Consider the following 144,179-nt stretch of genomic DNA (forward strand, 5'->3'; position numbering starts at 1 on the left):
AGATGGTGTCCTTATTGATGGGAATGATAAAGGACTGTCAAGATCAGTGTACAGGTAAGCAGTCAAAAGAAATAGGTGATTGTCACTCAACTGACTTAAAACAGTGATACTAATAGTCTCAGTTCTCTGTTGTCTTACCCTAAATTGAGGTATTTTATATCATCCACCTATGTGTATCTCATAATGGAAACAACTCAAGGGTAAGAGCTCATGTATATGATCATTAGGTACTTGTATCTTTCTCTGTTACACCACTGGGATGTGTTTTGATTTACAGAGACTCTTTCCTGTAAATGAAATAGTTTTAATAAAAGCAGGATGTAGCATAACCTTTTTGAAATGCTTCTGAGCTGCTGTTCAAATGCAGTTAGTGGATGAAAAAAAACCACCTCCATATGGATTTCCTAATACCAAAAGGCATAGTCTGGTAACTCCATCTGTGCTCTTCAGATGAGCAGCACTTAAGAAGGGAGCGGTAACCGTGTTACTACTACTAGTAGTACTCATCATCATCGTCATCGTCGCCGTCATCGTAGTTGTTGATTTGTTATTAATATCTCAAGTTGGATGGGACCCATAAGGATCATGAAGTGCAACTCCCTGCTCCTTGTGGGACTGCCTAAAAATAAAGCCTGTGACTAAGAGCATCATCTAGACTCTCCTTGAACTCTGACAGACTTGATGCTGGGACCACTTCCCTGGTAGCCTGTTCCAGTGGCCAGCTGTCCTCTCAGTGAAGAACCTTTTCCTACTGTCCAGTGTGAACTGCCCCGATGCAGCTAGCCTGGACTGTTTTAGCTTACCTTAAATTATAACTTGTAGGAATTTGTGTTTAAATATGACATGAAAAGAAAATGAAATTATTAACGAGCAGAATTATCTAAAATAATAAAATTAGTATCTAGTAATATCAGATTTTAATTCTGGGAGTGAATTTGAAGGTGATATTGTAATGAGCTTTCGCATCTTTAGGGGTGCACGGGATGTGTTGATACTTCTGTAATGTCAACATTTGATGATTTCTGGAATTGTTCATGATGGTTTCTGTGGGTTTTTCTGCTAAAGTCTGAAAGACACCATGCACCAGTGGAAGCTTTGAATGTACTTTTTAAAGTACCATCGAGGTGTTAAGTTTGCACACATCGCCACTCCATCCCAGTGTTGTCCTGTCTCCCAACTGGGTTGGACAGCTGTAACTTTACCAAGCAACTGTGGCTGTTTCTACAGACAGAAATACAGATAACCTGTTAAGCGAAGGAGCGATGATTATCACTAACGCTGTCTGTCTTTTCAGGTCTTGCAGCAGGAGAGATCAACTTGGACCATTTCAGATGAGCGATGAGAGCTGGCTCACAGCTGCCCTGCAGAACCCACTGGCAATAGGACAGTATGTCAACAACTGCTCACATGGTAGGTCACCAGGTAAATTTTCCAGGTTTGAGTTTGTTTTTACAAATGTAAATTATTTTGGAGGTCACACAGAAATCGGATACTGATCCTGAAGCACAATAATGCTTTTTAAAAAGAGATTAGCACTTAGGGGAATGAAGAGTTTCTGAGGCCTTTTGTGACAGCTGAGTGCTGGAGTCCTTCAGCGCAGCAGCGTTTCAAATACTCATGTGCTTTTCTCACTGGCTCCTACGGATCCCCGAGTCTCTTCTGGTTATGCAGAATGAAAGGCACACATCCTAAAATGTGAGATGGTGGGAAAGGATACCTAGCAAGTACCTCTCGCTGGGATGAGGCAGTCCACAGTGTTGCAGATCAGGTTCTCCAGTGAGGTTCCAGCACTCTTCATGAGAAAACCATACACACAGTGACACCTGCAGTAAGATTCTATCACTGCTCGTTTTGGACTATAGCACTTTTTTTAGACTTCCTCACATTTAGACTTCCTTAATTTATGCACGAAATCTACGAAGCTGTTATGGTATAGCTGTTGGACATGAAAAGAGGAACTATTTATTTATTCTGTCTTACACAGTATGTGTATGTTAAGGTTGGGGGAACAATTAACTCATGGGAATGGTTGTGAGGTACATGAAGTTCAATTACTACCATACCTAGCCTCTCAGTGACTTTCAGAGCCTATGTTACTCTAAAGATACCCTTCCTCCAGGTAGAATCCAGAAAGGTTGCTGGAGAGGCAAACCAGGATTTGACTGGCATGGAGACCAAGGTCTGTCCCATGAAAGTGTTTCTTCCAGATCCAATGTCCATGTAAACAAAATTCCCTTCTTCCTGCTGGACGGGTGGTGATTTTCTCCCTGGCTGTATTTATGTGATAATTATTGCCACTAGGAAGATTTTTTTTTCCCGATTTTATTTTTTAACAAATGTATATGAAAAGCATTCAGCAATGCTGTCAGCTACCCCTGGCACTACATAAATTGTGCCTCTTCATAAACGTGGATAATCAGGTCATCCTGTTTAATGCAATAAGGATGAATTAAAACACCTATAGTGGGTTACGTAAATTCAAAGCAGAACTTTAGAGGAGTGTAGCAGCTCCCAACAGAGGCGTGGTTTTCAGGCTTGATGAAGCATCTGGTACTTTTGCAGCTGTACATTTGATATCTTTACACATCTGTAAGCCCTATCTTCTCCTCAGTGTCATAGAGAATTTTTTTCCTTTCTCTCCTCTAGAAAAAGCAGCCAACGTGTGTTATCAGGAGTTTGATGTGCCAGAATGTTTTCCAGTAGAACTGAAACAGTATCTGCCAAACATCATCTACAGCCATGACATAGAGAGGTTAGCAGTGAATGAAAGAGCTAATAGTCTTGTATGATACAAAGCATGTTGTATGTGTGAAAAACAAAGGTGGCTGAAGGACGATACTATTCCATGTGAAGATGAGTTACACAGCAATGTGCACCTGTGTGAATGAGCACTTTGAACAGGCTAATTTTAAGTCACTTACAAGGCTTATTTCTTGTTCCTTTTTCCACATCTTCCTAAATGAAATCAGCATAGCTCTGAAGACATGGTTTTATGAGCAATGGTTACACTAGTGTGATTCTTCTAAGTCCCGTAAAGCACTAGCTATATTTTGCTTATATTAAAGTGATGAGGTTTGTCAGTACATATTTCAACTGTAGTTAGGAACCCTTAACCAATCAAAGCCCTTCTAAGGTGGCTGAAATTTAGACTTCTTACTCTCCTGTTCTCCATGTTTTCTGCTTATGTATGGAATCAGCAGATGAACTTGCAAGGAGAAATCTAAAATTAATTTCTACTGAGACAAATTAAATGCTAAAGGCATGTGATTTTTAGTTATCCAGCATAGTTACAACATCCTCATTATGACCTGAAAGTTCACTTCTTTTAAAAATTAAAACATTTAGAAACCATTCTCAGATTTTTGTTTGGAAATGTGGGAGAAGTGGCAATTAGATGAATATAACATGGAACAATATGAACAGCAGTCAGTGTGTCTGGAAATGAGTATCCTGTACTGAGACGTCATCAAGAATACCTTTCAAACTGTGAGAAAGTTGTAATGTTTGTCCTGACTTTAACAGACCAAAGATATTTGGCTTCTGGTCCAAGTGGCTACGTTCAGGAACCAAATAGTCCTCTTCATTTTAAGGATATATAAGGATTCTAGAGCAGATCATCTAGACTTTCAATGTAATTCTGAAGCTATTTTAAAACTCTGAAATTTAACTAGATAGAGGGATGGTGCATACTGAAAAACCTGCTTTTCTGATTAAATTCGGACTCTTGTTGAGGCAAGGTTAAAGTTGCACTTGTAATCTGCAAGTAAATAAGTAAATGGATGCTGTACTTGAAGTGTGAGAGCAAAGTGAGCAAAGCTAAGCTATGGGACCATTTCAAAAAGGGGGAATTTTACTCCCTTCCTTGGAATCTGTTCAAGAAAATACGGTCTTTCAGTCATCAGTTCTCCCAGGGTACAGCTGCTCGACAAGATTCCACCTGCTTTTAGCTGCTTGTTTTGATATTGATATTTACAGTGCTAACAACATAGGTAAGGTGGTTGCTAAAACTTTTTCTATAAAGTAGAAGAGATCTTAGTGCTTGTTTGTGTTCTTGTTTGGTTTGTTTCAAATTGGCCTCACAGTAAATTTCTCAGTTGATGGGGCTGTTTGGGTTGGTGCACTTTCACCTTCATCAGCATCAGAACGATGTGCTCGTCTTCCTAGAATGGACGCTTCAGCTGTAGGGCATGGTCATCTACTTAAAAGGAATTTCAGGGGTGGGTTCTTAAACCCGTCTGTAAGAACACTGGCTGCCAGCCATTGAGTTCACCTTGGGGTTTATGGGGAATTCAGCTATCGTACATTCCACGGAGTCTCTGATGCAGTTCAGAGATGTCTTTCGGGGTCTTGTTTGGCCAAGTGTGTTTAGCCAAGTATCACCTGTGGATAGGCCTGTCTAGAGGAATGATTTCCGTTCCATCCACTTCTCTCCAACTTCTCATCTTGTCTGTATGAGTGTCCTTCCCTGTCTCAACTAATTATTTTCATTTCTGAAGAACTGTGTGAATGTAAACATTATTTGCATGCCCATATAGGCTGTGCTTTTTATGGTAGTTATATTGGTTTTGGTTGCATTTCTGTCTGAATTTCTGTTGATTTTTTTCCAGGCTTCCTGGTTATGCATATTAGTCTCAAAAGTAATCTAGACAGAGACATTGTTTTAGCTCCTTGCCATGAAAAATTTAAAAAAATAAAAGGAAAATATAGTTGTTCACTTCCACATGTTTTGCTTTTCCTTTTTTTACAGCTACCTGAGGTGCGTAGTGCTTGTCGCTCTCAGAGACATCAAGCAAGGAGAAGAACTTTTTTCTAATTACTACACGGTTGTGAACTGAATTAATATATTCAAGACTGGAGAGATACGTGTCATTAAAATACTTTGTGTGTGTATACATCAAGCTTCCTGAGCATTTTTTGTGAGACCTCATCTGAAGTACTGTGTCCAGTTCTGGAATCCTCAACATAAGGATATGGAGCTGTTGGAACGGGTCCAGAGGAGGGCTGCAAAGATAATCGGAGGGATGGAGCACCTTCCCTACGAGGACAGGCTGAGAGCTGGGTTGTTCAGCCTGGAGAGGAGAAGGCTCAGAGGAGATCTTATAGTGACCTTCCAGTACCTGAAGGGGCTACAGGAAAGCTGGAGAGGGGCTATTCGTAAAGGCTTGTGAGGATAGGGCCAGGGGAGAATGGGAATAAACTGGAGAGGGGCAGATTTAGCCTAGACATAAAAAAGAATTTCTTCACCATGAGAGTGGTGAGACAGTGACACAGGCTGCCCAGGGAAGCTGTGGCTGCCCCATCCCTGGAGGTGTTCAAGGCCAGGTTGGATGGGGCCTTGGGCAGCCTAATCCAGTGGGATGTCCCTGCCCACGGCAGGGGGGTTGGAACTAAATGATCTTTAAGGTCCCTTCCAACCCTAACTATTCTGTGATTCTATGATTTTTATATAAAGGAGGGCTGTAGCTTTACCACTTGGAACACAAGCTGCAGGTTCCTATTTCCCTGAAAACAGTCCATCTTTGATGCAGAGGTAGAGGTTTAACTGTTACATCATTAGGTTCTCAACTGTCTGCTGTGGTTGATATTATTGCTTGTTGGTGTTCAGCTGTCCACACAACAGCTCATAAAGTAAAAATCTCAGTTCTGGACATGTCATTTAGTCTTCAAATTGGCACAGTTGTAAGTAACTGTGTCTCAGTTTTTTTATTTTTTCATTTCACTTCTCATGCTTAGAATGGACACGATTTGTGTAAATAACTTCTGTCTTGTGAACTGTTCCTTGTATAATCCTCATAGTTCACAGTGATTACTTGTTTTCATTCTGGTTTTCTTGGAGATGGTGCCTTTGGTATCTGCTTCCTTTTCGAGAGAATTTCACTGTTGCCAGCTGTCCATATCTTTTATGAAGCCTTTTGGTGCTGTTCCCCACTTCAGATCTGCCTGCATGGTCCACTGTCATTGAGAGGCCAACTTCAGCCCTTGCTTTAGCTGTGCCTGTCTTGGGGTAGGAGGAATGGTGATATGTGTCTTGGAGTCCTGTTCAATCCTAGTTTCAGTGGTTCAGGGTAAATTTCCTGGTATGTGTCAACTTTCATAGCTTTTATTCCCAAAGAGAGAGAACTGCATTTTGCAGTGTAGTTGGGGGAAATGGTGCCAACCGAGTGTGCTGTGTGGTTTTTTTTAATGAGTTACTGGCATAAACAGAGCCAGCCAGTCCCACATTAATTCTCGCTGCTGTCTGCAAACTGCCTTCAGAAGGTAAACAAGAGACAGCTTGTCAGTCTTTGGGTCTGTCTAAGCAGCTTGGGAAAGAAAAATCATCACAGTGTTTACTGCAAAAAGTCCAAGCAAGCATCCCAATGAATTTGTAGTTGGCGTAAGCTCATGAGAACGGAGGAGCTGGGAAACGGTGTGCTGTAATAAATTTGGCAGTGTCTGGGGCAGCCAGGCTGCTCTGCTTAGCTGCAGAAGCATCTGGTCTCCTTCTCAGAATGCAGGACTTCTCAGTGTCTGTGTTACTTGGCCTCCTTCCAGGCCTGAACCTTGTCGTTCACTTTCATCTGGAAGTCCTCCTCAGCTACAGACAGCTGCTTTTTCGGGAAGGTGTAAGTAGCAGAGCTGTGAGATAGTGGGATGTGGCTCAGTGTGGGCTGCACAAGTCTTACGAAGGTGCTAGGGACACCTTCTGGTGGCAGTCTTTGTGTCTTCGACGATCAGAGCAGCTGGTGATCTCCAGTCTGCTGAAGATGATGCTCACCCTACATCACTCCGAGGATCTCTTCTCTCCTGAGCTGGGTCTTCTCCCCATCTCTCTCTGGGAGGAGGTTTTTGGTCATCTCTTGATCCCCGAGAGGAAGTTCGTTGTCAGGGCTTAGCTCAGCAAATCAGAGTTTGTGGTCGGTGGGAAATACTGGTCTTGGCATGCCCAGAGAAGGCAGGTGCTGCTCATGTTTTCCAGACTGAGATGGTGTCATGTGAGGGCATAGAATAACTCAGCTGCATTGTTTATACATTTCTGAATACTTTTTAAGTAGCTGCATTTGAAAGTATACGTCTGCAACTTCAGTTTGCAGCTCATTTTATTGAGAATGGTTTGCTTTCCTACACTTGCTGCCTCCTGGATGTGGATGTTGCAATGGAGGACTGCAGCCTGTCCCTCGCGGGCTGTGTGGGGCTGGCTTCTCCTTGCTGGAATACTGGAAGCTCCTAGCGTGCTCCAGAGACTGCTTGTATGCAAGGGAAGCGCAGCCTGGCCTAGAGCTGGCAGCAGCGATTGATTTCTGTCTGCCGGTGGCTCTAGAAAGCCAAAAAATAGCAGGAAGAGAAGGAGGTGCAGTCAGGTGGTGCTTCTAAGCAAGAAGCAGCACAGCATGCGGACTGAGCAGGAGAAAGGAAAAGGGAAGAGCAGAAATATTGGTCCAGTGAAGTGCTACAGCCTATGAAAGGGCTTCAGGTACATCAGACTCTTCCTTCTCATCTTCAGATTCATTAAAGGTGAAAGTAATTCTAGTTCCCTGTGTGCCCGTTCATTACCATCAAACCAACACCTCCAGGGCCAGAGAAGAGAACTGTTCAGATGTTATTTCAGATGTAATGTCCAATCTGGTAGTAAACCAGTAAAATTCTCAATGAAATCTGTTTATTGTTAAGTAATTAATTATTCATTACAGTAAGTACAGTTTCTCTCTTGAAACAATTATTTTCCTGGGTAATTTTAATTGGAATTTTATCGGAACAGGGACTTACTTGGCTAGCACTGCCTCTCTATGCCTGAACACTTAGTGGTAAAAGAAGGAAAGGAAAATCAAACTAAATTTTAAGCACTGATTCCAGCTACTGGTAGGCCAAATCTGTGGAGTCTTCCCTGATGCAGACTGTGCTTCCTGGGAAGCACCTGGGCATCGCCAGCTGATGGGAGATAGAGGATAAATATTTTGTTTTCCTTTGCTTCCACATGCAGCCTTTGCTTTTCCTTTATTAAACTGCCTTTACATCAACCCACAAGATATTTTCTGTCTTATTTTTTTCCTGAGTCCTGCTGAGGAGGGGAGTGATAAAGCGGCTTGGGGGACAGCCGGCAGCCGGACACGGCCAACCCACCACACCTACATAAGAACAAAACCTGGAGTGTAGGGAAAATCGGAAGCTTCGTCACTGAAAGAGAGTTTCAGGCTTGTTTTCACTGAAGCTGCCTGAATTCCTTATCCCTGGTAAATGTCCTGGTATTCCTGGCACTGTCAGTACGGGGAGTCTCCCAACTGCAAGCAGAAGAGTGCAGCCAACTTGTAGGGTGTTAAAAGGCTGAGAAGTTTAGCGAGTTGGGCTGAATCCATGTGCCTCCTCAGCAAGAACAGGAAGATGGAGTCCTTGACTCTACACACAATATGGATCTGGAAATGCTGAGGGGCAGCTGCTGCTGTTTGGATGATGCCTTCAGACATGGAATAAATGAGATAGAGAGATTGCATCAAGAGCCACCATGTTGAACCACCAGGCTCTTCTAAAGAAAACTGGTCTCGAGGCTCTGGTTTTTGGAGTCTTAGCTCAACGGGTGAAGCTGGTGGTAACAGTCAACTGTTATTCTCCTGGAGGTCAGGCTGTTAAGTGAAATCCCTGTGGATTTCGAGTGGCAGGAAAACAAAGGTGCCTGAAAGAGCATCAGACAAGCTCACAAACTCTGCTCGGGTGCAGCAGAGTCACAGAAAAAAAAGAAAAAGAGATGGCTCACAGCAGCAGAAGGAGCTACGAGGGATCAGCACTAGAATCAGAAACTCACTTTAGAAAAAGAATTCTTGATCAAGCTACTGAACTACTGTGTAGTTCAGATTCTGAAGTACTAACAGTATGATTCAGAGTAGAGAGACATGAAATACCCTCTGTTAGCTTTCTTGGTGTGAGGATTTGGTGGGAGGTTTCAATTACTTTTCCTTACAGAGGGAAGAGAAATCCAACAACTATTAAAAAAACTGCTTTAGTGACCTGATTGCTGGAATTTACGCTTCCAGTCCTTGCTGTCTTGGATTTTGCACACAAAACAAGAATTTAGGCATCAAACAGCCAAGCACAGTAAAGAATTCGGGGGCTGCTTGTCTTTTTAGCTGCAGAAATGGATGTGTCCCAATATGTGTTAAGTAAAGTACCTACTGAGTTGTGGGGAGATCTTTACAGTATTTATACACATACCAATTAAATCCATTTTTAAGACTCCAGCATTGAAAGGCTAACAATGAGTCACATCAAAACGAGAAAGTATGGGATGAGGTCAGTCATGACAATTCGTTTTAGCAACGCTGATCTTTATGCTGAATAACTAGAAAAACAGAGGTGCAGCTTCTCACCACTTTCAGGTATTTTGTTCTGCTTGTTGTACCCACTGTCACTACAGAGATTTTAACCTTGCATTATCTTTATCGGGGAAGAAAAAGCTCATTACGCTACTTGCCAAATCACAACTTATGTCACTCAGAGTTGTATCGGCTTGCACTCCTAGGTAACGAATAATTTCTTTACCCCAAGTTTTGTTGTGCCAGCTATTGCAAAAGTAAGCATGCTGGGCGTAGGGAAGCACAGTACTAACCCTGGACTTTTGGCAGAACTGGAGTGTTAAATCTCAGAAAAGACATGGTGCTTCTCAGCGTCCAAAATTAGAAATTTCCTTTCTTGAAGGAAGGGAAAATCCAAGATAAAAAGCACTTCAAATAGTTTCAAGTTAAGCACTACAGCCTAAGCCAAGTAAAACTTTTGTGTTCATACCTGTAATCTATCTTGACACAGATTTAAAATTTCGGGCAAGTTTTCTCACACCAGAGAACAGGAATGTGCTCCCCAGAGCCTGCCAGTTTACAGGCTGGGTAGTACTGCCGAGATGTGTTCCTCTGGAGCGGTCTACTATTTTGCTATGCTTAAGCCACAATGTTTTAATGTTTACCTGCACTGCTGCATTTTACACTCTTCTCTTTTTAACATTAGGCAGTGTGGGAGCTCACGCTTCAGTGGTACCTAGAGATGTTAAAATGTGTTCAGTTACTGCTAAATGATTGCGAAAATGAAATGGCAAACGCAGTTCAGATGCATAAAAAGCCTTACAAGTAAAGAAAGGTTTCCAGACATTTATTTCTGGAACTGTACACCAGGTATTAAAGTACAACAAATACAAAATAATGCTCAAAAAAATCAGTGTTTATGTACAAATATTAAAACCAATGCAACAACAGCGACTTCCTCTCGAACATCTGATACTAAAAGCATGTTCCGATTGTCACTACTTTTGTTGTTATGCACAGGGTACTTATTCTGAACTGAGAATAACGGGAATCTCTGTTTTATTAGGACTATAACCATTCCTACTGTATTTTACAATAGATAGTATCTTCATCTTTCAATGAAAAATAGGAATAAAAAAAATAGTAACCTTGTCATTATTTTATAAATTACTGTATTTAGTCTCCCTGTCTGCAGATAATGTGCTTGTAATGCTGGGCAAATAGTGTCCCTGTTGGTCAGTTTATCCATTAGTTTACATTCAAAGCTGAAATATTCACTAGAGGCTTTGGTTAAATTAAGTAGTATCACTATGTTCTACTTGATCTGAAGTTTTCCTATATTTTTGTCACTCAGTTTTAAAAATTAAAAAAAAGGAAACAATTGCACAATTCATTGACCTAATTGTACACAATTTAGTATTCTTCAAACAGTATTGTACATCGTTCAAGTAAATTCAGCAGTTTGACCATGACAAGAGGAAAACCAAACATTTAGAAACCTAGCATGAGAAAATGACGTTTGACTAACCAAAGTAAAAGTATTGCTATAATCACAGCACCAGTTACACTTCTAAATGAATCAGCTACTCTCTTCAGAGTCCCTGTACATAGAAAGGATACGTCTACCAACACTGCAATTGCCCATTGTGGATTTTTTGGTTTGTTTGTATGAAGAGAAAACGTGGCAAAGGACAAAGAATTCATCACAGTTTGTTATAAGAATTGTGCTTCACCGTCTGAGAACCAAGGCAAATGTAATTTCTTCATGTGGTTGTGATTCGGTATCTTCACGATGACTTTCAAAACGCAATTCTTTTAATAAACGGTAACAAGTTCTCCATTTAAATGTTTAAACTGAGAGAAAAATAAGTAAGTCCAGCTTTTAAATGAAAAGTTCAATAAATAGCTATTTTACATGGATAAAGTCATAGTGGTACAAATTTATGGATGTCACATCAAGCATGCACAAAAATGTTACTATACACGGAAGTAGTCAGAAAATATTGAAATAGATATCTAAAAAGATATGAAGAATTTACATATTTACAAAATCTTGCAAATTATTGCCTCATTTTAACAAGGAATTAAAAGTAAACGACACCAGCTAGCTAGCCAACAGGCTAAATAAGATCATCATTTACGAATCTATTAGACTAGCCAGAATTCATTTTTCTCTCATATCATTTTCTGAATTTTGGTCAAAAGTCTTTATTAAATAACTAAAGTGTCCATTCAACTTGCTGACAACCCAAACATTAGACAAGTCTCTGTCTACATTAAGAGCCCAGCAATGCATAGATAAACTGAATATATTACTGCATCAGCTAATGAGAATGGGCATGTTCATTTAAGTGCAACTGGTATAAGCATTCAGTCATCTTTGTATAACGAGTTTTATACAGACCAGCCACTTACTGTAAACCCACAGATAAGCTCAAACGTATAACAATGGAGGATAATGGCCAATATTTTACAAAATTACATAAAATGTGTTGATTCATAAACAAAAAGAAACAAGGTACAAGTTCAGCACAAAACACAGCAACAAGAAGCTGACAACTTGGCTAAAAATGTCAGAGTACAACCCAGGGCCAAGGCTACCTGTTGTTTACCGTGTACTGACTAAAATGACATATTTCAGATGTTAAGAACTGATTACAAAATTATTTCTACTTTTGTCCACTGTGCTAAACTAATTTGTATATAATATGGTATATGTGCTACTGCGTAAACACTTCAAAGCAATCTTCATTATAATGCTGTAAAGAAAACTCTGTATGCTGCATCAGCAAGCCAGGATGTCAATGCAGTTCACAGTATGCATAATAAATACCCTCTTCCCTTTCAAATATTAAAGTCACTACTTTCTAATTACTCAGCATAACCTTGAAGCAACTATTACAAATATCAACAATGCAAACTTAATCACTGGAATAATGAAAACAAATTAGTGGCAATTAAACTTGAAATACAAACAGTGCAAAGAAAAAGTATGGAGGAAAAGGGGTAATGAAGTAAGGTTCAGATTCTCACAAAAAAACCCTGCAAGATGTGTGCTGCAACATGATGTCATAAGCCAATGTTTGGTATGTTTGGTTTGACACTCCAGCAAGAATTAGAACAAACATTTGCAAGACAAAATTCCTGGATGGCTAAATTGCACTCAACGTTCAATAGAGAAAATTTACTCAAGTCCAACAGTTGCTTTTCTGTGAAACATTCCTATTTATCCGTTCCTATTTGACCAAGGTAATGAAGTGGTATTTTTGAGCTGATGACTTTCAAAACCAAAAAAATGCAATCCAGAACAACTTCCAAATATATACTTCAAGGTTCTACTATTCCTACATAGACTAGATAATCCCTCAAAACTATAATGCTTTGAACTGCAGTGCTCAAATTTAAGTTGTCTTCCCAACATAGACTCTTTATTCAGTGGTAAATCCTAAGCTGTGCAGACTGTAGCTTTACATAACACCAGCTCCCTTAGGAAGTTAAGGTACACAATTACGTTACTCTTCAAAGTTGTGGACAAAACCCGCTTGAATACAATACAGCCTAAACCGCAATCTGTTTAAGCCTGTAAGTTTAAAGTACACAGACACCTATGGCAGCATAATTACTTCTGTGTAAGGTAGCATGGCCTAGAATTTTGCAACAGCGTCGAAGTGTAGGTCTTCATACTTGACTCATTTTCAAGTCCCTTGTGCTGGCTTCCACCAAGATGAACTTGCTGTTTTGTAAACTGAAGTGCTCTAGTTTAGTATCACATGAGAGAAGGTTCCATTTAAAAAACATCCTTGTATGTTTGTGCAGTTTAAATTAAAGAAACCCATCCCTGCCTTTGTAAGAAAACAAAAAAATAATGCTACATTGAGCAGGGATCAGGATTGGTACCTGTAAACATTGTTATACCACTGCATCCATTACAGCAAAAGTAACTTAGACTAAAAAGCCACTCCAATTCATTCAGAACTTCTGTGCTGGTTTTGAAACGGTGGCCTCCGTCTACAGGCTTTAAAAAAAAAAAACTGAAGCAGAGCTTAAAGCTGCACCACAGAGTTCTCTTAGTCCCAAACTCTGCCAAGCATCCTATGACATTTCCACATTTATGGACTGAAAAAAGAAATTACTCTTGATAAATCAAGATATAGTTCTATACATACAAAGACATCACTGATGTCATAAAGTTCAAACTTCCAGTGAAAGACTTAGCAAACCTGACAGCTCCCATCAAGTTTACTATTACTGCATAAAGTACCCACTGTTTGTTCAGCTTTCCGCAGTCATTCTGAGTGAAGGGCAGCGTGTTGGTGAAGAGCGTGGGTATTGATAAAACCATTTGTCTCATTTGCAGATAGACTGCTGAAGTCAGCCACTGAAACAGCCATTTTGGCACTGGTAATATGGTGTGTGTGGTTCTCAAAGTCCACACCAAGGTTATTTACAGAGACGTCATTCATGAAAGACTCAGGGACAGCAATTCCCATTTTCAACCTCTTTGCAGGTCTTTCTGTTTCCTCACTGCACATGTTCATTGGGTTTAGCTCTGAATGATAAAAACCAGTTTCAAATAAATTAAAACAATCACTTTCACCATTGCTAGGCAAGTTAAGCAATTCTTCTGTTCCAACAGGCACATGATTAACTGGTGCTCGGGGTAAGCTGTCCATAGGAGGAAAGGCATCATCCAGGCAGTTCACATCTGAAGTGTGGCAGACTGTAGCTACACTGTTTGTCAGTGCTGGAAAAACAAGGAACAGAAATGCAAATTTAATAGTTGTTTGCATACTTACAACATAAAGATTTCTTTTTTCCCTTCATTTACCTGTCAACTCATTGGCAGTGATAGAGTTCAGAATGCTCAGCTGTTGGTCAGGAATGGTTTCTGTTCGACTATTAGATGTTAAGGCTGAAGAATGCACTGCTCCACCAAGGGCTTCTGCTTCATCAACCAAACGATCCATGTAGTCCCTAAAATAATAGTGCATCCACAATGCATTATTTAACCAGGAAACAAGGCCTGAAAGTGATGATAGATTTAATTCCAGTTGCCATAGACACAGCAGTATTACACCGCAGTGACAAAAGGAAAAAAAAAAAATATCTATCTTTACAATTTGCCACAGAAAACATTTTACAATAGTGTTTTACTTACGTAACTCCTGGGTGGTGGTTATATCTCTTCTTCCCAAATCTTGTTTGCTGAGCAAAGTAATCGTAACGTTCTGACTTTTTCCACATGTAATAGAAAGCCACACACTCGGCAACTGTTCTGGTTCTTACCTAAAAGGCGGAAAGAATTGACAAAACTAATGCAAAGACTTCTATTTTGTCATCTCCCCACGGCAGTTCCCATATTCCTGCAATAGTGTTCATTCATTTTATTGTTCTAGTATCTGAAAAAAAACAATTGGAGAAAACCGTCCTGGCTGAGAGAGAAAAATATATAAACTTTGGAAGAAGGGGCAGGCATCTCGGGAGAACTACAGAGATGAAGACACACCATGTATAGATAAAATCAGAAGACCTAAAGACCAATTAGAACTTAGACTGGTCCATTCTGTGAAAGACAATAAAAAGTCCTCTACAAATATATTGACAACAAAAGAAGGGCCAAGGAAAATCTCCATCCTTTACTGGATGCAGGGGGAACAACAGTGACAAAGGATGAGGATAAAGCTGAGGTACTCAATGCTGGCTACCGCTGGCCAGGACAGGTGCACCCTCTGCTGGGTTAAAAACTGGCTGGATGGCTGGGCCCAAAGAATAGCGGTAAATGGAGTTAAATCCAACTGGAGACCGGTCACAAGTGGTGTTTTCCAGGGCTCACTCCTGGGTCCAGTCCTGTTCAATATCTTTATCAATGACCTGGATGAGGGGATTGAATGCAACCTCAGCAAGTTTACGAACGACACCAAACTGGAAGGAAGTGTTGATCTGCTGGAGGGTAGGGAGACTCTTCAAAGGGATCTGAACAGGCTGGACTGATGGGCTGAGGCCAATGGCATGAGGTTTAACAAGGCCAAATGCAGAGTCCTGCACTTGGGACACAAAATCCCCATGCAGAGCTACAGGCGTGGGAAAGAGTGGCTGGAAAGCTGCCAGACTGAGAAGGACCTGGGGGTGTTGGCCAACAATGGCTGAATATGTGCCAGCAGTGAGCCCAGGTGCCCAAGAAAGCCAATGGCATACTGGCTTGTATCAGAAATGGTGTGACCGGCAGGACCTGAGAAGTGATTCTGCCCCTGTACTCAGTACTGGTGAGGCCCCACCTTGTATACTGTGTTCAGTTCTGGGCCCCTCACTTCAAGGAAGACACTGAGGTCCTGCAGTACATCCAGAGAAGGGCAACAAAGCTGTTGAAGGGGTGGAGAACAAGTCTTATGAGTAGCAGCTGAGGGAACTCCGCTTATTGATCCTGGAGGAGGCTGAGGGGAGACCTTATCACTCTCTACCTAAAAGGAGGTTGCAGAGAGGTGGATGTTGCTCTCTTCTCTCAAGTGATAGGTGTACAAGACAAGAGGGAATGGCCTTAAGCTGCACCCGGGGAAGTTTAGGTTGGACATTAGGAAAAACTTCTTCACAGAAAGGGTTATCAAGCACTGGAACAGGCTGCCCTGGGAGGCAGGGCAAATGTTTATCTCAGGACAGGTCATCCTGGGTACTAAGCATGACTAGCTGCAGCATCCACAGTCCTATAAAGCAAACATCAGTCTCCTAAAAAAACCTCACAGTGGGATCAAAGCATAAAGGAGACACAGAAAACTTGGTAGCATCTGTACTGTCAATCATACCCAATGATACGTATTTTTTATTAAAAAACAAATACCAATCCCTGTTCTTCAGGCACAGAGGAGTCAATCAGAAGCAATCCAGATCAAGATTAGAAGTCCTTCACTGGCGAGAAATCAGAGTACTGATGGATGACTACGCTTTCAGAAAACACAAAGAGCTAAGCCTGTTTCTGTAAAATTACACCTTCTTGGTGACAAAAGTAAGTTAAGGAAAGATGCGTTTCCCTCTCCCACGGCTACAGTATGGAAATAACTCTATTTCTATGAGAGACCCACATTTAAACTAAATTATGGTATAGATGCAAATAATGTCAGTGTAAGTTGACTTCAGATATAATATATTGACTCATCTTGCAATGCCTAGCTTTCCAATGATATCTGAGGAAAAAACAAAAGCACAAAATTGCCAAGCTGGTTTTCATGTGTTGGTTCTTATTTCACTCTTCCACATGGCTTCTGGTAAGTGTACCGCTTTTACTGATTTTCAGCATTGTATCATCTACCAATTCTTCCATTTAACTATAAATACTAACCTTGTTTTTCTGTATGAGATGAAAGTCTTTTCCATAAACTAGAAGTGCATGTTCAAAGCCTCTGCATTCTTCCTCTGTCCACGCTGTCATCTCTTCTAGACAATTACAAAAGTAGAACGATAAAATTTAGTTTCATTTACTAACCTTGTACAGAGAAAAAAATCGTTTCTGCTGCTAAAGTATGAACATCTAAATGCATTCTAAAAAAATGCCAACAGTTCAGTTATTTATATCCATGTTCCTTCCTCTACTATACAGACATCCTACCCAAAATCTGACATTTTTCGTTATAAAGATTCTTATGAGTTTGATTTCTGAAATCTTCTATCCTCAAGAGCAAAGGACATTCAAAAGATTTATTACTTCTTAATAAACCCAGGTTTGACCATGTCACCAAGATACCAATGAGATCATTTTTCTGATTATTTCTTCTTGCATAGGATACAAAGAAGATTGGTTGTTGGAAAAATAGCGAAGGAACAATCTGTTGTGATGGACAACCCACTTCAACTGAATGAACAAGACTGATTCAGGTATTGCTGACAAGTAGGCCTGACAGAAATCAGCCCTGCTGTGCAAACTATGAGGTCTGTGCGAGACTATACCTTCTCAGGACCCAAGGAGTCTAGGCCCTGTCTTATCAGGAGCTACTAGTACCAGCCTGGGCTGGGACTAGACAGTTACAGCTGCACAACTGCGCTCACTCCAAGGAGTTGGGGGGGTGGATGGCGAGTGTATATGCTTTTTTACATATATATATATATATATATACACACACACATACACACACAGAGTATAAATATTTGTAGCCTTCTACAGCCCACTGAGCATTCCTGTACAGCAGTGGGCTGCACAGCAGTGTCCTGCTGAGCAGGGAAGAGATACTGCTCAAGGTTACCTTTCAGGGTCAAGACACCCCTTACCTGGCACCTGTGTCCATAAACAAAGTGAGTTACATTTTACACTAAGCCTAGGAGTATATTGTACGCTAGGTACATGTGTGCGTGTGTGTGTGTGTATATCAAGCTACAGTTTAATTACTAGCAGTGTAGTAGCGTTTACCCACTGCCTAATTATTGATTCATTATCGTTAAATTATTGTTAAATGCCTGTTTAATTACAATGCAATTATTAATTACCATTTATCATTCAATCACTGACTGTCATTTAATCATTAATAAAACCTTTTAGTTAAGCCCATAACAATGACTTTTGTTAACAGTTCACCTGGGACAAAAATTGGTGTAGTCAGCAGGATGGGGGATTCAATAGCTCAGTTCCTACAGAAGCACAGAGTTAACCATTCGCTGAAATTTTTGGATAACTGGACGCAAAAAAAAGTGGGATAATTGGACTATGATAAAAGAATAGTTGAATTTTTTAAGAAGGAAACCAAAAAATGGTGAGAAGGTAATAATATACAAGATGCTTGTATATAAGACCAGCCTCTAACACTGAACAACAATATATTACACCCGAGCAGCACACTGGGCAGGGAGCACAGGCCCTTGGGACAGTGGGGAGCCTACTGCTATACCAGTAAGAGCAGTAAGGGAACTTTCTACTGCTGTTACAGAAGCAGTCTGCCTTCAGGCCACAAATCACAGTGGTGCACATGGCATATTACTCCATCTCCGCCCCTGTAGACCTCAAAGCCATGAGACCACTGAAAATAAGGGGAGCCTGGCTGTTTTGAAATTGTACCTCATTGCAAAAAGGGATGAAGTCAGAGGATCAGGATGGCGAATCCCACCTCCAAACCATCCCGACCTGGGCAGACTTCATGCATGGCACTGTAAACTACAGTGAAGAACTGAGGTGGTATGAACTGACACCAATCAGTGTGGTGATGCCAAGCTGACACAGACAGCAAAAGGCTCCAGCAAGACTCATCAGGAGCCCCCGACACTTTTCTCAACCTTGTAAGCCCCCTCGTGAAGCAGTGGACCCTCAGAAAAGGCACAATGAACTGCAGAGAAAAGCCTTAGTGCTAGGTGTACCCTGGGTAGCCACACAGCGCCTACCAATTGGACTGTACTTGGTCTGATGCAAGCTTTTGTAAAACAAAGGATATTGGGGCATCTGGGACAAACCAAAAAACCACCTACTTCTAAAGATCTCATGAATAATGCTTTCAGACTTCTTATGGAGGAACTGCAAATCTCTTTTCTAAGATAAAACTTGCAATTTCTAAAACTGAATTTTATTTTACAAACAACAACAAAATCACTAAAAAAAAGTAAGACTTCTAAAACAGAGTAGCTCAACCTGATTTAATACATCAGTTTTGTCTCAAGTATTGCTACTTTCTTATCTTAATTATGGGTTTGGGACTACATACAATCAAGAAGGAATTTTTCAGCTATCTTATATTCCTAATGGTGATCCATAATCTTTCTGTTCAGCTGACATTTAAAGCCAAAGGGAAGAAAAGACCTCACGTTTTAAAACATTTCTGGAAGGCGACACTGGAAATCCATTATGCTCCAAGGTGATTTTCTGTCTTTCTCACCCCATTAATTTTGCAGTCCTCACTATAGAGTTCTCAAGCTTTAAAGAAAAGATCCCCATATAAAGTCTCATTGTTAAAACATCTTAGGTGACATGGATTTTTAACTCTCATATGGAGAATGGCAGCCAACTTCAGTAGATAGAACAGATCATAGCATAATGGTTACTCTGAGACAGGCACTGACAGCATTATCATCTTCTAACATTTTTAAAGAGGGTGTACTCAGTCTCATCTGACTTGGGAGGGGGAAGGAGTGCGAGTACCATACTCAAGACAGGATTTTTGGCCCTGAACCTCAAATGGGCAGAAGTATTTTTCAAACCCAAAACACGAATCTAAATGCTAGAGATGTATGGGAATTAGTTGCAATCCTGCAACTGATACTTCCTTATTGTTTAGGTCTACATAATTTCTTCTTGTCTATCAGCTTTCAGAAGCACTGCTCTGATATTCCTTATTGATTCCTTCAGCTTTACCTTAGATACTTTGCTTTCACAGAACCTAATTTGTAAACACTCAAGTTTCCCCCGTTCTGATATGGAATATCCGACAGAGTATCAACTTACTATTACACCAGGCCTCATACTTCACTTCTCCTTTAGGCAACACATTTTAAAATACAGGAATAAGAACAGTACTTGCTAAAGATAAACTCTGATTTTCATTTGAGGGAGTGACAAAGATAGGCACAAACAAGATGGAAGCTCATTTCCACTGTCAGCTTGAGCAAAGCTCTCCATGCTCTTCCAAAGATCTACAGAACTAAGAAGTGGAACCAGTTTACTGTTGTCATAGCACAACGTTAATTCTGTGGGGAAAACAGTGGCACTAATTTATAAGTTACATTTGCCTGATTCTGGTATAAAAGTTATCAGAATATAATTCATCATGATCTCAAAATGATACTGTAATGTGTGTAAGAGCTGCTATAAGGGAGCAAAATCACTACTGCTCTCACCCCTCTCATCAGTCTGTGCCATTCTTACAATAGCAATGGTGGAAAGAAGAGAAAGTGAAAAGCTGATTATGCAACCTTTAACAAAGTTGCAAATTCTTCTAGCAAGAATTTCCAGCTGGCCAACAGTCAGATTGTTCCTAATCTGTGCTAAAACCACCATGGAGAGGGATGTGCTTGTCAACCTGAATCTTACTCAAGGTTTTTCTATGTGATTTTTTTCTTTTTTTTTTTTTTTCCCCAAACACACATTTCTGAAAAATTAGTTATTCTCTCTTACCCTGAGATGCCTTTCCATTTGAGCAGTATCTCTCAATTGCTTCTTTAACATTATGGCTGCTTTTAAGAAGTTCATACAGTGCCTATAGAATAGAAGAAGTCATTAGAAATAGTCAAGAGTTAGCAAATATCCAATCTAGATCTCCCTGCAGAAACTACGCTTTCAGTGAACTTATCTAACGTAAAAAATAGGATTTCTCTTTACAGATGTTGAACATTTTAAAATAACAACCAAAAGTAAAATCATCAGAAGTGAGCCAAGGCTTAATTAAGAATATGTAAAACATATATGCAATTATTAAAAAAGCTAGATTTGTCAATATCACAGCAATCAGAAATAAATCACAACACTGCCAACATTCAAATATTTGTAATTTTAAGCACATGTTTAAAATTGCAAATAACATCCTGACCCCAACGACATCTAACTTAAAAAAATAGAGAAATTGATTATTCCTGCCTTTATATTACAAGACTGAGAAAGAGAACACAGATTAATTACAAAGCAACATGTCATAAATAGAACAACATATAAAACATACTTGTTCATTGTCCCGTGTATGCAGTCCTTCAGGAATTCTGCCAATAATTTTTTCATTTCCTGTTCTTAAGGAGGTTTCAAAAAGGTATTCTTTAACTTTACTTTCTGAGATCACATCAGGTTTCCAAAGTAAATGGTCTTCATTTTCATAGGCTGTTAAAAGAGAAAACCATTTACACCCGGTGCGACACTTTTAAGGCTATAATGCCATTTTGGAAAGATGAAGAACAGGAACACAGAAGTTATCAAATCAAACACCACCATGCCACTTCCAAATTGCAGCTCACTTTAACCCCAAAAGCCTCAGTTAAGGTACAGCCTGCTGTGTGGTTTGGCAAAGAGATTTAGGTTCCATGAAGATGAGAGAAGGGACTGCATGCTTGAGACAAATAGTCTTCACAAAGCAGCAGCTTGCTGACAGCTAGACGATCCAAGTTAAATTATACATATATATTAATCTTCATATAAACAAATCAGCAAAACCATTCACAGTTTTATTCAGCTGTTTTCAACAAATAAACTATAGTTTAAACTATACAGTAGAAGACTGCAGGATATTACTTTAATACTTCAAATATTACATGTAAAAAAAAAAAAGAGGTGACTTAAGTATCACCTTAAGACACTCTTAAGAGCGAAGAGGTCATTTTCAACTACAATTTACCAAAAATTACTTAACAGAATGGAAACAACATGGTAATTTTCTCCCATTCACTAACAAATGAATGTTGTTAAGAACTTGTCTGTGCATGTTTCAACTCTAGATTAAACTATCAGTCCTTTACTCTGATCAATAGATGTGATTAACATTGTACACAACATGTCATGTACACTCTTGGCAACAAAAAATTTGAGAGTTATTCAATTCAAATGCACAAGCATAATGGCTGTTACAGGAGAAGAGATGAAGATCCTCAAATCTCTCATATAAGTGCAGGGAACAAAAATAAAGCTAAGTTGAGGAATAAAATTACATCTCCTCTGGAAGTCCTGTTATGTCTTAAGAACATGGAAAGCTTTCCAACAGACATGTTGCAAGTCCAAAGTTTGTAGAAGAGCAGAACTGCCTTCTAGAACAATTCTGGCAGCCGGGACTACATAGAAGAAATATAAGCTCCGGTTTGCCATCACAAGCTCCTCAGAGAGGACAGAAGAGGCTTTCAGAGAACCCTCCACCCCTACCAGCCAGGTCCAATCTCTCTGAGCACTACTGATGCTCAGTTTTGACCTTCTATCAACCAAGACAAGGCAGCAGTTTTTGCTGTAGTCCATGACTGATAATCTCAAGAGAGGCTCCGCAGGGCTCAGATCTGGGAGGTACCTCTTTGCTCTCAGCCATGCCAGCAGACAAGACCCTGACTGGTTCTCTCTAGCACCAGTTCATTCCAGAGGACATTGTCAGATTAACCGTTTCATCATCATCCCCTGGTTATTGGCCCTTCTCTAGCTCTTGGCTGAGAAGTCAAGATGTATACTAGTAAAACGATGATCCAGATAAATCCAGTTCTCACTCCTCCACTTCCTACAACTCCCAAGTATCATGCTTGAATCTTAGAAAATGGGAGACTTCCTAGGTCTCTTAAGCCACACAACACATGCTCACTTGCTAATGCTTCCAGCTCCATCCATATGAAACATCCTTCTTCTCTACTGCATAGGATCATTCTTCAAAAAAGCAGTTGGCAATGGTGAAACTACTTGATATACTTCACTAGAATAATATTCCCATGAAATGTTGCAGTTCAAACACATGTAATTTACAGAATACTGAAACTCTACAGAAAAAAACAGAATGCCCTTCACTTATTAACACATCCCTCAAACTGTTCCTTTACTTCAGAACTGTTCCACCCATGCGCAGTTTCTTCAATTATATGCTTTGAATTCCACAGCTATAGGTGCTATACTTTTCTCATAGTGAAAGCTTCTAAAGATACCGAATAAAATTCTTTCTTCTAGTCTACCAAAACTACAGTTTTTAATCTAAATTTACACCGGAATAACATCATACTTAAGACACTGTTTTTTTTAAAGACAGCGTTATCAGGACTTACATCTTTGACTTACACTGTAGAAATCTAAATAGTTTATTGCCTTGTTCTCAACATACATTTTGGAACACATACTGTTGTGCTTGCCAAAAAACAAGCAAAGAAAAGTACTGTTTTTAAGATCTCCAATGTAAACTAAGGTACATGCTCAATAGCCCAGTTACAACACTGATGAAAATACCTCTTGACCCACAGTTTGCTGCTTCCTAATATTACCAGACACTTCAGAACTAGCCCTGTAATCTACCTTCCAATGTCTTCTTGAGAATGTCCTCTCAAAAATGAAGAATCACATTTCTGAGATAATTATGTATTTGCGTTACTTCAGTTTTCTAGTGTCTGCGTTTTTAAAGGTCTATGAGACTTCAACTATACCACTGAATTTACCTTATACATTTACATAACATTTTTCCACCAAATACTGTGTAGAAACGTAAAATTAGTAAAACAGTCAGAAGAACTTACCCTTTTCATCATCAGTGTATCTGCCAAGGTAAGGTGGAATTTCAGCCTGGTACTGTGAACCAACCATTATTTCCTGAAGATGTAACACAAAAAAAAAAAAAAAAATAAAATAGAGAAAGGTGTTAACTTAATATTTTGTGTATGGAAGCATTAAAAATGCCATTAACCTAGCGTTTGGCAGGGAAACCCAGAATTAAGGTACTATTTTAGATACATACTATAAAAATTAATGCATTTGTCTTAACAATAAAGTTTAAAAAAAAATTTTTAAGACATATTTATTACCTTTCTCAAATCTTCAGCTGAATTACCGTTGTCTGTCTCCACATCTTCACCATCTGATTCCTTATCTCCATCACACGTAGTGTTTGCTTCAGAGAGAAAGAAGCTCGGTTTTAGCTAGGAAGAATGTTCAGTTCAAACACAGATCTACAAGATATCCTAAGCTTTTCAAAGCAGCGCTTGGTTTTACTCTGGAAGACATACCATGAGTCTATTGATCTACATTTTAAACCAGCATAAAGTCAGAAGGCACTCGTACTTGTATACTGCAGAACCAAAACATCTATCTTCACTCCAATTGAGACAAACTACTGTATTTCTAATAGTCAAAAGGAAACAAGATAATTTTTCTTCATCAATTTTCTCTAATGAAGGCTTATACCTTACAAAAAATGTGTGAGAAAACCAGAAAACTTACAGGGCTATGACTGAGCCTCAGGTTAATTAAAAAGAAAGTAAAGTTAAAGGCATGTCTTCATAACCTACTAAAACCTTTCATCTGAAGTTCTGGGCATTCACAACAATTCTTTAAACAAGGCTGCCTCAGCATGGAGTGAAGATGCAGGAGAGATATGCAAAATGGAATAAGCAAAAGACTGCTTATTCCTCTTTAAGCTATTTTTTTTCCCCTCGGGAAGAAGTACAGTAGAGCACTCCAAGCAATTCAAATACAGTACTCCGCATAAGAACTAGTATTTTAGAATCTGGAATGCTGTGGTACTGGGTTCTGAAGTAATTCTATTTTTATACCTGTATAATATATAATCATACAATCCCTGGCAGAACAGAATCCACAGTTCTGATATGATTAAAGCTATTCTGTATTCTCAAACTTAAGAAACAGTGGTGCAATTTTAGTTTCAGAACAGCTAAACAGAACTGTCAACATCAGAGACAACGTGTGAGTCTGTACGGACTGAGGCTCCTCCTCTGTAGCCATTACCACGCTCCTCAGTCTCTCTCTTCTGTTGTTAGAAGTGGCAAGCAAGAAGCTAAGTGAATGCATGAAATAACAATATGCCTGCATCATCACAGGCAATTACTTTTTCCAATTAATGCAAATTTAATAACAGACTATATTATGTATTAGACATGTTTATCTTAAAACTTTGTTATCTTAGCCTCTGAGAGACGAGCAGAGACAGAAAAAAAAGATGAAGATGCCAACAGCACAGAGAACTGATATTTCCCTGAAATGGTGGATATTCAGTTTTAAAATGTCCAGCTGAAAGTTCTAGTAGAGAAAACATTGTGACAGAAAACCATGACAGGTGAAAACAAAGATGACTGTTTCTTAATTGTCAGTAAGATGAGGAGCTAATTTCTTCTATGAAGCTGCCGTGCTTTCAATGTCTTATCAGAAGTTCACAAGCAACATTTAAGTACTACCAGGTTTGGGGTTTGTGTAACTGAAAAAAAGGCATTGTAATTTTTAAAGTTTTTGTATCTCTTTCAATATAAACGTCTTATATGTATTACACAATCACCAGCCTACAGGTTGCTGATGACTGAGGCAGCACATCCCCTTTATCATCCCCCAGAAATAGCTCAAACTACTTGCCAAACTAAAACTGTGATAAATAATCTCCACATTGCTGTAGTTCTAGGACACCAGAGAACAAATGAGCTGCATCAGGCAATGAGAAGTATCTCATCCAGGTTGGATAACTGAACAACTGGTTCTCAGATGCTACCCGTAATAGCTCCATGCATAGCGAAATTCTTGTAGTCATGGGTTTTTATAGGCTCCATCCCATATAAAACCACCTTAGCACTTTAGAAAAGTGCTGAATGGGTGAAGGGATATAATCACAAAGAAACCCTGTCCAGGTTCACATTCACAAAAATTTTAGTGAACACTAATTTAGAATAATGGATTACACGGTGATGTAAATCACTAACACACTGAAAAATAAGGGTGTTCCTCAATACTACATTAACTAGTAATTACAAAGTTATTGTATTTGTAAAGAAATTATTTTACTTGTGCTTTGAGCACAGTGCCAAATGCAAGTCTTTCGAGCAATCAGTAATGTCAACCAAAGACTACATTCACATACAACATCCTGCAAAACGTGTTTCTCAGTTCCTGGCAAAGTCAGCATTACTCTGCGATTTTGACATTTTAACCTAGTAAGCAGTATATATTGCTAAGACTTCTTAAGGACTACTATAAAATCGGGTTTCCTACATCTTAGTGGCCGAGGAAAGAAGTCAGTAGCCTCATGTGAAGTAACTGATGGTGTCAAGTCATCAGCAGAGGACTGTGTTTCTTCATCATCACCCGACAAGAGGTCTTTAGCAATTTCCTCCTGTATGATTAAAATAAAAAATAAAACCTCAGACTGACTAGTAAGTATAGAATCATGAGCATTTAGATTCAGCAAACTGTAAGTCTCATTAATTAAAATGAATTATTTTATCACAAGTAAACTTAGTAGACCACACTCCCTTAATTAAAAAAGTAGTTCACTCCTCCTGAATCTAAGAACAAATGTAACCATTCATTTCAGAGTTGAACACAGGGGTTCATTTCCCCTTTGTCTTCTATTAAAATAAATGCACAAGAATTAACTTTTGCAAGCATCAATCTCAGACATTCCTCCAACTGCTTCCCATGAAAAATGCCTGTGGAAACCACCTCAAATCTTCAGAATCCTGTCATTCTCTGCACTACAGATACACCAAAGCTTTAAAAGGCCATTACCCCTTAAACTCTGGGGAATGAAAAATACAACAGCCATGCACTTTTGTAGACTTTTGCTGAGAGGACAGTTAGAAATAGCAAACAACCTATTATCTTCCCAAAGCACAAAAAAAGACTGACATTTCTGTATGCTTAAAAAAAGAGTAAGAAAGAAAATGCACACTTTCTCCAATAGCAGACAGGTTTGAATCCCGTATAGGGGTTAGGAAGGGAGAGAACTGTATTAGACAACAAGCTGACTACATTTTTGTAGCCTCGACATAATCGTGAATCCTAACGAGAATCAGATGTGCAGAGCCATCATTTAACTCTACTTTCTGTGTAGTTTACCATTACATCATACTTACTACCTACACAATTTATAATCTAAACTATCAGCTGCATATGCTTTATAGGAAAAAATCGGATTAAAATCTCAGAATTCAAATGCAAATAACAAAACCAGAAGTTTCATGTTTTAATGCCAGTCATGTGACACAGATAGCCACTGCACATAAAACAATCTCTTACTGCCCGAAGCTGAGACTTTCCAAATGATATGCATTTGAAAGGAACACTCCAAAGCATCCAGGAATGCCTTTTCAAGTTATCCACAAATCTTATTATACTTGACATGTGCTGGAAACCAGAATATTTTTTTCTAGACATTGCACATATCATCAAAAAGATCCACCTTCTATCAAAAAAACCAAAACACCCACTAATCTGAAGTTTTTTCAATGTATTTTAGAACTGTTAACTTATTGATTAGTCACTTGTACTACTACAGTGCTACAAAAGTTCCTATGCAAGTACGATAATTATAATCGGAATTGGATCCTAAATATCTTGAAAGTTAATAAATTCAGAGTAATGTTGTACATCCAAATTAACAAAGACACATTTTTAAAATCAAGAGATGCTGAAATATAATTTAAAGTCACCTGGATTTCTGCTTTTAAACCATACTGCTGGGGAAAACAGATGTGACTTACTTTATCTAGAGTCATATCTGGAAGTTCATCTGCAAGTTCACTCGGTGAGCTATCCGCACTGGAACCTGCCATAACTGGAATCGTGGGTTCATAGCCATAGAATGCCAGTAAATCTTCCAATGGCATGTTTCCTTCCTAATACAACAGGAAACATTTCAAAATATTGCCAAACACTTGTAAACAGTTCGGGCCCAAAAGAAGAAAACATATTTTGAAAAACAAAAGTAAAAAAAACAAAGAAAAACTTAATCCAAAGCAGGAATCTTGATTAAAGATATAAAATATTTTCAAGGCACCAGATTGAAATAATTCATAACTATGTCTCTTGGCATATAGTGAAGTCCCATCAAGCTACTGAAGAGAGTTATCTACTGGATGAAACTAAAACTATTAAAAATTTGTTCCTTATCTGATTCATACTGTAGAGCACAATTTGCCCATATTCCTTTAAAATGGAAGATATCCTAACATCTAACAACTCTCCTACGAGTGATAAATGTGGAAAAACCTTAAGACTTCAGTCCAACATACTTACATATGCAAGTGTGCAAAACTCCATAAAAATAAACCAATATCTCAACTTTTAAGCCTTCCTTTCCATCTCCCACACAATACATTTTGTTATGACCATTGAGAACATAATAGGAGTAAGTCAATCATACAGAAGGCAAAAAAATCAACACAAAGGTTTAATTTATAACTTGTTTCTTTCCAACAGCTTTGGATCAAGTGATTTTAGTAAATATCATCATACTTGCATCCTAAGAAAACTAACAAAACAGTGAGTTTTTTTATTTACCTGACTCAAGCCATCAAAATATTAAAAATATTTTCCAATATTATACCTTTAAAAGTTGTATTACCTTTAAAAATTTCTTGTTGAACTCATACACTGAATAAATTACTTGTTTTCTTTAGTCAGCTAAGCTCTTAGTCCTGCAAAGACTTTTCACAATAGGTAAACTGTAAACTCATGTCCAAATCTTTCAGGATCAGGACCTAAAGTAACAAAGCGTTTAAGATGAGCGGCTCTCAGTTCTTTTTCCTTCTATTATAGAAGCAATAAGATAATTTCGTGGAGTAACATCTCCATTTTAACAACCAGACTTGGCAAGCTGCTTTGCTTACCTACTATTGCAAGTTTGTAATCAGCAAATCTGTAATTGTAAAGGTAGCAGGACAAAGAATACCCAATCAGGAATATAAACACTGCCAACTCCACACTTAGAAATTTGCTTTTACATGGACAACAAAAACATAGCCTCCTATTTGGTGCTAAAAATTACTGTTGACCAAAACACACAGTTATGCTGAGTGGTGTAAGTGGGTCACCAGTCATGCAAGCAGCATCAATTTGAGGGTGTTCAGCATTCAGCAGGCATTTAAAATGAGTGATGCACTGCCACAGATGAACAAGAGGTGTAAATAGGGAAAACATTTAACTACAGAGTGTAAAATGGAATAGGAAAAGCCAAGGAGCGCGCTAGTCATTTTGTACACCCACCAAATGCCAAACTGATGAAAGTAAGACACGGAATACCACTTATGTAGCAAACTGACACAATCCATCATGCATAAAACAGGACTGTTTGCTCACATATTGGAAAAGCCAAACCTGACCAACAGAACGAAATATAGCCACTTAGCAGTATGAGAAATGTACAGTTTCAACTTACATCCAACTTATAAAACTTAGAAGAAATAAGTGACATTACATTATAAGGACTCTAAAAACTGCTTCAGGGATTTCTCTACCAAAGTGAAAGCACTACTAAATGAAAATGAAGAATATGAACTTGGCATAAGACTCATGTCTTTGAGAAGCTAAGTTCTGCCTTTTTGTAAGGATGCACAGCTATATCCTAACCAAACTTGCATTTATTTTCTTTTTTTCTCAAACCAGCTGCCAAGTAATATTGCAGGAAACTGCACTATACAATGCAAACTGAAAAACAGGTTGAGTATTTATTTTCACTAGAAAAGTTAAACCACGTTTGGACATTTAGAACAGAGCAAGCCATTCTTACCTTTTCTAAATCTTCAATTTCGGAGTTGAAATTTTTGCTTTCTTCCATCATTTCCTCTTCTTCGAGAGTTCGCTCATCATCATAATCATGTACCAACATTTCAGCAGATGGGTCAAAGTCATGATCCTCAGACGATAAAGAGCCAACTATCAAAAAAAACCTAATTTGAGCATTCTTTTTCTATACCAGCATATGAAATTACATCAGAGATAAAAATACAGCTGCATTAATTCTTTTACATACAGGGTCAGAGCTCTCAATGGAATAACTGGAATAAAATCCTAACTATCTGACAAAGTCAGCTGTTTTAGCTGGCCTTCCCTTCTGTAATTGTAAGTGCAGTTCTCTCTGTTGCAGTAGAGAGCACCTGGGAGAAAAGTACCTAAACAACTGAAACAAACTTTCAGAAACTACCATTCCAAATTAATATATCACTGAACAAAAGATTGTTCAAAACATCCCTCAAATAACCATCACGGTACTTCTTCTAAGGTTCTTATAAGAACACACCTCAGATACTGCAAAACTATGATTTATAGACTGATTCTACATATGTGATTTATATGGCAGCTAGCATAGTTTTTCGGTGGCAAACAGCTAACTTCGCTTACGAATCAGCTTCCTACTAACAGCGAAATGAACAGTGAGACTCACTTCAGATTAGTTTTGCCTCACAGGACAGATCTTATATTAACACTAATTTAACATTTACTACTTTCTCTAAAAAGAAAGAATAAACACATGAGAGTTTCAAGATATAGCAAGGAAACTATAGTACAAAAACCAAAACGATTCTAACTGATCACATTAATTAACAAGCCATTGTCATAGCTCTGTGGTCCAAAAGACATTTTTTCATTACTCAAGGATACTCATAAGTCATCAAAAATATACTGTAATTAAGTGCATTTTGTCAACCGTTAGAAAAGTTATTGTTAGATACATCAAGCTTTAAAGACGCAAATATTCTGCACTGTCAGTGTTCTTTCTACAATGAAAATCACTGAACTACATGATGGTTTTGCTTTTACATACTCATTTTCTTTCACCTTCCAGGACCAAGAAAAGAAACACGTTATGATATTTCTCTTTCACTTCTGGTTTCCTTTTCTAGTTCTTACACACTAGTGCTCTGCTGCAATCCTCGGCTTACAAGCAACAAAGAAAGTGTTTATTAAGAATTATTTCCACATAAGAACTTCTTCAAAAGTTTTGAAGGGAACAGCTACGAATTTTCAATCCTCTTCAACAAATTAAAGCAGTATCCCTCTGCACTGCTTCCAGCCTTGAGAGACAGCTGTATATGCTAACACTTTTAAGCCTTAAAAGATCCAAATACTTTTCAAGAATTATGCTGTCCATTCCTTACATGCAAGTAACTAAACTTCGTTTAGGTTGCTTAAGACAGTACTGTAGAAGTTCGTGACGTCATACTGCAAAGAAACATTGAGGCCAAAAAAGCTTTTTATTCACACACTTAATATGACGGTCTCCCAGAACTTCCAGTACAGTGATAGCACCGCTCCAATTAGAAAAACAACATCAGGTGTTGAATTTTCCTGACGTTGGCCATCACACTGTGATCTGGTATTTAAATAGCGTCAACTGCGTTAATAGAATATATATTTATATACACGTGTGCTTGAGATTATAGCATTCAATTGCTCCTGCAATTAATTTTGTCCTTCAGTAAATCAAGTGGAAGTTACATTCCACTGACAGGCTTTCAATAACAAAAGTTCCACTACTTTTGGGGCTCTGAATACTCAATACTCCATTTAAAATATTTAAAGCCATATTCAAAACTACAAGCTCAATGAATTCCCTACCAGCAGTTTAAAAAGACAACAGCCAGTGCAGAAAGCGGCTAAGCGGAAGCAAACACATTCCCCAAACACTTCTGTGAGTAGCCCTGCTGATGCTAATTATTCTCGCTTGCATAAAGTATTCCAAAGAACCTAAACACCACATAAAGTCAGAAAAAAGCTGCTTATCACTACGATTTTAAACGTTTTTCTGTTATTACCAAGGAGTAAAAATTAACACAAGCCTGTAGTTATCAGCAACAAGAGAAGCAGTCTATCTTCACGCTACACGGCTTTATTGAGATGCTGATTTAGAAGGACTACAAAACTTCGCCTTCATTTTGGGTTCCAAGCAGCCCATTCCTAACTGCCACCGGAGTTAAGGCAAGGACTCCACAGCGCACCCCTCCTTCTCTTAAAAATCTGGCAGACGGTTAACTGTGCGCGCACAAAGCTTTACGAAAGCAACGAGGGGGTAAATTTGGGAAGGAGAGCGCAGCGCGCGGGCGGCAGGCCGGCTGCTGGAGCAGGAGATGGGCGAGGACGAAGACGAACCTGGGCTCGAACTCCCAAACGAAGCCTGCGGGGAGAGGAGAGAGGAGGGTGAAAGCGGGCTCCCTCGGGCTCCGGGGCTGCACTTCGCACTCCCCCCGCGCCGCCCCTTCCCCCGCGGCCCCTCCGTCCCGCTCCCCTCTCGCCGAGGCGCCCCGGAGCCGCGCCCGGGCGGGACATGACAGGCTCGAGCAGGGCAGCGGCCCGGCCTCTCCGCTCAGCCCCCCGCCCGCGACTCAGCTCCCCCTCCACTCGCTCCGGGCCCCCCGCCGCGCCCTCTCCGCCCCGCGCGGCCTAGTCCCGCCGCCGGGCGCCTCACGGAGCGGGCGGTGCGGGCCCCGAGCCGCCGCGGCCCGGCCCGCTCTCCCCGCTCACCTCCGCCATATTGGGACGAGGGGCGCGCCGAGTGCCCGGATGGGGCCGCTGAGCCAATGGCAGCCGCCCAGCCGCGGCCGGCGCCGGCCGGGGAGCGCGCGGAGGGGCCGCGGCACCGGGCGGCGCGGAGGGGGCGGTGCCGGGACCCGCCCCCGGACCGGGCTGCGGGGGTGCGGGGGGCGCCGGCACGGGGAGGCGCTTCCGGGCTGCGGCTTCGACGGCGAGAGCGGCGTTTGCTTTGCAGCGCGTTTTCACACCTGAAAGTTGAGGTGTTCTGCGTGCAGGAATACCTATTCCACTTTCTTTTTATTGATTGTTTTTTTTTTGTCCCGGTACATATCAAGTGGGAATCGGGCTGTTTTCAGCTTGATTTCTTCATGCCAAGCTCAACAGCCTCATGTTTTCATTGTGGAGCTGCACAACCCAAAGAGTTGTGGTCAATGGAGTTAACTCCAGCTGGAGGCCGGTCCCAAGTGGTGTCCCCAGGGCTCGGTACTGGGTCCAGCCCTGTTCAGTGTCTTTATCAATGACCTGGATGAAGGCATTGAGTGCACCCTCAGCAAGTTTGCAGATGACACTAAGCTGGGAGGAAGTGAGAATCTGCTGGAGGGTAGGGAGGCTCTGCAAAGGGATCTGAACAGGCTGGACTGCTGGGCCGAGACCAATGGGATGAGGTTCAACAAGCCAAATGCTGGGTCCTGCACTTGGGGCACAACAACCCTATGCAGTGCTACAGACCGGGGGAAGAGTGGCTGGAGAGCTGCATGGAAGAGAAGGACCTGGGGGTGTTGGTTGAGAGCGACTGAGCCAGCAGTGTGCCCAGGTGGCCAAGAAGGCCAATGGAATCTTGGCTTGGATCAGAAACGGAGTGACCAGCAGGTCCAGGGAGGTTATTCTGCCCCTGTACTCGGCACTGGTGAGGCCACACCTTGAATACTGTGCTCAGTTTTGGGCTTCTCACTCCAAGAAGAATGTTGAGGCTCTGGAGTGTGTCCAGAGAAGAGCAACGAAGCTGGTGAAGGGGCTGGAGAACAAGTCTTAGGAGGAGCGGCTGAGAGAGCTGGGGTTGTTTAGCCTGGAGAGGAGGAGGCCGAGGGGAAACCTTATTGCTCTCTACAACTAACTGAAAGGAATCCCAAGACTTTGCAGTAATGCAATTTTTAGGGAAGTTGTCACACTCACAAGCAGCTCCAGGAGTACCTCTGGTACGTGATCAGTCTTAGCCTTTTTCTGACGTTATATATACAAATTAAGGAGTTATTTGGCAAAAATGTTATTCGGCAGTCAGATAGGTGTGTCAGAGCACACTGCATGTACTCAAAAATGAGAAAGGAGGATTTCATCCGTTATACCTTTGATGACCAGTCTGGAATGCCATTATAACCCATTAAAACACCTTGGCCTTTTCCAGTCTCATACCCTCCAGATACAGCAAAGCCCTGTTGCTACCCCTGTTCACTTGAAGCCTCAGCTCAGATAAGGCGAAACAGCTTCTCATGAACACTGAACGTGTAACAGACACACAGACCTTTTAATCTTATCAACAAAATTACACAGAAAGTGCCGCAGGAAGAATCCTGGGTTTAGGGAAGTATGTATTTGCTACAATATACATTTTCTTGAGAGGAATTCCCCCTGAATTGGATGCAATTAGCCATTCCCCAACTTCAGAAGACATTTACTTCACAGTCTTTCAACTGCTTAGCATTATTAAGTTTTTCAATTATGTGCAATTTTACAGAAAACCTTATTGTTAATTTGTCACTTTTTTCAGGTCTAAATCTGAGTTTTTTTTAATTCTAATTCAGACCACTTTGATAAAGTAGAGTGAATTCTGCCCCCATGGGTTATGAGCTGTTGTTATCTGTTGTCTAAGCTGCAGCATGGATTCTGCAAAATCTAGTTGTTAATTGTAGCAGACAGGGGGCTGCAAGACGGAGAAAAACAAAACAAAGTAAAACTTACCTGATTCTAAAGTGTAACAATGAAATAAACAAGCATTTTCTTTTCCTGCCTTTTCCTGAGATTCAGTTTTGCACTTGTAAATTGCATCTATACACTAAAGCTTACAATTATTTGTAGGTAACAACACTTGCAAAAAAAATGATAGTGAAAATTTGAAAATTTGAATTGTGAAGATTTGAAAAGGGCTGTGATGATCCTGTATCTGAGTGGGGGATAGGTTTTAATAGCAATATCTATAGTGCAGTTATGTTCTGTGCTATTACAATATATTTTACCTCCCAGTGGGTTTCACTGAGTTCAGACCAAGATAAAGTGTGAGGATGGTGAAGTTACTGGAGTAAATCAATTGAAGAGGCTGGAAAGAAACAAGATTTTGATTGTATCATCTCTTTTTCAATAAGCATTTTTCTCCAGAAACAAGGATGAGAGCGTGGTGTGCTCTTAAAGCGTAGCTTGGAAACCAAATTACTTCTGTAGTGTCTGATGTGGCGTTGATATGGAGCTTCCATTGGAGCCCAGTGCTTTCATGAGTGTGCTTCTGCTCTCTGCCTCACCTCCCTGAGCAGAAAGGCAATGTGGCATTGCTCTCTCTCTTTTACAGGGACACAGAATTAGAGATAGCTGAACAAACTATGTGTCTGCATATACACAGTGAATCAGAGTTACATCAATGCAGATGCAGTTTTCCATAGCTGCTGGGCATATAAAACCACGTGCAGTTCTGTATTTCAAGGTGTCTTTTCTCTTGAATTAGAATCAAGAAGGTAGGACAAAAACCTGCCTGAACTGTTCTTTCTAAATAATGGAGGAAGATATATTTTGTGTCCAAATTTTGACCACATAATGCAAGTTTATTCCAGATCAAAAACATGAGAAAAAAATTTAGATTTTTATTTTACTTTTTTTTTTGTTTCAATTGATTGAAGCAGTCAAAAATTTGGAAAGAACTAAAATGAATTAGAAGAGATTAATTCAGTCTTTATTTAAAAAATTCCAAATCAATAATGCTGATCAGGTATAGATGAGGAGCTGTAAGATAAAGATTGCAGGAGCTCTAGAAGAAAATCTCTCCATTTGTAGCAATTATTTCTCCTTTACCATTGAAGAATGATAAAAGCAAGGATGAAGTCTTTTACATTCTGCACGCTTAGGTGTATGTTATCATAGATACATCCAACAAATCAGAGAATACTATAACCATGTTTGAAGTCTTGGTCTGTATCTGAGCAGCATGAAGGTTATGATACTTTTTCACTGCAGCGTATGCTTTTCCAGTAGAGCTGTTGTCCAAAGCCTCAAGAGTTCTTGCTGTAGGCATAATGACAAAAAGTAATGCCTGTTTGTTCGGAAAATGGAGCTGGTCTTAGACCCTTCAGCTCTGTCTCTCCTAGTAACTTAAATAAGTTCAGATATGTTTCCTAGATGTTAAAACAACCAAAATCACAGAAGTATCCACATCTCTGCTAGCAAAAACTCTGCTTCCCTCAGAGATAACCTGTTGCAGATGGACCATTGAACTCAATAGTTCCTGAAGGGTCTAAGGGAGGCTTGTTATAAGAGATGCACCTCAGGCTACACCCTACAGCCTTCCTGGTTTTACCACTGATGGGATAGGATAATCCTTGAGTGAAGAAGATGAGCACCATGCTCTGTCGAGAGCCCAGCTTTTCCAGGAAGGGATTCTTGCTTAGAGAAGGTGGCATTCTGATTGTTTTCATACTGATATGGAACTTCATTTGCAATTAATTGAAAACAGCTGTTGGTCAGCCATATGAAGAAAAACAGATGACCCAGTACGTCCTCTGTATGCCTTACTGTTGGGCAAGGAGGAGTGTGGGAGTTTTTAATGAAAGGTTAGGTGTGCAAGTAAATTGTAAACAATTAAGAGCATGATGAGAAACAATTTCTTCTGAGTATAGTATTGCAGACTTAACTTTAATTTTATAGTATTGGCAGATGTGCCACAGTGTATGAAAGGAAAAAATCCTGTTTTTTGGTGTTTCTCTGAATATTTTAAGAGCATACACAATGGCCATCATAATTTGAAAAAAATATTTGCAGGAAACTTGCTTTTAATTAGAAAAGTAATGCTGCTAGCCATTCTGGCAAACTTAGCATAGTGTAATAGGATACCATTGTTGTAGAAGGACTGAGAAGGAATATTTCCTAAACAGGAAGCCATGTACCTATGTTTTGAGGGTGTTTTGCCTGTTTCTCTTGAGCCAATTTATAATAATTAGCAAGTTTACAAAAATTATCTTTAACTTTCAAAAAGTTCACAAAGATACATGAGCATTTATATTCTTCAGATGGGGAAACTAAGGCACAGACACATTAAAAAAAACTCAGCCAAAGCTTGATGTGGGATCTCTGGCAGAAGTGAAAATCAAAACAAGACAGTGCTGATTGGAAGGTATTTCATCATCTTCGTAGATTAAAGTTCATATTTTGGGGATTTCAAATTTAGAGTTATTTTCCACTTATTTACAGACAAAAGGAGTTTATAACCGCAACATTCAAAACCGCCACTATGTAAGAATATGAGTATCACTTACGTTGGTGGGTGTCCGGTAGGGAGGAACCATATCTCTGAATTCCCAGTTCTGAATGAAGTGAGCCTCTGATATTTGTCCAGAGGGATCTAAAAAAGAGCACACCATGACGATAAGTCTAAGAAAATATTTTCTTTGCTTTTGACTCAATTTATGTAGAATCATAGAATCATAGGATAGTTAGAGTTGTAAGGGACCTTAAAGATCATCCAGTTCCAACCCCCTGCCATGGACAGGGACATCCCACTGGCTCAGGCTGCTTTCCTGTAGGCGCCCTTCAGGTACTGGAAGATTGCTATAGGATCTTCTCTGAGCCTTCTCCTCTCCAGGCTGAACAACCCCAATTCTCTCAGCCTGTCCTCATAGGGAAGGTGCTCCAGCCCTCCGATCATCTTTGTAGCCCTCCTCTGCACCTGTTCCAACAGCTCCATCTCCTTCTTTGAAGATTCCAGAACTGGACACAGTATTCCAGGTCTCACAAGAGAGGAATAGAGGGGCAGGATCTCCTCCCTTGCCCTGCTGGCCATGCTTCTTTTAATGTAGCCCAGGATACCGTTGGCTTTCTGGGCTGTAAGCACACATTGCTGGGTCATGTCGAGCTTCTCATTGACCAGCACCCCCAAGTCCTTCTCTGCAGGGCTGCTCTCAATCTCATCACCTCCCATTGTGTACAGAAAATGGGGATTGCCCCGACCCAGGTGTAGGACCTTACACTTGGCCTTGTTGAACTTCATGAGTTTCCCACAGGCCCACTTCTCCAGTCTGTCCAGGTCCAGGTCCCTCTGGATGACATCCTGTCCTTTGAGTGTGGCAACTACACCACTCAGCTTGGTGTCATCCACAAGCTGGCTGAGGGTGCACTCCGTCTCGCTGTCAGTATCATTGATAAAGATATTAAAGAGCCCCAGTCCCAGTACAGACCCCTGAGGGACACCACTCATCATGGATCTCCATCTGGACTTTGAGCCATTGACCACTACTTTTTGAATATGACCATCCAAATAGTTTCTTATCCACCTCACCGTCCACTCATCAAATCCGTATCTCTCCAATTTAGGCAGAAGGATGTTGTGGGGGACCGTGTCAAAGGCTTTACAGAAGTCTAGATAGATGACATCCATCAGTTTACCTGTGTCCGCTGCTGCGGTTACCCCATCATATCCTCTCATATAATTAATATCCTTGAGTTGTTTAGTTTTGTTGAGGTTTTTTGGCAAAGTATCAGATGACAGAACCATTCAACACATTGTAGAAACCTCTGCTCCCTGTTTTGTGGTTTTCTTTTTTTTTTTCCATTAAGGGCAAAATAGAGAAAGTGGAGCTGCTGAGAAAGACATGGGTTTCTCTCTTTAACATGTACATTTAGCTTTCTTAGAATACTGAAGTTTGCTGGGGCATTTCAGCCTAGATAATTTTAGCTCAGTCTTTTCTACACACAAGACAGACCTTCACACACAAGATAGACCTTCATCAGGTCTATCTGTGCAGAGAAACAACACATCCTTTGGGTCAGCTTCTTCAGGTGAGCCTCTGTGGTACCTTTTAAAAAACATATGGATATGTAAATTGACAGTGGGCAAAACTTGTCAAAAATCCTTACAAAAATGGGTTTCTTCATTTTACATAGATGTGAAAAATTTCTAAATTAACCTAGTTATTTAAAAATAGGGGAAATAAAATGTTGAGTTGGTGTCAATACAGGTTTTTTTAAAGAAAAAGGGATAAAGCGAGTAGATTTGGTTATGAAATGAACCTGCATTAAAATAAGATCTGCTCCTATTTAAGTACGTACAAGATCCTAGGATCATGCTGGGCATCTGGTCTCCTTATTTCAAAATTAACATGCCCTGAGTTTGCAAGTTAGCTAGGTGTTAGCTAGGTTCATTTCAGGGAAAATACAGGAATTTCATTTTGTAGATAAAAGGGTAAAGACAAGCATCCTATGAAAAATTAGTCACAATATTTTATGTTCAGTTCATAATTCTGTCAACTCGTTCCTTTCTGTACAAACTGTTTCTTGTGTCTAACTGTTAATTATTTTGATTTTGTTGTGAAATTTAGAACAGTGGGTATTCTGCTGTTATTTCACTTTCCTGGATGGAACCAGGCAGAAGCTGAATGTAGGATTTATTTGCTTATTATTTCAGAGAAGTTCTGTAGCGTGACTTTATCTTTCAACAGAGTAAGTGTCATGTAGACAGCATTCATCTGGGACATATTTGAAGAGTATGTCCTTTTAACCTCAATTCATTAGCTGAAATCCATTACATGAATGGAATAATACTTAAAGAAGAGTATTAAAATATTTTCAAATAATCCTTGGTTTAATATTGCCCAGTGTTTCTGAAATACATTCTAGCAGATGGATGCTCTCACTGTTAAAGGGGGAAAGGCTGCTAGCCAGGCTATTTGCAGTTACAATATAGGGGAAAAACTTGAAATACAGAAGCTGCTCTTTTAAAAACTTGTTTCTTAATAATCATTTTACCTCCAATTAGTATGAAAAAAAAGAGCAGTCTCCAAGTTCTTATCCTGGCTTTTCACTAGTGTCACCAAGATATTGGTTCTTTCAGGTAGAAATAGTTGTTATCTTGAGAGAGACAAAATGATCAGTTAATTTCAATAATATAGGTCAAATTTGCACTTATGTGTTATTAAAAATTAATACATGGGTGTTGCTTCAAAATATGAACTGTTATCTACAGCTTTATTGAAGTCTTTCCCTAGAATGCTGCTCCCATCAAAGTAAGTACTGATTTTAATATTAAACTAGCACTTATGTTTTAATTTTCAGACCTGTTTCATGCTTGCCAAATGTACTGAAGAGATGCTCGGAACTCTGAAAAAAATTGAATAACTAAAGGCTATGATAGAATAGAATTATAGAATCAAAAGATCATCCAGTTCCAACCCTCCTGCCATGGGCAGGGCCATCTTCCATTGGGTCAGGTTGCTCACAGCCTCATTGAACCTGGCCTTGAACACCTCCAGGTAGGTGTGCCTTTGACATAGTTTCTCACAGCTTTCTGCTTCAGAAACTGTCAGCCTCTGGCCTGGACAGGCGCACAGTCTCCTGGGTTGAAAACTGGTTGGATGGCCGGACCCAGAGAGTGGTGGTCAATGGAGTTAACTCCAGCTGGAGGCCAGTCACAAGTGGAGTTCCTCAGGGCTCGGTACTGGGCCCAGCCCTGTTCAATGTCTTTATTAATGACCTGGATGAAGGCATTGAGTGCACCCTCAGCAAGTTTGCAGATGACACTAAGCTGAGTAGAAGTGTGGATCTGCTGGAGGGTAAGGAGGCTCTGCAAAGAGATCTGAACAGGCTGGACCACTGGGCCGAGACCAATGGCATGAGGTTTAACAAGGCCAAATGCCGGGTCCTGCATTTGGGGCATAACAACCCTATGCAGCACTATAGACTAGGAGAAGTCTAGCTAGAAAGCTGCCTGGAGGAGAAGGACCTGGGAGCGTTGGTTGACAGCTGACTGAATATGAGCCAACAGTGTGCCCAGGTGGCCAAGAAGGCCAATGGCACAAGGGGGTCAATGGAATCTTGGCTTGGATCAGAAACGGTGTGACCAGCAGATCCAGGGAGGTTATTCTGCCCCTGTACTCGGCACTGGTGAGACCTCACCTTGAATACTGTGTTCAGTTCTGGGCTTCTCGCTCCAAGAAGAATGTTGAGGCTCTGGAGCGTGTCCAGAGAAGAGCAACGAAGCTGGTGAGGGGGCTGGAGAACGAGTCTTAAGAGGAGCGGCTGAGAGAGCTGGGGTTGTTTAGCCTGGAGAAGAGGAGGCTGAGGGGAGACCTTATTGCTCTCTACAACTACCTGAAAGGAGGTTGTGGAAAGGAGGGAGCTGGCCTTTTCTCTCAAGTGAGAGGTGAGAGGACAAGAGGGAATGGCCTCAAGCTCCACCAGGGGAGGTTCAGGCTTGACATCAGGAAAAAATTTTTCACAGAAAGAGTCGTTGGGCACTGGCAGAGGCTGCCCAGGGAGGTGGTTGAGTCACCTTCCCTGGAGGTGTTTAAGGGACAGATGGACGAGATGCTGAGGGGCATGGTTTAGGGAGTGTTAGGAATGGTTGGACTCGATGACCCAGTGGGTCCCTCTCAACCTAGTCATTCTATGATTCTATTATCCCTGACTTCCCTGGGCAACCTGTTCCAGTGTCTCACCACCCTCACAGTAAAACATTTCTTCCTAAAATCTCATCTAAATCCCTCCTCTTTCAGCTTAACACCATTCCCCCTCATCCTGTCCCTGCACTCCATGATAAAATATACACCCTATGATGCAAATAATAATGGTCAATTCTTTAACACAGTTAAATTCCACCATCTTATCTGTGCACGTAAACGCACTGAAATCCTGAAGCATTTGGAAAAGTCATCGTACCTTCCTTTCCTGGAAGGGATAATATGTATATAAACAAGTGTAGATACTTTATACTAGTCTTCATCACGTTACAACAAACGACAATGACTTGATGTTGCTTTGTACATTTGTATAATGCTTCCATTATTTTTATTCTGTTACTTGAAGTGTTTCATATTGTGAACATGCAGCTGAAACATATTTAAAACTTTGCAACAAGGACTGTTTATTAGAACTGCTTGTACTGAGGAATTATAACAGTGTTTGCGATCAGATTGTACAAATACTTCTCTGTTGAGAGGAACATATGTTAGAATTGGGTTTTTCTCATGTTATTAATATTAGAATCATAGAATCATAGAATAGTTTGGGTTGGAAGGGACCTTAAAGGGACCTTAAAGATCCCCTAGTTCCAACCCCTCTGCCATGGGCAGAGAAATGTCCCACTAGATCAGGCTGCCCAAGGCCTCACTAGGTGGCCATTTTCTTTCTATTTTTTAAATATTGGGCTCCCTGCATCAGAAGTTTTCTGGATCAAATCTGTATTAGCTAGATTTTAATCCTGTTGTATGAAAAAATTGATTTTGGCCTTCTGCCTGATTCTTTGTTTCAGATTCATTGTATTTTGGGCACACTGGGATTTTAGGACAAAGTCAAATGTTTTGTGCATCTTCATGGTGTGACACAAAAATGTGTAAGAGTAAGAAATGATGTATGTTTTCACATTTTTCTTTAATAATTACTTAATTAACAATCTGAGTAATTTACTTGTGTAAGTGTCTTATATACTCCTCCTACAACAAGTGAAAGTCAACACATTTCAATTGCCTGCCAAAATAAATTTTAACTTTTGGCCCTGTACTTCATCCCATCATCCAAGTTTGTGCAGTTAATTTATGAATTCATTATACATTTTTCATATTAAAATGAGTTCTGAGATGTTTTTAAGTATGGATGGTTAGTATTTGGTGGGAGTTAGACTGTTTCTGGTTTCATTTCTCATACCTCAGCATTTCCTACACATTTTGGTTTCTTTCATTGTATTTGTTCAGTGCTTTCATATGCTGATGTAGGCAGTCCCTGAATATGGAATAAGCTGCATCTCTTCAGGCATCTCACTGTCTGTCTGATTTACACCAAACAGAACCTTAAATTACATATCGTATTGAGAATAGTAAATTAGGATGAAAGTGTGAAATATGTATAGTATACCACAGAAAGAACTGGTCTATCTCAACATTACTGGGATGTGATCATCACTGGGAACATCACCTAACCTGAAGACCTCATTACCCAGACAACTGCATGTGGACTGCTGTGCTGACAGGACAGGTTTGCAGGGTCCACCCTGATAATGGATACTGCTGTCAGACAAAACAACTGCTAGGAGCTGGACACTAGACAGACGAAACAATGGCCAGGAGATAAACATGCCCGAACAGGTGCACCTTTTTGGCAGGAAGACAGGGAGGTGGAATTAGTAAAACGAGCCTATTACAAGGCATGACCCTGAGCATAAAAAGGGACAAAGCAAGGGTGAGGTTTTGAGACCGTTCTCCCACTAAACTGAGTGTCAGACTACGGTGGGGATAGCTATCTTTATCTCTCTCTTTCTTTCTTTCCTTCCTCTCTTCTCTTTCCTCTTTCTATGCATGCCTCATAACCAAAATAACAGTGGCACGTGACCTCATTTGAGTCTTAATTCTGTGTCTGAATATCCAAGCTAAACATACCTGTGTCTTTATGGCATGTGTCACTTAATTGGCATCACGAACAGGATACTGGGAAAACAGAAAGTGCTTGCTGCTGCGTTGTTGAGAGTACTTCTTTGAGGCTCTGGAGTGTGTGTGTGTGTGACTGAGACTTACCTTGGTACAAAGTGAGTGCAGCATCTGGATCCGTGGTTCCATCTACCTGCATGGGTACCAGCTGGAGAAGGATGAAGCGAGTGAATTTTTGAATGTGTTTGAATCTGATAAAGAATTGGAAACGTGTGACTTCCTGAGGGTGAATTTACAGGAACTGTGGTGTTATAAGGTGAGACCGCTCTCAGGATGACAGTAATCCCTTACATATTGATTAAGACAGCCACTCAGAAGTCTTTAGATACTCCTGATCAGGGACCCTTGCCGGTGAAGGGGTGGAACAGCTGTTTGATTTATTAAAAGAACAGCAATGTTGCCCAAGTTCCTGGGGGGTAAGAGTGGGCAAAAGCTCATTGGTTCCAACCTCAGAGTGTAGTTGATCAAATTAAGGTACTATACAAAGAGGGGGGGGGTTTCAAATGGGGAAAGGTAAAAGTCCCATTTGCACAGTGCTAGGAGCTTGTCTAGCTATTGCTATAGAAGACGGGAAACAAAGAGTGAGGCACATAGATGCAGTTATTGACTCATTGCAGATGGTGATTAAATCATTACAAGACCTACTAGGATACCTTGAATATCAATTAAAAGAGAAATCAGAGTAAGATTTTGCAGGAGAAGTTGAGAAACTACTTATGTCAGGAAATGACTGCCTCTGAAAAGGCAGAACCAAAAACATTTGGAGGGGCGATAAGGCAAATTTATCCTCAGAAGGAACTGCAAAAGGCAAAGGAAGCTTTAGAATTAGAAAATGTTCCTCATGTATTCCCTGTGGTTAAACTGAATATGTGTACTACCACAGGGAAGATCAGAACCCTTCGGTAATTATGAAGGAAGCTCTGTTTATGGTCACAGAACTGTCCAAGCTCAGGAAGAATTTTGGTAGGAACCCCTGAGAATCTGAAACAGTATGTTTGGAGTGGCTTCTTGATGGGGGATATAGCATTTTGTTACCAGAAAAGGAGGCTACTGGGGCGCTGGTAATCACCGGGCACCATGGTCTTTGACACAGTGTGCCACGTATTGGGCAGGAGATCATAATCCCCTCAAGTGAGGTGATCCCCTTGCTATTACCAGAGGCATGGATCAATTGGTGGAGAATGTACGGAAGGCTGCCTGCCTCCAGATGATGTATGATTGGGAGCTTAAGCCTAATCAGAGCTCCCTGATAATAATGCCCATCGACCTGTAGCGCATGACTCCTCTAATAAGAGGTCCTCTGGACTCTTTGAAACTAATTGGCATTCAACTCCAAGGAAAAATACAAAACATCCTCAAGATAGAGTGGCAGCAGTGTTTGAGGGGACTATGAATCCAGATCAGCACCAGTTGTCTGGTAGGAAGGTTTGGACATGGCGGGAGGTAGCACAGGAATTAATTATGGAAGGAATTATCGTCCTAGCAGCATTTCTTCTGTTAGATCAGAACCAAAGAACATTCAAGCTACTGGGGTAACCTCCCCCAATCCTAGGACTCCCTCATCCTCCTATGCCTGTGCATGATAAATGCTCCGATTCTTGGCAGTTCACTCGCACCAGTGAGCCCAGCCGTGAGAGAGCACTGACCCAACATGGTTGGTGGCAGTTAAGCCTTCAGATAAGCATTCTGCATGACCTAATCAGTAGACTACCTAGTAAAAAGCTTGAATTTTTAGTCCAAAGGTAGGCAAGTCATCTGCCCAAAATGGGTCTACCCAAAATGGAACGAGCTCCTAGCGCCTCTCTCTTAATAGGCTCAGGCACTGATCAGGGAAAAAGAACTGTACAGCTTAGGAGAAACTAGGATCTCTGCCTCTTCAAGGTGAGGGAGATGGTAGAGTTTGGATCTTTTTGAGACAGCTCACCCTAAATGTTAAAGGACATCTGCTGATTACTATCAGCATTGGACCAAAGCGAAAAAATCTGATGTTCTTAGTGGACACTGGTGCCCCAGATGTCTGCTTTTACTCAGACTGATATGGAACTTCGTGGTATTTCCCCACCAAAGAATAAGATCCTTGTTTTGAACGCCCTTGGGCGATGCAACCCCTAGTGATGTCCTCTGTCACGCTGTAGTTACCTGGTGATGATACCCTAGCTTGTACCACAACCGTGATAGGACCCTTTCCAATGAATCTGTTAGGGATTGATGTTTTCTGGGGAAGACAATGGTGTGACTCTCAGGGCAACTGCTGGTCTTTTGAAGCCCCTCTTGATAAATCCATAGTGGTGGGCTACACTGCTGACATACAGCTGGCTCCACTGCTTCCTCCCTCTAAGGTGACCAATACCAAACAGTACCCTTCTTAAACCTCACTCTATTCAGTTGGATAATGGTAGTCACTCACTTCACTGCAGCTAAGGTTCAGGAGCAGGCCAAAGAAGAGGGGAGTAGGTGAACATTTCACACCCTTTATTACCCTCAAGCTAATGGTATTGTTGAACATGCCAATGGAATGTTTTTTGAAGCCGCAAGATCCAGACTGGGAGTGTCTCTGGGACATAATCACTTGTGTTAACAATCAGTGGGGAATAAATGGCTGCCCGGTTATATCCTTTGTCATTATAAAAGGTAAATTTAATGTGTTGTGATGGGCATGGGTGAATGAAACAGGTGGAGTAAAAACCTTCTGAGGCTTCTGGTTTTGAACAGACCAGTCTCTATACCAAAATGTTCCTCTTAGTCTTGAATTAAACCAAGCGTACAAGTGGAGCAATACCTCTGGGGCCTGATGGTCAGACCAAATTCAAACTTTCATTGCACAAACGTTAGTTTTCCCAGCCCTCTGGGAAGTACCAATTCCATCTGTTTCCAGCCACGCATAACCTCTACCAGTCTGTATGAAAATGGATTGGTTGCATTGAGAGGGCACTATTGGATCTGCAGTCATCAGGCATACAAGAAATTCCCTGTGAATTGGACAGGTGTGTGTTATATTGGTGCTATCCAACTTTTGTTTTTGTTGAATATGGTGGGTTATTAGGCATTAAAGTTTATGATGATTTGGTATGAACCAAATGGACAATAGATATATCTATAATGGGATAGTAGTCAGAAGTGGGGAAGGGATGAGTGGACACTAGAGAGAATCATCCAACTTTATGGCCCTGCTACATGGAACCCACACAAATTAATCACTGGTGCTTGGGAAACAATTTATAACCTTAATCATACCATTTGGTTGCAAGCAGTCTTAGATATCATAACAAATAAGATGGCAGAAGCATTTGATTTGTTGAATGACCAAGTTATGCAAATGAGTAAAGTTATTCAATGCTCTCTATCAGCATTGAATGGTCTTGGACTATTTATTGGCAGAAGGGGGTGGGGTATGTGGAAAGTTAAATGTATTGAGCTGTTGTTTGAACATTAATGATAATGGAAAGGTTGTGAAGAAAACACTGGAAATACACAGATTGGCCTATGTTCCTACATAGTCATGGTCGGGTTGGAATTTTGATTTGTTTTCATGGCTTCCAGGTGGACCATGAGTTAAGCAACTGTTGTTTTATGTTATATGTGGTTTAGCATTTTTTGTGTTTATACCATGCCTCATACAATATTTTATTCAATTGATTCAACACACTGCATCAGGCGTGCATCTTGTAACTACTATCTCAGCAGATGGTGTGAAGCAGGTTCAGGCTGTCAGAACATCACCAACAGTGGTTGTAAGAATTGTTTATACCTCAAATAGCAATCTGGCTATGTTCTGGAGGAAAGGTCCCACTCTTTCTTTTGTTTTTCTTTCCTTCTCTTCCCACGTGTACCATGGGTGGAGAATATACAAAAGGCCACCTGTCTCCAGATGATGTATGATCGGGATCTTAAACCTAATGTCCAAAATTTTTCCTCTGACATTTGGCAATGTCCCAATGTTCTCCCACCAGACTGAGCTTCAGACTGATGGGACACCGCAGCACTGAGAGAGTAGCTGTCTTTATCTCCTTCTCTCTTCTTCCTTCCTTCACTTTCCCCTTTTGAGGCATGCCGCATAACGAAATAAACAGTGGCGTGGGAGTCATTTGAGTCTTAATTCTGTATCTGAGTATCCAAGCTAAAGGTACTTGTACCTTTCTGGCACATATCAATGCGTCTTCTCTCTTTATCAAAATACCCAGAGGGACCTCAGTCATCCAAACCCTGTAATTCTTAGCTTGTTATTAAATAACAACTGTTGTCTAAATTCCATGAGTTACACTTTGCTTATGTCATGGGTCATTTAAAACATGTGTGCCCATCTTGGCCTAGTTTTGCAAGTTTGCTAAACAAAAGACAGCTTGTTCATATGGATATATTTTCCATCCCCATTAATTTCCATTGTAAATGTCATCGTAACTTCTACAGCAGTTTTCCAGAAGGAACATGTTCTGGTCAGCCCACCTTAAAAGCTGTTTCTCTTAAATATCAGTCACTTTAATGCTCTGTCTTCTGTGCTCCATATATTCCTGAAGATCCATTTACATTTTGGGTTCAGAAGTTCAGTTACCATGTTTTACAACAACAACATCAAAATCTATGAATACTGCTTAAGAAATTTGCCTTTCTGGCCATCTTCTCTTTTTCCTCTTAGTCATTGTTTGGCATGAAGAACATGTTTATGCTCTGATGTCTTCATCAGTAATGGAATATATGTGGTTTTATCAGTGTCGTTTAGCTATTCCACATACACCCATCAAACAACCTGTATTAGTAGAAGCATTGTTTCTAGTATAAACTCTGTGTATAACGGAAGAACCAGCTGGTGTTGTTAGGCTGGGCGTGGCAGGACCCTCTTCACAAATCAAATTCACATGCCAGCAGGGTTGCAAATTAATTCCTTTGAACTAATCCCCAGACACTAATAATGGTCCTGTTGACTTTGCTTAAACGCTTGTAACACATAAAACACGTTAAAAGAGGAGAGCTCTTGGTTTGAATTCAGTGTGAGGTTTGCCACTGGTCTGAGTAAGGTGAGGACATCACCTCAGCTGTTTGCTGGGTCAAAGCCTTGCTTTTCATGAAGTGGTAATGGCATTATACCTTCTTTTATGAAACAATTAGGGAGATAAATCAAACTAATTTCCCATTACTACTTTAAAGTAATTTCCCCAAGGACTATCACAGCTTTTCCTGTGGTTACTAAAATCAATGTGGTTATTGTTACTGAAAGGAAACAGAAGGATCATATACAAAGCAACACAAACAGAAATCCATTAGGAGGTCTGAGATGGATAAATTTATTATCTCCTGCTACTTACTTTCTCGTTCAAACCCACAGTATATAAAGTAATGCAAGAAGTGCTCTGAATAGCTGTGGAGGCTTTAGCCATAACTCACTCAAATTGAAAGATCATTTCAGATCATTAATATAGCCTTATGTGACTGTTATCAAGGTGGCCTGGGAATGCATTGTGGACTCTATATGCTTTGTTTTCATGTTGCTTTTGGTTCACCTCTTATCTTGTTTTCCTAGATACTGTTACCCATCATATTTTAGGATTGAACAAACCTCTTAGCTTCTAACTACTACTACAGCATATGTCTGATATAAGTTAAATTGATCAAAATGCAGGTTATAGGTTAATATTTTGGGAGAGATTTTAATAATGAAACTTGAAAGCACGGGCAGTTTTGGTAGTGTGTGGGCAGTTTTGGTGCTATAGTCCTAGTGACCGCACGTAGAGGCATTGGACTTGGTGCCTGAGCTGGTGCTGTGGTTCACAGTTGGGCCAGATGGCTGAGCACTGCCCTGTCTTTTCCATTTGGGGTTTCAGGCTTAGCAGCGGAGTGTGAAAATAACCAAGGGGCAAGGGGGTATGCTCCATCACCCTGCCTCGGAAGCCTCACTTCTGCAGCACAGGTCAATGTAAATAAAAAGACAATTTCAAGGATGAGGTAGAAAGAGGAGATTGTGATGCAGTCAAGGGTGGAATCTAGAAAAAAAATGCTGCTGCTAGAAATTGGAGCTGGAGTTAACAGCTCAGAATTGAGCTGAAGGTGAATGTGACCATAGCAGTTTCAGAGGTTCTGCCTGTTTTTAAAGGTGATACTCTCCCCTATTTTTCTACTTTTTTTTTTTTTTTGGGGGGGGGGGGGTTGGTGTTTAGTGATTTTTCTATTAATTGTTGTTTTTTAGTAATTGCTAGTAATTTTATCAAACCATGTGACAGCATATATATGCTTGCAAAATACATTAAAAAATCTTACCATTTGTCCGGATTATGAGACTTTTTTTTGTAAAAAATCGGTGCACTGTTTTAATTCCTACAATAATTTAAATCCTATAAAGGAAACTGCCATTGAAAGAAAATCCAGTTCTCATCCAGAAAACACAGCTCTAAAAACACTCTCCAGGTCCCTTTTTATAGGGTCGTAATTTTGTATATTTGATTTTTCACCTAATTAATTGCATAATAATTTGCCTTACGCTGGAAATGAGGTTTCATATTTACAGATTCCAGTCACTCAGCCTCCAAGCCACAGAAATCATAGAATCACCAGGATGGGAAACACCTCTGAGATCATCAAGTCCAACCATACCTATCTGCCACTAAACCATATTTTTAAGTACCTTACCTACCCGTCTTTCAAATACCTATCGGGGTGGTAACCCCACCACCTCTCTGGGCAGCTGCTCTGGTGCCTGATGACCCTTTTGGTGAAAAATTTTTTCCTAATGTCCAATCTGAACCTCCCCTGGTACAGCTTGAGGCCGCTCCCCCTTATCCTATCACCTGTTACTTCGGAGAAGAGCCAACACCCACCTCTACAACTTCCTTTCAGATAGTTGTAGACAGTGTTAAGGTCTCCCCTCAGCCTCCTCTCCTCTAGGCTAAACAACCGCAGTTCCCTCAGATGCTTCTCATAAGACTTGTTCTCCACCCCTTCACCAGGTTCATTGCCCTTCTCTGGATGTACTCTAGGACTTTAATGTCTTAATTTTGCAGTGAGGAGCCCAAAAACTTAATTTGAGGTGCAGCTGCACCAGTAGTGAGTACAGGGGCAGAATCACCTCTACGGACCTGCTGGCCACACTGTTTCTGATACAAGCCAAGATGCCATTGGCTTCCCTGGCCACCTGGGCACACTGCTGGTGCACATTCAGTCGGCTGTTGACCAACACCCCCTGGTTATAGAATTATAGAATCATAGAATAGTTTGGGTTGGACGGGACCTTAAAGATCATCTAGTTCCGACACCCCTGCATGGGCAGGGACACCTCCCACTAGACCAGGCTGCCCAAGGCCCATCCAACCTGGCCTTGAACACCTCCAGGGGTGAGGCAGCCACAAACTCCCTGAGCAACTAGTTCCAGTGCCTCACCACTCTCAGACTGAAGAAATTCTTCCTTATGTCTAGTGTAAATCTGCCCCTCCCCAGGTTAAAGACATTCCCCCTAGTCCTATCACTACAAGCCTTTGTAAACAGTCACTCACCAGCTTTCCTGTAGGCCCCCTTCAGGTATTGGAAGGTTCCTATAAGATCTCCTCTGAGCCTTCTCTTCTTCAGGCTGAACAAGCCCAACTCTCTCACAGCAGAGGTGCTCCAGCCCTCTGAGCATCTTTGTGGCCCTCCTCTGGACCCGCTCCAACAGTTCTATATCCTTATGTTGTGGATTCCAGAACTGGACACAATACTCCAGATGAAGTCTCACAAGAGAAGAATAGAGGGGCAGAATCACTTCCCTCGCCCTGCTGGCCACACTTCTTTTGATGCAGACCAGAATACCGTTGGCCTTCTGGGCTGCAAGCACACATTGCCAGCTCATGTTGAGCTTCTCATCGACCAGCACCTCCAAGTCCTTCTCTGCAGGGCTGCTCTCAATCACATCATCTCCCATCAAGTACTGAAATTGGGGATTGCCCTGACCCAGGTGTAGGACCTTACACTTGGCCTTGTTGAACCTCATGAGGTTCTCACAGGCCCACTTCTCCAGCTTGTCCAGGTCCCTCTGGACAACATCCTGTCCCTCCAGTGTGTTAACTGCACCACTCAGCTTGGTGTCATCTGCAGACTTGCTGAAGGTGCACTCAATCTCGCTGTCTTTGTCATTGATGAAGATATTAGTCCGTACTGGGACCGTACTGGACTCCTGAGGGACACCACTTGTCACGGATTTCCATCTGGACTTTGAGCCATTGCCCACTACACTTTCAATATGACCATCCAACCAACTTCTTATCCACCAAACTGTCCACCCATCAAATCCATCTCTCTCCAATTTAGAGAGAGGGATGTTGTGGCGAACCGCATCAAAGGCTTTACAGAAATTCAGATAGATCGCATCCATCAGTTTTTCTGTGTCCACTGCTGCAGTTACCCCATCATAGAAAGCCATCAAGTTGGTCAGACAGCACTTGCCCCTGGTGAAGCCGTGCTGGCTGCCATTAATCACCTCCCCATCCTCCACGTGCTTTAGCATAGCTTCTAGGAGGATCTGTCCCATGATCTTCCCAGGCACAGAGGTGAGGCTGACAGGTAGGCAAGGATGGGATTGGTTTTCTGCCCATTCGGTGGACTTGCTTCCACTCACTACCTCCTTTTGAACTCCTGCCTACAACCTGGTCGGGTGGGGAGGGGGAAGATGCCGGGTCCCTTTGACCCTTGGCATCTTCCTAGATGCTCAGGGTATGGTTCCACTAGTCTATCTCTACCACACACTCCTTGATGCTCCTCAGCCTCTCTACACCCTCTTCCAGCTCTGCCACCAGTCTAAGGAGGTCATCCACCTGCTCAGCTGTTGCCCTTTGTCCTTCTCTGTCTGGCATCTTTCCAGCCACTCTTCCCCAACCCTGTAGCGCTGCACGTCGTTTTTGTGTCCCAGGTGCAGGACCCGGCATTTGGCCTTGTTAAACCTCATCCCATTGGCCTCAGCCCAGCGGTCCAGCCTGTTCAGATCCCTTTGAAGAGCCTTCCTACCCTCCAGCAGATCAACACAAATCGGAATGGTTGGACTCGATGATCCAAGAGGTCTTTTCCAACCTGGTAGTTCTATGACACTTCCTCCCAGCTTAGTGTCGTCTGCGAACTTGCTGAGGCTGCACTCAGTGCCTTCATCCAGGTCATTGAAAAAGACACTGAACAGGACTGGGCCCAGCACTGAGCCCTGAGGGACAACACTTGGGACCTTCCAAACAGGCAGGCGCTCGCGTGTCCCGATTCCCAGATCCCCGCCTGCAAGCTGGAGCTGTGCACGCCCCGCAGACACCATGGCGACCCGCACCCCCTCCCTCCCTCCCTCCCTCCCTCCCTCCCACGCCCCGCCCCTCCCCGCCCACCGGCCGAGCCGGGGCGCGCGCCGGGACTCCCGCGGGCGGGGCGCGCGCCGGGGATTCCCTCACCGCCCCGCGCGCGGAACGTTCCGGATTGTTCCGTGACGTCACGGCCGGGTTGGAAGGGGGGGAGTGGTGCTTCCCCACGGGGGCGGAGGTGGAACCCTTCGTCGGCCGGGAAAGCCCCGCCCAGGAGTCGCGCGGCGGCGGCGGCGGCTCTCGCGAGGCTCTCGCGCGCGGTGCTAGCGCGGGTCGGAGCGGCGCCATTTTGGGATCGAGGAGAGCGTGGGGTGTGTGTGTGTTATGTGTGCGTGTGCGCGCGCGCGGCGCGGGGAGGGGGGGGAACACCCGGGGCACCCCCGGCGGGGGAGCAGGCCTGGAGCCACAGCGGCCTGAGGGGCTCCGGGCCACCCCCCGTGTGGGCAGGGCCGGCGGAGCCCATCCCGGTGCCCCGTGAGCAGGCCCCCCCCTCCCCGCCCCTCTCTTCTTTCCCAATAAAATGAGCTATGGTCCTTCCCCGCCTCCGTATTTTCCCCGGAAAAGGGGAGGGAGGGAGGCAGGCGTTCGCGGGGGCCTCTGCCGCCCGCCGGGGTTTCCGAGGGAAAACTGATGGTTTTGGTTCTTTCCGCCGCAGGCAGCGTGGATTACAGCGAGCCTTGGATGTTTGCAGCCTCTCGCTTGAGCTGGTAGGGTGGAAAGGAAAGGTGGAAACCGGCCCGCAGCGTTTGCTTCTCGTGAGAGGGGAGGAACAACCAGACCCTGTTGGCATCGTTTGTTGCTTCGTTCTGGAGAAGCTCCTTGCAGCGCTCTGCGGGCATCCGAGGAGGGAAGTGCACGCCTTAAGTCCTGAGCTTTTTCATTCTGTCACCTTTGAACGCTTTTGTCCATGGATACCTGTCTAAATCTATCGAGTTCCGAATTCTTCGCCTGTCAAAAGCTCCAAAAATAAAGCGCTTTCTTGCTTTTAGACACTTCTAGGCAGCATTCTGTCTCGGTCACAGGTGGAACTGGCGCTGTTCCCTGGCTCCAGGCTTAACGCAGCCTGAGTCACTGCGCAGACACTGCTGACAAGTTTCATGGCAGATATTCTTCGCCTGATCTTACTTTTTAGTTTTTGTGACAGAACCTTCTGTCATTTTGCAGTGAGGCCAACTTACTAAATGAAGACTCTAATTGACGTTTGTTTGTCATTTTTTCTCTTCCGTTTTATTTAATATTTTTGTTCAAAAAATGTTGTTGCCAATAAGCAATATGGAGGTATCCAGATAGCTGTTGTTTACAAATGCCTCTGCTAACCGAAGCTGGGAAATGTTCTACAGTTCGGATGTGAAATTTGGATTTTCAGCTTCAGAGTTTGCGGTGTAAGACTTGTATTTATGTCACCTGGAGCTGATGCTTCTTAGAGTTGTATATACGTGGAATAAATGAGAGAGGAAGCTGTCGGAGAAAAAAAACCCGCCTCTTAAGACAGACAGTTGGCAAGTTTTGGAAATAGCCTTGCGGGAGAAATCGGTAAGCAAGAAGGATGGGTAGCTGATTTCTGTGAGGTCAGATCTACGTCAGACAGCTACAAATGTAGTATCAACCAGAACTCGGAGTATTATCTCAAGGAAAACAAACTGGAAAAATACAAATTACTCTGTAGTAGCACGTCGTGCGGTCCTCTTGGATTAGGTGAGTGTTGTAGTTCATAAATCTATTAATACTTGAAGGTACATTTTATGAGTCGTTGCTTTCTGATAATGTTGAAATAAGCTTGGAGAGTGTAATTTTTACTGGCTGGTTTTAATAATTAAAAATTCGAAGAATACATGTCCAAGGAGAAGTGTTTGAGTAGGAATGTGTTTTTTTCGGAGAGACTAAAAAATAGCTACATCTCCGCTGAATTTGTACGTAAGATAGCCTTCGTAGTAATATTCTAATCTCAACAATGAGCTATCATAGTTATTGAACAAGTCTGCAGCATGGTGTTTTTGCACCACGAAGGTACTAATTCAGTTCCGGTTTGTTTGTTTTTCTTTCCTTCCACTGTTCTTCACCACTTAGGCAAGCCAGGTATTTTTTTACCAAAAATTCATTTACTGCTTAATGCAAACTTGCCTTTTATTGTGTTGATGTTTTAAGGTTGAGTTCATAGTAATTTCATATTCTGTAATGAGAGTGAATGAGTCTGACTGGTCTGCAAGGATGAGATTACAGAAGCCTTTTTTGGAACAATTCTAAACAAATCTAGTGGTGAACTAAGTAATTTTATATGTTTTCAGGTGTGTTGCTGTCCCTTTCCTCCCATAATGGTTAAATGTTTCTGAAGATGGAAGTAGTTGAAAAGTTGAAATTAATGTGCGTATAATAATTTTTTGTAGGTTTGAATTCATCTGAACTGCTACTGCCTCAAAGAAAATTAAGATGGACAGAACAACTTAATTCAAAAGTCAGTGGTAATTTTACTTTCCCCACTACCCATCTTGCTTAGTCATAAATCTTTAAATAACTGAAGCGTTATTGAGTAGACTGTAAACTGAGTGTCTGGTAAAGGTGATCCGTTCATCTTCATTGCCGTCTTTTAAATATTATTTTTGAACTTTTGCAGTACTGATGTGTTTTAAGTAGTGAGCTAATGGAAAAAAAGTGGTTTGCTTTAAAAATGCAAGATGTTGGGGAAGATGGCTTATATTAAAGCCATGTAGAAAAAGTGAGTTTAAGCGTATGAAGCTGTATCTAAAGATATAGTTAAACTTCTTAAGTTGCCCATGAATGAAAGACTTGTATCTAAATAAGTGTTTTAAATTCTTAGGCTGACTGAAGTAGTTCTGCTCTGTGTGTTGTTTTGTCGCTATCTAAAACCTGATCTACCTTCAGTATTTTGCTTTCTTTGGATGGCCTTGCTGTTTTGTTATTTTGACTTCTATTTGAGTTTTGTTGTTTTGAAAGCATGGTAAGGGTGGAACGTGAAAAGAAGTCTGTTTCTGTGATCTCTTGCAGCTGTGGCTCTTCTACATAGAGTCTCAGTGTGGCTGGGAATTGGCTGAATGAACTGAGCCTCACCTGAGGGAACCAAAACAACAGAGTGACCTTCCTCATTCCTGTAGTTGGGTTAATCTGTGTTTTGCTTGAAAGCTGGAGGTGTGAGTGACCATTTCGTTTGACATCTATCTATTATAGGGTCATAAACAATTGCAGTATAAGTATTTGCTTGTTAACTCATAGAAAAAGTGATGTCTCTTTGTTTCAAGCTTTTACCTTTTAGTACTATGAGATACTTGACAAGAGGCTCTCAGTGTAAGTCAAGGAGTTACATCCTCCCCTTACTGTTTTGTGTGACATCTTTATCTGAACCCTTTTCTCTTCTGGATATTTTGAAAGGTTTCTTTTTAGCTTTCCTAAATTAACTCTGTTTTTACATGTCTCTGTCTGATGGTAGGATAATTATTTTTTCTTTTTCGCAGTGTTTGAAGTGGGGAAGTGCATTTGCTCTTACTGTATGTATGTTCATATGTGTTTGATAAGAATTCAGCTGTGTTTTACAGCTGTGCCCTTGTACCCTAACCAAAATTCATACCTAGGTGAGGCCCACCGAGGAGGAAATGCCTAGCATGCTGGTCTGCTTTGATTCCTTCTTTAGCTTTTTATTTGTATAGTGCTGACAGTCTAAGTGGTTTGCAGATAACTATGAGGATATAAGGACCTTGTTCCTGAGAGCTTAAACTTGAAGCCTCGATGTAAATATAGCTTTTGTACTGGAATAACTGTCGGTAGCTTGGCACTCTGATTGATGCATTTATTCTGGTACAATCCTAAAATGAGGACATTTTTTATTGAGAAATTGTCTTGAATGGTGTAGGCTGCTCTGATGTGTGAAACAAATCAATCTGTTGGTGGAAGCTTTTAAGAGTAAGTTAAATTTGCAGCAAAGTTTAAGTGAAAATTCTTCTTTAAAGTTATGTAGGGATATTGTGTAGATGCTGAGCTTTGTTAGTGCTTTATGAGTTAATATACTTGACACTTCTTTTTTCTATCCATTCTAATGAGATTCTTCCATTTAAACTGTGTGATTAAAACTGTGTGACAGTGGTAGTTCATCAGTAACTTCTGGAGGAGTTGCTTTTATTTCTTTATTTTTTTTTAGAACTAGGAGTAAATTTTGTCCTGCAAGGAGAATTACTTACAGACCTTACTCTAAACAAACCTGAATGAGACTTGGAATGGGTTTTGGTGTGGATTTATTTTTTTTTTGTTTTTTTTTGTTTTTTTGTTGCTTTGTATGTTTGAGCAGTAGTAGTACACAGTAACTACTGTGTGTACAAGTACACCGCCCTGTGTGGTGCTATGAACTCTTCCACCGTCACCTTCTTTCATATTTTGGGTAAACATAGTCTAGGAGACAGCAGAAATATGTAGAATTCATTTTCTGCTTAGTATGCTGAGGTTATGTCGAAACTACTACCTTTCTCAACTGCTTTTTCTACAGATCCTTAGGAAGACTCGAAAGTGCGAAAGAATTCTTGGTGATGTTGTTACATAACATATGCTAAATTGCGTGGTGATTTTACGGTACTAACATTTCAGCTTTTGGACTTCGCACCTTAAAAAGGCCAAGAGATTAGCATTTATCTGGCTTTCTGCTAAGTGATACACTGCAAGAGTGTAGGGTTTCAAGCAGAAGGAACCTGGTTGTAGTTTACCTTCAAATTCAAATTCTGTGTTACAACATAGGTTTTGGTTTTTTTTTAAATTTACATTTTGGTACCCTGGAAGAAGGAACTTTTTTTGGATAAAAGTGATGATTAAGTTATCCTTAGTGCTCTCATTACCTTTGGTAGCTTCTAAAGCATTTGTTAAAAGGTGTTCTCATTGTTGTGACAGTAGCATTTAAGACATGGAAGTGATGCAAACCCTGTTGCTTTTCATCTGTATCTGTGTATAGAAAGGGGACCATGTGATGAAGAGCAGTGGTTGGGAGTAGCGTCCCCCAAGGAGTGCTGACATTTTAGAACCTATGTTAAACAAGTGTACTAGTTGATTCATCCTCACATAAGGAAATTGAGCCCTGAGTAGAAGTGGAGGTGGGTTTTCCTTTGGTTTTGTTAAGTCACTGCAGAGCTAGGGTTTAGGGCTGTGGCTGTAGCAGTGAATGTGTTTGCTTTAAATGGTTAGAAATTTGACTGATACAGTTTGGGTCCCTAGGCTTTTCATACCTAGGCACGTGTTAAGACTTTGGAAGTGTTCAGTTTTGACAAGGATCTCTCTCCATGCTTAGTGTTGCACAGGAAGCCTTAGTTCTCATACTTCTTTCTGAAATATGAGGCAAGAAGGTAAATTAAAAAAAAAGAATGGGTGAATGTTTTGTGACAAAGCTTTTTAGTTTTTCTATGGCTGATGCTAAATAGGTGAAATAAACATTGGAAGCTGGTCAAAGATAGGACAACTGAAGCATCAGTTTATTTTGCAGCTCAGTTGTTGCAGAGTTGCTCTGTTTTAATGAGAATTTTGCTGATGATGCCTCTTCAGGAAAAAACCCCAACCGCTGACCTTGGCAAATAGCCAAGTTGTTTGTTATTGTAGCTAGGCTACAATATGAAATAGACTAGCTTTTTGTTGTTGAGAAATGCAGTACAACTGGTGTTTGGTTATCTTTGATGGTAAACATTCAGTTCTAATTCCTTCTAGAAAAGTTGTGTGCCTTTCCCTTTTTGTTAGATGGTCTCTCTTTTCTAAGATGTCATGCAGATGTCTTTGTTGGACCCCTCTGAAATCCTTATATATGCTTTGTTCGTCTTCCTGATTTCTTATGGATGTGTTGTGCTTGCTGTAATTCATGACCAAGGAAACAAAACAGCAGCAGCAGTAGCAATGAACTCGAGACACTAAATAATATATAACCTTTTATTTTTTCTGCTGTCACAACACTATAGTGTATTTTAATTCTGATAACTTACAACCTTCTTTCATCCTCTTTATAAATATCATACCTAAAATTGTGAGTAGTTGAGGGTGGGTTGTCAGGGTATGGCTGAGAGGTGGTGGAGTTCCCACGTGTAGTGTGTGTTGTGCTGTACTAATGGCAGTAACAATCAGCGAGGCATTAGGTCATAGGTATATGCCACTTAGATGTGCATATGTGTTAATTTTAGACTTTCCTGAAGAATTCTGTTCCTGGGTTTCTCTATGCAAGTCAGTAGACTTAAGTTCTACTTCAAGTTCCGGTCTTCAGGGAACATCAAGAAATTGGAATTTCTATCTCCCTTCTAACTTTGTGGATCCATGGCTTGACGCTGCCTTCTTTTTTTTACCTGATAATAACTTTGCTACTCCACTCGCAAGCTTCAACTCTTCCTAGCTCTTCGATTTTATGTTATCCTTATTTTAATAACTTTCTGAGAATCTCTGAAACACTCAGTGTTACAGAAACTGCTTCCTGTACAAAAATATAGACTATTCATAGAGCATGAGAAGTATAGAAGCTTTAACATGCAGAACTGTTTTTCCTTGTCTTTAGTGTCTGATGAGATGGGTTTAGCTGTCAGGGTCTTTTTTCCCTTAATTTTTAGTGTTATTTTAAAGCTGTTTTTCCTGTAAATTTTTCATCATCTCCATTTAATTTAGTTATACTTATTAATATGCTATATCCATAAGATGTTCAAAAGCATACAATCTTTTTATTAAATTAAGTTTTTAGACTGTAGGTGTTTTGTCGATTTTAGGCTGACCAGACACAAAAAAACCAGACACAAGTAGTGACATCACCATCAGCCTAAAATGGTGATGGCACTACTTGTGTCTGTTTTTTCATGCTAGGATATTATGAAAAAAGCAAAGCTGTTTTTATTTATTCTGGTAGTTCAGATAAACAAGATTACCAAATGTAGCTTGCCAACAGTAATGAAATCTGTCTTAAATGTTGGAGACAGCTTTCTGGACTAGGGAAATAGCTTTTATTTTGTCCACTTGAAGAGACCTCCCGGGGCTGGATCTTCTTAATACCAGTGAGACTGTCTTTCCTCTGCTAGCGAAATACCGGTTAGACAAGTTAAGCAACATGCCCTTGAAATTGGGTGAGGACGGTCTCTGATCTCATGTCCTTGTCATCTTAAAGTTCTGCTGTCCTTTTTTCTCCACCAAGGGTGGAGAAAGAATCAGGTTAGGGAACACTTAAATGAGGTGTATGTAAATCGTAAATCCACAGGGCATGATGGGATACTTGTGTTGAGTGCACAGGGAGCTGGCTGATGTCATTGCAAGGCCATTCATTCTTATTGTCTTTGAGAGGTCTCACAGTGGCTGGGGAAGGCTATTGAGTACCGTAGGCACGCAAACTTCAGTCCTGTCATCAGGACGAGTGAGAAGGAGGATCCAGGGAACTACAGGCCATTCAGCCTTACTTCAGACCATGGGAAGGTGGTAGAGCAACTCAAACGTGTTCTGGAAACAGTCTCCAATCATATGATGGACAGGAAGGTGAGTGGGAGCAGTCAGAATGGCTTTATGAGGGGGAAATCATGCCTAACCAAGCTCATAGCCCTCTACAGTGAGGTGACTAGCTAAGAAATCAGGAAGACTAACAAAACATATATATGGATTTCAGAGAAGTCCAATAAAGAAATCTGTATGACATCTTAGAAAAGAGCGACCACTTAACAAAAAGGGAAAGGTGCGCAACTTTTCTAGAAGGAATTAAATCTGACTAGCAGAAGGGAGAGCAATGGATGGTGTTTATCTTTACTTAAATGAGGGTTTTTACATTGTCTTCCATGACATCATCATAGAGTAGTGGATAGTAAAGTGAATGATAAGGTCTATCAAAAACTGGCTGAATAGTCAGGCCCAGCTTGTAAGGGTTGTGGTCAGTGGCATCAAGGCCCTTTGGAGGAAGTTGTTTTGGTTGTACTCCAAGGTTCCATACTGGAGCCCGCACTGTTTAACATCTTCATCAAAGCTCTGGACAGTGGGGCAGTTTACCCTCAGCAAGTTTGTGGATGATACAAAATGGAGAGGAGTGGCAGATACACTAAACGTTTGTGCTGCCACTCAGGGAAGCCTGGATAGGTTGGAGAACTGGACCGAGGATCCTGGTGACATTCAGCTAAGGTAAAATGTGAAATCATGCATATGGGAAGTAGTAGCTGTATATGCCAGTACATGTGAGCGTAGACTAGCTGGTAGGTAGCTCTGCAGAGAAGGACCTGGGAGTCCTCTTGGACAGCAAGCTGACTATGGGCCAGCAGTGCATCCCCCTAACAAACAAGACCAGCATCCCTGGGCTGCATTAGGAGGAGCGTTGATGACAGGTCAGGAGGAGTTAATCGTTCTCCTCTACTCAGCCCTGGTGAGGCTACATGTGGGGTGCTGTGTCTTGTTACTGGCTACCTGGTACAAGGAAGATACAGATTTGGTGGACTGAGTTCAGCAAAGGACCTCAAAGGTGATAAAGTGACTGAAGCGTTTCCTGTGGGGTGAAGCTGATACTATTTTTGATCTAAGGAAGTACAAGTTGGTCTTTGGTCTTTCGGAATAATTTCTGGGTGTTATATTTTAATGCCATGGAAGATGTAAAATTAGCAACCTGTCAAAATCACATTTTTCCTCACCTGTGTGTAGGTGAAAATGATGAGGGAAGCTTTGCTAATAATGTTGAGGGGACTGCAGACTGCTGAGAGTAGAGTAGTCACTGTGCCTTCAGAATGTTACAAGATTGCAGTGCTTTATTGCAAGGTAATGATTAATGTGCATAACCTCTGTGGTAAATTGGACAGTTGTGTTGTTCGAGACTATAATCTGTAATGGGCGTGAACCTAGGAAAATAAAAGGTAGGATTACATGTTTTTAGACTTGATTCTTCTGAGTCACAGAATTGCTGCAGTGTTTGTAGTTAAGAATATGATACTAAATGCGTTTCCTCTTGTTAGAGCTCCTTAAACCAAATAGTGAAAATAGTCTCTAAAAATCACAGCATTTAAATGTGAGTGCATATTATCCTATATACCACAGTACTTTCAGGATTCTGTACTTTAAAAATCAGGCTATTTTTTGTCTTTTTTTGACCTGTTTATGGAAAACAAAACCTGGAACTAAAATTCAAAATCTTCTGATTACATTTGAGTGCTGTGGTGTCTGCCCTTGCAATATCTCAGAAGATGATTTCTTTCCCACTTCCCACACCGTGGACTTTCATGTCCAGTGCAGTGATTGCGTTGAGATGAACTCTCATGGGAGTCACTTCTTCAACTCCTGAAAACTATTATGCGCTTCCAGAGGTGCTGTGTGGCTATTTTTAGTGTTTTGTAAGTAGACAGAGGACTCCTGGTGCTAGGAGGAATTATGAATGGAAGTGATGCTAGAAGAAATTCTGGATAAAGAGTCATCTTTATAAGGGAGCAGGAGTGGTCACTTAATTTATTTTTTATGCAGCCAGTTCATTGCAGATGTCAGTAACCTTTATTTTCTTGATGCTATATTTAAGGCCAGGTTCAAGACATTTGAAGGAAATTACTGTTCCACTGTGTTAGGAGGACCAACACAGCGGACAGGAATTTCTAGTATACGAAGGAAGTCAAGTTAGAGTCTAAGTATTCCAGTGTTTGAGTTGGAGATTTGTGTGTTGTGGTGATATTTTTTTTTTTTTAATTTTAAAATTTTAAAGTCGGGTCTAGTTATTTCCAGCATTTTGTAGATGCCTGACATGGAAAAAAACCCCAACAGTGCAGGTCTGACTTCTTGACTTCTTTTGCTCCATAACTTTGTCAGCTTAACTGTTTCCTGGTTTAGCACTGCAGCTAAATGAGTTGATAAATGCACTCAACTCTCTCTGTAGCAACTCTGCACTGTATTCCTGGTTTTGATATACTAGGCAGAGATACCAGCTGGTAGGGTTCTGTGCTGTACTTAGCTTGTAATACTCTCATGCTTCGCTAGCGGTTAGGAACTGCTGCAACATCTTGCCTGACTGCCTATTTGGTGAAAGCTTTCGGGAGTGAAGAAGGGTGAAATCCGTAACGGATGCAGTTGTGGCAGTAGAGGTCCCTAATTTAGGACAAATGGGATAAGAATGAGACGCATCCCTTTTTTTTTTTTCCCCTCCTGGTAAATATGAGGGGGAAAAAAAATGCTGGATTTTTTTAAAAACTTTTTCTTGCAAAGATTTACACAGATTTTATTAAAATGTGAGAAATTGTGTTTTTTAAACTCAAAATATATTGCATGACACTGTTTTGAATAGTTTGTTCAACTGAATTTTCTTGATCTATGTTTCATACCTGTTTATCTGCTAATAGCATGGAAGTGTTTAACTTACAAACAAGCTTTGCAAACAAAATAAGCGTTAGTCATTTTGGCTGTTCTGTATTTTGTCCCACTAACAGTGAATTGCAGATTGTAGGTAAGGTGAAAATTGTGATATAAGATGAAACTTGAAGAAGCACTTTGCTAAAGTAATCTGAAAGTAAACTGATCCAGAAGTTCACGAATATGGAGTATTTGCTGGTGTTGTACTGTTGATACAGAAAATGCTGGCAAATAAAACTATCTAAGACTTGTTTTGGAGTTCTAGAAAGCAAGCATCCTTTATCAGGCCTGCGCAACATGCAGGAGTGATCTCCATCAATCGTATGCAACTAGACAAAAGCTGGTTACAGAATATATTTCCCACTTACATGCATATACATAAATTTTCCCAGAAATCTTATGCATATCCTATTACTTTCCAAGATGTAATTTTAATGTTATGAAACTTTGCAGCAGTCAAAACTCTTGCTAATCTGGAGGTGGCTCCAGCTTTCTGCTTGACCTTGCCTTTAAGACAGACTATTCAACAAACAGAGGTGATTACAGAGGAAGAGACATCTATTCATCACAGATCATATTTCACAAAAGGCATTATCATCTTCAAGGAACAAGCATTGTCTGGAAAATGCCGTTTTAAAGAAAACACACTATCAGAGGGATGTTCTGTCTAACTCTCAAAAAGCCACAACTGCTTAGACAAAACTTAAATGTACTTTAGCTTAAGTCAAAATATTCCGTTTTGAGAAGTTTTGAAATATTCCACATATTGTATCACCGTGTTGAATTCTATCTGCATTAATGCGGGGGGTGGGGAAAAAAGATTTATACTTTGATTGTAGTGGGTGGTCTTCATGCATAGAGAGTTTGTTTACTAAATGCTATATTGATTTCATGTAGCACGGGATAGAGGAGAAAAACTTGCTTGAGGGGACAGTATTCTCATGTGAGTGATTTTACTTGTGTCTTTGTGATTTAAAAAAGGAAAATGTGGTGCAGGGAAAAAAAGACTATGCTGTTTAACACTTGATTTATTAAATTACTTTGGTAAGCACAAAGTAATAGTTGGTTTTCACAGAATCACAAGGTTGGAAAGGACCCATTGGATCATCGAGTCCAACCATTCCCAACACTCCCTAAACCATGTTCCTAAGCACTTCATCCACCCGTTCCTTAAACACCTCCAGGGAAGGCGACTCGACCACCTCCCTGGGCAGCCTGTTCCAGTACCCAGTGACTCTTACTGTGAAGAATTTTTTTCTTGATATCCAACCTGAACCTCCCCTGACGGAGCTTCAGGCCATTCCCTCTAGTCCTGTCCCCTGTCACTTGGGAGAAGAGGCCAGCTCCCTCCTCTCCACAACCTCCTTTCAGGTAGTTGTAGAGAGTAATAAGGTCTCCCCTCAGCCTCCTCTTCTCCAGGCTAAACAACCCCAGCTCTCTCAGCCGCTCCTCATAAGACTTGTTCTCCAGCCCCCTCACCAGCTTTGTTGCTCTTCTCTGGACACGCTCCAGAGCCTCAACATCCTTCTTGTGGTGAGGGGTCCAGAACTGAACGCAGTATTCAAGGTGCGGTCTCACCAGTGCTGAGTACAGAGGGAGAATAACCTCCCTGGACCTGCTGGTGACCCCATTTCTGATACAAGCCAAGATGCCGTTGGCCTTCTTGGCCACCTGGGCACACTGCTGGCTCATGTTCAGTCGGCTGTCAACCAGCACCCCCAGGTCCTTCTCTTCCGTGCAGCTCTCCAGCCATTCTTCCCCCAGTCTGTAGCGCTGCATAGGGTTGTTGTGCCCCAAGTGCAGGACCCGGCATTTGGCCTTGTTAAACCTCATCCCATTGGTCTCGGCCCAGCAGTCCAGCCTATTCAGATCCCTTTGCAGAGCCTCCCTGCCCTCCAGCAGATCGACACTTCCTCCCAGCTTAGTGTCATCTGCAAACTTGCTAAGGGTGCACTCGATGCCTTCATCCAGGTCATTGATAAAGACATTGAACAGAGCTGGACCCAGTACTGAGCCCTGAGGAACTCCACTTGTGACTGGCCTCCAGCTGGAGTTAACTCCATTGACCACCACTCTCTGGGCCCGGCCATCCAACCAGTTTTCAACCCAGGAGGGTGTGTGCCTGTCCAGGCCAGAGGCTGACAGTTTCTGAAGTAGAATGCTGTGAGAAACTATGTCAAAGGCTTTACTGAAGTCCAAGAAGACTACATCCACAGCCTTTCCCCCATCCAGTAGTCGAGTGATTTTGTCATAGAAGGTGATCAGGTTAGTTTGGCAAGATCTGCCTTTTGTAAACCCATGTTGACTGGGCCTGATCACCCGGTTCTCTTGCATGTGCTTCATGATAGCACTCAAGATTACCTGTTCCATCACTTTCCCTGGCACTGAGGTGAGACTGACAGGCCTGTAGTTCCCCGGATCCTCTCTGCAACCCTTCTTGTATATGGGCACAACATCAGCCAGCCTCCAGTCTAGTGGAACTTCCGCAGTCAGCCAGGACCTCTGGAAGATGATGGATAGGGGTTTGGAAAGGACATCCGCCAGCTCCTTCAATACTCTTGGGTGGATCCCATCCGGCCCCATAGACTTGTGGGCGTCTAGCTGGGCAAGCAAGTCTCTAACCGCCTCCTCTTGGATCACGGGAGCCTCAATCTGCCCCTCTAACTCTTGGATTTGTAAACAGAAGGAACAACTTTCTTTGCTATTAAAGACTGAGGCGAAGAAGGCATTAAGTACCTCAGCCTTGTCCTTATCCCCTGTCACTGTTATTCCTTCTGCATCCAATAGAGACTGGATATTCTCCCTCATCCTCCTTTTCCTGTTAATGTACTTGTAGAAAGACTTTGTTGTCTTTCACAGACTTAGCGAGTTTTAATTCTAGTTGGGCCTTGGCCCTCCTGATTTTTTCCCTGCACGATCTCACTTCGTCCCTGTAGTCCACCCAAGATGCCTGTCCTTTCCTCCAGAGCACATAGAGCTTCTTCTTATTATTGGGGGTTGACTCTAGATGTATTGTCTTAGCCTTTTCACAGAAGTCTTGACTCCTGATTCGTGTGGTGGCTTTCCGTGTCCCTTTTCTCAGCATGTTCCTTTTTCTAAAATGGAGGCGATATGTTAAATTTTTTCTGAATACTTGTTAGGTGGTACAAAAAAGGTTGTTTAAAAAGTAGTGTTTTCAGCTGCTTTAAAACTGGTGAGAAATAGTTTCTATCACAAAAGGACCTTATTGACTCAGGTGTAAAAAACCCTATCCCAAGCATTTTCAGATGTTAAGTTAAGCATGCTTAGTGCGGTTTTCTTATTTCAGCTGCTATAATGTGGCTTAAAGTGGATGGATGAGTTATATTTATTACAAATCTCTTCAGTGTACATCATTTGGAACCAAGTGTTCATTATTCTTTGGCATTCACTGCCTTATCGTTGAAGATCATACGTCACAGAACTACAGAATTAAACTTTCTGTAATTGAATATTGGAATAATTATTGCATGCTACCTGAAACAAAATGGTTTCCAGACTTCTCTTAGGTCCAAGAAGAAGTAAACTTTAGAAACAGCTTTTTTTTTTCGTTGCTGTAAACTATTTTACTATCTACAAGGCAGCAAAACATAAATTTTGTCTGAAATATGTGGAAGGCTTTGTTTTCTGAAGTCGCTTCACAGTACTTGAATGGGACACCAGACACTATTCCTGAGATAAGACTGGTTATTTTGACCAGTCTGATTAAAGAAACTTAAATGCGTTTTGAGTGTTAATAGTTTGAGGATAGCAGTATTTCAGTATCTTTTTCTTGTCTCTAGAATTGTGCAGGTCTGCTTCAGTAATACATAAGCTGAGCCAGGTTAGCTTCTATGACTCTTTGTTTAAAGAATGGCAGATATAGTTTGAATTTGTGTGCTAGGGAATGGTGACTTAAACATTCCGTGATAAATTTTGGGCCTAATCTTCTGCTACCAAGAGAGTTTCTGAAAGCAGTGGAGTCATTTTGGATATCTGGCATTTACGTCAGTAAGCTTACTTCTGCTAGCGGTATTAATGCTTGTAGTACCCAACAGCTGTTTTATGGAGGTTACTGCTGTTAACAGTTGATCCATTGTGTAGTATGTGCATAAGAGAAGACTTGCTTGCAGATAAATGGGTTCTTTGGTCTGTCAGTATAGCTAGAGCAGTTTCTTGTAAATGTTTGTGTGGGTGCATACTGTCTTTCATTCTGTTCAAATATCTTTGGTAGTTTTAACGTTTTTCAATTTAATTCAAAAGTAGTCTTAAGTTTCTGAAAGGCAGAAGTGTTCTTCAGTAAGCTGCTGATCAGTATTACCTGTTTGCTTTAGTGGCTCTGCAGCCTTTGTAAAGGCAGCTGTAGTTTGACGTCAGCCTGGAAGGATGTATCAGGTAAATTTTTAAAGAAGTCTGTTTGGTGATTTTTTTTAGTGACTTCTGTCATGAAATAGTGTACATCTGTTGGATTTGTAAATAGTTGAATCTGAGTAGAAGTTGCAAGTGCTTTGGGGGACACCAGATGCAGGAATGTCTCTGACTGCTGGGTACAACTTACCTAAGGGACCTGAACAGCAGGAAAAAAAAAAGATGTCAGACCTGGTAGAAGGAGTCTTTCTAGTGATGGCATGTATTGCAGAGTAGTGTAGTGGTGGCGGTTGTTGGTCTAACTTAGGTTAAAAAGCAAGCAAGGAAAAACTGATGTCTGGTAACCAGGCTGATTACAGAAGATTTGAGCATAGTAAATCCTGCATGTGGCAGTAGAGTGGTCTTGATGACATCCTATTCTCACTTTTTGTGATCCATTTTAAATTTCTGGAAAGTATCTCCCTGAGAATGAGGAGTATCCTAGAGCTATTGAATTTTTACCAGACCATCAAAACAGAGCTCATGCTTGTAATAAAAAAATGTTTTTAAACTAAAATACATTCTAGGATAAGCTTATTGGCAACATCATTTAACGTTTTCATCAGTGATATAGACAGCAAGATAGAGTGCCCCTTCAGCAAGTTTGCAGATGGCACCAAGTTGAGTGTTGCATTTGTCACATGGAAAGGACAGGATGCCATCCAGAGGGACCTGGACAGGCTGGAGAAATGGGCCTGTGAGAACCTCATGAGGTTCAACAAGACCAAGTGCGAAGTCCTACACCTGGGTCAGGGCAATCCGTGGTTTCCGTGGCTGGGGGATGATGTGATTGAGAGCAGCCCTGCAGAGAAGGACTTGGAGGTGCTGGTCGATGAGAAGCTCAACATGAGCTGGCAATGTGTGCTTGCAGCCCAGAAGGCCAACGGTATCCTGGTCTGCATCAAAAGGAGCATGGCCAGCAGGTCAAGAGAGGTGATTCTTGCTCTCTACTTCACTCCTCTGCGGCCCTGCTGAAGTATTGTGTCCAGTTCTGGAATCCCCAATGTAAGAAGGGTGTGGAACTGTTGGAACAGGTCCAGAGGAGGGCTACGAAAATTATCAGAGGGCTGGAGCACCTATTCTATGAAGACAGGCTTGAGAGAATTTGGGTTATTCAGCCTGGAGAAGAGAATACTCCGGGGAGACCTTATAGCAGCCTTCCAGTACCTGAAAGGAGCCTACAAGAGAGGTGAGGAGGGACTTCTTACAAGGGCATGTACTGATAAGATGAGCGGGAATGGCGTTAAATTGCAAGGGAGAGTATTTAGATTAGATATTAGGAAGAATTTCTTCACTATTAAAGTGGTGAGACGCTGGCACAGGTTGCCCAGTGAAGCTGTGGGTAGCCCATTCCTGGAGGTGTTCAAGGCCAGGCTGGATGGGGCCTTGAGCAGCCTGGTCTAGTGGGAGGTGTCCCTGCCTATGGCAGGGGGATTGTAGCTGATGACCTTTAAGGTCCCTTCCAACCTAAACCATTCTATGCTTCTGTGATGAGGAGACGAGCATCTGTAAGAGTATTTGTAAAACCTAGTAAAACATGGACTTGGCAATTTAAAGCTGAGTAGGTCATGTGTTACAAAATATAGTTTTAAATAGTTGTTAATATTTGTCCTTTCTTGTCAGCTGTTTGTTTTCCCAGTTTAATGTCTAAGATAGTTGTCTGTTCAAGTTAGTGAGTAAGGTTTAATAATGAAAATGCTTGCGTTTTACTATGTCTAGTTGCCAGACCAGTGGGATATGTAGCCAGATGAGAGAAAGTATTTTCTTGACTTTGGTGTTAGGGAGTTCAATATCCTCAACAGTCACTTTTCTTGGTAGTCTTTAACTAAAAAAGCTACGAAAAGTGCTCAGGGTAATGTTCTAGAAATACATCTGTGCTTTTGTTACTGCTATTATTGTAACGAAACTACCTGGAAGAATGAGGCCTAAAAGTGCTTGGTTTGGTTTTTTTTTTTTTGTTTGTTTTTTGGTTTTGTTTTTTTTTGGTTTTTTTTATGGGCTTCTTGAAATTTAAAGCTGTTCTGTTGACTTTGCCGCTGATTATTGTGAAGTTTTTGACACAGGTCTCTGTCTCTAGCAGTTCGTTATACTACTTTACTGGAAAGGGCTTGACTCATCTGACTGAGTAGCATTATCAAACACCTTTTTTAGAGATCTAGTTGGAGAACTGAGAACATGTGGAAGACTAGCGTCTGCTTCTAGAATAAGTTTTGCTGAAAAAAAAAAATGCAGCCATCATCAGTGAGCTATGGACAAAGCTATTTTAGAAACAAATCTGAAGGTCATGATATTGTGCTGATCTTCCGGTACTGATACCTGTCTTGATCCTTTCTAAAGATTTCATGATTCTCCTGATTTAGACATGAAAGGTGTATCTGACAGAGGAGAAAAAGAAATACTCTTGCTGTGGTCTGCTCACATTTAATTTTCTGTTTCTTAATTTTGCGTCTTTTATATTGGTTCATCTGTGAACATATTCCCTTTTCTGTTTCTATACAGTTGCTGAACGTCACTAATCTTTTTTTTTTTTTTTTTTTTTTTTATTCAGTAATCTGACGTAATTGAATTCTTTAGAAAATTCCTCTGGAATTTCTGTTGAGGTTAATTTAGAAGAGAGTGTTGGATGATTTCAGCAAAGCAATTCATAACAAGTTATTTGGGTGAGATGTACCTTTAAACTTGTTTCTATTTAATTGTAGTAGATTTTGTGCATCTTACCTTACAGTTTAACACTGGTATCAGAGGTACCTAGAAACCTGAGCATAAGCTTACAGCATAAAAAAGAAGAGGCAGCTCAACTGAAAAGTGCAGTTTAACGCTTATGGATCTGTTAGTCTTTATTTTAGAAGCTGGAACATTCTCCTCTGTCACTGGAAATCTGCAGTAGCCTAGTTGAGGCCAGAATATTATTATAATTACCAGTTATCAAGTTCAGGTTCCACAGCTCTTACTAATATTTAATGCATGTTAGAACAGACTTACATTAAAGTGAACTACATCTGTGCTCACTGACTAATAGATTGATACTCTTGTGCATAAATTGGAATAAATGTTTGTTTAGGTATCCCTATAAAATGCATGTCGGCGTTTGCTGTGTTTTCACAATCTGGATTTCTAATAGTGTGTATATCATGCTTATAATATTATTTTTCAATCATTGACAATTTTGTAGTGTTTGGCTGTAGAATGTGGTTTGGATACTGTTACAATTCAGGCAGTGTTTCATCCATTTTTTTCCTTTCTGTGCTGTAGGTCAGCTTTAAGTTATATAGTTCACATTATCTTGTGAGGTGTTTTTTTTGTCTGTGGGGAGAGCATGGGGTAGAAAAAGTGTTCTTCAGTTTTAATCTTAAGCTATTGCCTTCTCTTGCCCATTTTCAAACTTGACAATTCTGCTGGACTTTGGCGTGGCTTCTGGACATGTAAACCGTTTCCATTGAATCTAGAGATAATGGGATTTGTGCTGGCCTTGAGCATCTATTAAATTTCATTTCATAAGGAACCTTAATGTGGCCTCCGAGATTAACTTTGAGGGACTAATTAAAAAAATGAGATTTTTGGAAGGTAATGAAGTAGCTTCTGAAATCTATCCTACATAGCACCAGAGAACATTTCAACAAGCTAATTGTGGCAAAGCTTTCTGAATCAGACTTTACACAAGATGATTCATCCTCATTTTAAGAGGAAATAATAATGTTATAGTTGTATTTTCACAATATCTGCAATATATTTGGTTAGTGTGATGCTGGTGATAAAAGCACAAATGTGGTGCTATAAATGAGATGAGGGTTGTTAGATAATAACTAACTACCAGGTCTATCTGAGAAAATAATACCAGAAATAGGAGGGGAAACTGATAAGACACCACAAATGTTATCCTCCTGTAACATAAGCATCTGAAAAGTACTCTTTTCTTGTTTTTCCCATTACAGGGACTTGCCATGAGGTGCTGAGGCCTTGTTTCATTGATTCGGAGAGACTGGACCTAAATGGCGCAGCATGACTTTGCTCCAGCCTGGCTTAATTTTCCTACCCCACCATCAACAACTAAGGTATGTTCTGTGTTGTTCTTTTGAACAGTCACTCTCATTATTGAACAAGTGTAAATGTCGTAACTTCAGTCATAGTAAAAATACAAATCCCTTTTTTAATAGGGTGATAACAGATGATATCTAGCAAGTCTTGCTATTGTGACTTAAGTTGTTAGGTGTTGGTTGTCAGTCTTTTAACTCCAGTAGAGTTTTTTGCGTGAGCAGCTGAATTTGTGGAAAGAAGCATGGCCATGCTGTCAGAGCAGTTGTTGGATTAAGGTTTCCTTCCTCAGGAGTCTAAAATGAATTATTGTATTTTATGCTGGCAATACCAAGACAGAAGTATGTACTTGATGTTGTTGCATCTGATGTTGCTCTGCATCCTATACATTTTAGAGAAGTGTTATTCTGTCATCCAAGTGATGAAAAAACGCTTTTGAAATAGACCTTCTGAAATCACTCAATCTTGTTACTACTGGTGGTGCTTTCAAATAGTTGTGCATCTTCACTCTAGTAGTTTCATTCAGACTGCTGTTATTCACTTCATGCAATAGGACAGTTAGCTAAGAAACAGGAAATAGCAGTCTCTGAATCGTTAGGATTTGTAAATATTGTAGAAAGTCTCAAGTATGCCTGTGTCACAGAAGTTTCTCTTTTGCTGGCCTATCCTTCTACTCCACTCTCTGCAGAAGCAGAGGCAGCATTGGGTACTTCAGACTCCTGCCATCTATTGCTTTCTTTGTGGACCTGCCTTCTTCATTATCTCTTGAATGCAATATCGCTATCTGCAGCTATGAGTGGTGTTGCCTTACTTCAATATATTTATTTCAGTTTTAGTCTTCCGTGTCTATGAAAATTGTTTTGCCTTTAACTCTTTCTTTAACAAATTAAGAAAATCAACTATGATCCCCTCCAAAATAGTTCCCTTCTGACTTGACACACAGCTGCATATGATGCTGCCAATGTTCAGAGCAATTCTACAGGTCATTTTCTGAAAGACTGCTGAGGATCTCTGACATTTTTGCTTTCATATCATTGACAAAACCCAGGTTCCTTTGAGGCCCAACTTGACCTTTGGGAAGAGATGGAAATCACAGGGAGTGAGGTCTGGCAAACAGGGTGGGTGCTCAAGCATAGTGATGTTTTTATTGGGTAAAAACTGCTTCACAGACAAAGTGTTGGGGGCTGGTGAATTGTCTTGATGTTAACTTCCTGTTTACTGTTGCACACCAACATTTTCTGACTGAGGGTAACAAAAAGTCTGTATTTGAACATGTCTTCACTCATACTGAGTGAAGTGATTGAGTTGAGCCTTGACTCTGTGACAGGTTAGAACATCTTCTTTAACCATCTCTTTGCCTCTCCCCTCTTAGTCTTGATTCCTGAGCTGTAGGGTTAGTCTCATTTTTTTGTGTTGGACCTCAAACAGAGAGGTTGCCTACAGATGGATAAGCTCAGGTTTTGCAAGCTTTCTTTTATTTCATGTTAGGGAATAAGACTTCTTAAACATCAAAAAAAATCTGGTTTGCTTTCTTTCTTGTTTGGCTGAACCTAGTAAGATAATTTTTCAACTTCCAGAAATTGCTGGTAGCTTTCTTGTTGGTCATGAAGTTTGCTGTCATCTCTGCCACAAGAGGCTTGATAGACTGATACCTCCATCTTGTGGGGGAAATGCAAATTGCATATTATTTAGATGCAATTTAGAGACCTTTGTTTTGTTACATCAAGTAAAATTCGAACACGTCATATAAAATGCCGTAAGTTATACTTTGTGAAAATGTGGTTGTTTTTCTAAGCTCATACAAAAATAAAAGTTAAACCCCCAAAAGAATATTAGAAAGTAGTTGTATGTAAATTGAACACACGAAGCTGTCTTCTAAAATTGCATCAATGATCAACAGATCTGTCGCTTTCTGAAATTTTTGGCAACTTATTCAAAATTCGTTTACAAGAACATATTTTGCTTAGATATTGAGAGCATTTTAATAATCTTTGAACTGCTTATATATTTTCAACAGTTTCTTGTGGTTTTCTGTGTTTGTTTGTTTGTTTGTTTATTTTTTTCCCCCATGTTTGTCAAGGAAGTAATTCATTTGCCAGGTCACAAATTGGGAGGGAAATCCCTTTTCATTTGAGTTCTGCACAGATTGGAAATACGTGCTTTTTATTTTAAACATACCTGTTGCTTAACGTGAGCTTGAATTTTGAGCATTAAATTTTGAGCAGCATCTTGAGCTTTGATGGGGCATTGTCAGTAGAGCTTTGGTATCATTTTTGGCTTGACTTTCTCTTATGAGGTTGCAGGGAGCGTGAGAAGGAAATAATTCTCTTCAACATGTTTTCTGACATAATTAAACCTCTGATTTCCTCCCCTCATGCTTACACTGATCAATTTAAATATTAATATAGCTTAATTTGACATTGGTGAATAATAATTGTTCATTTTCAGGCGAGCACCGTTACTGCTGTACTTTTTTTCATGAATCTTACTCAGTCTGGAGAGGGAGTGAGCTTCATGCAGTGAAGCTGATACTTGGGGTTCAGTAAAGTTTATACTCCCTGCAGTCATTAAGCTTAGGTTGCTGACACAGTACATTTCCACACAGCTGTGCATTTATGCAATTGTAACTATTGCAGCGCTGGGACGTGTAGGATTTCTCATACATGTGCTATACAGTGGCCATGTATGCACACAGTAGCTGTGATGAAAGAGAAGGGGACTTATTCTTCATATGCATCAAAGCATGGCTCCTTGTGTGGCAGGGAGGTGCTGCACAGCCTTCTGCTGTCACTCACTGGGCAGTGTGTGGTGTGTACAACAGTCAGGCTAAGCACTGCTTTTGCAGAATTTAAATTTACTTTTGAATTTTGAAGATGTAATGGCAAAAGAAATGTTGTATTAAAACAGTCTAAGCCAGATAGAAGTAATAGGGAAGACAGCTGCTGTAAAACTTGATAGTTCTTGGTTTATGTGTGAGTTCTAGTTAGAATGTATGTTGATTTCTGAGTGCTATTCTCGGTATAAGGTTTTAGTTTACTAAGTACTTCCTCTGAATACATTATTGATTTACTTTTTAAAAATTTCTGCGATGCCTACTTATAAGCTGATAATTTGAAATAAGTTTGTGAATCTGAACATTTTGACTCTAGGTGTTATTTGTACTTCATAACTAGTTGTCTTTATGTTATAAAGCTATAAAACCTGGGCCTTTTTTGGGTATAGCTGCCTCTGTTGGAAGCGACTCCTTGTGTTCTGCAGAATGCACCTGTGTAGTAGTCTCTGACCACTCAAATAAGATCTCAGACTTCCTTTGCTGCCTTCAAGAGTGATCTGCCATGCTGTCTTAGCTTTTTTTAACTTTTCCTCTGCTGCAACACGTTATTGTACTCTGTTCTGCTGCTAAAAGAAAATAGGCGTTGTTTTTACTTTGTGTCACAAGCATGGTCATCAGTGCTGTTTCAGTGTCCTGGAGTGGAAGATAACAGCTTCCAGTTTGATAGCATGGGAAATGATGTAGCTCTGAACATTGCATACTCAAGGACTGCTACGTTGTATGTCATTCAGTTCTTATAAAAAATGTACTGTATATACTATGAGTTATGTGCATGTTACAGTCCTGATAGTTCAGTTTTGTTACTAATCGGATATCTCAAGCCTACCATTTGTGCTTCTTTATAGTCATCACTGAGCTTTGAGAAACATTCTGAAAATTTTTCGTGGACAGAGAATCGTTATGAAGCAACTCGGAGAAGACACAACTCTTCAGATGGATTTGATCCTAACATGGGACGGCCTAATGGAGGTATAGTTCAGCTTTCATGGAACATTCTGAATATGTTAACGTCGTTGCTTTGTAGAATTCTGACTAGGATGAGTCTGATGGTAATGGTTCTCATATGTTAAATTCTTATTCTGTAGTAAATTAGAGGTAGTAGAAAGGCAGGTCTTCTGGGAAAGGATGCGCTAACTAAGGATTGGTTAAAGTAGAATTATTAGAATAGAATAGAATAGGTAACGTAATGTGACTGTAGGCGTAGTTCTCTCTTAAGAGTTGAGTTAATATTCTAGCTAACAACATGTGAATAAGCAGCCAGAAAAGGAGGTTAACTTTTTGTTTGTTGGTCTGCTATCCTATCCCTATAGCACTGTTTAGTAAGGTTCTTTCTTCCCTGCTGCTTCTGTGAATGAAAACTTGTTTGTAGTGCTGTCACTTCCCAGAGTATAGAGCTGCTTGCTTAACTTCTCTGTCAATTCTGAGAAAGTAGAGTGTTTTTTTAAAACTGTTCATAATTGTATTTCTTTAAATTTAAAAAAATTAAGGACATTTTGGGAGAAAAGAGAAGAATGGTTGGCGTTCACAAGGCAGAAATGGTACAGAAAATATAAACCATCGTGCGGGCTATCATGGTGGAGGTTCCCGTGCTCGTACCAGCACTTTCCACTGTGGGAAAGGCCAAGGACTGCATGAAAACAATGTACCTGATAATGAAACTGGGAAAAAGGAAGACAAAGAAGTACCCAAACAGTTTGAGGCTGAGGATTTTGTAAGTTAATTGTAATTATAATAAACAAGGTTTCATTGTTTCTGCAAGTGCCATTTTGTCCATTACAAGCTACTTCATGAGATTTCACCAGTTTCAGATCATCATATAAGGGATCACCCTTCCCATAGGTAAGAGGGTGTTAGTCATTTGTCCCCTAACTTGTTTCTTTTATATCTGTTTTTTATCATTATATGTTTATTATTGTCACTTAAGTGTTTAAGTGAAGCTACCATTGGGTTCCAGTTTACTATGGCATATGTATATATTAAGTCCTACAGAATTACCTTACTGGAAATCTGAAGTACTAATAACATGATTTTTCTGCCAACGGACCTTTGAGATCCCATGCTTTAACCTAGAACTGTAGGATGTAAAAGGAAGGGTGAGCTTCCCCTTTGAAGAACCGTGCACCACTTTTTTTTTTTTTTTTTTGCTTTCTCTGGACAATTCATGTAATGGTATTGACTACTGCCTGAGGTGTTTTGTTGGAGAAGAGAAACTAGTGAACATGGACCTATTTGGATTCCAGAAGAAAGAATCTAGTCTGTCTCCATTTAAAAATCTCTGATGGCAGAGGTCATACTGCCATTGTTATTGTGATTCTTTATTTCATTGGTTCCAGATTTCAAGATTTATTTTTTTAATAATCTTAAAACTTTCTTTCAGCCATCTTTGAACCCTGAGTGTGAGAGGGAAACAAACCAGAATAAATCTTTCACTGCAGGTGTGTGGGGTGAGTATTTTTGGCGTTTTTAAATGTAAAAATGTGGCATAGATTTGAAGTTCTTTTATTTGAAACACAGGATTTTAAAAAAATAAAGATGTAGATTTAAATTATAAAAGTATAGATTGAAACTAGGAAACTTCAATATTACTGCAATTTTAAATGTATTTTTGTGAGAGAGGTAACATTTCTATTTGAATATCAACCTGTCTGTAAGTGCAGCCACAACTAGGATTCTTCCCCAGAACAAGTATTCATGTTCTTTTGTAAGGATGTCAAGAATTTATCTTTGCCTTTATTTTTGAGAGGAAATGTGTTGAAAGGTGAGTTGCCTAAGTTGTTGATGTGATTGCAAGCTTCAGATTTCTTAAAAGAATGCTTCTGACTGATTAGAGTTATTGTAAGAGTTTGGAATAAAACCTAGGAAGGCTGAGTGGAGCAAGTTAGCTTGCAGAGGTTTAAGGTCTCTTCTGCTATCTTAAGCTCTTGGTGATGTTTCTGAATTATTTCTAAGAAAGCCAATAGTGAGAGTGGGCCTTGAACTGAGCTGTAGTCTGGGCTTGTTTTCTTGTCCCTACCTGCTTAAATGTGGCTACTACTTAACAGTTTTGTGGGATGTACCTAACTCACCCTTAAAGTGGCAGCTTTAGACTGCACAGATTTTAAAGTAATATATTCACTAAAAATGAGAACCTTGCTCTTTTTGAAGAAGTAGCTTTGATTAGAACATAAGAGCTGCTACTTAAGCTCTTGTTAATACTGAGATCTGAAGCTTGCTGCTCTTTTTAAATGGTGCTTCAGTTTACTGGTTCTTTTTCATACTTCCCCGGTATGTTTTGCCCTCTTAGGTAACAGTAGATGTAGGCCAGCCCTTTAATATAAATATCTAATTGCTAAGAACTTGTGCAGGAGCCTAAACCATTGCACTCTTTTCTGATTTTGTGTGTTAGCAGCTTTCATGTGAAAGTCTGGAAGTACAGCTACCTTTCAATAAAAGAGCAGCAGTAACTAAATTCTTTACTAATCAAATTGGGAAAAATTATCTAGAACTTTGAGCATTTTACAGCTTTTGTAGCACTCTGGCTGTAGCTGTTGCATGATGGCTCTCAGTTTGATCTGAAGGAGGGCAAGCCTTTCCAGGCTTTTAGGTATTACTCTTTGCAAGCAAAGAAACAAGCAATTCTATTAGCTGCATAAAATCACAGAATGCTTTGGGTTGGAAGGGGCCATCTCCTTCTAATACCTGTTAAAAATGTATGCTTTTGTTAAATTCCATTTTGCCTGATGTATGTGCTACAAGAGCTTGCAAGTGTTACAAAAAGTCTTTCATAAAGTTTATTGAAAGACACGTGTACAGTTAACATAAATTTATGCAACAAAGCCTAAGTCACTTACGCCTTTAAGATATTTTGCTTTAAATGTAGGATATGATGACTGTGAAATAGAAATCCTTGCAGGGAGAAAGGAGATAATCTTGGAAACTGCTTTTAGTGCAGCATTGGAATGCGTGTACAAAGAATAATTAAAGTGGGGTTTTTAGTTTTTGAAAATTTTAGAACTATTTGTAATAGGTATTCTTGAAGTCTGTTAAATGATAATTACTTGATATGACAGCTGACTGTACGTCTCTTAATTGAGGCTCTCTTGAACTTGGGAGTGTTGTAAGTGTCATGTGTTCTGTTACGCCCTTCCGAGGCATAGAGATAGAGAAACTGGCCATTGCTGTGGTCTGGAGGAGTATGCATCTCTGGTTTCATGTTTATAGAGCCTTAGTAAGAAGCATTTAGCTCTAAACTCAGCTGTTAATAAAAGTAATTATTCTTTTAGTGCCTTTGAAGGGATATAGGAAATTTCATAATCGCTTTTGAAGAATAGATAACATATCAACAACGAATAACCTTTGGTTTTTAGATTCGCAAACAAGAACTGTGTGTCTAGCTTTTTTGAAAAATATCTTTGCTTGCCAAAAGGAAAATACATGCATTGTCAAGTGAAATATTTTACAAATGATGATCATAGAAAATGGAACAGAACCTGTGCTTATCCAGGTTTCCACAATGCGTTATCTGTGAAGCTAATACTGGGCTAAGGTGCTGATTTATGCCTGTTTGCTCTGGATTGTGTAGCTATCCAGTACCCTGTGAATTAAAAACTTAAGATTGTATACGCACACAGAGATATGTGTATACATGTATATATACACACACACACTTCTTTTTTTTTCCAGAGTACCCTTTGAATCCAAAATCTAGATCTCCAAGAATGCTGGTCATTAAAAAAGGGAGTACAAAAGAACTGCAGATATCTGGATTCCCAGTATTAGGAAGTCTTCATTCACAACCAATAAGGAATGGAACTGGCACAAGTGTTTATAAAGGATTAGTTCCTAAACCTGTTAATCCACCTTTAAAGGTGAGACTTGATTATCTGTGGTATGAACAACATGCTGAAAAAAAATCATGCTGTAATTCTGAATGTGCTGTATTTCACCCCCGAGACTACTATTGCTAGCGTAATATGCTTTCAACTCTTGCTAAGTGCAGTGCATCCCAAAAATGAGCAGAAACTACTTTTTCTCTTTTTTCTTTTTTTAGACTGTACTGCAGTTGTGTCTCTCTGATTTTTGAGAAGTGCAAGGGCTGTCCAAGTGAAAGGGATGTTTTTAACTTGTGGAGTAGCAGTGCCTTTTATATATATGATTTTAACAGAAAAATAGATACTCAATGGAGAGATGTAGTCAGCATCAAAATAAATTCAGAATTTATCCTAAGTGTTGATAGAGATGATGTTGCAACCTGTAAGTGTCATTCTGGTTCCCTACCCAAATGCATTTTTCCGTGTTCATATTTTGATTTTTGTTTCAGGAGTTTTTGTGTGCTCCTGATAACATATGATGGAGTGGTTTTTAACGATAACATTGTACATTTCAACAGCTGAAAGTAGTGGTTTTAGACTCATATGTTGATTCTTAGTACCTCAAATAAGAAGGTCTTAATTGTTTCAAAATTGTAGTCTTTATTGAAAAAAATGTGAACAGTATTTTGAGTGGATGAATTGCTCATAAACAGTCTACTTTTCAGAAGAAAACAGATATTTGCACTAAATTATGGTTGTAGTTATGATTTGCTTTCACTTAATCATTTCTCTAAAAATTCCTGAAAAGAATTCTGTTGTAGGTAATGACTCTTTAAAGTTCTGTTTAAATTTTTGTTTAGCCTACACAGTGGAAAATCCAAGCAAAAGAAAATAAACTTGGGAATCCATTTCCTCATGAATCTGCATATGGTGTTGGCAATTTCAGTCCTTTCAAATCGACTGCGAAGCCATTTACTGTATCACAAAATTCAGTGAAAGAGGTAAAGCAATGTCTGTATTTTTTATGAAATCTAGAAAGTTCTTAATTTTGGTTTGATAAGGGGATCAGTGAGTTTTATGCAGGATAGTATTAAATAAGAGCTTTTAAAGTTAATGTGTGGGAAGTGTGGAAGGCACATCACTGACCTTTAAGTACTGCACAATTTTCTTTTTGGGTTTGATTTGGAGTAAAAATGGTGCTTTTTAGCTTTCTGCCATAAACCTGCATCTGTGGGCTTACGTGTAAGAACTGTATGTGCAGAAATACAAATATGCTCCCTCTGCTTTTGATTGTGGATGTATATGATACCTGAAACTAAAAGGTGCCGCAGTGGGGTGTGTCTTTTCTGTCTCCATTCAAAGTCTTCTAAATGAATATTCTATGATTCTTCTTCTGACTCCTGTTAGTGTAATCGATCAAATTCTTCATCTCCTGTTGACAAAGTTGGTCAACCTCGTTTAACAAAATTGACAAGAATGCGGACTGATAAGAAGAGTGAATTTTTGAAAGCATTGAAACGAGATAGAGTGGAAGAGGGTCATGAAGATGAGAATCATGCTGGGCAAGAGAAGGTAGTTTTGTTTATCCCTATTGTAGATCTAGCAGTAGTAGTCTTTAGACAAACCGTAAACTACTTTTTATATGGCTACAAAAAGCTGTTAAGTCTTGGTCTTGTATCTCTAAATGAAGGAAAGGAATTAAGATTTTGATGAATTTGAAAAATTGTTTCAAGTACTACTTGTCCACCAGTGCTGCTTAGTAGTTTCTTTTTTAGTTTCTGAAGTATGTATTAATACATGTTGATAGCTAAGGTACCTCTGTGTCTTTAGGAACAATAAAAAGAATAAATTAAGCTCAGTATACTAACTTAATCTTTGTGGAGGGCAGTATTTCACTGCTTGGCTGTTAGTTATCCTACAAAACAATTAATGGAAAATCTTGGTTCTGCTTCTCAAACCATTTCCTTTCTAACTAGTGTTTAGGTAGCCAGAAGTTCTTTATTTATAGTGTAGTCATAGAAGCAGTAGTTCAGCTTATGCCTATAAGAATGTGTTTTTAAATCCTAGCTGAGAGAACATGGAGGCCTATACTATCTGTCTGTAATGTGCCAGATTTCTTTCAATCTGGATTTGTTTATGCAGTGCTTGGCTGGCACCAGAAAATTTGTGTCAGTGCTACCAGTCACTAATAAGCCATTAGCATAGTTAGTATACATAATCCAAGTGAACATAAGTGTTGCATTATTGAAGATGAGGTGATGTCAAACCTGTTCACTAAACAAGAGTATGTTAAACTGTTTTAATGAAACAAAAAATACACGTAAATTACAAATCAGCCAGATAAGTAAATGGTTTTGAGGAATTTTTATTCAGATTCTGAGGTGTTAAAAAAGAAGCAGTGCCAGTGTGCATTGGTCATATAAGTAGGATTGATTTTTTGGACCCTGTTCCTTTTACAAGCAAAATTAAGTCTGGTGCAACATAGCTGTATGTGAAGACTTAAAGGTCTGTATTTTACCATTAGGCATTCTGTGGCACCCAAGATAGGTGTTGAGGGTGATGTTGTTCATGTATGTTTAAGAAATACACAAAGATATTGATTTAAGATTAAAAAGATATTGGGAAATACTGTCCTGAGCTTCAGAATTCTGGAAATAATATTCTGAATTTGGTGGGGGCTTAATTTCCTGAAGTTGTCATGAGTTCAGAATGTCTCTGACATGTGTCAAATGCTTTTGGCTGTCATGTTGTACACAGCTGATTTTTTCGGAAGCAAGTGTATTTAAAAACAAACAAACAAGCCCAAAAAAGACTTGTAGTAGTGGAAGTTAAATATCCTTGGGCAGGTGTGCGTAGATGTAGCCTGGAGTAATTGTTAGTAAGTGCATGCTTCCTTTTTCCCTGCCACTGCTGTTTCACTAACAGTTGTGAAAAGGTGTTAAAAAACTGTGTAGCTAATAGTTGTCCTACTTCAAACATTCATTTTCATGATCATCAGTAGGAGATATAATGTGCAGCTGAGTGGATGGCAAGATAGCTGCACAACAGTTTACTATAATGTGTTCCTGTTGATGGAGTTTTAAGGCCTGTGGTGGCAGATTTCACCTCTGAAATAATGAGGCAAATCATCGCCAGCAGTTAAATCCTGCTTGGCTCTTTTACCCTATGTATTAAAATGGTTTAATATTTTTATGAATTCTCTTTGATAATCTGAGATGTATTCTTCAGGTATATGGTTTAACAGCGTAATGCATCTTTACTGGGATACTTATTGTTAAGAAATTGCTGAGCTTTCTAAAATATCGGAAACATATATGGAAGCGTATATACTGGAAGCATACAACACTGATTGGGGGTGGAAATGATGATGATTGTCTCGATCCTGGACTCTGAAGTGTAGTTTCTTACAAGTGCATGACTGTCTGATAATGTTTCTACTCTCCTCTGTGTTTTTGCAGACTTCTGAGTCTATTTGGCTTATTACTGAATAAGAATTACAGGTTGCTGAATGAGTATAATAAAAAGAAATATCTCTGGTCTGTAGGACTAAAGAGCTTTTAATATTTGAGTGAACCTGAACAGCTGGCTTTCTAAATAAATTTTTTTCGTAGTTCATACTTCATGGCTAGTAAGTTACAGTTGCTGTTCACAACAGTCTGAGAAACTCTGTGGTTAGTGCATACGTGCAGAGAAAGTTATCTGCATTCAAAGAACGCTATCCAGTCTACCTGACCTTGTGGCAGCTGAGTCTGGTTGTTATGGTGTGTTGGCTGTGAACTGCCCCTTAATTGAAGGAGACTTGAGGACTCATGCTTTCAAACTTATCCTGACACGTGTGGCTCTGATATTTAATTAGGAACATTATTTATGAGTTCAGTCTGTTCTTTCTCTTAAGTATGAAAGGCAGCTTAAGTTTGAATATTAAGATAGGTTTGAAACTTTGTAGAAAAAAGTTTGATGCAGTGTATGGGAATTGCTTTCTACATTACTTGATCAGTGACATAACTCAAGATTTCTGTGGTATCCAGGTATTGCAAACTCTAGAAGTGTGAACCAAATTAGTATTAGCCGAAGGAATATTAAGTACCTTCATTTAAATATAGATTAAGTGGAATCACTGAATTGCAGCACTTGCAGATATTTACTTGTGATTGGAATTTACTTCTAAACTTTGTAACATACCATTATTTTTAACAGGATGATGAATCCTTTAACTTGCATAACAGCAACAGCCCTCATCATGAGAGAGATATAAACCGGAACTTTGAAAATGAAATTCCACAAGAGAATGGCAATGATTCAATTACATCTCAACAGATCATTCGATCTTCAGGTTTCCCTCAGACAGTTGTTCTTTCAAGCTCACTTGAGGCAGAACATAGGTACGTACTTCATATGATACAGAGATTGTTCCTTCATGGTAAGCGAGCATGTCATAAATTCTCACTAGTTCAGAATCAGAATGTGAAAACTGAGAACACATGAAATGCTTACATAGTACTGTCAAAGTCTAACTTTTAGGCATGTAATAATTTAACATAGCGTTTACTTTTTTTCTTCTACACTTACGTGCTGACTTAAACTTGTTTTACTAGAAATTCACTGTGTTTCCTTATAAAGAAAGAAAGCAAACTGTGTAGTGACTTAATCCCTCTGATTTTGGCCTACTTGTGTAGGCGGAACAATGCATGTAATTGTTACTGGTATTGATAATAACTTTGAATGCTGTATCTTACTTAAAGTCAGTGGTTTCTTCCTCACTGTTAAACCACTTAATTTTCTGTAGCTGACTAGTTGTCGCTGTCAGTGGTATCACAAGATAACGCACTGGAAATAAGAGAAGGCAACTACAAGAAAGGATTGGAACAATTCTGAACTGCAGTAGCAACTGGTAGAGAGGAGAATGATGCTGCTGAGAAATCGCAGCTAAATCTGGAGGTGCGCTTGTCATGAGCTCTGTCAGACTCTTACTCTTTCTGGCAACTACAAAATTGTGGTGATAGATTAGATAGTTGAGTTGTGGGGTTTTTTTTTTTTTTGTGATAGACTTTATGTATACATTAGACTAGAGAACTTTCACTTTCTATTACCTGCAGATGAAACTTTAATGTCCTTTTATGCCTCACAAGTATGAAGAGTGAGGTGCACCCTGCTCTCTTCCTTTTGTTCCACCATTGGCTATGGAGACAGGAATTTTTGGCCAGTGGAGGCTGCTGCTGACAATTTTTCAACTAGAAGATAGGAGTCAAATTTAACTCTTATTTTTCAGTTCAACAACTTTGAATGGCCTTCATAGCATTTCTGGGCAAGTATCTTTTGTGGTATCCCAGAGAGGCTGTATCTCCATACTGTCCCAGCCCTTTGGCTGTGACCTCTGCACACATATAGACAAATGTTATGGTAAACCTTTTTGTGGTAAACTGGACTTGAAGCAACCAGCTTAATTCACAAGATACTTGTGTGCGCCTAGTAACAGTACTGCCACATTTTGTACAATATGTAGCTGCAGAAGTTTCCATCATACAGGTATCCTATTGGTGTAGTTCACGCTTGTAACCATTCTAGAAGCCTAATGTAATTTTAAAAGGACAGTGGTCCTGCTAACCAGACAGTGTTGCTTCGAAGTTGGTCATTGCTCTACATTTTATTTACATTAACAGGACTTCTGTTACTATTCCCTTTTTTGTACGTAACACTGTTAATGTCTTATCTTGGTTGCAGTAAATCTTTCTAACTCAAATTATTGTTGCCAAAAATATAACCATCATTGAGCTACATTTGGCTTTGCAAATCTTTTGCGTGTCTACACAAGTGCACATATTCTCTTGAAAGAGAGTTTTGGATTACTTGCATATTATTTCTGCTCATTTCTGAGTATTTAATTGTTCATGGCTGTTGCATTGTCCAGTTTGGGTATCGACTGTGATGGAAGATCTAATCTCCATTTCTGTTATTGTCTTGTTAACTGTTTTAAAGGAGTATTTCTCCCCTTCTCCTTCTACAATTCTGTGATTTTATGAGGGTGCTAACAGCAGTCATTGGTGTCATTGGTCACCTGCAGGTTTGCCCAACACACATGCACTCTACTCAGACCTAGAGTTCTTTGTGGGGAGGGTTATGGGTTTTTTTGTTGATATCTGGCTAAATGAAGTACCTGGCGCATGGTGTGAGCTGTGAGTTCATCTTACTTCCTTATTTTAATATATTCATCATTCTTCAGCTCCAGGGGTCAGTTTCTTGTCAGTTCTGGGACATGCTTTTTATATACTTTATATATATTTACTTTAGAAATCTCCTAATTTTTTATCAAATAGCTTTAACCTCCTGTAACATTTAAGATGAACAGATGCATAGTTTGCCTGAAGAAGGTGCTGATCCTTTTGGCAAATACTTTGCAGCAAGAGAACTTACTACCTTTTTTGTTAAATGTCTGAGCATCTTCATCCTGAGATAACCCCTGTTTTCACAGCATATTCACATGTAAAACCACTTTCTCCTGCTTAGATACTGCTGACTCACTTCTGGAACCAGCTAAAAACACATTATTGCATCAAGAAACACAGATTATTGCAGCTTTGGATATATCTACCTTAGTCAGAAGAGGAATCTGTTGCTTCTTTTCCTACTTTTATACCAAAACCCCACACCCAGTTGCAGTCTGACAGTGCTGAAATATCAGCATCTGCCATTGGGCGAGACTCAGTTGCAAAGAAGTCTGTCCTGGCTCTGACATTAGCATATGCTAGAAAAAAGAAACTATATAGGGCCATTGCATCCTTAACTGGTTCCCATGGAGGGACACTGCCAATATGTCTCATAGCTACTCTGTTACCCAGGAAAAAGTTGTGCAGATTCCCTCACTGTGAGTCTTCGTGTCTTCATACCGTTTTTGACTGAGTGCACTGCTGCTCCACCAGAGCAGTTATGTAAAGGAAATACATTCTTACTTTTCCACCTGACACAGATTTCTCGCCTTAAAATGAAGGTACAGTTTTTACCTCTTGTAGTGGTAAAGCAGGGTCATCTGTGAAGCACGTAAAAACTTCCCAACGTTTATATGTGTTACTTTTATGTAAGAGTTTGTTAAAAGAAAAAATTATGGACTGATTAATCCGTTTGCTACAGATCTTGAGACACATATGTAGGCAGAGCTTGAAATGTCTGAGTGTGTGTAGCAAATTCCTTAATGTTGTCCTTTTTAAATTGAAGGTTGTTAAAGGAGATGGGCTGGCAGGAGGACAGTGAAAATGATGAAACATGTGCTCCACTAACAGAGGATGAGATGAGGGAGTTCCGAGTCATTAGTGAGCAGGTAACAATAACTTAATGTTCCATTATCAACTTGTACTTGCTTCCCTAAATGACTTCCTTTGAGGATTATCTGCAGTGATTTTGATGGTTCAGGATGTTACTATTCCATATTGTGCTTTGGGAGAATAGTTACTTTAAAAAGATAGGGGGAAAGTGCTTATTGTAGGTAAGGCCTATTCTTGAAATATCAAGTCAAGGGCAGACGAGTGCTGCTGAGTAGTTTCAGTATTTCTGGTAGTAGAATTGCTTAGGCTTTCCAGCTCCTCAGCTTAGCCTGAGGAAAGGAAATTTTCTTTCAGTCTTTCTGTGCATTTTCTTTGGTTCTCCAAAATCTGAATTTTCTCTCTTTGAAATTAGTTCATTCTTAACGAAGTTGGAAAAGAAAATATGGACATGACCGATAGTGTCAGGAAAGGCTGGAAGGCAGAATCTTGAGCCATGTTAAATATGAACATTTGGTTCATTTGGTATTTCCATAGGTTTAGCCGTACACCTGTTGATTAGAGCATTTGGAATATAAAACTCTTAAATGCTTGGCTTGCTGCCCAGCTTCTGCACTATCTGTAGAAATGGAATACTTCCTTTCTTGTTGTAGAATCAGTTGTTTCCTTTCTCTCTAGTGTCTTTGGCTTTCCAGCTCCATCAGGTAGACAGGTTGGTATAACTGTTCCTTCCTACTGCTTCTATTCTTTCAACTCCTTCCTTATCAAAAACCCTGCCCTTTTTAGCACAGATGTTTGCAGAACTGTGGAAGAATGACTGCATTGCAGCAGAGGCCATGTGGGAGGAGGAGGGGTCACTGGGGCAAGAAGTCTGAGGAAGTTGGTGAGAAGAATGTAAACTCTTGCTGACCACAGACACTTAGCACAATTGGAAGCACTTGGATACAGGTGGTTGGCCCAGAAATGAAGGCTCCTAAGGACATTTTCCTTTGTTGTGTGTATGTAAGAAGGTAGTGTTGTGGATCTGCAGTAGCCTAGAGATGAAGATGTAGAGAATGTTGAAATGCAACCGATTGTTTTGTTTAGCTTTTTCTTTCTCTGAAAACGTCCTATTTTCTTGTTTCAGTTACAAAAAAATGGTCTTCGGAAAAATGGCATTTTGAAAAATGGCCTCATCTGTGATTTCAAATTTAGCCCCTGGAAAAACAGCACTTTCAAACCTGCAGTGGAGAATGAGGATTCTGAGACAAGCAGCAGTGATACATCAGATGATGATGATGTGTGAAGACTTCTGTTACATCTGTAGAAGCCCATTCTGATCTCATGGAAGTTTGGGGATGTGTTGTCCAAAAAAAATTCCAAATTTATTTAGTAACATGCCCGCTAGAGGAAGACTTACGTGACTTTTCTCTGAAGAAAGCCAGGAATGTTGTGTCGGACGTGTTGAACATTACTGTAATTTCTTTGTAAAGGAATGTTGTAGAATGAGGACTTGAGTTGACCCAGCATTGACTTTCTTCATCACTGAAGCATTCCTGACTAGCAATGTGACAATGTAACAAATCAGACTTTCTCATTTAATAATAAAAACAAAGAATTGTGTAATGTCTGGCAAAGCTTCTGTCTTAAAATGTCGAAGTCCTTAACAGGGCAAAAAAGGCAGCTTGACACAGTGTTTTGCTTGCCAAGTCATTTATTGCTTACAGTGGAAATCCTTGAGTCCAATATGTAGGCAAAAAGGGCAATGTAGGATGTTGGCTAAAAAAAGCAAAGTGCACTAAAACTCTTTTCCTTTATTGTGCTGTTTTACTGTGCTGCTTCTTCCACACATAACTGCTCTTTAGCCGTTTGTAGTGTAGTCATTAATGGCAAAAGACCCTGATGTTAGTTCCAAATTTCTAGAATTAACCTTTAAATGGAAAGCACGAGGTATTGCGAAACCCAGTATTCTCACAGTGAACACATTTCTTTTGGGAAAATAAGTACTTTGATTTTACTATTCAAATGCATAAAAATGACACTGACTGGATTTGTCCACTACATGGAAAATAAACTGAGTATAGAGTATTGTCTAAGTGCACAGCATGAAGGGTATTGTTTTTAACTCTGCTAAGTTTTATTTGCATTTATGTTAAATATACATACTGTGGCAGCAGTGACTGCATAAAAATATTTTTACCACCAGATCTTGCTTTTATAGCAACAGAAGTATATCTATGCAGTAAGTGTCTCTTTTGCTTATTTTGTGTCAAACTTTTGTGTTCGCACATTTAAAAAACAATATTGTATTATTTATAGTTTTATCTGATTAATTTTAGTTCTTTAAATATTTTCACCCAGGATTATACAATCTATATAGCATTAATTCTTAAGCACAACTGCTCTCGGAGATGTCACATATATATCAGAATATAGCTTATATATATATATATATATGTATACACTCATTTCAAGATGGTTTTGAATTTTATTATGCCTTACAGTAAGTAATTTGCAATTTAGAAGTCTGAAGCAAAAATATATATAAAGCTGAGCTTTTGTCCATATTTAACTTTGGGAAAAAAACATTAACTTTAGGAAAAACGCCTTTTTTTACAAGTTAATATCTACCTGCTTTGGAGTAAAGGTGTTATGTTTCTTTTTATTTTTGCTTTTATTACTTCAAATAGTTTTCTGTTCTTGGAACAGGCATGCACGTTTGTGTAACTAATTTTGGCACTTGAAATACGCCATTTTCTCATATAAATTTAAAAGGGGATAACAATGTGCCATATCAGTAAATGAAGTCTTTCATACCTTTATGCCTTACACAGTTTCCTTCCCATCTTCTGCAGGTTTTTTTATGAACTTTGATATCTTGGTGTAGTCTCTTTGTTTTGTTTTTTGCATCCTATGAGCAGGATCTTCTGCCTATCCTAATTACTTACTGTTTTTATTACCGAGTGAAAACTTTTGCCTTGGTATTTCTGAAAGCAGGATTTAGATTTTTTCCCTCCTCTTTATTCAGCTTACCTACAAGCATCACCTCTGTACTTAATGCTTTGGGAAAATGCTGTAAATAAAGAAGGATTACACTAAGTATATATACTTGGTAAGTTTACAGGTTCTGATTGAGCAAATTTGCTGTAGACAAAGTAGAAATAATAGTTATACTTAGTACTTCTGTTTTGCAATAACTGAAGCATTGGTTATAACAAGTTGTGAGCCAAGGAGATAACAGGAATTGAGCAGTGATTTTGCTTTGCAAAATGAAATACTTTCTCAGCCTTTGTAACTTACAGAAAAGAAGTGAGTGGCAGCTTGTCTTGTAGCTTTTGTGTTGTTTATCCTGGCTCTATACATATGACACAATTACTCCGAGTTTGCATTACTAAAGTCTGGTGTGTTTGATACTGTGGTGTGATGTGTGGGTATGTAGGCTTAACCAGCCGATATCTCTAGATTCGGTTCTAGTCCTATGCAGCGCTCCGTTTTGCTAGTTCAGAGACTCACGTCAGAAGTTTGCATAGCCTTTAGCTTAAACGGTTATCTGACTGCTCTGTTACATCAGTTTGCTATTCACTCCAGTATAGAGGTGGGGAAGCTTTGATTTCTGCTGAGGAATTGGATTGCCTTATGTTATATTTACTGAGGGCAAAGCTGAGTAGTGGACTGGTCCATGCTCTGTCCACCTTCAGAAACCTTTTGTTTAGTCACTCATTGAGGAAATCTTGTTTTCAGTTGAGTTTTCGTTTTTTATTTTCCTGGGAAATGCCACTTGAAACAAGGTTTGGCTTTCATATCTTACTTCCATAAAATATATGAAAGCATTCTTTTGTGTTGTCCCCCTCCCTTTTGTTCGGTGTTTGAGGATGTAAAGCAGAATGAAATCTGATTCTCTAGTATGTAACAATGCAACTTTTCCTGTCTTTGACTTTATTCCTTTGCCAGGGCATTTTTAGTCGTTCATTAGCCTTTCTCTGCTCTGGTAAACTTAACCATGATCCGTTCCCAGGATAGATCCTCTCTTATTTTTCTGCTTGAGCAGATTAAACACCATCAAGGACGTCTGCATTAAAGGCTTTAGAAGTTGTTGGATTAAGCTTGTGCATTTACTTAGTAGTAGTGCACAAGGTTTTTGCTAGCTTTGTAAGTTAAAGAACATCTGACTGAGATAGTTTGGCAGTGCTGGGCTCAAAGAGCTTGACTTCTGTGACAGTGATCGCTGATTACTTCATGCAGATATGGCACTGCTGTGTGATTCGCAGGCATTGCTGTTTCTCTTTGATCCTGTCTGTTGGCAGGGAACCATATCTTCCTGGTTCCCCTTTGCAACCTTTTTCAAAAAGGAGGATGAGTGATGAATCACACACTGATCTTTTGATCTGTAGTGATGTTGCCCTCTGTGTCTGCTGATGGGATTGAAGGGTACCTATGCTTTACGTAGGGAGCTGGTCCTGCGTTGCCTGATCTTGAATGACCAGATGTCTTCCTCACTGATCTGAACAGGGACTTTTTCTATTTTAACTGGCAAGAGAAGCCAGTTGTCTTTCCTGAAGAGTGTTAATGGCAGGAAACCTGTCCATTGGTGCATATTGGACTAAATCAAAATTCTGAAGTAGAGTTTTTTTTTCTGCTTGTCATCTCAGTATTTGAGAAATGTTATCAAATGCGAAAGAAGTTATTTTTTTTTCTCATGCAGTTGCTGAGATGGGGTGGAGGAATTATTTATGCTGAAGACCTTTATTTTAGTGTTTCTTCTTTAAAGAATATCTGTTCTTCGTAAGTACATTTAAACCGCTGGCTTCTACAAGCTGGAAGGAGAGTTTAGTCAAGGGTGTCTTTGTTTTTCCATATTTTCTGATAGGCAGTGGCTGAGGCACTTCACACAGCTGCAGAGAGCTTATGGTCTGAATAAGGATTATCACTGTTGTGCATCAAGAATTGTTGTTAGGAACAAGAACTATTGTTAGGATGATACATGTGCTGACTTGCTGGGCAGTTTTCCTCATGCTTTTATTTGTAGTCATCAGTGCACTTTATTATGAGCTTTGTTTCATTCCCTGGATCTCTCTTCAGCCTTCCCTAGAGGTAGCTGGCAATGCATTTGTTAAACCAGCACTGGTAGCAATTTGTGAGGCAATCTGTCTCTGAGGCGTAGGTACATATAGAACTTCTGTCTCTGGCGGTTTGGACTTGGGATATGTAAACAGATTGTAGGTTCTCTTAGTGTGTTACCATCTAAGAAGGGCAGACTAAAGAAAAATTAGTACTATTGTTCTGCTGGTCAGCAGAGTGTAACTGCTCTGATAGTGAATTCAGTGCTTACCAAAGCCTGTTTCAATTGCGCAGTCTTGTGCAAATCTGGTCATCTAATACAGATGTGAGTTTTACAGTATCTATAGTGGCATGCATTTCTTAAGTTCCTTGTAAAGGTACCTGAGAGTATCCGTGGTGTTTAGGTTTCGTTCCATATACATCTTCCTTGGACATCCTTTTAGTAAGCAGCTATTTATTCCCCTGACAATAGTGTGATTGTTAGAAAGAAATGACATTCAATAATGCAGGACAAATACTTGTTACTTCCCTATCCTATCCAGATCAAAGATGGAGTGCTGAAGTGGAAAGGAGTATTTTTGGCAGCTGGTATGATTGCTGATGTCCGACAGAAGCATCTGCACATCAGGCTTGCAGAGCTTGGGTCAGTATGAGAGAACTTGAGTTTCCCTTAGGAGATATGGGGACATAATTGGTTCTGGTGGTACTAAGCAAGGCACTACAGAGCTTGAGCATGAGAAGCAAAGGAAAGCGCACTCCTGCTTTGCAAGGGAGGAGTCAGACTTGAGAACTGATGCAAGAAATTGCAAATGCTTGAGAGATGAACCTGGAGCAACCTGGTAGCCTGAACTACTGCATTTTGCTAGGTTACTGGACTAAGTAACGACTGTGCTATCCTGAGTTGCTATCTATGAAGCCTATAGATTCTGACATGGGCCTCTATGCATCACATGCCAACTGACAGCTCCTGACTGCTCTGAAGCCAGACAGCATCCGCTGTTGTCTTAGTGCTCTCAGTTGAGCACTAAGGTGATGTAACTTTTCCTCCCATCTCTTACTCAATATAGCCAATAGCAGGACATGATGTGGAGCTTTGATCCTGCTTATGCTAGTGTGGTGTCTTTGGTACAGTGGCTTCCTTTTGATCCTTACATCATTTGCTGTCTTGGTGTCTGGGAGCTCTGTGCTATCTTAATCTTTGCATCTTCCATCTCTCGTTGCTTCCTTTTGCAAGACTGCTGAGGTGGAACCATCTTCAGCAAGTTACGGAGCATCTGATCTGAGCTAAGGTGACTGCATTATGGACAGATGAAAAATTATCAAGCTCTGAGTCATCTGACATACATGTACGCATGAATGTAATAGAAGGTGATAGTGTAGACTTGTAAGCAATAACTTATTTTCAGAGCTTGTAATTTGTACCTGTTGGTGTTATGGGTGGCTCTTATGTGTATTTTTCACTTTTTGCACAGAATTTATAGATATTAAATTATAGCCAGGCTGAAGGGCTCCTTCATTAATGACCAGGCTTGCGTTTGTCCTGTAACAGCACTTTAGGTAACAAGGCATACTACTTGAAAGAGTAGTGCTGGAAATGAGCTGGTCTGTAAGGAACTGGCATGTACTGTAAGCAGCCTACTGAATCAAGCCAGTGTTTACACTGAGCTGTAAACACGTCATTACCCAAAGCTGATAAATACTTCTGTATGCTTTGGAAAGCTATTTCAAAAAGAAGCTTGATTGTGAATGTAAAATACACTGGTATTTTACTAAGTCCTCACATGAGCATCTTTCTCTGCTCCTTTTTTTTTTCCATTGTTTTTCTCCAAAGTGGGCATGCACAAATAGTCTTTGTACACAATAAAACTATTTTCTTAGTTGACATTAATGAATTAGTTATTCCAAAATGCAATCTGGAAATATCTGAATGTTCCAGTTAAGCTATGAATCAGTATAATTTCATTTTTAGTCTTTTTTTAATGAAACTACTGAAAAATGAACACCTCACAGCTGGAACTGGTGATACTGGCTGTGATTATGGCTACTTCATGCTTCCACTGAAAATATCTGTTCACAGTCACTTAACTGACTAATGCTTAATTTGGTGGGACTGGTATTCCCTGGTTGACCAGGTCACTGCGGATGCAGCTGCAGGGTGGCAGAGCCCAGCAGGCAGGAGAAAAGTAGTTAGAACTGGGAAGAACACAATGGCAAAAGGAGGAAAAGTAATTTCAGTGACACGAGTAAATGGGAATGAACAGGAGGGGACATAAGCCCCTCATTTTGAAAAGAAAGGTCTGCAATTAGTTTATGTCCAGATAGTGTAGCTGAAGGGGAGTCTTGTCTTTGGACTCCTTTAAATTGTTTCTCCCCGTCTCTTCGTTGCCAGTCTTGTGTTGGGAGATTACAGATAAATTTTTCTGCATGTCATGATCTGGTATTATGCAACTGCACTGTAAGAAAGTGAAAATCTTAGATGATTCATGTAGAGATTTGATGTGGTTCTCTTACGTCTCTTCTACTTTTTTTTTTCCTGTATGTTGAGACAACATAAAACTGGTCAGGATGTGCCAGGTTAAGCAATAAGCAAGCAAGATGGTGATTTTAGTGGATGTTTCTGAAAGTTTTTATCTTAATCTTGGTGACTTACTTGGAGAAAATGGATCATATCGTGGGCTAACCATACGGATATGAAGGTAAGTTAATGTTGGTGGAGGGCTCAGTACAAGAGTACCAGAAGCAACATTTATAGGGAGGGAAAAAGTTCTGGATTTAGTGTACAGCATGGGTGACGTGTTAAGTAAAAACAAAATACTGGGTAAGGCAAGTGTCCTGCCAGGTGAGTGATGTGTGCTTATGCAATTGAAGGCTAAAACATAATGCATACCTGCAAGGGCTGAAAAGTTGTGTAGGTTTGTGCTTCCTCGCCTTCAGTATTTCTCATCTTCTAAGTGCTTGACCTTAATTTTCTTTGGATACCTTTTTCTTGCCACTTGACAAAGGTGGTTTTGGTGTTAGAATAGTTTCCGGTTGAATGAATGGGAAAATTAACTTCGAAAGACGATGGAGTTTAATCCTGAAGGATTTCATAGTCCTGTGGGTGCAGATGAAGGCATCCTCCAAGTAACCTGGGGTGTAGAAGTGCCTTTACCTAAAGGGTGCATTACTGCTAAAGTAGGGCAAGAGCAAGGAAAGGTTCAGATCACTAAGGAAATGATGCTGATGTCTGACTGACTTGAAATTGAAAGTATGCACAGCTTGGCTGAACTCATATATTGGTCAAAACTAGCAGTGTAGACTAGATCTGTGTGTTTCTGCAGGTCCTTTTTTCTTGTCTGGCTGCTATCAAGAATTCTGAAAGGCAGATGGCCTCACCTTTCGGTTGGCAGATTTTGTGGTGTATGAGCAGCAAGTCAATAGCAAAAGGCCCAGAAGCTGTTCTTCCTGGGATGAGGGAGCAGGATGTTGATGAAGATGCCAGCTAGGGACTCCCTAGCTTTTTCCTCTGGATGCCCTATGACAGGTGGCAGCAGTTAAATTTGGAACTGGCTTGAAGGAGTAAGGGTGGAGTGAGAAAGCTGGAGCAGTGACTGCTCAAATGAAGAGTGGAAAATAATTTCTAAAGAAATAATAAGAACAAAAGGTAAAGAGAACTGTGAAGACGTATGTTTTTTGGTGTTGAGTGATGAAAGAGCTCAATGTTAAGCAGAAACAGCTGAGCAACAATATGCTGGCTGCTGTCATGCTCACATATCAATGTACGTGGGGTCAGTGATTATGCGTATGGCTAGTTTTCCCGATTGTTAATGGTGTGGGGAATAGCAGCTTGGCTCAAAGCACAGAGAGGAGGTCTCTGGACCTCTCTGCCATGGCATCTAGCTATCCTCTCTGGTCTTGAAGAAGTTCTTGTTACTAGGATTTTCAGCATGTACCTGGTCCTACTGCAAAGCTCTTATATGACTGAGACCTGGATGCTATTCCCCCTGTTGTGCAAGAAAGCTTGTACTCATTCAAGGATAGATAGGTCATTTTATCTTTGGCTTACTTTGGCAAGTTCCTGGGATAATGTCAGTCCTTGGCCAGGCCATGTCACCCGCCCCTTCCAGCTGGTTGGCCAGGCCCTCTTCATGGTGGTCACTTCAAGGCACTTTCTAGGTCTTAGCTCCATGTGAAGTGATGGAAGTCTAAGCTTCAGGCTCTAGCGACAGCAGGGAGAAAAGACTGTGGTGTGGCCAGAGAGAGCAGAGGTGAGCTGCTGAGGGTTGGTTTTGAAGTATTAGATCCCCAAGAGGAAGAAGCTGCTCCGAGTTATGTGTGGCACAGACTGCAGAGCTATTGACATCAATGACATAAAATACCAGTGAAATGGGAAGGAAAGCTAGTGGCTCAACACGGTGCGGAAGCAGTATTGCTTAGGCAAGAGAGCAAACTTCCCAATCAATGGTCTGGTTATCTTCTGACCATTTCATTCTTCACTTCAAATCCTACTTACTAACTTATCTTGTACCTCAGACTTTCACGGTCAGGGGGTTCTCATATCCATCTCTAGTTTTTGCAGATATTCACCGTATAACAACTCTAGTATATAATGTATTCTGTCCATGTATCTCAAGATTCTTACACTGAGACTCTTCTCATCTGCTCAGGTCTCAGGTCAGCAGTGTCATCTCTGGCCTCGGCAGCATGCTGTCCTGTCTTTTTTGGGTCGATGCTGCACAAATTCTTTTCCATCTTTGATCCTTTCTGGCTCCTTCCATGCATCTCTTGCATCTGATTACATTAAACGTACTTTTGAGTTCCCTGCAATATAGCCAGTTCCACTCAATGGTGTCGCTTTTCACTTGGCTTCAAGAGGATGCATCTGCCTTTGGCCGGTGGTAGTGGATTGTATCATCCATGCAGTCAGATTTAAAAGAGGCACGCTTATACTTTCTTCCATGTTGTTTTTGCAGGTCAGTGAAATTTCATTCTTATCTTCATTCCTAGAGTTGTCTGACTCTCCCCTCCACCCCGAAGCCTTCCAGAATGAAATGAAGAAAGTGAGGAACCTTGACAACTCAGATTGCTCTGATCTCTGCCTGCCTCTTGGACCATTTTGCAGATGAATGATCTTTGCTCTCCAATCGATCTCTTGGAAGCAGTTTTCCCCAGAGCTTGTACATTGTCTAATACATTAAGATTCTGGATGTATAGCTCCTATCAAGCACAGTAACAAAAGTAGTGGATTCTGAGAGTGATACAAACAACATCGCAACAGCTGAAATTTCTTCCTGAGTTTTCAAAACAATAGGATATTTCATATCATACATCCTATATCATCTGCTGTAGTACTGCCATGCCCTTAGCTGACATTTAGGTACGTATTAACAAGGACTAGAAATGACACTTGAGCAGAAGGGAGGTTTCTAGCTGTGGTTGTCTGTGAGCTCTCCGAACCAGAAGATGGTGCTGGAGATCTTTGTCTGACTCCTCTCTGCTCCTGCTCTATTCAGATTTTGCGCAACTATTATTAGTTAATCTTTTCCTGGTTTTGTTTTTCTAAACCAGTGCAAGTATTCTAGTTGGTTTTTTTTTTGTTTGGTTTGGGGTTTTTGGGGTTTTTTTTTGGCTTTTTTTTTTTTTGATGCTTTATTATGCCATCCCGTAAATGCAGAAACAATGATAATATTCATAGAACTGCTCTAATTTGGTAAAATTTATGGCTATATTTGTGAGGCCAGTGAAATAACTCCTTGTTGTAGGCTGGAGTTTAGCTAGAGATGTTCTCAAGCAGAACAGCCTGCATCTATACGTGTGTTGTATATCAAGGTGGGTAAGACAGTTCTGTTATATTTTTAGCTATGCAAATGCTGTGCACTTACGAACTTCTATTTAAAGAAAATCTGGGAGAAACATCAATTGTGTTCTCTGTTCTGTCATGGTTCTCCCCTGGAGTAAATCTCCTATTTGAATGTTGCTTATTGCATTCATGTGCTGCAGTGATGCTATCTCAAAAGTTGCAACTGGATTTGGGGAAGGCTGTTGCTTTTCGGTGAAAACTTGGGCTCTCTTCGGAGGTGTCTCTTAAACCGGTGTTCAGTGCTCACAATAGGACAGTATTTCTTAGCTTTAAAAAAAAAGAAGTTAAAAAGGAGAACAGAAAAAGGCTTATTCTGATTCTCTTCATCACAAAAGGCTGTGACTAGAGGACAGATTAGAAATCGAGGAGATGTGCTCTCCTTTATGTATTTGCAGCTAGACTGCTTCTTATCAGAGATCGGATGAGATGCCTTTTGACAGTCTGCAACTTGCAGCTCACTTAAAGGAGTTTTCTTTTCCAATGGAATTTTGTAAGAAATTTTTGCCTCTCTCCTGAACTGCGGTTCTGATGCTGTTGAATACTTGTTGGAAATGAGCCATAGGCACTTGTAAAATGTTTTTGTGGCTTTTGGACAAAATCTCCAATTCTGTGTGGCTAGCACGAAGCAACTTTTTTTGTTATGACATGCAACTGCCTCATTTTTCAAGGATGGAGAGCAACCCCATTCCTGTTCATCAGTGGGAGTAACTCTGTTTTTGAAAACAAAACTTCATGATTGAGTTTTAGACTTCTAATTGAAAAGCAGTTTTGTTTAAGTTACCCAGACCTGAGGGAGTCATGGGAAAAAATGTCTTAATGTGCTAACCTGTCTCTGGGGTGTGAGGTAATACTCTGCTTCTCTTGCTTAGGGAGGAAGACAACACTTCCTGCTAGTTTCTTCTGTTGTGTCACTAATTGGGTAAGAGGTGCTGCAGGTGTTTTTGTCATTGGTTAAATGTCTTTTTTTTTTTATCTTGATCAGATTTTTTTTTTCAGTTATGGCACATCCTCTTGCTGTAGGGAATGAGTGTGGGGGGGGCTAGAAAGCTGCATAAGGATTTTCGTAAATAAAAAAATCATAGTCTACTTATGTAACGGAGGTCATTTACACAGTACAAAGCTTTTTTTAGTAAGACCCTGGGGATTCGTGGGGTCTGCGATCAGGTGGATCTCATTCTTGTTACTTCTGTAGTGGAGGAATTACTCCTCTATCTGCCAACCCTTCAACTTGAGTTAGGATGATACTCAAGAGCTTTTGCCATCTCTCATGCAAACCTACACTTTCTTCACCACTTAAATTGGGGCTTAGACTTCCATTCCCTTGAAAAAATGCACTTGCAAACAGTAGTTTCAAAGAAGTCCTCTGCCCTCATCTTTCACCGCTTCTTCAATTGTTTTTTTTGCCCTGTAAAAAGAGCTTGGGAATTACTGTTCTCCTTTTGCCATCAGGAGTATCATGTAGTGTTTAAAACTCTAAGGATTTCTCCTGATTGTGCCAGAGGCAGAGCAGATTACATCTTTCACATGTTGATGCTTACAGTGATGCTGCACAAGCTGAGGCATGCACGGTGCATCACTGTGCGGCAGTGCTAAAGTCAGAGCTGCACAGCAGAGCTCCAATCTTGTAATGTCATTTTCATTGCCTGTAAGATAGGCCCAAATTTTTCCTTTTTGTACAAATTTTTCCTTTTTGTAGGAAAGAACATGCTGTAGCCTCTCTCACTCTACAGGTAAAAGCAAAATACATAAAACAGACCAAAATATAAGGGATCAGGCTGCCATGGCACTCGGTGTTTGAGTAAAGACACTGGGTGTACTCACCAGTTTCTCTTTTCGACAGGAGGTGAACAACAGAGCAAAGTAAAACCTGTGAGAACTGAGAAACCTCATAAATGTCAACATACGATGTGATGTAGGATGCGGTATGTTCTAGAGTTGAGAGTTTTAGGTAGGTAATGTACTTTTCTTCAGCTGAAGACTTGGTTTTTTTTCTCATTAAAACTTCTGTGACTTTCTGTTGGAGATGGAAATCTATTAAAAAAATCAAAAATATACATTGTGGCATTGCTGAATTTTAATTCTTACCCCATAAAAACTCCTTAACGTCAGTGCATATACTTGTGCATATATATGCATAAATAAATATATTTCTTAAGATGAATGAGGACTCCAAGAAGAGATTCTATTTCAGTCCTTAGTTTCTTTTTGAACCATCTCGTTTTCTGTGGGTTAATTCATTATTTCTGCCTTCCCTGTTAAAGAGGACACTGCTTAGAAGTTTGTAACTGTTGTGGGCACAGAGGCTGAGGTGTCCAAAGATATACCACAAAAGTTGCTGAAGTGGGCAGAGATCAAGTTTTTGCTGAAGGCGCTGGTTTGAAGAAACATGGGGAGGTTCAGAGGAGCACCTGAATATGGGATATGCTGTGCTGTCGAGCAAAACATGTCCTTACGCTCCCTTCAGGCTGGGGTTACCTCCCAAGAGTCATAACAGGCTGGTGTCTGTGTTTGTTACTGTTTAAAACCCTGCATGGTGAAGTAAAATATAAACTCTCTGCTGAGGCTCACAATGTCGTAGGTATGGAATAAATAAGTCTGACAGAGGACCTGGAAGAGCAGAATAGGGGTAATAGTGCTGTCTCCTTCCTGCTCTGCCTGTTGACCAACCTACAGGTGGAGGGGGTATCTGTGCCAGTGTAATACCTACAAATCTTTCTAAAAAAATTCTCTTCACAGGATGCTTCTAGTACTGGTCACTATAATTTTTCAGGATATCACATACTAAACATGTCAGCTTTTGAACATGTCATGTTTTGAACACGTCAAGAGGTATTCTGCAAAGCAAGGGGGCTGTTTGCTTCCCCTGCCACGCTTTCCCCGTGTGTGAGGAGCATCATGAGGGATATGAGGCTGTCGCTGGAAGTAATTTCTGGAGTCACCTGCTTCCAGGTGTGCCCACCAAATGCAGGACAAGTGATTTGCCTTTTCAGGACTTCTCAAGAAAACAGATTCTGGTCTTCTGAAGTGTATGATCTACATTGATGTTTGAGCAGTGAATTGCCTTACTCTTCAGAGAAATTGGAGGCAGTGTTTCAGAAGGTTATTTACCATATGTTTAAAACCCACAAAGTGTAATTGAGAAACAGAGCTCTTCTCACACTGTGTTTATATACAAATTAATATATTCTGGAGCTAAAGTGAACACTTAAGTGCAATGAACTCATCATGTTTGTTGGTTTTATAGACCTTACAACGTGCATGGGTTTACATTGGTGGAACAAGCAGCAATCAGCAGCTCTTGGCTTTCGTGTATCATCAGATCTTTCCTAAATGGAATGCAAATACACTTTTGTAATATTTAGCTTTGTGTTGACATTATTTTTTATATTCTTTCCTAACCATTAGTGCTGATCACACCAATAATAGGGTAGAGGCAAAGTAATTTTTCTGTACTGGTATTGCTGTAACTCATTGCCTGCAGGTGTTAAAGCTTCATTTTCTTCCCTGTTTATTGGGCAATGAAAACAACTCTTTTCACTTCTTATTGATTTTGAGCATTTTCATGTTCATATTGATTTCAGCACTCTTCACTTTTCTTTCTGGACCTCTCTAGTATTCCTAGAGGCAGCTGATGTAAACTGCACAGCTCCCACGCACCATAATAATTTTTGACTTGCAGCCATGCAAAGGCAGCTTGATTGAACCATTTTTCTTTTCTGCTCCTCAAGGAAACACTTCCGTTCCTACTGGGCTGTTGCTCAAACCATATCTATGTACAAAGTCAAGATTTTCTTGGACACAACACCAGCTGGAAGTGTTCATCTAAGTATGCTGATTTGCATTTTATGAGTTGTAAAATCTCATATTGTATTCTGGTTCTACAGTCTTCAACAAAAGCACTGGGTGGAGTCGGTCACATTGTAATTTTTCTTAATTCTATATATAACCAAACTGGGGTTATATAACTGTCTTCAATAGGAACTTACTGATCTTTTAAGATCTTACAGAATCGCTGAATGGTGGAGGCTGGCAGATGCCTCTGGGGTCATCTTGTTCAACCTTCCTGCTCCAGCCGGTCATGTCCAGACAGCTTTTGCATATGTCTAAGGATGGGCATTGGGTGTAAATTTAGCAGGATTACTACTGGCAGCTGAGGTAACATGATCCTGAGCTGCCTGCAGCTCCTACCTTCTGCTGGAGGCCATCTCCAAGGTTGTGCCACCCAGGCTTCTCTCTGTGGTGGTGGCAGCTGTTTGAGACTGTGGCATGGGCACAGATAATTTAAGGGGCTGCAATGGATCTGTGCGTGGCTCTGCGGGCTCTGCAGCACTGTGCTATATATATATACTATATAACTCACGCTGCAGGGTGCTGAAAGCCGTTGTGCCCTGGCACCAAGCTCTACTCCACAGAGCTGTGTTCCTGCTGAAGGGATGTGATATTAAGAGCGACTCCTCCCACTGCTTGGACATTTTCACCTCTTCTTGCTGTAGTAGAAACAATATGAAAGCACCTATTGGTAAGGCATACAGAAGCCTGCAAAGCCATTGTGGGCATTGCAAGGGGTTGGTTCTGGCTGCTGGTCTGCCAGAACTGCAGTGGTGCTGGGGAAGAGTTTGTCCCTAATACCAGCCTGTATGAATGTGTCTTCCTTGCCAAGCCTTAGTTTCTTGCCAGGTGCTAAATAACCACCGGAAGCAGAGAGCTGCCTGTGTTCACTGCTCTCAATCCTCTGTGTTTATTACCAGTGTAAAAGCACAAAGAGTAAAGCAAGGCAAGTAAATTGTGTAGAAGGCAGAGTATGAGGCTTTACTTCATCTCTGGGCAAGTTATCTAGCAAAGGTTTTAAAAGGCCTGAATACCTGGTGCTTCTCCACCTCAAAGGTGGTTGTTTTGCAGAAGAAACTGCTCTCCAGGGTCTAGATATCAGATAGTGTTCTGATAGGACTGTGAGAATTAATCCTTAGGAAGGGAAAGAGGGGGAGAAATGGTCTTTGGAAAGGACTACGTAACCTCTGTCCAAAAGAGTGGTAGCAGCTGCAGACATGATCACTTTGGGATAATGGAGAAAAGGGTGCATGTCTCTTGGCTTCCTTCAGAGTCTTGAAAGATTAATTGCAAACACAGGAATGTTTTTGCCAGGAAAAGAAGCAACTGGATATTTAGGAAAGCAAAACAAAAGCCCAGAGTTTGCAAAAAGCCTGATGCATATTTGGTATCATCAGCAGGTGAAAAGCGTGTGCGTTAGTGCCTAAAGACCTGGTAATGCCAAATACCCTTCAAAAAAGGGAAAGGAGGGAGCTGTTGCCCCCAAAGAGCTTGCAACCATTTATTCAAGGTGTAACCCCCTCATATTAAGAACAAACAGGATTTTGTGCGCAAAATGTGCCACTTGATTGAAAGCTGTGCCTGTATCAGACCTTAAACACTGACTGTTATACAAATGGGGGAAACGCAAAAGTAACTGACAATTCAGCTCTGCATTTCTGCTGTGCAAGGGAATGAAGAAAATGATCCTTCCTGACACGCCCACAAAACTTTTTCCCATTTTTCATAGAATACTCCATCAGAACGGAGTCAGCTGCAGGGTATGTATTGTCTTTGATGTGGAGTTATACTTCTCACCAGATGTACGCAGGCATGGGGAACTGGAGCCAAAGTGACCACTCACATGTGCACTGGATGCTGGTGGAGATGAAGCTTTTCCTACTGGCACCCGAACCTCTCTGTAGGCAGGTCTCCATCCTTGCCATGGGTTGTGGTACCATTAGCTGATGCTGGGGAATGCTGCCAAGTAAATTGGCGTGTGTGCTCACTTCTGTGCTTACTTTTCCTGTCTTACCTGTTCCAATGGCCTTTGTCTTACTTTAGCACTGCAGTAGTTTTAGCTACCTCGCCTCTGGTTTCCAGCATAACTCTGGCCAACTGCCCTGTGATAATTCAGTCGCTCACACATAGCTTATATACCTTAGAAACCTTCTTTTTCACAGTGCAAGTAAAATTGTGATTAAATCTTCCTGCTTATTAAAATGTATTTTTAAGGCTATTTTCACATTTTTCTGAGCAGTCTGTAACATAATGTTAACAGTTATGTACTGTCACTTTTCATATCTCTGTAAGATGGCTCTATTTTATACTGCAGTGAAATGGAGTGGGAAACAGGTAGCAAATTATCTCTGCAGCCATGCTGGCCTTCCTCTCTCATGTTGTGCACTCAGAGACTTTCCACAATCATTTCATTTTTTTGTGAACATCCTTACAATCTGGATAGACTTGCACGGAACTCTTGTTTAGGCCAGCAAGAAAAGGAGAAATCTGACATTTTAGCTGTTATAGTTTAGAAGAGATGGAAAACATCCAGGTGACAATTGTTCTAAAACACGTGTACTTGATACATGGAGCACTGTGCAGGAGAACAAGTGCCCGGCGTAACTCCCTGGTAGTTGCCTTCCATCACAGTCAATCAGATGTGCATTCATATTAATAAGCCCTTTTCTGAACAAGTCCTTAATCAGGAGCTGGTGCTGTAATAATTACATGCCAGTTCCTTGAGGGTTTGTTGAAGTTACTGATTTAAGGACATCTTTGGCTTAGAAGTGTGTATGTGAAGGGAGTATTTCAGTAAGCATCTCTAACCTTAGCAGGGACCATGTTTATTTGATCGTAATATAAATCATGTAGCGCTGCAAGGTCAGACTCTTCCAGCAGCTGGGAAAGGTTGCTCCTTATGTATATTCTGGTGTAGGCAGGCTAAGTTTAGCCTTTGAAGAGGATACAGCTTGGGATGGTTTGGTGTATGTAAGAGTAGGTGTCAGCTTCTAAATCAATAGCTCATTTGGGCACATGTGCACAGATTTTATTGAGTGTGTTCCTGCAGAGATCGGGGACGTGGTGTTAGCTGAGACTTTGACTGTCAATGAAGCCACACGATGAGAAGCTGTAAATAACACATAGAAAAAGAGAAGCTCAGTGATTGGGGTGGAAGACGAAATTTCAGGGAAATGCTAATTGTGAAGAAATCATAGCTCATCAGAGACTGATTAGCTCCTACTGCGCTGGATGTTGTGTTCAATATCTTAATGCTGAAGTTAAATGGCTGATCCTGCAGGCCATGTGCTGTATAATGGAAGGGAAAGTTGCTTTAGACTGTTTGCTCATCTGTAATCATTTCTCCAAACAATGACAGACATTCCTCCAGCCTCTTTTAACAGAGGCCATTAATGCTCAGGGTAATGTCTTTTTCTTTCACCTTGTAAGTCTGGCAGTGCTGGTTTTGGGGATCTGTGAGAGGTGGCATATTGCCAGTGTCCACCAGAAGCACATTTTGCAGGCGGATTACATTTGTTGTCTTCAAGGACAATTAACTTTCTTTTGAAACACGGGCAATGTTTTCCATACTTTAAGTTAAAGAAGTCCGTTCTACGTCAAACTCTTGATTTCCAGGAAAGATGAAGACTCTTCAGCAGGATTATATCAACAATGGATTTTTTTTTAACCTAAACACTCTCTGACCAAATGCAAAAGCCGTAGCAGAAACTGCTGACCTTTTGCATGATTACAGTCTCTGACTGAAGAGCTGAAGAACTGTAAATGAATCATCCCCCAGTGAAATGTAAACAGGATGCTGCCCTTCCATTGCCTCTTTGTTTACCAACATGTGCTCATCTGAACTGCAATGATATTAAATTAGGTGACAACAGCAGTTGGAGGCAACACAGGGATCCAAGGTCTGAGCTGTCGGAGTGGGGGTTGCTCCCCTTCTCCACCCACTTCTTCCAAGCACAGACCAAAGTGAAGGAGTTTCCATAGTATTCTGCCAGGTCTGAATAGTCTTGCTTTGAGATTAGTTGGAATAGAAGTTAGCAGTGATGTTTGAAGTGCATGGACTGTGTGATTTGGGGCTCTTTTCCTCTTGTTCCGGTTTCACACAGAACCACAAGCCTCAACCAAGTCTCACAGCAAAATGAGAGCGATTGTCTCTTCTCCTGCCAGGTTTCCTACCCACAAGAAAGTGAAGGAGCAAGATGCCAAAGTAAGTCCTAAAGGTTCAAAGAACTTGAAACAGAGTGGCCAATATAACTATGGTGTTTTGGTTCACATCCACGTAGGCTGGCTGTGTCTCCGCTGTGCTTCCCTGTGCTTCATTTTCTTTCTGCTCAGTGCAGTTGAAGCCGTGTAATTCCAGCTTTGACTACTGCCTTCTGAGGTAGTAACAGGAAAGCAACCAGAAAACATGATCATGGGTTAAAAGGTTCAAGAAGGCCTTAGGCAAATGAATGGAAATAGTTTGAATACACAGACTTTGCCTCTGATTAGGGTACAGAATTTTAGAAACTGAAGTAATGTCCTGAGGAATTATCACTATGGTGCCACTCTTCTTGCACCCATGCTTCTGCTCCTGGCTGCTGGGGGAGGCAGGATACCCAAGTGGACATAGTCCTGGCATAAACTTGTTCTTATACGTATATTTGGTGAGGTCTGGATTCATAACAACCTCAGTTTTCTGTGGTGAGTTGACTTCATGATATTTTTGGACTCAATCATACTTGTGATTAGCATTACAGTTGTTTAGAAGGGGGCACTGACTTCTATGCTCTAGGTATCCTGCCTCTAATTCAAGGTCTGAGGTTCTTAAAATGGTTTATTTTGTGTAAAAGCCATCATCAATATATAGTAAAATGGCAGTACAGCGTGGAGGCAAATAAAGAGGAAAGAAAGCAGTGAAATCTATGGACGAAAATTATTTGGAGATGCTTTAGGGACTAAAGAGTAAAAGAGTGCAAGGATATGTTGGTGTCTATGAATACTCAAATTCAGCTCTGGTCATTATTGTCAGTCTCTATGCCTTTTACTCCTTTTTGGACAGTCATGTGTTATATTGAAACTGTTTTCATAAGGGGAGATAATTGAAAGGAGATTGAAATCTGGTTGTGGATCCCAACCCACAAGATAACCAAAGAGTTTGAAGAGTATTTGTGATCTTCTTGAAAGAAAATATCTCATGTTTTGTTTGGCTTTTGTAAAATTTAAATTGGATAACTATGGAGATAGTGAGCTTGGATGCTTGAGTTTGTTGTTGCCCTGCTACTTTTATCCTTGAAAAATATTTGGCTATGAGGGAAATTGACTTTGATTTCTAACCCAAGCATAGAATTGAAAGGGATGTCAAGAGCCGATAGCGGAGTCTGAAGTGATTCTGAAACACAGGATCAGGCCAGCTCACGTGAGCCAGCGACACGTGCTGATGAGTCCTCTAGTCCTTCCTGGTTGTGTGTGTATTTGTTTAGTTATGGACTTCAGTTTGTTACAGCAGGTGCACTGAAAGCTATCTGGTCTCTAAAGCTTTTAAGCAGTGGATATAAACAGCCAGATATCCTGGCTGTAGAGTTGTTGTCACTTGCTCAGAAGACATAAACTGTGGAAGCAGGAACAGAGTGATGGGTCTTTTCTAAACTAAATTTATGTAAATGAACAAATCTCCAGAGAAAACCTCAAGTTACCTTTTCTTCTCTGTCATCCTTCTTGTGATGGTGATAGTGGTGGGGAGCTATATTTATTTATTTATTTATTTATCTATCTATCTATCTATCTATCTATTTATTTATTTATTTATTTATTTATTATTTTATTTAGGTGAATTTTAGGAACCACATTGTGTTCATTGTAAAATATGGTCTATGCTGAAGCTTGTATATTATCTGCAGGATAGCAAGAATGAATCTGAAGAGTTACGCTTTAATTAGGGCTTTCTTTTTTTTTTCATTAGTTTTCAAAGGTTGCCTGTTTATGTGGGCACGTGTATGCTGTAGGCTCCTGCTACCAAGTGATGTTCTCACCATTCACAAGCAAGAAATAATGCTCCTAGAAGGCTCATTATTTACTTATAATGTTCAGTTGCAAAAGAATACACGGACTGTGAAGAGTTAAGGTCAAGTGTCATATGCCAATAAAAGCATCATTTTCAGGTTTTGAATTTGAAAAGATTATTGTCATGTCATGGGATCCTTCTCAAAGACAGTCAGTCCTAATTTCTGGACTGGGCAATGAGTTTCACCTTACGCAACTACAATGATAAATTCAGTTGCATTTACAAAGTGACCTTTTTTCTGTTATGTTAATTTGAGAATTCATAGTGTAATTTTCCCCCAACCAGGTCCTGTTGTGCACATCCGATGCTAGTTTGTGCCATTATAATTTTTGTTGTTCTCACTTTAGGCCCTTTGTATCAGAAAACTGGCACTGATTTAAACAGTATTTTACAAAGGGCTTCAAGGATTCAAAACCTGACACTGAGGATCGTGTGTGTAATAGATACCTTCAAAAAGTTACTATCTGTTTAGTTTTGTGCCTTCATCATTATTTCTCATTTTGCTGAGAGGTAGGAGGCATATTACCTGTTGCTGGATGCCTCCACTTTCTGGCAGTAGTTGTTGTGAAGTTACGTCTTAAATACTGCCCAGGAAAATCCTAGCTTTCACAGAATCACCAGGTTGGAAAGGACCCACTGGATCATCGAGTCCAACCGTTCCTAACACTCCCTAAACCATGTCCCTAAGCACTTCATCCACCCGTTCCTTAAACACCTCCAGGGAAGGCGACTCGACCACCTCCCTGCGCAGCCTCTGCCAGTGCCCAATGACTCTTTCTGTGAAGAATTTTTTTTTTAAATATCCAACCTGAACCTCCCCTGGCGGAGCTTCAGGCCATTCCCTCTAGTCCTGTCCCCTGTCACTTGGGAGAAGAGCCCAGCTCCTTCCTCTCCACAACCTCCTTTCAGGTAGTTGTAGAGGGTAATAAGGTCTCCCCTCAGCCTCCTCTTCTCCAGGCTAAACAACCCCAGCTCTCTCAGCCGCTCCTCATAAGACTTGTTCTCCAGCCCCCTCACCAGCTTCGTTGCTCTTCTCTGGACACGCTCCAGAGCCTCAACATCCTTCTTGTGGTGAGGGGTCCAGAACTGAACACAGTACTCAAGATGCGGTCTCACCAGTGCTGAGTACAGAGGGAGAATAACCTCCCTGGACCTGCTGGTGACCCCATTTCTGATACAAGCCAAGATTCCATTGGCCTTCTTGGCCACCTGGGCACACTGCTGGCTCATGTTCAATCGGCTGTCAACCAGCACCCCCAGGTCCTTCTCCTAGCTTTGTGATGATCCTTCCGACTCAGAACTTCTTGTGCTGCCTGTTTAAACATCCTCCTGGATCAGCCTGAAAATCCATTGTGAGGAAGAAAGCCCCTTATCTTTCATCCATTCACTGGCCTTCTTCATGCCTGCTAATCCGAGGTTAGCAAACGGGGCTGGAGCTACATGGCACCGAGAGCCCTATTCTACCACCTCATTTTTATCAGGAAGGTGTTTTCCTTTGGAGAACTTGCCTGCTGGCTATGTGGCCCTCCACGCTTCAGTCTCCCTTGAACTGGCTTGGACCCTCAAAAACCCGATTCAGCTCATTAAATCAGGGAAAAAGCCCCGAACCTTCTGAATTTTTACGGAGAATAGAGTGGAACTGTGTCTTCTAGTGACTGTGAGCTGGTTGCTTAGCCCATCTTGTAAAATGTCTCCCTGGCTTTCAGACAATCTATTTACATGTAATTCCTGTTGCACATTTTTTTTTAAGAAAAGATGTTTTTGGTGCAGCTCTGCAGCTGGGAGTCTTCCACGTGCTTTCACGTTAACATGACCCTTAAGTGTAGCCTTTCATAGATGAACGTGATCTGAAAAAAACTGAGCCAGCAGGCAGCACACCAAGTGCATACAAATAGCGTGTTGTTTGGAAATGGCATGGCTGATGGAAATGAAATGGTCTTTAGTGCGCATCTTATCCTGACAAAGCTCATCACTTGTTTGTTTTCTGCAGTTTTGAGCTAATGGGCTCAAACTCAGACTTCGTATTATCACGCAATGAAGTAGTAAAAACTTTAAACAAAGCAAAGGCGGTTTAGCTATTTTGATATGCTCTGTGCTTCATCTAAATCAGTCAGAGCCCCTTGCAATTTGTGCAAATAGCGGATTAGGAAAAGCATGTGGTTGAAGGCAGAGAACAGAAGGACAACATAGGGCAATTTCTATAATGTAAGAACTGTGTTTGTGAAGCAGGAGAAAATGCTGGTGAGATCTTGCTGTCAGGCAGCGGAGTGGATCAAGACTACTTCTGCGTTTGCTAGATTTTATTCATATTTGGATTTTCTACAGCTTTCTCATCAGTTGCCTGGTTCAGTCTGTTGCTGGGGGGTGCCAGGGAAAGCTTTGCCCCCCTACTGCCCGATGTCCCAGCATCCGTGACTGGCCCTAGTGCTGTGCTTAGCAGGGTGGGGAACAGAAGGGTGGAGGACAAGCAGGAGTTAGTGCTAGAAACAGCATCTTTTCTGGATGCAGGATCAGCCTCCTGCTCTAGTGAAAACTGATACTTCAAAAAGGAGAATATTGTCCTGCATGACCTTAGGCTTACTGGTGAAAATGAAGCATTGGAAATGACATTTTCTAAAATGTTACCTTGTTTTGTGAATACTGCTTTGTGCTGGTTTCTTATTTTGCCCTGGTTCCGCTGCGTACTGGGCTCAATGTGGACTGTTGATCCTGCTTTAAAACTCACACCCTGCTGAGTACCTACACTCACAGTTTGTTTTATATTTTTCTTGTAACGTACCGTCCCTGCTATCTTAGCTATGTTTTCATCTTAATGTATCATATCTCAGACCTTAAATTCATAACAATAAGTTCTGTCAGTGCTAGATGGCCCTTACTACGTAACTGAACACTGAAAATGTTTTTCAAGCCTAGTTCCAGATGAATAGAATTCTTTCTGAGTTTCAGGTTTTGGTAGGTGTATCAGGGTCTCAAAATTCCGTAACACGCTTTTATTTTGCAATTGTTGACATAGTTAACGAAAATAAAATAGGTCTTTTTCCATTTTAAAGATGAACTGGTTGATTCAAAGGTGCTTTTAATACCCTTCTAAGTAGGAGAAAAGATGTGGGAATTTCAGTGGATGCTTAACACTGCCTGCCTGTCTATCAGCACAATACTATGCAGTTCTTTAATTAAATCAGATAAACAACTAACAGACCAGAGTAGCCATTTTTCTTATCTATCACCCCCAAGGATACCCTTTAATGAACACAACACAGCAAGCTTTGAAGCTGCTGGAGCAGTCTTGTCTCTTATCTAGCACCAGGTCACCAGCTGTGCTGAGGTGCATGTGCTGCTGTATTCCCAAAGAAGGGCAGCTGACAGCAGTTTAGCCCTTGCCAGCTCCCAGTGCTTCCTCTTAATCCTCGCATGCTTCCATCGTGTTTTAGCAGGTGGCTATAAGTTACTCTTCAAGTTACTTGCGGTAGAGACAGGCTGCAATTCTGCCAGTGTCCCACTGCAACAAGCATTTCTCTGAGTCTCCAGGTTTCTTTTTCTCCATCATCGCCTCCATCTCTTCAGACTGCTATGGATGCATTCTGGCTCTGGGCTCATTTGGTACCTTTGGAACTTTCAGAGCTGCCTCAGGCATTGCCGTAGCTTGAGAAGCATTGAGTGTCTCCAATATGAGCTGCAGCAGTTTTCCACCTTGATTAATGCGCGTTACTTCTGGGATGCTTCTGTCATTATTTATTACACTAAAAATTACCCAGTCCCTGTGACAGGATGTTAGGTGACCGGTAGCCGATGTACAAATTTCTTTATATGTTCCTCCCCATCCCATCTTTCTGTTTTTCATGTAAAAAAAAAGCTATCCATGTAGGAGGACAGTAGTACCCTCTTGCCCACACCACACGCTGGGAGAGGCTGATCTCTTTCCCTTGGGCAAAGCCAGTGAATTCATAATATGCAGTCACTGGTGGACAGCAGTGCAAGAGGCCTCTATGGTTCTGCAGGGTACGTGTTCTCCCCCGGCAGTAATTCCCCTTTCCACAACAGCAGCATAATTTCCAACTGCTGAATCTGAATTCCATTTTGAAATACGGAACCTTTGACCTGTCCAAGGCCATTGCTTTAAATAATGCATATCTGCAGTCCATACCACCAATAGACTCTGTCTATGATGCTTATTTGCTTTATAGACTAATTTCAAAAGAGAAGAAAGTCTTTATTGTGCTGGGGTGAAACATAGCTTAGTTTATATCCCTAAAATCCATGGACTAATAATACATAGAAGTGCTGACACCACTTGCTATGGATTCCCGAATACCGCAGCTTGCCCTTGCAATGGCATAATGACTTCCTCCTCTGTAGAGGAGGACAATCAGGCCTTGACCTCTTTTGGTGAGACCCACCCAGCATTTTCCTCAAATGCGGGAAGGAACAGGAGAGACTGAAGGAGTGAGAATAGGCACAATGGGCAGTTGGGGAGGAGAGATGGGAAAATGTCCTCTAAGAAGCAAAGTCAAGTTTGTGTTGTAGAATGCCTGTCTCCTCCTTCAGCAGCAAAAAAATGCATTGTGTATTAAAGCTACTCAATGCATTCCATTAGAAGTCTTTAGTTTCTTATTACTTCAATGGACTGTAATGGCATGGGCTGAAATTATGGGTGTCAGGATTCAATTTCAAGCTGACTTGTATTTGGTTTTGAAGATGGTTGGTGGAGCGTGAGGAAGGTTTTGCCCACGGCTGCCAGTGAGTTGCAGGCAGGGAATATCAGACGGAGGAGGAGACGTGAGTGGCTGGGAACAACAAACCCAGTGAGTGATGGTTAGCCTGGACTAGGAAATAAAATACCCTTGTGATGGGCAGAGAGAAGCGAGGCAGTGCCTATAAAATGGTGCTAAAGGAAAAGAGGTAATTGATGCAGGAGTATATGGAGTGTGGTGGAGAAAGGTGAATCCCAACTGGACAGGTTCAGGCAAATGGGTCTTGGATAGTCCTGGGGAGCTTGGGAAGGGGCAGTGTGGATGAGGAATGCCAAAGCAAAGCTCAAGGTTAGTGTAAGAGTTGTGTTGGCTGAGTGCAGTTTGAACAGTGGGTGGTCAATAAGATGTGAAGGTATGTCCTCCATGAGTAGAATTGGATATGCTGATAGAGCAAAAACATTTGTAGGGAAAGGGATGGTTTAACAGCACCATCCAATCAGATGGTAAGTAAAACTTCAAAATTGTCCAGAATTGTCCATTTTTTTCCCCTTTTATTTTTTTCATTTAGAGACAAGATTCGTATTTTTTTTAGTGCAAAACAATTTTTCACCCTTAATTTATATGAAAGAATTCATAAAATGAAAATGGAAAAAATCAGAGCAAAATGTTCTGAAAATATTAGAAAAAAATATTGCTAGGGCAATAGTAATTTTCAGAATGTCAGTGTTTTAAGTCAAATAAAGCTGAGAAGAAATTTCAAACCAGCAGACTCATCTTGGCTAGGAATAAAACATTCGTGTATCACACACATTGCAAACGCAACTCTAAATCTGGTGTTCTCCACCTTGCACATACTGACTCTTCAGCCTTACTTACAGTTTTCTTCCACAGTTTGAGCACAAGCACAGGCGGAGTTCTACTGGCTGTGCTGAAATTGCAAGGAGGTCCGTGCAGATTTTGCTCCGTTTCCCTCTGTGTGTTGTCATGCTTCTCTGCCTTGAGCTTTTAAGGTCTGTTTATCTCTTTTGTCTGTGGAAGACAGAAACAGAATGGAAACATGGAATAGAGGTAGAAACTACTGTGTGGGAACCTCTTGTCCAGGGCAGACGGTCGATAAAAAAATGATAGTTGGCTGGTGAGCTCCTCTAGGAAGGGGCAGAGGGACCTGTGGGACTCTCATGCTGTGCTTGCAGTCTGCATGGGCAGAAGACTGTATTCAGGGATATCTGAGGACTTTGATGTTGACTGTGTTGCTTTAGCATAATAATATGTAACTAAAGCAGTTTCAGCTGAGTGGAGGCCAATAAATGTATGCAGCCCAATATTCAACTGTGTTGGGTATTTTCATGAAATACCTTCCCAGGCCATCAAACTATTCTCCTTCATTAATAAGGTCTAAAGAAACAGGCCTGTGGTTTCTTTTATAATCCTGTGTTTATATTTGTTCTTCTGAAAGGACATAGCTTTGACATATTTAATTAGTGGTAAGAACCCAGAATAAAGGCTTGCAGGTCTGAAGAATACATCAGCTCTGCAGATGCAGCTAGTAAATATTTGTTCTCAGAAACTTTCTGTGGTTGATTTTGGTTCAGATAATACTTCAGTATATATGCTTTCATCTGCTGAGCTGAATTCCCAGGACACCTTGACCAAGCGTGCAGTTTCTAAATCCCTATATAGAACGATTGATTTCTGTCAAACTTTTTTCCTGACTTGCTTGGAGTTTTACCTGTCTTGGGTCAGTGCTGTATAGATGTTTGTATATATTATGCATAAAAATCACTGTACCTTGCTGATATGTAATCATTCCTGTAATTGTGCACAGTAGCTGCCTAACTTTACTCGTAAAGTAATGCTAAATTTCAAATTAGCATATGAAAAGTAATAAAACTTCAGGAACAGTTCTAAGGCATGATATGATAAATTTGTATCTTGTGTCATTCTAATGCCTCCTGGGAAGTAATTTTTAGTTAAGAAAGGGATTTTATGTTCTCTGAGGTCTTTCTATTAAACAGACCATATCTAGACTGAAGCTGGTGAAATGCTTTAAACACAAACAATAAACAGTCAACTTTTATAGAGTCACTTTCCAAGCTAGGACCACATCTCTGAGGAAAGTCTGTTGAAATTCATATTTACCCAATCCATCTGGCAGTGCTGACATATCTTGTGGTAACTTTCATAGGAGATTGTTGTGAAATGTTTATTCTTTTTTCTCCTTTCCATACATTCCTTCCCCAACTCTGACCTCACAACAAAGAAGTCCACCAGTCTCCACCACAAGGGCCCTGGAATGAAAAGAAGGACTTATTTTTCTTCGCGAGGAGAGAATTTTGGTGATGATCCTTGGCCCCGATTTTGCAAACTCAGATGAATGTGGGGGGTTTCTTGGGCTTTTTGTATGTATGAAGTTAAAAGAGCTACTCACGTGAGTAAAATTAAAGCCATACCTCAGTTTGCAGAGTCGAGGCTATGCTATCAGGCATTTGGATGTGTGTTTGCTTTCAACAATTAATTAAAAATGATGGAAAACAGCTTTTAATGTGCCATTAGGCATAAAGTCATTAGAATTGGTAATCTATAAAAGGCATTTAGGTTATGGGTGATTTCCAGACTGAAATTAATTCTACAGCATTCTAATGGCTGTGTCCTGGGTGCGTGTTCTGTCAATTCCACTAATTCTATCATAGTGTTCTTGTTTCCTTGTCTTGCTTCTGCTGCTTCTGGAAAAGTCTTCCATGATGATCACAGGTGATGCCAACATGGGCAGAACTTTACTGACATGCTCTGGAGGTCATTGATGTAACAAGTGACAAAGATATTTTATTTCCAATAATGGAATAATAAGCATGAGAACAAATATTTCTTACTCGGTGGCCTTGCCTTTAACGGATGATCTATCAGTCTGTTATGTTAGAGATTTATCTTCTAGGAGGGCCAGGGGAGACATGATAAGATAAAAAGCTCTTGTTGCACTGGATTGCTGCATAGGAGGGAAAATGCAGAATGCTTCCAGACAGTGTGTAATAGGAACTGAATGCTCTGGAGTGTAAATCAGAGAAGATACTATCAGAGCATACGGTTCAGATGAGAGCTCTGCTACAACACTTTCTTGTGGATTGCTGCCTTTCCTCCTTATCAGCCTGTAACACAGGGGTATGAACAGATACATAGACACCGCTGAATAATATCACTTACATACCTGTCTTGCCCACAAGAAAAATCTGCCCTGCTATCTTTACTCTATTTAGCATCTGTGTTACAGCAGAAAGTGCTCTTCCTCTAGGCTTTTTTTTTTTTCTAATTATATAAGTCTCTAAGTGATGAACTGATAGTGAGAAATGACAAAAGTTTTCCTGCAATGACCAGAGTTCACGCTAACATTATACACTGCAGAGGTATAAAACATTGAGCCATAGACCCCAGTTCCTTATGTAATGAGCTGGAGAAGGGAGTACGGGGTATCCGTTCTATGTCTATGTTGTACCTTAGGAAAAAATGTCGGCATGCACTTAAAAATGAAATGAATCTGAATTGGAAGGACAGACGTGGTTTTCAGCTTGTAGATGTCTGGATGAAGCCTCAGAACTAGTGAGTGTGCACAGGCATTATGTTTGTATGAGGTATGTTGAAGTGGTTCAGTAGAAGGCTTTCATGCTTTTTTTGAGAGCAGACCAAAGGATAAACTACACAATGAAAGTGCATTTATGTCTTTGTTTTTTTTCTGTTAGTAACTGCAGTGATTTTCTCTCTGTGATTCCATGTGTTGTGGTGTATGGTGTGACTTCCCAGCTCCCCAAAAAGACAGAAATTGTAGAGAGAATGGGATAGGAAGCTGTCCTAAAAATCTCATGCTCTACAGTGAGAGGCATCTTTCTTAGTGCTCCCATTCACGCCTCAGCTAAATCCTCTGGGCTTCTGCCAGCACCCGGACAACGTGAGGACAGTACAACAATTTACATGTGTTGTGCTCTGTGAACAAAAAAGAAATCACGCTATTAAGAAAATGGAAAGGTTTAAGACATTAAGTACTTCTTTCATTAAGTACTACTTTCAAGTACAGGCCTTGAAAGAGGCATTTCTCACCATATGTGTAGTACAGTAGATGTTAAATAACCTGAAGAAGGATGAGCATGCCCAGAAGCTTGTCATCTCTTCCCCACCCATAGTATTTGATTTAATGAGACATTATCTCTCTCTGCAGACTTTGGTTGGCCAAATTACTCCTTCCATGACTGATAGTACAGTGTCCTTCCCGGACGGCTGCTTTAGCCTCTACTGCATTTTTTAAGTTGCCTGCCAGATGTTGTGCCTCTGTCCCTGTGGGGTGTCGTGATGTTGTGGACACTTGTCATTTTCTTCCTCAGTTGTTTCTTTCTCAGACTGAGGAGTCTGAAACTGCAACCCATGAAGTTTTTGTTTCTTAGTGGGAAATAATCCACATCTTTCAGTATCTTAGTTGTCCCTTCTCTGAACCCTTCCCAATTCTACTCTGTTCTGCTGAAGACGAGAGTAGTAGAACAGTATTCAGTTTGTGGATAAACCCTTGATTTGTACGGGGACATAGTGATGTTCTTGGTTTTATTCTCTATTCCTTTTCCAATAATTCTTAATCAGTTTGGTCTTTTGACTACTGCTGAGCACTAAGATTTATGGAACTTTTAATCATAACCTCAAAATTTTGCCCTTCAGTGGTAATGATCATCTTGGAAACCACCATCTGACGTCTCAAATTAGGATTTATTTTTCCGTTTGGGGTTGACTTTATAATTACCTGCCCTGAAATTCATCTGTGTGTTATTATCCAGTCATTTAGTCTCATGAGGTCCAAAATTGTTGAAGATTGCCCTTTTCAACTGAATTGAATAAATAAGCATCAGCAAACTTTGTTACCACACTGCTGTTTCCAGATTATCATGAATTTCTTGACTGCCAAGAGTCCCAGCAGAGACCCTTGAAGGACTCTGCCTGCCCCCCACCGCACTGCAGAAGCGGACTGTTTGCCTCTGATGTGTTTCGTTAGAAGTCCTTTGGCAGATGACATTGCTAAATCTGTTAGAAACGCAGAGGCATTATCTGTCAGCCATACATCCTCCATACACTTGCTGATCTATCCAAAAATCACAAAGGGACTTGCAGAGGAGGGGTTACTCTGCTTACTCGTGCCAAGTTTCTTCCCATGTTTAGTTAAAGTACCCTCATCCTCATTGATTCCACTTGGTTGGTTGGGAACACACTTTGGAATACTGTCCTGCTTGGCAAAAGATGGAGGCATCCTATTACTGTGCTGAGCTGGAGGGGTCAGTTCTGTTGTGGGAGGCTCAGTGCTTTGGTTGATCAGCCTCTGAGACCTTCTGCTTCTTGAAGTGTATTCTGCTGCTTTTGTCTTCCTGCTCCTTGGGTTCTTACCTATAGATTTAACCAGTGGAATCCTATAGAGTTTACCCCAAGGCTTTTAACAAGAATATTGAATAACATGTATGCCCCAAGAGAAATGCAATGGGACTGTCCCTCCATAGTGACAATTCTCCTTACAGCACAGTTTACTGTAGCTCTCCTGTAGCTGCTTGCATGCGTCCTTAATAGTTCTTGGAATAATCCTTTCTCCAATAGAGCAAGTAATTTTCCACAAGATGTTAGCTGGTGTTTACCAAAGTTTGTTTCCCTTGCTTGTTTTTTAAGATGGTTGTTTTTGTTCCTGAGGGAAAATAAGAAGTTGGCCTGGCTTTGCTTTTAATACGCTTGTTTTCCCTGGATTCTTTTTAATTTCATTTTCTTTTTCATTAGGATACTTCTCCTAGTTTACTCTAAAGCCTTAAATGTTATTGAGGTTTGGCTAACATAGGTTGTTTTGCCTAGTTCACTTTATGTCTCTATTCTTTGCATATGGATGTTAATTTCCCATTATCCACTTGTAGTATGCCTCCACTAATTACAGGAATTTATGGAATATGTTTTCTAGCAAAGCTGAGATTTCATAGAGGAGAGCATTAGAAGTTTTGAGATGGAGTTTTTCTCATTCCTCTAATCAAGAATGCGCAAAATCTTTCAGTTTTGCTTCCACTTTATTGGAGGTAATTTTATTTTTTATACCCTTACTCCGGTCTTTCTCTTGCCTCCATATTAGTATTTTCCTTGATCAATATTTTACTTCTGATTTCAACTAGTTTTAGGTCCCATATATTCATCCTTGCAGTATTAGAACTGTTTCAATTTATGTATCTTAATGTAGCCAATTGTTTAATTTCCATTACAAAGTCACAATCGTTTTATTTTTCAGAATTTTTTGCATCATTTCTGTGCTTCTTTACTCCTAAAACACTGTGTCCCTCTCTGTCTTCTCACTTTCTTGCCAGCTTCTTTGACTAACTGTAAAATTATTGGTACATAACTCATCATTTTGTACATGCAAGTGCATGTTTGGGTGTCTGTTGACTTCTGCCCAGTAAACTACTTTACTGTGCATTAACTCGGTGCAGTAGCAGTTCTGTGGTAGTTCAGTATTTGGTCATGCTTCATGATGAGTTGTACAAGTTCAGCCTTGAGTAATGCACTTACTTACCCTTTGGAATATGTAAATATTTCCCTTCAGTGTAATTCTATGTGTTGCTCTCATGGATGGTGAAATTACACAGAAAACGCACTTCCCTCTAACAGGACTTAGAGTTTACACAGTTCTCCCAGGATGTGAATTAAAATGTCTTCTTGGTTTTTTTTTTGTTTTTCTTTTGTTTTGTTTTGTTTTGTTTTGTTTTTTTGGTTTATTTTGTTTGTTCTTTTTTGTTTTGTTTTGTTTTGTTTTTTGTTTTTTCCCCACCTGGGTATGATTAAGTTTGCAGGAAAGTTTGTGGGCTCTTGATAGAAAAAGTTATCTGGTGTTGCAGTAGCGAAAAATAACTCGTCACTGCACTTGCCAGGGGCTTCTTCTGTGTGTGAAAAATGGAACGAACATAGGACTGCTATGGGAGTCATTCTTTGGCTGCTTGGATAAAACACAGCCAGGCCCAGGGACACAGCACGCTACCTGCTCTGAGTGCGAGGGTTCGGGAGAAGCTTTCGTTTTGAGCCGCACTCTATTTTCCAAGGTAATACAAGCCAGGAAATGTCATAACTCTTCCTTGCAGTGTTACACAAACAAAGCACTGTTGTCGGTGCCTGCTGCAGAAAGTCCTCACCACAGAACTAGGCAGGTGTCATAACATTGTGCAGTGGTCTCTGGCCGGAGACATGGACAAGATAGCTGTATATCCTCTTTGTCAAGGCTAGAGATAAATTATTGTCATTTTTTATCATCAGGATATAAGATAGATTTAGCTACGTTCAGTGCTCTGGTTTGGTAAGAAAGGCAATAGGGCTTCGTGTTCATGTAGGAGGCTGGGGGAGGAGTGTGTTACCTCGCCTGGCGCGTACAGCCTCCACTATCTTGGGTGGACCCTTCACTTGCAACGGTAAAGCTCCCATTGATATTGGTGGCATTCAGGCATCAGCCCCAACGACCACATTTGCAAGGGTCTGTGTACCCTTCCCACCCACTTTCTTAATATTTTAAAATATTTTTTGGGTTTTTTTTTTGCTTGTTATTTATTTTGTTCTAAATCATGGCTGTGTATAAAGTTGCTAGAAACCTAAAAATTATAGGTAACAACTGTTTGCTCTATGTGTGTGCTTGTGTATGCGTGTGTGCATAAATAAATTTCTAGTCTTGACATTCTAGGAAGTATTGTTACAGCGTACTTGTCTAGATGGGATAATTTTGAACACTAAATAAAATATAATTCCTTCTTGATTTAGCACATAAGTTGCATTTATTACTATTACAATAATAAGTCATTAAGACAGTCCACAATATGGTTTAATTGTAATCTACCACTAACTTGAAATAACAGACTTTTGTTTTTCCCACAGATTGTACAAATCAACCCCAAGATGTCAAGCAAGATATTGATTTGACATCTTTTATCTCAGGCTTATTTGAGGCACAAAGAAAAAAATATTTGACATAAACAATACCCTAGAAGGTGCAACGTTTAGACTCAGGCATAAAAAGAGAAAGTAGAGACCAGAACACAGTGAAAAACGTCAGACAGCAGGTATTAACTTAATAGATTTGGGGATTATACCAAATTAAGCCAATCAGGAAAAATCTTTTAAAACTGCTTCTTTAGTAGGCACATTCGGTTCCACTTGGGGTGATCTGACTGAATGACAGAGTGTTAATTTTCAAACAAAATGTTCTAATCCATTTTGCTGCTTTTGCTTAATAGTGAAGGTCTCTCGCAGCACCAAACTTGGAAGAAGGATGACCTCTCCTCTGTGCATGCTTTATAGATTACAACCAAGCCTCCAGAGTTAAAGTTTATAAGCATCTCTGCTAGAGAAATGACAATCTTATCCCATGGTATTTTTCAAGTAATTTTGTTAATAGCTCCCAGCTTTTCCTTGGGCCACCAGCTCTCTCCCCTTGTCACCCATTCTCCAGGGGATGCCGTTGACCTCAGCCGTTAATGCTCAAATATTCACGAATTGACTGATTTTCTGATTTATCTATATCAAATAGTGCACTGACACAAAAACTAGGTAGAGGGAGATATTAGGAGATTCTAGGGTTACAAGGTTAAGTATTTGTAGCTTAAGGAATGCCAAAATGACTGAGTGGCCTTATTTAGCATATAGCAATATGCATATATTTATGCATATATTTATGCATATTTAGCAATGTTGTAATGCATTACAACATTGCTTCTAATTACATTATGGTGTATCCTGCTTCTGCCTTCTTCAGTACTGAGAGCAGTGTTCTTTTTTTCTAGTAACAGCCTTATTTGTGTGGCTTTTGGAGGTGCCTAATAAAGCAGGCCAGGAAAGAGTCCTGGTGAAGCAGGACAGACTTCAGCCAGAGCAGTCTGTCTAGGAAAGCTGAAATAGGGAGCATAAAGATTTAGTTGTGTGTTCATGTATGGTTTTCTAGAGGAGTGGTAGTGGTCATCTATGATGTCTTCTGAGAAGTGGAATGGCAGCTGACAGAGTGTTTGTGTTAATGTATAAACAGTGACGAAGCATTTGTTCCATTCATAGAAGGAGTCTTCTAACACCTCATTAATTTATTAAAACCAGAGAGTGAATCTCGAATAAAATAATGGTAATGTCCCAGAATAATTAACCACAGATGGTGGAGTCTGTTTAGTTCAGAAACACACACACAAACCAGGATACCATTCATTGTGACTGTTGCTGTCCTCTCTGAATGTGCATGTTGACTTATTAATAATTTTGGGGCACAGTGAATGGTTATATCTTCCTGCTATAATTAATATTTGTTTCCAGCAACTGTTGAAATTTGTTTTGTGATACTTAATAAATTATTTTAGAAACAGAAAAAATTAGCCGTGAACTGTCTGATTTGGGATACTTTAAGTTCTTATTTAAAGATGACGTCTGAATAATCACTTTTTCATCTTAAACTTTCAAAAGTAGAAATTAGTTTTTAAACCACTGATGTCTCATGTTAATGTTCTGTGTTTCCACTACTTACAGAATCAACAGTGTTTCTCTGTAAAAGAAAACAATTCTGTCACTTTGGTGTTTTTCAGACTTTCAACATTCTGTAAATCATACGTACTCCTCCAGTCCCTGTAACATGAGGTAATACACTTAAAAGGATTGTGAATAGCAGGTGAATAAGATTTTCAAAGCACCCCTATATTATTTTAAAGTAAATTTGATAAAGTAGTTTTAAATGTGCAATGCATATTTCTATAAGTGAGATGTTCCCCTTTGTTAGGAGGCAGCATAACTCTCATGCTCTCCTTCTCATCTGGGCTCATTCTCCAACAGATGAAGCCAGTGAGAGATTCTCCGTTGCTGCAGGAGTGGCACTGGGTCCAAAGTCTCTGAAAGCCATTCTGTGCAGCTACTAGAGCTGGAAGATCTTCATATAATATGTGTGTCCTTTGGGCAGGTGTGCCCTGCGACTCTGGAGGACTGAAGTGGCCAAGGAATTGCAGAGGTGAAGGCACAAAAAGCAGGAATCAACTGAAAGCTAGATTGTCGTGCAGACCTTCCTAGGTTTTCTTTGTTGCCAGTACACAAAACCAATTCGGTAAGTTAGTTATTTCCAGTTAAGGTAGATAGACTGAACTGGCCTTTGGAGGTCCACATCCGTTTTCACTGACTGTGGAGGAAAACCTATTAGACGATACACCTACATTTTTTGTGACCGTAGACAAAATGGATTTCATCCAAGAGAGTTGCTCCACAGCTCTCACCTGAGCAGCCTGATTAGCATGTGTTGTTTGGTTCCACTGGAAGGGCAAATGATTCTGATCTTTTTACATACCTTTGAAAAATGTACCCACACTGATTTGAGCAGGTGGAGCACCTTTTTCCTTGTGCTTTCCACAAAGGAGATGAGTACTTTCTATGTGCAGAGATCTCTATGCTACATTTTTATATTTCATTCTATCGTGTCTCTCATAATATATGAAAAGTAATAACTGAAATGCATTTTTTTCTGTTTATGTAATATCTACAGACATGAGAATGTAGACAGTGCTCCACAGCTATGATTATCTATCTCTTTGGTATTTAAACTGCAGCAAAGAGAAAAAGACATCTCCATTTTATTGACAATAATTAGGACTGTATCAAATTTTCTTCTTTATGGTTTGGCTCAACAAGATACATGGTTTCCTGATAAATTGATTAAATAAAAATATTGAACCAGGCAGCTTTCATCTGTTTTCTGTTTCAAGGTATCAGAATACTGGCTGATGTATTTCAGCTACCAGGAAATATTATTTGTAACCTACCCTAAATATTTTAGGAACCAAAGGGGCTAGACGTTTCTCATAATTCCCAGGGTAAAACCACATCTTTCCAAAGAAGATTAGCTGTACATGCCCACATAAATCCCGTAATAATTCTTCATCTGTGGGAAACAAAGGACCAAGAAGGTTTGTGATAGATTTTGAGATAGTTTAATCTGAAAAGAAATGGAGGTAGTCTACTTTGAACAAAAGCTCTTATTTCATAGGTACAAATATTTTTCAATGGTTGCTGTCTCAGGATGTATCTACATGGTAGTTTTGATTACTTTTAATTTATAGACTGTATGTGAAGTAAATATGCAGTGTTTTAGCCAGAAGTAATGGACAAGCTGTGCGCAGACTTCAATGTGCCTGCTGTTGTGGGTGAGGACAATATCACTGGCTTTATCCTCTGATATTCACACCCTAAATCCCCTCTAGGGAATAGATTGGCTTTCTCACAATCAGCTAAAAGAAAATCTGAGAGTTTGACTATCTCAATAAAAGTTATGTTTAGTAGTGTGTCCTCCAACACACAGATTACTTCAGGTACAGATCACAAAGCCTTCTCTGTAGTGACATCTGGGGAACCTCCAGTGCCTCAGCGTCAGTTGTGCACCAAAACTATGTAATGTAACCTTACCTCTTCGTGGTAAAGCTACTGTTGAACGTGGTTAGAGGTAGCTGGTAAGCATTGAAACAAACCCAGAGACTTCTCTGAAATAGTAGACTTTATTTCTAAGTAGAGAATGGGACAATGAATTAGAGCCCACATTTCACAGGGACTTTGAGCAGAGATTTAAAGCTGCACCAAAATATTTTCTTCAAAATACCAACAAACTCTTCATTAAAACAGAACAATTTCAAACTGAAAAGATTAAGTAAATTCTTGCTGCATTACTTTATACTGCAAAATATTATTTAATCACAATAATACATTGTGAATAAACACATTGGTATCGATCTTCTGTGAATAAAAACGTTATTTATGCTTTCTCCCAACATCTTTTGAAAACTGCAGTTTTGAAATTTAAATCCACAAATTCTGGTAAGAAAGACAGTATATTTTTTGTAAATTAAAGGTTTAGGACTTAGAAGACCTCTATTATACATATTTTAACACATTGTTGCTGGAAATTACATAACTGTGAGCTTAGGATTTAGAAGAGTTAATTTAACTCGAAGTATAAATAAGGATAAAATTTTGGCCACTGAATGCAGATATGAAGAAAACTACATTACTGCTTAATGGTCTAATCAGTAGAGGAAACCTCAGTGGAGCCCAGTGTACCCAGACATGCTGTCTTTAGAAATGAACTTATCAGTCTTACAAATTGTTCGACACTCCATTCAAAACTGATCCACGCAATCACAAAATGTTTTTAAGATTTGCACATGCAAGCCAAAACTGGAAAGTGCTTATTAAAAGATGTCTTCATATGAGAACCCACAAAATGTCAGGGAAGACTGATAACACTTTTCATGTCTCCAAAGTTTTTGCAGTCTTTTTTTCCTTCCACTGCTGTATTTTAAATGCCAGGTTTTGCAAGGCATTTTTGAAAAACGCTAATTTTCTTAAAGATGTTATTTCCATATTGAATTCAATTGTTGCCCCTGAACATTTCCTTTAAGCAGAAAAGGCTTTTGTCTTTGCAATGAGAGCTAATTCTACACAATTTTCTCTGTTTTGCCCTTATGATTTTTTTTTGTTCTGAGGAAAAACAAGTCTAATTTTGGAAATTGGGGAATTTTTACCATCAAACTCCCCTCCCCAACTGAAAATCATTTTGGAACAAAAAAGGCTAATGTTTTCCAGATATAACAAGTTGCCAAAGCTTTGAAAATCTGTCAGATGGTCATTTTGTTTTTTTTAATGAGCTTGCTCCTAACTGATGCCTTTTCCATATCGCTTGTCACCTTGCAAGCATGGTCTTCTGCTGTGTCAGCTCCTACCAACTGCTATGCCCATGTTTCTCATTTTGGTATCTTTATTAAGAGTATCTAGAAAATGCATCATGCAAAGCCTGTCCAAAACCTCTAAAATTTTCAGAACCGGTTCAATTATTCAGGAATCAAAGTCAGGCTTGCAAAAATGTTTCGGGCTGTTAGGAGCCCTGAAAGAGTTCTCTTTGTGTTTAGAGACCCAAAGCTAGCCCAGAGCAGGAGAAACCATTCTGCAATTACCCCTTTTTTCAATCACCTATCACTGACATTACTAAAAAAGGGTTACTAAGCAAGATGAATTTTTGTTTTGACCTTGTCCTCATGCCAGTGTTTGGTGCAGTTCAGTGCTATTCAGTGTAACTCCTCAGGTCTTGGGAGCCGTATTTTAGCTCTTTGTTCTCTGCTGTGCTGATTCTGTTTTGCCTGTGATTCTTAGCATAATTCAGTGAAACCCAGCCCTCTGTTGTCCTGGCTTTCTATGGTACATGAGCTTTAAAGTCACTTCTAAAGTGCTATTTAGCCCTTCTTCTAGAACTTCTAGTATGATGTCACAGTTTTCTCTAATGGTGTGTAAGTCCTATTTTGGAAGGATTGAGTGGGGTCAGGAGAAGTTGCAAATTCTTTGCTGTGTGGAAAACATGCACAGTAAATAAGAGTTAATGTTGTAGTCCAACAAAATGATGGGATTATTATTGCACGCATATTCATGCTATTGGAACAGATGCGTGAAAAAAGTACCCAGTCCACCGGAAATGTTTATAAGAAATTACACTGAAAAATCAGGTCACTTGCTCAAAGCCTTAAAGGAAGTCTGTAGAAGTATCGGGAACAGGTCCTAAGTCATGTGGGAGCTGGTCACTGTTCCTTGAAGACAGGATTATCCCTCCTTTTCCATATGTCAGTAGGGGAGCTCTCTGCACAGTTTGCATGAGCACAGCCTCAAAAAATTCATGTGAGACCATGTGATGATAGGAATCCACACTTATGTTTTTCGTTCTCCAGCTGACGTGGTTCTTCTTAATCCTCAAGCCAGTAGATGCAAATACTTTATACTTTGTATGCATGAGTCTTCTCCCCCTTTCCAAAGAATACTTCTCTTCTTCCAAAGAATGCTGCAAACTCAAAGACTGCTGTTTTATTGAGATAAGTCTTAATTGTTTTGATCTTGTGCATTTTGTATGAAAGCCCTGTTCTTCCCTTGGTCTTAACAATTCTTTACAGTCTCCGAAGCCCATAGTCTGTAAGATTGTACTAATCACCAGTTTGTTATAGATAAGAGTTACTCTCTGGTAAGTTTCTGTTGATGTCCTAAATCCCATTGGATGGAGCCCCTTTTGCGTGGTAAAGGTTTGCTACAACCAGTGAAGTGAGCCAGACTGCTTAGATGAAGAAGTTTGTATGTTAGCAAAGATTTTATGTACTCTTCCTTGAAATTATAGCTAGTGCTGAGCAATTTTGCTTAATTCTGCAACTTCTGTTAGAAAGTGGCATTTTCCTCCAAAATGATTCAAGCCTATAATCTCTCTTTGTTAAGATAATGATGCTACCTGTGTTGGCATTGCTAAAGAAATTTTAGGTAGAGGTGGAGCACAAAAATCCTAGGAGTATCAGCAAAATGTGGGATATACATGCAAATTTGTAATTCTATTTGGATTAATTACTTCCACTTAGAGATTTTTAGTTATGAGGATATATTTTTATCAAATCAATCAAGGCTTAATTAGCATTTCTTCTTTTGAATGTAAGTAGGGGATTTGTCAATTGAACACACTGGTTTTAAATGTGAGAGACCCCTTAACAAATAAAGAGGTACTAGAAACAATTCATATATTTCCAGGATTTAAGTTTTAATGAGTCTGTAAGGAAGGGATAGCTTTTATTTATTGCTTTATGACAGCTTTAGTGGTGATAATAAGGAAGCCATCTCATACACTTCATAGGAAATGTTTGCAGGCTGTCCTGTTGTTTTTCACAAAGTAGACCTGAAAATGGATCTAAACACTATTTTTCACCTCTATTGTGGAATACTTAATATTTAGGTTTTGAAGTGCATATGCTCATTTCCCTTTTCTTGGACAATTTTGATAAGATTTATTTTAAATAAAAAAAATTAAAAAAACCTGTATTTGTTCTGTGTTGCTCTCATATATTAAAGAAACTTCAACTAGACCCTTTTTGTCACAAAAGGTCTGTATAATGTTTTATTTCTGGGAAAAATCCTAGAAGAATATGGAGAAACCCTGTCTTTTTTTTTGTTTGGTTGTTTTTTTTTTTTTTTTACCAGCTGTCATAAAGGTGTTAATATCTTATTTGGCTTATGGTCTGCCTTTACTAAAGGATAAAACTGAAGGTAAGGATAAAATTACAGTTCTAAAAATTGAACCAGAAAGAAGAGTTTTGTTAAAAAAACCCAAACAACATAATAAACACTAGGAGCTGGCTAAACTTCAGTTTTATCTGAGCTACCAAAATTCAGATCTGAGTGAAGTTTGAAATTCTCATTTTGTTTCTCTCATTCCTATAACAAAGAAACATGAACAATGGCAGTCTGTAAAAACCTTTGATAAAAGCTTTTCTCTTCAGAAAACTAAATAAAGGATGAATGATCTGGGTTGCTAGGGTAGCCCTTCAGATAAGGCATTCCACTTTCGAGCCAAATCTAAAATCATGTGAATAAAAACCTATATGAGGTCCTTCCTTCCAGCCTGGAGGCAACGCAAAGAGGGTTTGATTGAAAGAAAGCTGTGGTGGTGGCTTTAAGAATTTGTTTCGAATGCAGAAGCAGAACATGGGACACCTGTTCGTGTAAGAAGGAGGAGGGAAGTGCAGGAGCGTTAATGGGAAGGTGGTGGACAGAACCTCAAGAATGAGAATGAAAAGCTGAGCAAGTTAAAAGGGAAGAGATGGTGAAGAGAATCTGAAGTAGAAGGAGCTGACTGGGGAGAGAGTGGAGGGTTGGGACTATGGGGGCAATGTGCCGTAATAGCACTTCTGGGACACAGCTCTGCCGTTACAGCACACAGCCCTCTGGGGTGGCTTGACTGCTGGAGGCTGGCATGTCTACCATAGAGGCTTCTGTCAGTGAACGTTATAACTATGAAAAGCCTCATAGATAGAGATGAGGCCTCCCATACTTGCTGCCAGGACCATATTCAGAGGGTTCTGTCTTAACCTGCTCATGTGGTATCTGTGTGGGATAAGCAGAGTGAAGACAACAGCCCGTGGAAGTGATAAAACCAGCAGTTTGGACATGACCGTGAAGCAGTTGAGATTTTGGAACCAAGATCTAGGACAGGCTTGTGTGTACTCCAACTTGGAATGTGAAAATAAATATTTATAGATTAATTTACATTAAGAGAGAGAAGAGCCTGTGGGCTGCATGCTTCAGATGTCAAGCTTGCAAACAGCCTGCCTAATTTGCAGTTAGTTCTTGCCATGTGATTTTTCCTAATATAATAGGTTTTCTTGGGAACTAATTGCATCATCTGTGCTCTGCAGTAATATAAACTTAGCAGATAATAGAGAAAATGCAGAGATCTTGAGCTGCTTGCAGCTCTGATCTTGTAATAAGGAGGTTCTATTGTTATTTACAAAACAACTGATTCATTCAGAGGTGCTCGTCATTTGGAATATTATACATCATATGTTCAGTGATTCACCCTCTATCATTTCCATTGCACTGCTTCAGATGCCATATTTGATTCATTAAAATATTATTTTCTGCTTCCATTCCATCAGATTTTGTTTGTGTGTCTACATAAAACATTCCAAGTAGTATTTTGGAGTCAGCTGTAGCCAAATTGCTGACAGTGAGAGTAAGACCTGACATCCCATAAGGCACCATCACCAGGATTTTCAGCCAGGGAGAATGAGCTGATTTGTGCATGGATAAAAAATGTACTGATCCAGCTGCTAGTGGAGTGGATAGGAGGTTTTTCCAAAGAAGGTTGCAGAAGGCCCTCTGCGCTCTTTTGGTATTGGTCTTCATGATGGAATCTTTTAACCCTCACACAAAGAATGAGCAGAGCACTTTGATTTTGATTCAGCAAAACCTTAATGAGAAAGGCTGCTGATTTGAGTCTGTTCTGCTTGATCCACATTTTGTCTGGAACTATCAATCTGTAGATAGTCTTCCTTTAAAGTAACAACTCTTCATCGCAGGAGCTTGGACGTCGTACCTGAGTGGTTGTTCAAAGACTGTGCTGCACTGGGACAAGACCAATAGCATATTCCAAGCCTCTAGGAGCCAGGAGAGAACTTTTGCTGCCTCTCCCTTCCCACTGCCAGGTATCGCGAAGTGAGTAGAGAACTAGTTTACTGATAAAATATATCAGTCACTTAGTATTTGAGGCAACAAGTGACAATAAAAGATGTTGAAGCAAGATTTTCAATCAATAGCTATTAGCTACAGTCCATTTCTAAAAGATTCGTTGCACATACTCAGAGTTTGCAGCATTTTGCCCAAGTAGGGTTGTTACATGTTCTTGCTGGCCAGGACACTTGAAGCACAAAATGTTGCCATTTTATTAAATATACCACTGGCAAACCTATGGCCAATATCTTTCTGCTCTTTCAGTTAATTATCCCTAACTTTTTTGACAATATTTAAATGTCTGTACTGTCCATTTTACTAGAAAATTCTGGGTGTTTATCCTCTCTGGCTGATCTCCTAGATATTAGAGGCAGAAACATGTTGCTAGCTTATTTTTTTTCCCAGTTGCCCAAGGCAACTGCAGGAGGAGATAACATCCCATTAGCATAAACTTTTACGCCATGACTTTCTGCTCCCAGCCAGTCTGGGAGAGTTTATTACGATGAGCATATGGTCGTACAGGGAGGTAAGAGCGTAGGGCTGAAGCCAGGCATCAAATAGGATTGGAAAAGATTTTTCACATGGGATCTTCAAGTTATATACCTTGTTTCCACCCTTGACCCATCAAAACCAAAACCCTAAGAGGTCTCAGAAATTACCGTGTGTCCTGCACGCAGACGCCTGCTGTTGAAGTGGCTTAAGGGTGTATGGACCTCACCTATCTTGCCTGCCCCACTGAGAGGTATTGTTGCAGAGTCTGTGGTGTGACATGAACACACTGAGCTCCAGCCAGCAGTCAAAGTGAAGTTCAAACTACTGCACAGCAGCAACATGGCATGGAGGTAGCCTGGATCTGCTTGACAGAACCTCTCCTCTTGTCCCTACTGCAAGAGTAATAAATGTGAGAGGGGCGCTGCAGACATCGTATGGGTAGATGGTACCTAAAATGGTACTTGTGGAAATATGGCACATTGCATGACCAGAAGGACCTGAGGAGCAAGCAGTAAGTTAGGAATTGGCCTGCATGATGTCATTTTGTGCCAGCAGCCATGAATCAGCAAATCCAAGAGCAAATGCTGGTCTGTGCCATCTATTTGGCTCCTTGAGGTATTGCGTCCCAGTAGACCACGCATTGGTTGAGCAAAACATTTGTTAAAATATTGTTTTCTTAAGTGTGGTTGTATAGAATGTTGTATTTTCAAAACTGCGTTTTGATTAATAGCATTTTCGAGAACAGCAATTTGGCATATGTCTTTGAGACTAGGAAGAACATCACATGAAACATTAGGCTCTGACTTCACCTCAGCAGGCCTTACTCTGCCACCCACTACGCTCGGAGCTCTTACGCTGTTTCATTACAACCCCTTCTTCCAGCAGGTCCATTCAGCTCTTTGACGTCTGAGACTAAATTCAGTGGTATGTTTGTAGCCTGAGGGCAGGCTTTTCCTTAGTAAAGGTAGTATCATTTTAATGATCTGTGTTTGTTCCTGGAGAAACTTGATGTCTGTTGGATAGTACTGAGCTTGCCTCTGACATAAGCATCCAAAAAAAAATGATACTTGAGGTGGCTTTCAAACTGTGATTTCTGAAAAAAATACGAAAACATTATGCGCCTGTATTTTGTCCGATTCTAGGAGGTGTTATTTACTAATCAAATGGAAATTTAACTGCCAGGGAGTTGGGCTGGTTTCTGTGTGTAATTGTGGAGGAATGGAAAGTGCCAACGACTTATTTATTATGAATTAGAGTAGAAGTAGACTAGAAAAAAACATGTATTGGTTCATATAGTCCATTTAGGCGGTAGTATTGACTCTTAGAGATCTCAGAGATCATGAGACTGAAAGTTCTAATTTCCCTTTGTCTCTCTGTGCAGGATGTAACTCATTAGCAATTTGTTCCTGCTACAGCACATCTTCTTCAGCATATTTCTGCTCCTTCATACCCAAGAGCGGTGGTGGTGTCCTGTTTTTGCCTACTACCGCACAAAGAGTTGGAGGCAATAGGTCGGTGTGACTTGCTCCCTTCAGTCCCCATAAGTCAACTTTCGCAGAGGAATGGACGTTGGGCTTGTTTCATGGAGTTGCAGCACAGGCAGGTCCTAAATAGATTAGGAGACTGGTGGCTGCTCTTGATGTCATCCCATAGTTCATGCCTGCTCCTCCAGAGAGCTGAGCACATGGCTCCCTCTGCAAGAAGGCTTTGCGTGTGTACCTCCTCCAAAGCCTTTAAATTTCCTGCTAAAGCCTAGCTCAAAACTTGCCTGCTACTCACTCAACATGTCTGTTAGCAGGCATACTGAATACCTGGTAGCACCATGAGATGGGGTTGCACCCACGCTCTATCTTAAGAATTTGAAGCTTTCCACAAGACTGGAGTTGCTGTTTTCTGTGAAACTGAAGTGAAAGCACAGAGCATCGACTACTTTGGCTGTGGTTTAATTTTACTGGGCCCTCTTCTACCCTCAAATATTAGGTCATCTGTGTGAAATAAAAAATTGCACAATTTGTAAAAAAAAAATGTTTTCTCTGGACGGCCTGACAAAAAGTCTGAGTGTTTTTGAATTTTTTTCCCCTATAATCTAAGTCAAAATTATCATCCAAAAAATGCCTCCACCAAAATGGTAACAGAGTAAAAGACTTCTAGAATACATGGGGAACTCAGATCCTTTATTAAGACTTAATTATTGAGTTTGCACAAGCAATAATTTTATTCAGTCTCTACAAATCTCAGATCCGTCAAGTGTGGGACCCTTTGGAAGTTGGTGTGTACCTGGAGCTGTGTCTTCAGTTTGCATCGTGTCAGCTGGCCGAAGACACAGGATGCTGGATACCAGATGGAATCGCTGCACAGCTGGCACCAGCATGCAGTGCTAGTCCACTTCCTAGCTTTCTGAGCCGATGATATGGATTTCTCATGTTTTGTTTTCTTTTCACTTACTCAAGCTCCTTGTTAGTCAGAAGCCAAAGGTATTATTATTTCATGATGCTGACCTTCATGCATAAATATTAGATCTTAGGAGCTAAAACAGGAAGGGGAGTAAAAAGGTCACATAATTTCTTGATCTACTCTTGCTTCCTCTTGAAGTTATTAGGAATTTTGTCACTGTGTCACATTGGGAATAGGAAGAGTTTGTTTTATGGTCAAATAAGGCTGGCTTTCATAAAATTATTGTCTGAGATCTGAAAATATTGAACAAATAAATGAGTATGTATATATGCCAAAGCTGTGTAAATGCACATATACCACTTTTAAGGCCACCCTTCCCTGTACTGCTTATAAGGAAAGCACATATTACATTTACTATTTCTGGTTTTTTTCTAATGACTGTAGTTGTAGTTAAAATTATTTTATTGTTGTATGTACTTTGCTTGCTGCAGGAGGCACCCTCTTAAGAAGACCTTTTTTCTTCTGTAATACAAACTACTGAAAGGTGGGATTCCTGTCTCCCCAGCTCTTTGGTGATTTTGCAGCATTGCCACAGCAGTTTAGTCTTGTCCGTCAGAGACGCAGCTTTTCCCCTCTATCCACCAGCAAAAATCTATAGGCAGACCTGAACTCGACAACTTGTGTGAACAATATCGACTGTGAGGAAGTTACAACCCATTTAACCCTGATGCAGCTGTGGTGGTGCAGCTCTGTGACGGTGGGGAACAGCCAGACTGGCTCCAGGTCTTCAGTGCTACTGTGGTACCCACATCAGGCCTCACGTACCTGTAATTCTGTGGGTAAAGTCTCATAACTGCAGCGATATTAATAGACTACTGCAATTTTTCATTGCAATCAAGGTACTTGGAACATGGGTTATGTCAAACACTAGTCCCTCTCCTGTGGTAAATCCAGGTAACGGCTTTCAGAGAATCTTTCTGGACAAGGGAGGCTGTAGTAGGCTCCTTGTTGGGGGAGGGTGTTTAACATGAAAAGAAAATATATGGAAATAAACTACCTTACAATTATTTACAATCAAAAAGCCCAAACAGCTGGGCATTTACATTTTTATTATGTTTCTTAATCCATACATATTGAACAATACAAAGGTTGGCTTCTGAGGGATCGATATTTCTGCATGCTAAGAAGGGAATAAACCCGTTTTTCTTTTCCTGGCTCTTCAGAAATTACCTGCACAGTTTCCTCTTTTGTATTCCGTTAGTGAAGAGTCATCCTATTCATCTGTCAAACAAAACAGAACGGAAGTGTAATACTAGACCCAGCTTTAACACAAGGTGTCAAATACAGACCACCCCCAAAGACAGAATACTCCCAGACTCTGGGAAAGATGGTAGTCAGGTTCAGATATCACAGCTGAGACTCATTTTTACTTAGCACTGTTCTTAACTCCCACATCACAGAAATCTACATAGTCATTTCCTGTACTTCTGTTTCCAGTTCTTCCCATTATCAAGACCTTTTAAATTCGAATTTTATTACAATATATCACAGCAGTACCAATCACTTGATGACAGATTTCTTTAAATCACTTTTTTTTTTCCCCTGATCAAAGACCTGCCACAGGAAATCCGATAAACGACCAGAGAGTCCTTCCCTTGGATTTAGTAGCACTTTCATATTTTTCATATTCCTATTTACTGTCATCAACCACAATTCTGTTTCAGATCAAGGGAAAGGGAGCGTTTTTTTTTGTTTTGTTTTTTTTTTTATGTGGAGGGTAGGAATGAACCCAGCAAACTTTAAAAGACGATCATTTGTTTTGCTTTAAGTTATTTTGGTTTTAAAAATCTTTTAAAGCTTTTCATTTTCTGTATGACCAGAAAACATCCAGTTCAAAGTGATGAACTTCGGAAGAAGCAAATTGTCACATGTTGTTGATTCTCTATAAAAATCACGTTTCCAGCAGCTTGAATTAAGATGTTATTAAACTTTCATATCTAGAAAATATTACATACGTTGCTTTGAAAGTGTACAATAAAGCCAGTATTTAATTTTTTTCCTTGCATATAAATGCCTGTCTTATATGCTTATATGTGATTATTTTTTTAGATACAAGTTGATTAATAAAGGGGAGATGCTGGATGAGCCTGCTCAGTCCTATCAATCTTTACTTACCCTTCACTACACTGTGCCGGGCACCTGAAGCAGCCTCTGGGCAGATATTTTCACCCTTGGGTGTGTGTGTTAGCAAAGCATCATCAGACTGAAGCCTTTCGAAGCAGGGTAATGACTGCACTGGGGTTTACAAGCTCCTAGCTCTCACTTCAAAGAAACGTCATTATTCTGGGGTATCGATTCTTCTATCATTGGGACTTTTCTCTGGTGACTGTTTTGGGTAAGGTTTTTTTCAGATGTGAAACGGAAATGGAACCAAAGCCCTGATTATTCTTCATTAGCTAATGAATGCTAAAAAATGCCCAAAATATCACACATTTTCCTCTAACGCCAAATGTTAGAATAATTTCAAGATATGAACTTAATGAATGAGATCTTTACTGATTATTAGGTGTGAATTTGTGCATTTGTTAGATAAATGTGGATGCAACAAGGAGCGTTGTTGCTACACTGCACCACTTGAGGGTGAGGTCTTACTCTTTACTGCTGCCATCGAGGAAGCGGTGTGGGATTATATGTGTCAAAAGGAGATGTGTAGCTACAGCTCACAAAAAGTTGGAGCTGTCTTTATTGTGTCATAAAACATCACTGGTTTTCATGATCTGCTCTTCTGGGTTAGTGGTGCCACAGGGAAAAACAGCCGTGTCAGGTACCTCTGCTATACCAACATTTTTTTTTCTGTTATCATTAATACAATACAATGCAATACAATACAATACAATACAATACAATGCAAAGCAATGCAATGCAATAAAATACAATGCAACACAATGCAATGCAACACAATGTAATGCAATACAATACAATACAGTGATATCCATTACTGCCCTCAGGGAAAATAGAGAACAGAAAAAGAGTGTGCTGTTGCTCTAAATGAGTGCTGTGCTTAGTGTTTTGCCTCCGAGAGGGACTGCAGTGCTCTCACCGACCCTTCTTGCCTCAGTTTTGGGCGTGAAACATGATGGAACTACTCAGCCAGGACTCATGACCTGCTTCTCTCCAAGCAATTCTGAGATCCGTGGCTGCAGAGGAGCCTTGCCTGGCTTTTCTGCATGTCTCTGCTCTGTCTGAGCCTGAGTTCCACCATCATCGGTTCTTTACAGACATATGCAGCAATAAAGTGGATATGCCTCCTTGAGGTATTCCTTCCCGAAACTGCTGTGGCCCTTAGTGCCTGAACAGAAAAGCAATTAACACAAATATAGTTCAATATTTCACTTTTTTGGCTATCTTAAAACCCTGGGAATATTCTGGGAGCTTTGGATTAAGTCACAGCAAATTCTATAAATTCTATAGCAAATTGTACAAATTCTATAGCAAATTCTATAGCTCCTGCAGAAATGTCAAGCTCTGAAGTACAGAAGTAGTCTGAAGTACAGTTCCTCCAGGAACTACACCTTGTTTCATAGAGTCTTAAAAATGAAAACTCCAGAAGCTGGATGCAACCTTGCTAAAATTAATCCTAGTTTCCTCCAAGCTGACTTTAGCTTAACTTCGAACACAATATCCTGTTATGAGCTAGTTAGGAGATTTAAAAACAAAGAAAGGAAGAAAGAAAAGTAGTATTTTTCTGAATTCAGAGCGATGAGGTATTTAAGTACTCCCAGTCATTCAATATCCAGGCAGACTGGGGGGGAGGATGGATAGTAAGAGAGAAAAACTTGTACTTGCAGGCACTGATGTATCATACCAAATAATCCATGTTGCATGCACGGCCATTTCCAGAGTCCCTGGTGATGGAAACATGGTGTAGTCTGTGCAACTTGCGATTGCAGGGCATCATGTAAGGAGTACTGGAAGCACCTCTTCTAATTCCAGGACTACGCTGACCTTGGGAACAGACAGTCGTGTTTACACAGTGACGATTTTGAGCCTGGCTAGAGCCACGCTGCCCCTTGAGAAGACCCAGCATCTTCGCAGATACTAATATTCTTCATGTGTTAAAATGAGCCACTGGAAAGATAATTCTTTGGGCACTATGCATATGCTGAGATGAAAGAGGAGCAGGCAGTATCCTCTGTATCTCTGGTCTGTTCCACCAGATATTTAGCTTCATAAGGTGCTTCTGAATTAAAACAGCAGAAAGCAGTGTTTGTGCCCCCTTGCTCTGAAGAGCTGGAGGAACATTCCTTGGGGAGATGGGTATGATTTTACAACTCAGCTAACATCAATGAGCTCAACAAAACTTCACTGCTTTTGTTAGTTTGCTTAATCTCACCTATATTTTGGGAGAAACCCCCAATTTATAAACCTTCGGATGTAATTGAATAAAATTTGATTTCAGCTCCTTTTTCATTCGAAATCATCTAGTCCATCTCCCCTTACTTCTCTTTCAGTGTTTTTGATGTAGAAGGTAGCTGAACAACAAACAACAAACATAGTGTTACTGCTCGTCGTAGCAGTTGCACTGGAGCATTTGCAGTGACTATTGACTTAATCTCACACCACATTTATCTGAGCCTCTTTTATCTGTACTTTTAAACACTGCATCATAGCAGTGCGTAGCAGTGCATAACCTGATGCTCATTTGACTGCTCTGGCAAGAGCTCAACAGCCTTTGCAAAGCAAATTGAGATTTTCTTACTGCGGTGTCTGAGGTTTGTCTGCTCAGGTACTTTGGTGTCTTCTGCTGTCGCTTTCAAGTCAAGGAAAAGTAAATGCTGATTGCTTTTAAAAAATATATATATTAAAAATATTTTTTGTCTTCCCCTCTCTTTGCTGCAGTGATTCTGATTGCTTGTTTATTAAAACAGGCGAATTTCCAGGTTAGGGTTCAGCAGCCTTTAGCGTCTCCTGATCACAAAGACCAATTTTGCACTGGTAATGGGTTTTGTTTGTGCTGTCTTTGTTCTGTGGCAGTTACAAAAATTTTTGGTTTTTTGCTGCTTGAGGCTCAGGTCATAGGCTTGAGAGGAATTTCAAGCCTACTGTAGATAGGGAGTTGCTAAACAGTTCGGACTAGTGTGGCATGAATAAGCTTCTTGACTTTCTTTGTTATCTGCAGGACGAATATTTCAACAGCAAATCTTATTCTTATTAGGCTTTAAATTGAAGCAGCAATGAATAATATGAAGCTTTGTTAAGCTTGGTTTGGAACTCTTGCATGTAACTCCCCCATGCACCAGTTACTGACTGATTGCAATTCTTTATTATCACCAAAATTAGGATGCACTGGCTATGCTTGAGCAATGAGAAAGTCTTGCTTTGCTGGTTTTAGATGGTGAGTGATACCCAAAGCCATGTAATGAAAGTACCTGAATAGAAACCAGTACTTCTATATCCCAACGCTGAATGATTTAATCGGTAAACTTGAGGAATCAAAGATGAAATTAGTGCAGTTTCTTTTTGTAGTAGAACATATCCAATGCATGATGTTATTAAGACTAGCTGCAAACTTAAAGACAAAGGTTTTTAACAGTTGTTTTTTCCTCTTTCTGTCCATACAATTATCAGCTGCATACTGAAAGACGTCACACATGTGCTTCTTCTTTTTCCTGGAAGGGAAGATGAATGATGATGAGGTCCGCTAGCCACAGAACACTCATGATGGCTGATTGTGTGCTCATGTTAGTTGCGCCTCCTTGCTAAGTGTAACAGATCCTGGTCATGAATTTGGGATGCTACAGTAATGTCAATAAATACAGGAGTTTTTTATGTCATCTGAATTAGATGAAGGTGACATGTGTCACAGGATTTAATACAAGTCAGTCTTGCAAAATCTTTGAGTCTGAGAACACCTGTAAAAGAGTAAAACAATTCACATTCTCCTTTTAATCTTTGCCTAGCAATTTCTTGTGAAGTTCAATGCAGCAGGGTCAAACCCTATCACTATGCTACCTCATGCTACTATTTTGAAGGTAAAATGTTATAGCCTTGACATGTAACTCCCTTTGGTGACATAGGGTGGGCCATGTGATGAGCTGTCTCCGAGGCTTGGCTTTGATGGTGGTCAGGTGGGTAAGAAGTTGGTCATGTAATGAGTGCTGATGTTCTCCAGCTCCTCTCTGCATTCAAAAGGAAAGGCAAGAGCTTGTACAGATGTTGGTTGCCAGTGTTTGCGTTATTGTCTCAGTTTTGTAGTTGTTATATGGATCTGTTTCATCTGAACAGCAAATAAACCTTTGATGCAATCTGCACCTTCACTGCCCAATTTCACTCCTCAGTTTTTATTTCAGTCTCTGTGTTGAAAAGGTGAAGGATATTATTTGTTTTCAGTAGCTTCCCAGCGGGTATCAGTCAGTAGAGGTCTGTGGGATCCGTTCATGCCAGCTGAGTATCTGTCCTTGTAAACTGAAAATGTGGTGAATCTCCAAGGCCTGTAGAAAATTTTGAAAATGGTTTCTTCAGTCCTGTGTGACATGTCTGATAGCCAGTCTGACTTCACAGACAGCACTACATAGCAAAATAATCAGCTTAATCTTGTTAGGACCACTGTGATGTTAATGTCTATGATTGTACTGTGCTGATATATAGGCTTAATGACTATCAGAGTAGAGCAGATGAAGCAAGTACAAATAAGATTTGTGTACTTCCATGTGCTGCTGCCATACTGTTGCTGCAGAAGCAGAAGCTTATAATCACTTCCTTTGAAGGCAGAGGCCCTAATTAATTTAAATTATGCTTTGTCTCCATGAAAGGTTTTTACCGTTGACAGACTTGGCTATTTGAATACTTTGGGTTTTGAGGTTCTATTACCCACATTTGTAGCAATTTTGCCCTTCCATTGCTCACAGCTTTTAATGGACTGATGGTGTAGACCCTCAGCTGGCAGAAGTGAATATAGTTTTTACTATAATAATGTAGTGAATTTATATTGGCTTATGCTCAGTATTTGTCTTTTCTTTTTTTTTTCTTTTAATATTACCCTAGATGAAAAACCCATTGGACTATCTTAAGCATGCACTTCATTCAGGTGTTTTTTTGATTAAACTCCTTCAGCTACATCCCCTTTTAGACACAAACCTAAATTCCAAATTCCGTTGGCATTAGTATGCGCCTTACTAGCTGAGCTGTAGTGAAAAGGACTGGAAAAACCCCCATAGTTAGTGGTAAGGATCATCAGAGAAGTTATTGGGCTGTGCACTGTGCCTATGTAAACGAACAGGGAGAAGATGCTAGTGTTGTTGAGGTCTCTTTTAACTGTAGCTTGCTCCTAGACCGGGGTGAATATGTAGTGGTAAATGGGTTCTGAAGGATGCTTGTAGGATGCTCGATACCTGTGTGATCCTGTCTGTGCACAGCCAGCATTGGTGTAGTGGGGATGTTTAGAAGGAGGGAAGGGGAGATGGTGAATTGAAAAGGGCAGAGGGATCCCAGCAGGAAGCACCAAGAAAGTGTTTTTCATAGCTGGCTTCCTTGGGCCTCCTGCCATCTTTAATCTAGCGGCCATGCATACTCTCAGAAGCTAACAGCAAAGGACTAATAGCCTCAGTAAGTCCGTTGTTTTCCATTCATGCCTCATTCTTTGTCACTACTTCTCCATATACAGTAGCCTGGACTTGAAGTATTGCAAGACTTTCCAAGCCTGACTGGAGGTGGCCCTGAGACACTTGATCCGAGTCTGAAGATGGTCCTGCTTTGAGCAGGCCACGAAGATGACAAGCTCCAGAGGTTTCTTCCAGCTTAGACTGCTCCATTTCAGGGGGACAAGGAAGGCTTCACAGTGAGTGAAGCAACGGTAGCTTTCCTTCTAGTGCAGAACTTCACCAAAGTACAGAGAATATTGGTCTGTTGGATACTCAGCAGACTTGTGAAGTTCTGAAAAATAGCTACCCTGTCTCCTGTGTGTAGTCAGGAGCCACGCAAAGTTTACTTAGCATTTCATTTTGATGTTGATGGCCTCTAGGGCATGTGAGGTCTCTGCACAGCTGTGGCACTTGAGTCCAGTTTGGAGGGGGTCAGCTTTACTAGTGGGTCTGGGCAGGGTCGCTGCTGAAACATGGTGCTGTCGACAAACATCACAGCAGCCATGGGGTTGGGAGAATGGGAGAAGACTTGTGGCACACACAATGCCTTTACCAAGGAAGTATCAGCTACTCTGTTTTTCCTTGCCAGGTCACATGTATGACTGTAACGAGTCTGACAGTTGTATCGATGCAATTCTGCATTGATCTGCATCTTAATTTCTCCATTTGAGGAGACCTGGCTTTAAAAATAATTGCTTTCAGCCCGGAGTCTTACAAAACACAATGCAGAATTTTCATAAAACTAATGAAAAGCTACCTCACAGCTTAAAAATCAGAGTGTCTTATGTTATCCTTTTTTAAAATGCTAAGATTCAGTGGACTATGAATTGTAGTTTTTTTATTAAGCATCTACTCAGTACTAGTATCTAAATGAAGTAAGATTTTATAAAGAAGATATTTTTAGCTGAAGTGTGCTGAGGCAGCACTGGTCATAATAAGTAAGATGTAAGAAAATAAAAGCCAGAGGACATGCTTAGACATAGACAAGAATAATAGATTTTATCACGTCAGTCACCTACCACTTTCTAAACCCTAGGGACTATTCTGTATTCCAGTCACCTCAGATAATAAAACAAGGAGAAAGTTTTCATTTTATTTTTATAATATTTTTACTTTTCCCTTCCTTAATATTTTCTTAAATTTCAGAAAGTAAAATTCTTCTGTAATGAAAAGATGTCCCAGATCTAACCACTTTAACTTTAGGGTGGAAGTTTTGCTAGAAGGATTTAATAGAAATTATAACACTGTACCGATCACAGCTTTCTGGTAGTTTACTTGTTTCTGATTATTTTAGAGCAACTCTGTTAATCCTTTAATCTCCAATAATTTCACGTTGAGAGAGTGTAAGAGAGACACCCTGCATCTCTGTGTTCCAAAGCAAGTGTGTGTTATTCATATCCTTCTATCTACCTTGTATATGAGATACCTGCTCTGCAGCTATAGGATATCTTTTACATTATACTTTTTCCTTTAGTTTCTACTAAGCAAATTGGTTTGTGTGGCACTGCGTGTTATCTCAGCTGTTTGAAATAGTATCATGTTGAAACTTGGCATACAAGTTGCCAACTTGGAATGACTTTAAAAAAAAAAAAAAAAGAAAGGAGAATATTGCTTTGATCCCTTTGGCCAAACTTGATATGTTGCCTGAGGGTGGATTAACACTCTGATGTTCAAATTTGTGATCCTCTCCCAACTCCTCCAAACTCCAAAGAGCTCTGTGGCCTTTTGATATTCTAAAAGACTCTTCTAATATGGGATGAACAATGTACCATTTGAACTGCATTATCTCTTCCTATGTGATGGCAACTAGCGCCTAGAGAAAGCAGCCCTTCTGTTTTACTGATTGCTTTGCAGAAGCATCCAGCATTTCAGATTAGTCCAAATTACTTCTGAACTTCTTAGGGCTGCAAAATTAGCCTAGATAATCTTGCAAGAATAAATTGCCCTTAATATTTCCCGTAATTTCTAGTTAGGCTTGAATGACTCCGTTAAGTGGTTTTCTCTGAGCACTCTCTTGAAACTCCCAAATCAAAGGCATATGAAAATGAGTGATAATTTATTACAATAACAAAGTTTGGTTACTGCTGACTGTGTCTGACAGTGTTGTGCATCCACAAACAGTCCTCACAGCAGGAGGTATCTTAGGTTGTTGGAGGACCTGTCTTCTGCTTAGAGAGGAGATGGAAGCAGTGCTTTCATCTGGCAGAAGGTAACCAGCCCATCTACTACAGCAGCTCATGGTAACTCACCAGTAAAGGAGTAATGACACTGCATAACAGCATTCTTATAGAGATGCTGACATTATTTTGGCGTATCTGAATTTCGTATCTCTTCCTGTGTGAAGGGCTTGACAAATCTAATTAAATTGACTTCTGTGAAATGGCAGTGGGTTTCTACTCAGCAGGTTTCAGAGAGATTGCCCGTGACAGAGAGCACAAATACTCATGTTCCATACAGTGCTTTGAAATGGGGTCAGATTTTGATATGTCTTGCAAAATGCTAATAAAACAACTCGCAACTGGTTCACATGAGGGATAGTACCTGAACCTGTATTGACAGTTCAGTAATGAATCAAACGAGCTTTGAAGTCAGTAGGTTAATGCTGTCAGTGGTTTCTTGCTACATCTCTGAGTGCACTTGCTTAGGTTGCAGGGGAAACTGCCTGTGCCCTCTCACGGACAGTACCCCAAGAACTGATGGTTGGCACCACTAGAATAATCCAAATTTTTCTTTTGTGTAAATAAGAGTGAAATTTGCCCTTTAGGGTTAGGTCTATTGAAGCTGCCTAGCCAGTATTCTTGAAAATGTAGAATGCAAAGATTTTCCAGGGTGACTGAGGAGTTGCCCATGAGAGTCCTCTGCAATTTTTTCCCGATGAAGGAAATTTTGGAACTCTACTTTTGCGAAGTATTGTCCCTGCTGTGTGGTTACACTCTGTCCTGAACTTCAGAATGCAAATCTCTCCAGGGTCTTGGTGAGGTGGTAGTAGGGAGTATAACAAACAAAATTTATAATCTATTTGAGCTTTCTTATCCTTGGCATATGCTTCCAGACCTCATTATTTAATCACTTTTTGTGGAGGTCTCTGGAGCTGTTTTCAGCCAGATTTATTTTTGGATGAGGGCAAGAATTTCTTTTTTAGAAGTATCTTTGATGAAATAAATTGTGGAAGGGAACTGAAAAGCTGTAATTCATTCAAGGCATTCACTTATGGAATAGTCTATGATAGAAGCTTTGTGGAATTAAAGTTTTTTTCTGTTCAGTCCAGAATCATGTATTTTTATGTCAAGCATAAAATAATATTTCTTTTTTTTTAGTAATGACAAGAGGATTTATATTTTTTCAAATAAATAAAATATAGAAAATAATTTATTTCTAAATAAACATGAAAAAAGCATACTCATAATTCAGACATGGAATATATAGTTTAATTATTTATATTCTTTGGGTTTTATGTTGGTGGTTTTGGCAGTACATCTGAAAATGAAATATTATGGACAAAATTAAAATCAGAGATCATTTAAAACTTTATCTATAATGACAGGATATAAAAAAATTATTGTGACTGGAGAAATGAAGTTGCTATATAAGAGATATTCTTGCTGGAAACAACTAACCCATCTTTGGTAAGAACCGGCTCTTCTGTCCTTTCCCCTGAGTGGCCAGTGCTCATGGGTGGAAAAAATGCCCTTTTCCTTCACCAAAAAAGCCACTGCCCGTATGAGTTTTCTGCTTTTTGCATGCGCTGACAATCCTGCTATAAAATCACATCTGGTGTGATTTCTTTATTACAGTATAGATTCCCACTGACTTGGATCTTCTTGTGAGCACTTGGTTGCTCCATCTCCTAACCTCTGATGATCAGCCATTGGGTTTGGCTTGCAAGCCCCCAGATAACTGCTTCAAGATATGGTGAAAAGAAAACACAGAGACCCACCCTATAATCAGGAATGGATTGAAGAGGAGATGTAATTCAGTCTTCTTTATACCAGCTTTATATGTGATAATGGTTTAGCAGAGTCCCACAGATACTGAATTCCTGAGGCAGAATTTTGTACAGGTCACTACATTATTAAACTAGAATAGATCAACAGGTAGTAAAGTAGGATGGGGATTATAGTTATTTTTTGATGCTGGAATGTTAAATTTCTTCAATTAATACTTTTGTTTGCCTTTCCATGTCAGCAAGTTTCTTCATTTACTCTCTTGCCTTTGTGTTTTGTAGTTTGCATACTAGATAATCCTGGCAATGTGGCTAATTGCTTAATAATCTTTATCGATAATAGATTTTGTCAATCTCTTGTTTATGGAAAAAATAGGTTTTTTTATCTCCCATGCTTTTTGACCAAGTAGATTTTTGGATGGAGCAGTCAGCTATCTTGTATCCAGCAGGACTATGGAGGTGATGCTGCTGGCTTACAATATCCATTAAAGAACAGTTATGTTTGCTGCTCCAACTGAAATCTCTTCCCTTCATTACACCTGCACAGAGAAACAGATGAGAATTGGTGATGGAAGTTTCCCGCATTTGTGGTAAAATTAGGCATATTTCGGCAAGAACACACTCCTTCTTGTTGAATCCAACTCACAGATAGCCATCCAGTCTCTGTGGATTTGGCAGGGGAGAACCACTGTTGTGGCCATTTCTGGACCACCCTCTCAGACGGAAAGGAACAGTGCTAAACCTTAGACTGCACTGCTTATGCAGTTTGATGGCAACACAAAGCTGGTTTTGAATTGATTATAACATGCAATCAATTCAAACAATTCTAACAGTCTTTGTACACATTGACAGTTATTTATTGTTGCATAAGTTTAAAAAATTCTAGCTCACTTTAAAGACTATTCTTTGCAAGATAAGACATACAGATTATGTTGTTGGTGTATCAGCATGTATTTGTGGTTGAATGGTTGAATGACAAATTACACTTTCTCCAAACAGTTTTGGTATATTTTACTTAAAAAATAGATAAAAAGTAGAGTTTTCCATTACAATCTTATTTCAAAATGTCTGAACAATATACAGGGAATAATTTATATAATTAGTTACTTCTACCAAAAGGCCAAAAAGAACTAGGTCAAAAAAAGTCCATTATTTGCATAGTAGTAATTAACGCATACCTTATACAGTAGAGCCAAAAGGCAAGATACATTATATTGATTATACTGCACCCTTTGCTTAAGTAAATTCATGTCTATAGGCTCCAATCATCTCCCCATTGCCTGACTGTGGGGGATTTTTCTTATTTAAGCAAGACTGAGGTGCAAATATTTTTCCTCTTTCTCTTGAACACCTATATCCCTCATTTTGTGTTTATTTTTTGAAATCCCTTGGTTTCATTCATAGTCACAGATAGGCACAAAGCCTCTTAGTTTCCACCTGCTGCTTTGTTATTGCTTAAGTACATTATTCTCATTGCATTCTAATTAATGAGGATATTGCTGGCAGGGAGACAGCAGAA

General features: G+C 40.2%; 3 protein-coding genes across 12 annotated transcripts in view; 2 read left to right on the forward strand and 1 right to left on the reverse strand.

Moving 5' to 3' along the window:
• SETD9 (SET domain containing 9) overlaps nt 1-7,971 on the forward strand; it is a 12,146-nt gene extending 4,175 nt beyond the window's left edge. Inside the window, exons 3-6 of the mRNA XM_054055219.1 lie at nt 1-54; nt 1,295-1,422; nt 2,647-2,752; nt 4,748-7,971. The exon at nt 1-54 is cut by the window's left edge and continues 70 nt beyond it. Coding sequence (XP_053911194.1) covers nt 1-54; nt 1,295-1,422; nt 2,647-2,752; nt 4,748-4,835 — 376 coding nt within the window. The 3' untranslated portion in view covers nt 4,836-7,971. The remainder of the gene's footprint in view (nt 55-1,294; nt 1,423-2,646; nt 2,753-4,747) is intronic.
• Nucleotides 7,972-10,780: 2,809 nt separating this feature from the next.
• Nucleotides 10,781-32,242, reverse strand: MIER3 (MIER family member 3). Of its 4 annotated transcripts, none has more exons than XM_054054829.1 (13): nt 32,119-32,242; nt 31,747-31,771; nt 29,387-29,532; nt 27,360-27,494; nt 25,870-25,990; nt 23,682-23,767; nt 23,397-23,469; nt 20,882-21,033; nt 20,341-20,422; nt 16,594-16,685; nt 14,422-14,549; nt 14,092-14,237; nt 10,781-14,007 (listed from the first exon to the last, which is right to left on the reverse strand). In XM_054054829.1, the coding sequence occupies exons 1-13, from the start codon at nt 32,125-32,127 to the stop codon at nt 13,550-13,552; spliced, it is 1,653 nt and encodes a 550-aa protein (XP_053910804.1). In that variant the 5' UTR covers nt 32,128-32,242; the 3' UTR covers nt 10,781-13,549. The 4 variants fall into 4 exon arrangements, with proteins under 4 accessions (XP_053910804.1, XP_053910803.1, XP_053910806.1 ...); XM_054054828.1 differs by having other exon boundaries at nt 16,594-16,688; XM_054054831.1 differs by lacking the exons at nt 31,747-31,771; nt 32,119-32,242 and adding an exon at nt 31,437-31,724 and having other exon boundaries at nt 16,594-16,688.
• A 20,005-nt stretch (nt 32,243-52,247) lies between these two features.
• GPBP1 (GC-rich promoter binding protein 1) lies at nt 52,248-88,956 on the forward strand. 7 transcript variants are annotated; one of them, XM_054054007.1, is made up of 14 exons: nt 52,248-52,395; nt 52,740-53,779; nt 54,469-54,536; nt 55,088-55,230; nt 70,720-70,839; nt 74,498-74,621; nt 75,140-75,363; nt 76,030-76,096; nt 78,315-78,499; nt 79,303-79,443; nt 79,850-80,014; nt 82,640-82,824; nt 85,652-85,754; nt 86,822-88,791. In XM_054054007.1, exons 5-14 carry the CDS (start codon nt 70,777-70,779, stop codon nt 86,978-86,980), a joined length of 1,416 nt encoding a protein of 471 aa, XP_053909982.1. In that variant the 5' UTR covers nt 52,248-52,395; nt 52,740-53,779; nt 54,469-54,536; nt 55,088-55,230; nt 70,720-70,776; the 3' UTR covers nt 86,981-88,791. The 7 variants fall into 7 exon arrangements, with proteins under 7 accessions (XP_053909982.1, XP_053909983.1, XP_053909980.1 ...); XM_054054008.1 differs by lacking the exon at nt 55,088-55,230 and adding an exon at nt 69,336-69,447; XM_054054005.1 differs by lacking the exon at nt 55,088-55,230 and having other exon boundaries at nt 86,822-88,786.
• Nucleotides 88,957-144,179: the final 55,223 nt, after the last annotated feature.

This window comes from Cuculus canorus, chromosome Z, assembly GCF_017976375.1.
Source record: "Cuculus canorus isolate bCucCan1 chromosome Z, bCucCan1.pri, whole genome shotgun sequence".
Lineage (NCBI taxonomy): Eukaryota > Metazoa > Chordata > Aves > Cuculiformes > Cuculidae > Cuculus > Cuculus canorus.

What these genes read in the sequence shown, in the direction of transcription:
- GPBP1 (XM_054054007.1), top strand. Translation starts at nt 70,777, where the DNA reads ATGGCGCAGCATGACTTTGCTCCAGCCTGGCTTAATTTTCCTACCCCA. An exon ending in ATCATGCTGGGCAAGAGAAG is followed by an intron (nt 80,015 to 82,639) that starts GTAGTTTTGTTT and finishes TATTTTTAACAG; the next exon opens with GATGATGAATCCTTTAACTT. An exon ending in TCACTTGAGGCAGAACATAG is followed by an intron (nt 82,825 to 85,651) that starts GTACGTACTTCA and finishes TTTAAATTGAAG; the next exon opens with GTTGTTAAAGGAGATGGGCT.
- MIER3 (XM_054054828.1), bottom strand. An exon ending in AAATGGAAAGGCATCTCAGG is followed by an intron (nt 16,689 to 20,340) that starts GTAAGAGAGAAT and finishes GTAATTGTCTAG; the next exon opens with AAGAGATGACAGCGTGGACA. An exon ending in AACCACCACCCAGGAGTTAC is followed by an intron (nt 14,238 to 14,421) that starts GTAAGTAAAACA and finishes CTATTATTTTAG; the next exon opens with GGACTACATGGATCGTTTGG.